Source organism: Poecilia mexicana, unplaced genomic scaffold, assembly GCF_051168715.1.
Source record: "Poecilia mexicana isolate PSO_F unplaced genomic scaffold, ASM5116871v1 scaffold_10, whole genome shotgun sequence".
Classification (NCBI taxonomy): domain Eukaryota; kingdom Metazoa; phylum Chordata; class Actinopteri; order Cyprinodontiformes; family Poeciliidae; genus Poecilia; species Poecilia mexicana.
Window position 1 is genome coordinate 8,858,472 of NW_028263379.1, and position 121,896 is coordinate 8,980,367.

The 121,896-nt window shown below is 36.8% G+C and overlaps 4 protein-coding genes and 5 non-coding genes across 11 annotated transcripts; 6 read left to right on the forward strand and 3 right to left on the reverse strand.

The window, feature by feature from the left end:
- The first annotated feature begins 680 nt into the window (after positions 1–680).
- trnar-acg (transfer RNA arginine (anticodon ACG)) lies at positions 681–753 on the forward strand. The gene has a single exon. It is a non-coding gene; the product is annotated as a tRNA-Arg (tRNA).
- Positions 754–1,151: 398 nt separating this feature from the next.
- Positions 1,152–1,223, reverse strand: trnah-gug (transfer RNA histidin (anticodon GUG)). The gene has a single exon. It is a non-coding gene; the product is annotated as a tRNA-His (tRNA).
- Positions 1,224–1,301: 78 nt separating this feature from the next.
- Positions 1,302–1,389, reverse strand: trnay-gua (transfer RNA tyrosine (anticodon GUA)). Its single transcript is given in 2 exon segments — positions 1,302–1,337; positions 1,353–1,389. It is a non-coding gene; the product is annotated as a tRNA-Tyr (tRNA).
- Positions 1,390–1,478: 89 nt separating this feature from the next.
- Positions 1,479–1,551, forward strand: trnam-cau (transfer RNA methionine (anticodon CAU)). The gene has a single exon. It is a non-coding gene; the product is annotated as a tRNA-Met (tRNA).
- Positions 1,552–2,413: 862 nt separating this feature from the next.
- trnah-aug (transfer RNA histidin (anticodon AUG)) lies at positions 2,414–2,486 on the forward strand. The gene has a single exon. It is a non-coding gene; the product is annotated as a tRNA-His (tRNA).
- Positions 2,487–57,749: 55,263 nt separating this feature from the next.
- Positions 57,750–63,884, forward strand: smu1a (SMU1 DNA replication regulator and spliceosomal factor a). Of its 2 annotated transcripts, XM_014988623.2 has the most exons (12): positions 57,750–57,848; positions 58,659–58,869; positions 59,063–59,215; positions 59,549–59,659; positions 59,741–59,869; positions 59,980–60,099; positions 60,424–60,540; positions 60,744–60,871; positions 61,021–61,147; positions 61,651–61,818; positions 61,904–62,056; positions 63,232–63,884. In XM_014988623.2, the coding sequence occupies exons 1-12, from the start codon at positions 57,823–57,825 to the stop codon at positions 63,328–63,330; spliced, it is 1,542 nt and encodes a 513-aa protein (XP_014844109.2). In that variant the 5' UTR covers positions 57,750–57,822; the 3' UTR covers positions 63,331–63,884. The 2 variants fall into 2 exon arrangements, with proteins under 2 accessions (XP_014844109.2, XP_014844108.2); XM_014988622.2 differs by having other exon boundaries at positions 59,549–59,869.
- A 1,120-nt stretch (positions 63,885–65,004) lies between these two features.
- On the forward strand, positions 65,005–75,517 carry LOC106918685 (putative carboxypeptidase X1). The gene is made up of 15 exons (XM_014988620.2): positions 65,005–65,383; positions 66,160–66,318; positions 68,684–68,793; positions 68,863–69,002; positions 69,669–69,753; positions 69,848–70,007; positions 70,396–70,487; positions 70,858–70,981; positions 71,627–71,823; positions 71,909–72,088; positions 72,747–72,944; positions 73,022–73,118; positions 73,270–73,409; positions 74,178–74,280; positions 74,934–75,517. The coding sequence occupies exons 1-15, from the start codon at positions 65,068–65,070 to the stop codon at positions 75,233–75,235; spliced, it is 2,403 nt and encodes an 800-aa protein (XP_014844106.2). The 5' UTR covers positions 65,005–65,067; the 3' UTR covers positions 75,236–75,517.
- elp1 (elongator acetyltransferase complex subunit 1) lies at positions 75,439–89,759 on the reverse strand. Its single transcript, XM_014988617.2, has 36 exons — positions 89,654–89,759; positions 88,600–88,765; positions 88,356–88,508; positions 88,174–88,255; positions 87,149–87,229; positions 86,852–86,937; positions 86,566–86,756; positions 86,319–86,442; positions 86,111–86,204; positions 85,000–85,230; positions 84,752–84,922; positions 84,433–84,511; positions 84,175–84,330; positions 83,972–84,078; positions 83,650–83,753; positions 83,023–83,076; positions 82,829–82,934; positions 82,604–82,719; positions 82,407–82,480; positions 82,050–82,128; positions 81,644–81,723; positions 81,418–81,555; positions 81,068–81,153; positions 80,814–80,962; positions 80,416–80,539; positions 80,228–80,325; positions 79,919–80,120; positions 79,161–79,222; positions 78,319–78,381; positions 78,169–78,229; positions 77,964–78,077; positions 77,767–77,866; positions 77,555–77,682; positions 76,873–77,024; positions 76,327–76,408; positions 75,439–75,598 (listed from the first exon to the last, which is right to left on the reverse strand). Exons 2-36 carry the CDS (start codon positions 88,747–88,749, stop codon positions 75,531–75,533), a joined length of 3,945 nt encoding a protein of 1,314 aa, XP_014844103.2. The 5' UTR covers positions 88,750–88,765; positions 89,654–89,759; the 3' UTR covers positions 75,439–75,530.
- Positions 89,760–90,365: 606 nt separating this feature from the next.
- arhgef37 (Rho guanine nucleotide exchange factor 37) lies at positions 90,366–119,644 on the forward strand. Of its 2 annotated transcripts, XM_014988624.2 has the most exons (16): positions 90,366–90,689; positions 96,588–96,788; positions 97,100–97,193; positions 101,133–101,599; positions 104,524–104,653; positions 105,132–105,279; positions 105,363–105,562; positions 106,127–106,257; positions 108,117–108,221; positions 109,179–109,292; positions 109,447–109,616; positions 110,061–110,208; positions 110,300–110,428; positions 111,537–111,732; positions 112,391–112,560; positions 116,622–119,644. In XM_014988624.2, the coding sequence occupies exons 4-16, from the start codon at positions 101,144–101,146 to the stop codon at positions 116,829–116,831; spliced, it is 2,307 nt and encodes a 768-aa protein (XP_014844110.2). In that variant the 5' UTR covers positions 90,366–90,689; positions 96,588–96,788; positions 97,100–97,193; positions 101,133–101,143; the 3' UTR covers positions 116,832–119,644. The 2 variants fall into 2 exon arrangements, with proteins under 2 accessions (XP_014844110.2, XP_087865520.1); XM_088009394.1 differs by lacking the exons at positions 90,366–90,689; positions 96,588–96,788 and having other exon boundaries at positions 97,094–97,193.
- The last annotated feature ends 2,252 nt before the right edge of the window (positions 119,645–121,896 follow it).

Sequence of the window (121,896 nt, forward strand, 5' to 3'; positions counted from 1 at the left end):
AAAATACATAAGGGTTCAAAAATAAAATCAACACTTCAAAATAAACAAGGGTTCAAAAACAAAATCAACACTTCAAAATTAAAAATGCTTTAAAAATAAAATCAATGGTAACTGTTTTCTCTGTCCATAAACTAAGCCTGGGGTCAGAAAATGTATTGAAGCCATTTTGCCTTTGGTTGAAATGGCGCATTAAATTCACGTCTCCATTACAGACCAGAGAAAACTAAAGAGAATGCAACATTGTGTTAATCTCCATTTGAGGAGCCGGCGGTTTATCTGGAGCCTTGGTGAACTTTACCCAGGAGAGCGGCGTTCTGGAGGAGCGCTGCAGACGTAACATCTGTCCATTTCGGAGAAGCAAAACCACGCAAAATAAACCCAACAAAGAATCCAGGTAAAAGCGCAACCCGGACCGCACAGGGTAAAACACTCACAGACAGAGCTCAGGTGATCTGTTTGGATCACACAGATCCATCTGACTGATGAATTAGCGCAGATTTTTCTGCTGATTGGGGACCAGGAGGAAGTGCATTCAGATCCCAGCGGATGAAGTGATGGTACTTTAAGTGAAGTCGATTAATTTAATTTATTAAAAGTTATTGGTGTGGTTTTGGTAACTGCGAGAAAAATGTAGACCAGTCAGTCGTGGTCCGACACAAAGGATCTCCATGTCCCTAGATGGGCTAGTGGTGCAATGGACAACACGTCTGACTACGGATCAGAAGATTCTAGGTTCGACTCCTGGCTAGCTTGAGCAGCTTTCCTTTTGTCGCCCGAGCAGAGTCCTCGGTTTCATCTCTGTCCCAAGCCCTTGAGGGGAGCGCCGATTGACGCCCCCTCTCGCGTGCCAAGGAAACAATGGAGGAGCAGAGGTTGCACTAATAGTCATCATTTATGTGACTCAGATCTTTGGAACAGCTCAGAAGGATGTCGGAAGGATTCAATTGTAAACAGTGTTTTGATGCAGCTCAGAAGAAGGAGTAGGGTTTGTGTTTCTTGACAAAAGAGAACAGACAAGAGATGGGCAGGTCATTCAGACACATTGGATGTATTGTGAAAAGGTCTGCGTAGCAGAGGATGGTTTCGATCCATCGACCTCTGGGTTATGGGCCCAGCACACTTCCGCTGCGCCACTCTGCTTTCAACCCTCATGCCGTGACCCGGATTCGAACCGGGGTTGCTGCGGCCACAACGCAGAGTACTAACCACTATACGATCACGGCTTCTTGCTTGAAAGTGTCTTTCGTCAGCCACTCCTAACGAACCTTTCCTCTGAAGATTTTGAGAAAAGAAAAACGGAATCCTTTGAGCCGGAGTTGAACCAGCGACCTAAGGATGTCCAGCGTTGTACCCTACAGTCCTCCGCTCTACCAACTGAGCTATCGAAGGTCGCATGGCACGGTGGCAAGAAGCGGAAACATGCTGCTACACAGCTGCCTTCGAAAGCACAGGTGTCTCTTAGGTAGACTGGTTGCGGAGCCTCGTTGGCGCAGTAGGCAGCGCGTCAGTCTCATAATCTGAAGGTCGTGAGTTCAACCCTCACACGGGGCATGTGTTTTGATTAATCCAAGAATTTTAATAATAATTTTCTTCTTAAATCCATGCAAACTCAACAGTTTGTAAGGTAGGATTGCTCAGCAGGTAAATGCACGGTGCTGGTAATGCTGAGGTCATTGGTTCAAGCCCCATACTGGTCAACTCATGTCTAACATCTTTCAGACAATAAACACTTCAAAATACATAAGGGTTCAAAAATAAAATCAACACTTCAAAATAAACAAGGGTTCAAAAACAAAATCAACACTTCAAAATTAAAAATGCTTTAAAAATAAAATCAATGGTAACTGTTTTCTCTGTCCATAAACTAAGCCTGGGGTCAGAAAATGTATTGAAGCCATTTTGCCTTTGGTTGAAATGGCGCATTAAATTCACGTCTCCATTACAGACCAGAGAAAACTAAAGAGAATGCAACATTGTGTTAATCTCCATTTGAGGAGCCGGCGGTTTATCTGGAGCCTTGGTGAACTTTACCCAGGAGAGCGGCGTTCTGGAGGAGCGCTGCAGACGTAACATCTGTCCATTTCGGAGAAGCAAAACCACGCAAAAAAAAACCAACAAAGAATCCAGGTAAAAGCGCAACCCGGACCGCACAGGGTAAAACACTCACAGACAGAGCTCAGGTGATCTGTTTGGATCACACAGATCCATCTGACTGATGAATTAGCGCAGATTTTTCTGCTGATTGGGGACCAGGAGGAAGTGCATTCAGATCCCAGCGGATGAAGTGATGGTACTTTAAGTGAAGTCGATTAATTTAATTTATTAAAAGTTATTGGTGTGGTTTTGGTAACTGCGAGAAAAATGTAGACCAGTCAGTCGTGGTCTGACACAAAGGATCTCCATGTCCCTAGATGGGCTAGTGGCGCAATGGACAACGTGTCTGACTATGGATCAGAAGATTCTAGGTTCGACTCCTGGCTAGCTCGAGCAGCTTTCCTTTTGTCGCCCGAGCAGAGTCCTCGGTTTCATCTCTGTCCCAAGCCCTTGAGGGGAGTGCCGATTGACGCCCCCTCTCGCGTGCCAAGGAAACAATGGAGGAGCAGAGGTTGCACTAATAGTCATCATTTATGTGACTCAGATCTTTGGAACAGCTCAGAAGGATGTCGGAAGGATTCAATTGTAAACAGTGTTTTGATGCAGCTCAGAAGAAGGAGTAGGGTTTGTGTTTCTTGACAAAAGAGAACAGACAAGAGATGGGCAGGTCATTCAGACACATTGGATGTATTGTGAAAAGGTCTGTGTAGCAGAGGATGGTTTCGATCCATCGACCTCTGGGTTATGGGCCCAGCATGCTTCCGCTGCGCCACTCTGCTTCCAGCATGTGAGAACTAAAACATGCATGTTGCCTGTCTTCGAGGACTGACTGGACCCCTCATTTAAAGGATGAGGTGAGATTAACTTTCTGGTGTCCGTTCTTATTGCCAATAATCTGTTCTTCAGTCACGCCAGGTGAAAGAAAAAGAAAAATCTAAAAAACGAACTGTTTCCCACCAAGGTCACATACTTGGATCTTAAATCTTTTAAGCTCTCAGATTTAATAAAAAAGAGAAAGATTATATTTGAGCTACATTTTGTGAATATCTGAATTGTTAGCCTCATTCAGGCTCTAAGTTGTAACAGGTGTATTTTCCTCATAAAGATGAACATACATATGTCTCATATCATTAAATGCATCATGCCACTTTTGCTCATATTTCACCTGAAAGCAGAAAACGTTGTCATTTTAGGTAAAATCTTACTTAAGACTTGAGCTGCACTCCATTTATTTTCTCCTTATTGCTTTAACATTTTGTGTTTCATTTAAATTTGTATAGGTAGGTTTAAAACATAAAATAGGCATTTAGTTTCAACATCGTGGATGTCAAAGATCTATTAGATGAAATCCTGGCATTAATTTTTCTTGATTAACTTTAATTCCAGTCTTGCAACTTTTGGATGCATTTCTGCTACAACACGCCTGAATCAGAAGGCTGAATTTCCTCCTCAGCAGTTTTGCAACGACTTGGTCATTAACCACTTATTTGATGCTACTAGACACCTGTGTGCGATAATCTTGTCTGATTGATTGGGATTTAAAGAGCTGTTGGAGAGTTACACTGATGATCAGCCTTCTTTATGAAGTCAAGACCTATGTTTTTTTTCCTCCTTTATAGATCTAGGTAGTTGGGTTTGTTTAGGGACTGTCAGCTGTAACATGGTTCAAATGCATATGAATGACAAGAGGACAGGAAGCTACTCCAAAAGCGGGAAATGCAAAACAGCGCAGGGCATTCTGGGTAAATACAACCAAAACAAATGGGCAAATCTAGGATTAGTGGGAGAAACTTCTTGTAGTCTTTTGCCAAAATCAAAAGACAAAATCCTATGATGTCTAATTCTGACACCATTCTGTTTTTTATTTACATTTTGTGAAAGAGGAATTTGCACTCAATGTCTTCCTGGGTGGTTTTTGTGACCTTTCTTTCAGTGGTTCTTGTTGAAGCAGATGTGAACATGTTTTAAAGGGGATAATTTATTTTAAAGGTGTGGTATAAAAAAGCATCCCATCAGCTGAAAATGTAACAAATTATGGTATTTAATTTATTTATATAACCTTTATGTCACCTGGGCAATCCCATTCAGATTAAAAATCTCTTTTGTAAGAAAATCCTGGCCAAGACTGGGAACACCAAACAGAAATTACAGAACATGTATAACAAAATCAGAAACACTGTCATAAATAAATAAACTAAAAGAGTCCTTAGTTTAAATATTTACAGACAGACGATTCCTTCTCAAAATCAGTCAGAATAGCCTTAAAAACATTAACGACAACAGAATCTTTTGCTCCATAAACATGGAGCAGAAAAACTGAAAAGATTTCTTTCCCAGTTCTGATCCTCAATCGACCAGAGTATTGGTATTTGCCCTCCTTTGTGTAAAGCTAACCTGAGGGGAAGAGGAGATTCTGGTGATGTGTGACAACACATCACCAGAATCTCCTCTTCCCCTCAACTCTGGAACAATAAGCAATTCAAATTCACCTCTCTCTTTAAGAGCTATCTCCAGATTTTATCCCTCAACCTTCGTAGCAGCTTCCATTTTTCTCCAGATGCCTGCAAACCGCAAATACAGAAGCCACCCTTAGTTGTGCATATTTATAATTGATTAATCCAGCAAGAGTAAAAAAGTATCTGGTTTGGAGGCTACTTAAATTCTGAGTAACTCTTCAAAATGACTGATTTAATATTTAAATTTGTGTTGTAAAATACGGAGAGCAGAGGAAATGTGAACCAGGTTTCAGTAAGACAAAAAAGTCTGTGAGATCTCTGCCAAAAAGATGTTGCACAAAGTAATAAGAGAAGACGTTTCAACAACTGTGACACAATTTTCAAATTTAAATATTTACAATAACTAAAGATGACTTTAATCCAGTTTTACCAGGATTAAAGTGTAGATGAAACTGTAAAGTCTGTCTCTGTGCATCTATAATTCTATTTCCTTCTAAATCCCTACTTTCATGTTCATTGTTTATTTGTTTGCTCCCTTTTTCATGCATGCCAGGACTAATTCTGCTGTCTTCTGGGAATCAGCCAGAATGCGTCAGCTCTGTTTGAACGATTTATTTTTACCATCAGTGGCCTCACATCCCACTGAGACCAACTGCAGCGCAGTGACAGCCTCTTTGGTTACACACTGGTCTACTTTAGACCTTTTGCGGGGATTCCAGCAATCAAGAAGTCAAAAAATAAAACCCAGAACATGAAACCTCCTCAGAGCTTTGATCCCAGGGCTGATTGCCTTTTGGCACTTTTAAAATCAACAGTCTGCTTCAGGAGAGCCATGACGAAAACTCTCTTCTTTTTGGCAGAGTAAAAGTTAGCCTACAAGAAAAAATGTTTCATTATTTTGTGCTATTACTTAAAAAACAATATTGATATACATAAGGTTTGTCATATATTATTTGAATTTAAGATTAATTTGAAGAAGTAACATTGCAGAGCTAATTTTATTATGAACTTTATTGGTTGTAAATGTTTAAATCTACCTCCCAGCAGCAGCAGTTTACCCCAGTCATGGCATCTGAAGGGAAAACAAAAAAACATAAAGTGGTATGAAGCTGTATAAGTAAAATAACCTTCACCTGTCATTTAATTACCACCAGTCTGAACCACAGATATCCAGTTCAATCTGGAGAGACTCAAACGGAGAAAGAAGGTGATTAAAAGAGTTTAATGAGAAAATTAACATAAAAATAAACAAAGTCCTTTGGTGTTCAGACCCCGGCCGGGGACATCGAGCTGGACTTCGATAAGCTCGATGAACATTCCTGATGCAGTATAGAAATGTAGACCCCCCGGGGCCTGTACTGGTGGCGGTGGTTGGAGGAAGATGAGGCCTGAAGATGAGGTGGAGGTGGGTTGATCGCAGCTGGTGAGCAGAGGAGGCTATAGATGAAGGTCCTTTTAAACTGGAGCCCAAACGATGATTGGCTGGAGCGAGGCTTGGTCCGCGCCGATAGGTCCAGGTTGCAGAGAGGTGGGCGCTGATTGATGAGGCAGGTGCGACTAGAGTCTTCCAGACTGAACTTTTGTCAAGACTCAATTTTTCATAACAAAATCTGCACATTTTCCCTCAAATTTTTACATTTAAATGTTTCAGTATTTTTTTAAAGTCATCATTAATATTTTATTTTTTATTCCCTGTGTTCTGTCAGTTTGAGCTTAACTCCCTCCAGTATTTCCTTCAGAAGAGGAGACGTTTGAAACATCAACAAGAGTGTCAGACAGTATCTTAGTGACCTTGGAATGAACCTAAAGTATTAACTCTCTTTCAGCTCAAGTCGTGGGAGAATAAACTAAATAGTTAATTTTTTAAACTACTTGAATATAACACGTCATTAGTGTCCACATTATCAGTAGCTTATAAAAAAATAACATTTTGTAATAGCAAAATTACAAAATTTTATTTTGCTATTACAAAATAATAGCAAAATTATTATTTTTTATTTAATTGTGTTAAATAAACACAATTAAAATCATGTGATAAGTCAATGAAAAACATCCTATCTCTTCCTGTCGTCTTCGTCATTTCCGCCAGTAGTAACACCTGGTTGTTGATCACATGAATTGTGTGATGCAAAAAAATTTCTTTCCATTGCAGTTTTGCGAAATACACTAATTTCGACAATGTGGAAAAATCACCTCTTTTTGCACAAGGATTACAATTATTTTTAATTGCCATGCTTCCATGAAGCAAATTTATTTACATAATTCCAATTTACTCAATTTTATCGTCAATGGAAATGAAGCAAGACTTTTAACTCAGCAAGAAGGTCTGAACCATGCAGTAAGGCTCCATTTCACACACAAGACTTAAAGTTTCTCCAGTCCTTTTCTTTCTTTTTCTGAGTGTTTCTGTTTTCTTATTTTAATGTATTATTCAGTCTAGTCTCTTCAACTCTTCAGCTCAGCTTTAATGGCATACATTAAACAGAAGGACAAAACAAGCCTTTCAACTCTTTCATACACTGAAGCACAATGAAATGGTCCAGAAATGTGCTTACTCACTGCTGGTGGATCCTTGTTACCTTTTATCTCTGACATATAATGGAAAACTCTTCAACCACTACAGTGTAAATACCTTATAAATAGAGAAGGCTGAGTCATGAAACCATGTGATGATCTGGATACTTGTAAAAAGCATTATCCCAAGTGAATTAGAGAGTCTGGAAAATATGTAGTTTCACAATTAAATTTTTGAGTCTGAGAAATTTTCTTTCATTTAAATCATATTCCTTTCACCTATTTTGGTAATGACAGCAGCAGCTGGAGTGAATAAAAGCGTCACGGCAGGCCAGCTTTGCCCTCATTAGCAGCCTGGTCGTGCTCTCAGTCGGCTGTTTCTCCAGCGGGAAACAAGCAGAGCAGGAAGGTAGATCAGGTGAGATTTCCCCTGCATGTTTTCTCTTTCCACTGCCCTCCTCTGCAGTCCTTGTCCCTCTCCTTGAAGCCCAAGGTTGTACAGAAATGTCAGGAACACAAGGTGCCAGACAGCCTTCCGCCATCACCATGTGTTATGGTTACTGTTCCCTCATTACAAAGTATAACAGGGTTACTCTCCGAAATTAAATAAGGACTGTGTGATGATATCTGAGTAACCTCCTGACAATGCGTTTTATGCCTACTGAACCCTGTCCGGGTCAGAAATTAGTTTTATTTTCATGCCTATCAGCTTAGTTCTTCTCGGAATACTCAAGGTTTCTTAAAGCTTTGCTTCTTCATGATTATTAAAGAGCATGTAGTATGCAAAGTTCACATTTTGCATGTTTTTGTATTTCCATTTGGTTCTGAAAACAGGCCAAGAGCTTAAAAAAACACAGAGCTGTTTTTGTTGTTTTGTCTGGAAAATGGGCTGTTTCAAAAAACCTCCGGAATGTAATCACAAATCAGCAGGCACTACCCGTTGCCTAGCAACCCCAGCCAAACCCAGCACGTTACCTAGCAACCCTAGCAGAGTTCCGTTACCATGCAGAAGCCACTAGTTGCAATTTAATTTTTCCAGATAAATTCAAAAACGCACATTTTCTTGGCTGTTTCTCAAACCTTGCATTGAATAAAGTTTGATGTCTGTGAAGTTTTGGTTGTCGATTGTTAAGAATTCTTAAAGTAGTTAGATGTTTATATTCATGCTCTTATTTTGAAGTAGGTGGAGAGTGTTTACTCTGATGTTCCATTTCTTCTCCTCACTGTCTCACTTTTTTTCCCAAATAATTTTATTTCAAACAAACATACAGGAGCAAAACAAATCATGGACTGTAGAGAACCACATAGGAACATAAATACTTTAAGAGCATAATAGAACATGTGCGTTATAATTAATGTAATTTGAACTGAAGTGCCGACCCATGTTTCCTGTATAGATTACAGTTTTTAGCATATCCTTTTCTTTGTTGCATTACATTCATTTGGCATACTCTTCTTTAAAAGACTTGATGGTACCATTACAGATGCTGCATCATTATCCATACATGATAGTGCTTTCTATTTTTTGTAGTAGAGTTTTGTTTGAGAAAAGTGCTCTCTGAAATCAATAAAACTGTATCCAGCTTGCCTGCATTTTGGTATTATAAATCCAGCTGGTATAATAAAACCATTTATTCATTTAACTGATGTGAATTACATCAAATTAGGGAACAAAGGCTTTGGCTGTGATAACTATTAAATAAGCTGAAATGTTAAGTAAATTTGTAGGAATTTTAGTAAACTAATTTGAAAGCTAATAATATTTGTTTAATTGTTGAACAATTTCTGCTTTTTTCAATATAAATAGCTATATATTGATGTTTTAGTCCACCTGTGTTTCTCTTGCTTGTTCAATCCTGCAAGTTTTCAAAAATCTTGGTGAAATAATGTGTCTGTTTATGTCAGCACATTTTGTTTCTGAAAAGGGCTTCCATTTTGTCATCTGGACAATTTGCTGAGAGACACTGGGACATTAAATGCAATATTCTGGAAAACATAATGCGTGCATTTTGCTGTCATAGTTTGTCATCACACTTTTGCATCCTGAAATGTCAAACTGGGTGTTAATTTATTTAAACAGCTTTAGAACTGGCCCCCTCTATTAGGTTATCTCTGTATTTATCTCTCTAAATAAAAGGCCTACACATTGACTATCTGTCGAGATAGTGCATTCAAAAGGTTTCACAAATCTCTAAAAGAAGCACCCGGTTGTGTTATTAGACATTTAAATGCGGGAAAGTGTGATCCCCCCCCCACTTAAGACATTGTCTTAATTTTGTTGTCACCTGTGACATTTTTTCAGCACATAATTAACCACAAAATTAACCTATAAAGGATGTTTTTTTTAATTATGTAATTATTCTCTGTTAGCACAAAACAGACAAATCAGTGTTGTTTTCCAGGTTATTTATTTCAGACTGTGTAAGGATGGTGATTTATTTCTGTATGTTTTTTTTCAGGTTTGACGTTGAATATCCAAAGTTTTTTCTTCAAACCTACAACATAAACTTTAAAAGCTATTTATGTGTTTCCACACATTCCTTCACAGTTATTGGTATCCATGGAAGATTGTTAAAAGGCTTAAAATAAGTTGATCTTTGATACAATTGTGTACTTTTCAGTGAAAACTTTATTTTTCTAACTAGATCACAGGTGCTACACCTGCTACTATCTCCAAAACCCCCCTTGAAATATGTAAGAACGTTTTAGTAAATGTTATGTTTTTTAGGTTTATCTGGACTTTTAATTGGTAACCCATATTTTCATGTTTCACTGCTGTACAAATACACAATGCCAATTATTTTAGCCGATCTTCAACATGGAAATGGGAAAAGATGCCGTTAAAGTGAGGCAGAATAGCAGCAAGAGAAAATATCATATCTAAAATCAAAGGAAAAAATAAAAACAAGTTTTAAAACACTGAAACTGTGGCAAAGAGGAAGTAAAATAGACATTAAGAGAGCTTAATGTCTGCACCGAATAACTGAGTCACCATAGCAACTACTACATGATCTACATGTTAACCCGTTGAATGTGAGGCATACCAGGAAAAAACCTTTTCTGATCTACCATCATAAACCAAGATTTTAATTTTTCTGAACTCTTCTTGTGTCTTCATCAAGTGAATCTGACATTAAATGTTTCAGTCAAAAGCTCTCCAGAAGCAAAAGATGGATATGTGGAAAATCCCATCATTCTGTCTTTTTATAAATAAACCAATGACTTACTCTCAAATTGTTGAGAATGAATAATTAAAAAATCAGTAAACACAGAATATTTTTTGTAATGGTGACTTTCAAGTACAGGAAATATTTTTAAAAACATAAATATCCAATCAAACTGAGCCAACACAAACATTTAAATATGTCACAGAGGGAGTGAAATATAAATATTTTTAAGGTATTTCTGCACTCTCCCCATTGCCTCTCCCAGAAATCATACTTTATAAGCAGTTCCTCACAGTGGAGAAAATAACTACATCTTCTAAACATGATAAATATTTATAAGCTACAGAATGTGTTACTTTCTTTGGACGATGTCCTCTAATGACTTTTTTTTTTGCATTTTTGCTGTGTTGAGCTTCATTTTTGCAAGAATTTTGTGCAAGTAATACTTTCAGTTATGTTATACAGTTTCAATGATGTAAAATACATTACAATCCTTTCCATAAATATTCTATTTATTTGCAGACTTTAGCTAGCATTTTAATTCCTCTTTTCATTGTATAAGAGTGGATAATTTGAGACAAAACGCATTTTGAGACACTACAAATAAATGATAGTGGCTGCAGGATGGAAAAGAAACAAAACTGATCTGTCAAATATAGTTACTGCATTACATCTGTCAGTTTAGAGACTTCACTATTGATAAAATAAGAAAAATATTTAAAGGTATGTTTTCCCCATCTACTAAAATGCAGTAATAGGAAAAATGTGAAGATATTTTTAACTGGTGTTTTTGCTCATGATGGCACAAACTAGCACCGATTGTGGCTAATAGTCTTGTTCTGCTGGAGCCGCAAAAGTGAAAATTATTCGAATAATTGTCAATCAGAAAAGGGATTATTGATCCTGTCCTTCTCGTCCTTTAAAATAATCAGTTTAGTTTGGGTCAAACTAAAAGTATAAAACCACAGTATGCTCTTTTTCATTCAACTTTTTTTTTATTTACCATTACCAAGTCAGATCATGACCATGATTTTATCCTGTCAGTGCACTTGTGACAAGATTCCCATTACCATAACTGGCTGCAGGTAGATTATTTCTTAGGTGGATGTTCATCTTTTTTTCCCCACATAGAGTCAAATGCCAGCATGAATTTAACTCCATTTCATGAACCTTTCTGACCTAGAAGATATTATGGTTAATGGTTTTATGAAGTTTCCAAAGACATTGGTAAAGTATTTGAAGTCTATAATAGTAAGCTAACCAAAAAAATCTTACAGTGAAACAGAAAATGACATTATGAAATCTGGAGGAAAAGAAAACTGGACTTGGCTTCAAGAAAGACTAGCATAAAACATATTGTCACTATAAAGTTAGCTTTTTCCTCACTCAGAAGTATGGCATTAACTTTTCATCATAAGAAATGAGTGTGTTGATTTAGATCTCTTGTTTTTGTAAAGCTTTGACATGTTGATACCTATTTTAGGTTATTCTGATTTTCTTTATGAACTAAAATCACAGACTACAAGAGCAGAATTACAATTCACGTTTTTAAGGAGGCTAGACTTTATAATTAACAATTAGAACAGCTAGCATTACGAAACACTCAATAACCTGCAAACGTTCCCAAATCTATTGTTTCATAATAGACAATACAGAAAAAATGATACAGATAAAAGAGTTTTACTCTGTCCAACCTTCCTGTTAACTGCTGTAAGTCTTGCTTTCGCTTTCTCGTATGCTGCAGATGTACCTCTAGATTATTCAGTTTGCCTTTTAATAGTTTTATATATATGTGCTTCATTCTAATTCTGATTAAGATCTTCCACTGAATTTTACCACTAAAGTGTTGCAGACACTTGGGAACACAAGTGACAGTTTGCAAAGCAGCTATGAATCTGCTAATGGGGTTGATCCACACACATTTATTCCTCAGCGCAGGTCAACAAAAGCCAAGCATTATTATTATGCAAATACTAATTCAGCCTAGTGTCTGAGGCATTGGCAACAGTGGCAGCTCTCCCAGCACTCTAAGGCTAATGTAAAATCACAGAGACATCTGAAGGCATCGTGGTTACATCTGAGCTCCCAAAAAGCTACAAATGGACTGAATTATGCTTTTATCGGAATGTATTTTCCTTCATCTCCTTTTTCCCCTGAGTTTATTTTTTCCCCAAGCAGCAGACATGAAAGTCTTCATTTGAAGCTCTTAGAGGGATTAAATCGATTTAAGAAAGCTGTACAGCCAAGGTCAAGGATGGAAAAATATTTCAAGCCGAAAATCAAAATAAGAGACAGTAAATTCTAGCTGTATGATTCTAAGCAATTTTGGTCACTTCCTGGCAGCGCGCTTTTAAAAAATTTCCCTTTTTAAATTGTGAAACAGTTTGAGAATATCTTTCTAAATATATCAGCTGAAAATCCTGCTTGACAGGGTTTGCATTATGAATTAAAAAAGGCACAGGAAGGATTGGAGTCCTGTTATTGTTGCAGGTAAAATCATGTTATGTTTGTGCTTGAACCCCATGTGGAGCCAGTTCCTTTCAGCTGAATGCATTTCATTTTACCTCACATGAAAAGATGAGAAAACCCATTATGGACGGTCTTGTCATAGGAGAAGATAGAGGCTGCAAAGAAAAACAAAATGAGTAATCCCCATCCACTCTGCGTCTTTCTCCCTCTCTTACGTACTTATTTTCCTTCGACCTAGCATGGCTTACATTGAGCATAAAATAAGAAGCCAGCAGCTCTATGAATGGACATTTCTCTCTCCAGCATTTCTACTTTTTGAAGAATATAACTGAGCTTCAGTAGATCTGGGCACTAAATCATAATTCCACTTATACATTATACACTGTAGTGACTGAAGATAATTCGCTCCTACAAAAGGAACAGCCCAATCTTGTTATAGAAAATGCAAACGCCAACTTTTGTTTACAACATAGTGTCATTTTCATTAGCTTCAAGCATCATGGAATAGAAACAAAAGGCTGAAAACACTGGTCTGTGTGTAATTAATTTGTTTCATGTAGTGTACTCACTGAAATAAATTTTTCAACAATTTTCTAATTTATTAAATATGACTAGAAATGCAGAATTGTGCTTCTCAGACGCATAAAGTTACCAGATTTTCTTTTCAGATCTTATAGCAAGATTTGGTTTTACAAACAAAACACACCAATGCCTTATTATTTATAAAACTAACATGACAAATGGACTATAAGTTGAGTCAATTTTTAATTTATCGCCAGTGTAACGTTCATACTAACTGTAGTTGTTGCCAAAATAGATGTTTCTGTCGCCAACCAGGCAAGAAAAATGTTTTATGTAAATTATTTTTAGTTCTTCTACAATTCAGAGTAACTTCTAGATCAGTGATTTTGACACAAATCTCTTATGTGTTTCATGTTCCACGCTCCAACATCGTCTGTGTTTTGTTGCATGTGGAAAACTGACATTCCTTTAATGTCAACAGGCAGCAAACTGTAGTCACTCGCTGTGTGCTGTCAGGTCGAGGTTACAAACATCCTTGAGTTGTGTGATCCTCTCTGGGTTTTGTTCCGAAGCAAAACCAGCACTTTTAAAATCCTGGTCATTTGTGTTATGTTACATTTAATAACTACACTGAAGCAAAGTACAGAAAATGGGAAGATTTTTCTCTAAAACTCCACTTGATTGGTAGAGTAGAGCTAATCAGTGCATCTCTTTGTTTATGTATTTAATCTCTTTTTTAAAATTTGTGTTAAGTCATTTTAACCTTGTTTGTTTTTAGCAAGACAATTTACTCATTGTCCACAGACAACGGATGAAAAAAAGACTATCAGCTGATACTGTCGAAGTTGCAAAAACTCTTAATGTCCATTGTCTGACTAAATTAATTAAATTACAGTACACTAGATAATTGCAACAAGGATAAAGTACAATGGCTACAGATTCATAGTTTGAAACATATTACAACACAGAAAGATTAAACTATCTATACATATGTATTTGAAGAAACAAGAAAAAAACATTTATTATCACTGTAACAAAAAAAGAAACAGTAAAGATCACAAACAATAAGAAAATATCACTTCCACTCAAACCAAATTCCTCCCACATTGTTTATGCTTCATTTAGAGAAAAGTAAACCCAGAGGATGATACAGCCACCGCCAAGTTTTACTCCCGCTGTGGTATTCCTTTGGTGTTATGCAGTGTTGTTTTGTATCAAATTAACTTTCCTAATTTTGGCACGAAGATTTTGTTTCATCAAACCAAAACACATTTGTCCACGATTTCTTAATGCTGAAATCTAAACAAGATGTGCTTAAATAAATTCAGAATTTGGGATTTAATCAAAAAGGACTCTGTCGCTTTATTTTGTTCCCCTTCTGAATGGTCTTGTTTTTCAGATAAAAAGCACAGTAAAATGCTCAGTTATATGTCACATTAAATGTGGAAAACTGACAAAAAGCTGCATTTAATAGAGGTGTACATACTGTTTTAGCTAAGCATTTGCATGCTGCTATAAGTCACCTAAAGGAACAACATTACAGCAGAGCCAGTCTGGCCTTTGCCTGGTTTGGCCACAGCTAGCCTGCCATCTCACCTCTCAGTCCAGTCTGAATCGCCTCTGGGAACAAATGAGTCTGCAGCCTTATCCATCCAGACCCTAATGGTGGTCATAAACTTTTCACCCCCATCTGGAAGGGAATCCTTTAATGGAATGAGAAATAAAATATGAGGTGGAAGGGGAAAGGCTGTAAACTCATCTGAGCTGTTCTAATAGAATTACTTTGCATTGATTGTGCTTTTCGTTTTCCATCTTTTCTAATAAAATTAAATCATTTGGACTTGATTTTATTCAGATGAAAACATTTTTCAAACATTTTCCATGTTTTTGATGACGTCATAATTACAGAGGAGTATTATTCCTTTTCCTGTTAATGAAGTTTAAACATCAAATATCTAATGGTTTGGTAAAACTGACTATAAGTGTATTTAACTAAACCAACTCAGTAGCACTTAAACAATAATACAATAGTATTCCTGCAGCACTCAACAGGGAAGCTGTAATGAGTCAGCAGGTAGTTATTACATGCTTGGCTACTTTACCTATTTGAATAATTGTTTTACATCCATGCTCAACCTCAGCAGACATGAGTGAAAGACCAAGTTGTTTTTTTTCCACTCCTGGTTATTTTCCAGCCTTTCTGCATGTGTCAAATCTCCAAACCAGGTTCAGTGACGTACTTTTCTGTTTGGAGGTCACCTTGCTGTTGGAAGCACATGCAACAGAGAGATCACAACCTCAGCTCTCACTCTGAATCCTCAAACATGCAACCAGAGAAACTGAACGGGGCAGCAGGAAATTAATTATTTGAAAGAAAAAGTTGCATTTATAAAAACCGCATTATTTGTAAAGAATGGAATCTGGATAGTGCAGAACAGAAATTAATACCTTCTGCTTGTGCTTTTTCAGATTTTCATAATCAAGTGACAAATTTGAGGGTATTTTGTAAAGATTTTATGATAGACCAACATGAAGTAGTGCATAATTATGAAGTGAAAGGAAAATGACTCACTGTTTTCATGTTTTTTTTTTTTTTGATAAATTGTAATCTGAAAAGTATGTTGTGCATTTTCAGCCCCATCTATTCTGATGCTCCTAAAATATAGTCTAAGACTTTGATAGGACAAGCATTAGTTGTCCACCCTACATGTAAAATTCATATTTAGAGTCCTAACAACACCCATTTGCAGTGATTCTGGTGGGATAAATAAAATGCATGTCACATTTTTAGATTTTTATTTGTAAAAAAGAGATAAAAGCTTCAGTGTTAAGTAAAACTTATATCAGACAAATATGTTACAAGTTTCATGTAATGTGAAAAAAGGTTATAAATAACTTTGCTCAATAGTAAATTCAGCTTCTGGTTTATGCCTTCAAAAAATCTGATTGTGTCAGTAAACTGTTTTAAATTATTATTACATTTTTATCACTGCAAAATTCAGGTTTATTTATGTTTGCACAACCAAGTTTTGCAGGTTTCCTAGCAACCTCCAAAAAATCATGATATGTATTTGAATCTTTGAATAAATCTGTTCATTTATAGTAGTTATAGTTGTAGTCAGTTTAACTTCAGGATTCACTTTTGCCATGTTTAAAACAAATGGCATCACTATGCGTAACTGATAACTCAATATGCTGCTTGTGTTTGAAACAATTAGCATGGAATTAATTTATGAATAAAACAAAACAGAAGCAGCTATGAGATGAAATGATGACAGTCTGGATAAAAATAAGATGTTCTACCAAAACAACACTTCTCCTATGAGTTGCACTGAATAATGTGAAATCTCATCCTGACTCAAAAATCCTTGTAAAGCTAACAAACTCCCAGCTGGTAAAATGCCAACCCTGTTATTGTCAACATCCTTTCAGTTTCCTTTTTTATTGCACTGAGAGTTATCTGAGTCAAAGAATATGTGGATGGCAGCAAACCTACAGTACACAGATGTTTGTGTTTAAATGGTTTTAGACACAACCACAGCAGGAAATTTAGACAAAAAAGAAGATATGCTTATGTTGCAAAGCTCAGCCAAAATAACTGGTTAAACTGGAGATGAAATTTTTCCTGTAACTCAAGCTTGACGTCACGCAATCTGATACTGGGAGAAAATAAAGTGAGATTAAATGCTTCACAGTAGCAACATCCTTGTTCATACGACAGAAACAGGAAGAGTGGTGTCATTAAAACAGACAATTCAATTAGATCTTGTTGCTTTAGATTAGATTAAATTAAATTACAGCTCAGCAGATCTGCTTTTGTTTTCTCTCTTAGCTGAAAGATTACACAACAGAATCAGAACAAAACTGAGCAAGAATGTTCAGTTTGATAAAATGTGATAAAATTCAGTCTGTCAATAATTGCAATTTCCCCCTTTTAGAATAAAAAATGTAAGTATTTCTTAGCAGATTTTAGTAAATAAATTGATCTATTGAAAGTTGATTTTTAAAAAATATCTGCATTTTATTTGTTCAGTAACTTCTATTTAAATTTTTTCCACATTCAACATGAATGTGTACTAATTAAATAATTGCAAGATAGGAAGTTTGTTAGACAAGAATAAGAAGATATAGCATTAAGTAAAACTGATCCACATATTTTTTTTAATAAAGCTTCCATCTAAGTCAGAGTACATTAAAAGGATACCTTTTAATTTGTTAAACATATTTTATTCTCCATTGGCTTTGTGACTTTAAATGGGTACTTTATTCCTCGCATGGTGTGAAGGCAGAACGTTTAATTCGCACTACATCCTCTGATTTGCTTTCTAATTAGGACTTTTAAAACTGCAATCTCCTAAAAACTGTTATTGCCTTTACCACCTGCAAACTCAACTTGTTTTCTAATTGCAAAACACATTTTGGGAAGCAAACTTCTAATCGTTGTGGCAAAGCTTCTCTTTCTTCCTTTTGCTTTTATGCAGTGTTTTCTAGAGCATTTTGACACATATCAACAAATATCCAACTATTTCTGTGGCATTTTGTGCTTAGATGAACACAAAGAGGAACAAAACTGAGATGATTCTCTGATTTGACTGGGAAAATCTTTTTAAAAAATTAAGTCAATACATATCCAGTCATGTTGAATACTTTAGAACGTTATTTAAAAGTTATTTCATATAATAACTCAAATCATTAGTTTTGAAGTTCTGTCACATATTTCCTACAACTCTGAGCTGCTTCTGAGATGAACAGCTTGAAAAATAGGACACTTATGCTTGAGGTCAAAGAAAAGTAAATGTAAAGATCACAAGAAGTTTTGCTTTTCTTATAAAACAAAAAGTGTATATGGTTTACAGAGTACTTGAGGAAACCTAGGTTACTCTAGACCGCTGTTTCTTCTTCAGGTTTCTCCACAGGTCATCCTCAGTTCCCCCCTGAGCTACTGCTTCTACTATTTATGTCATGAAAATAATAAAAAATAGATGTATATTTTTTCTTAAAAACTGACTACCCATCTATTATCCCCATTCCACTTTTACACACAAAGCTTTCTACAAACATTTTAGTCATTTCCTCTTGTGGCAACTGAAACAGTTTTTAATCAGCCCTGTTGGAAAAGTAAACTTTAACAACTTTAATTTAAGTTGTGTTTCCTTATTTTAGCTCAACAATGGGCAATAACTCTTTTCATTCAAGGTTTTGAAAATTAACTGAACATTTCCTGGCAGAACACCAAGGTGTGGACAAAAGCAACAATATGTAATTATGGAGACTCTATTTTCTGTATTGAAAAGGCTCTGCTTGTTTTTTGTCCAGGTTGTGACATTTCTTCACCCTCATGTAGGAATGAGCAAATCCCTGCTGTTCAAATGAGCTGTAAAAAACAAAATAAAGTGGCCTGGGTTTTATCATTTCATGCAAAATGTCCATCCATCCAGTGTCTGAACCTGCTTATCTGGCAGCTAAGGGAAATTAATGGACCTCACAGTTGTATTTTTGGACTGTGGGAGGAAGTTGGAGTACCTGGAAAGAACCCACACATGCACAGGGAGGACATGAAAACTCAATATGGAAAATCTTCCATGTTTCTTCATGATGTGCCTTTGTGTCGCGCTGGAAGGATTTATAGTCTGCAGTATATTTATGCCTAAATATTGAGCTTTTAAATGTTTATTGTTCACCTTTTAGTGAACTACAGCTGCAAGATAACAAGGTACTGTTGGTGTTGTTGCCATTTCTTTTTCCTCTGGAGCTGACATGCTCCTATCTAACACACCTGAGCTACTTACTGAGCTACATAAAAATGTATGAGCGTTTGCGAATGTGGCTCTAATGTAAAGATGATTTGGTTTGGTTGGTTTGACCGGAAAAGTGCCATTTATCATACTTAGTTTAATGTTTAACTTGTTTCTCTGTCCCAGAAGAAAAGTTTCCCCACATCACAATGCTGCCACCACCATGGATGACAATGAGAAAGGAGAATGTTAGTTTTCCTCCACACATGGTTCCACTTTGGTTTCATCTGACCACCATTTTCCACTTGCTAGCTCTGCAAACAGAACTTTTTATGGCTTCCTTTCAACAACTACTTTGTTCTTGCCACTTTACCATAAAAGCTCTGCGTCGTACACGACTCATAGTTGTCCCAACAACAGACTGCTCCCATCTAAACTCTTTGCATCTCCACCAGTTTTACCTCGGTCCTCTCCTGTTCGATGCTTATGATCAATTATTTCCTATCCTGACTCATAAGTTTAAGTTTACAGTTTCAGATGATTAATTGGAACATTTTGTTAAATTGATTTTAAACTTAAATCTGCCAAAGGTTTGAATTATTTTGGAAATAACAGCATCCCAGATAAAGATATTTAGGTCTAGTCCACAAAGTCGCATATTTACGTATTGGCTTTTCATCCACAAGCAAACTGTCACTAAAAACAATTATTTCTAAAAATTTGATCAAAGTGGAAATTTGAGATAACTTTCTATATGTGTTTGTGTGTAAATGGGAAAATTGAGTATTAGGGCTGCAACAAATAATGCTCTAATATCATACTTGCTTTGTTTTGATTCCCAATCGACGTCTTGTATTTTAATAACTTTATACTCAATACGCAATTTAAAAGTAGCTCAGCCTATATATCTGTCCACACAAACGGACCTCCTGGCACCATGTCTAATTCCTAACAGGAAGTTGTGTTTGTTGTGAAGCAGTGTAGGTTTTAGCTTTGCGCTGTACTGCCCCCTATGGGTGTGGCGTGTTTAAAACAACTCAGTGACATATTTATGTGACTTCATGATGAAAAGTTTTCTGTGTATGATTTTTTTAATGATGTGGGAGATGTTTGTTTTTATAAAGATCCAGTTACATGTCTACAAGAAATTTTTAATCAAGATAACCTCAACAATCTAGACCTGATAAAACTAAATCTCCTATATTTTCCATTTAAAATGAGTTTTTAAACTGAAACCTGGTTTTACTTTTAAACTTTAGCTGTATGTAGACCCCAGATGAGGAACCAGCTCGCCTGGCTTTATGCTATGGAAAAAGATATGCTGTTCTACCTCATCTGGTTTCACATCTCCCTCAAAAAGAAGAGAAGCCGTACCCTGAAACAGCAGGGGAATAGTGTGACACCAGTCAGAGGGAATAGTTAAAAGCTCTTCTCAGTGACAGCCACATTCCAGGGGGTTTCTAAAGCCCCGTGCAGCAGAACGGAGCAGAAACGTGATGGCAGCGGCGGTGTCTGTTGCTTTCCCTGTGCATCTGCAATGCGTCTTCATCAGTGGAATACAGTTGTTTGTGCAATCTCCATCTCCCTCCCCTCCTCTCAGTCTAATTTTGTCTTGGTTGTAAGCAGGAACACAATGCAATCTGCTTTGCCAAAATACCCACAACAGAGATCTGTCAAAGGGATGAAAATTCGCAATTATGCTTGTGCTTTGGATTATTAAAAAAGACTAAGCAGGTCTTGTGTGTGCCAGAAAAGAAAGCTTTTCTATCTTAGAAATCTGGTAAATGAAGATTTGGATGTTTTCAGTGTGGCAGTATTCACCTCCCTGTGGGATTTAGGTGCACAGGAAGGAGAACATGTTCCCCCAGTTCTTCTTCATTTAATGGTAACATTTTGAAGAATTAGGGCAAGTCAGTTAGTTCGAGTCTGAATCGAATTAAAAAAGAACGAATTGTACATAATGTAAAGAAGCCTGAGGTAGCAAAGGAAACCAGCTAAGATTTGCATAGTTTGGTAAGATCTGATGATTTCTGAGTTAATTGTGCAGTAGAATCAGCTGTACATTCACAACATAAAGGAAGACACTAACAGCAATCTCTGAGCGACATAAAACAGAAATTTAGCCCAGATGGTGATTCTGAACTGGATGGATGAACCAAATTAAAGGTTGTGGAGTTATTAGTTCATTTACTAATAAGCACCAACTGTGAGAAGAAAGCACACATATTGATTTTGATTCACTCTAGGGGTTTTGATGAGCATAATTCATTACCTGTAGATTTGCTAAACTACTAAGATCAAATCAAAAAAGATTAAACAAAACATTACTTTATCAACTCCTTTTGGACAGTGATTCCTGAGGCAAAAATAATTAACTTTAAACTCTAGCTATGAGATTCAGTAGAAAGGTTTTAAAAAATGCATTTCTTCTCCCTGCACACATGATTGAAACTACTGTGATAAAGTATTGATTTTTTTTGCTCATAAAATGTAATGCAACATCCTAAAACATTGACATAAAATGAAGATTATCCTGTCAAATAGGACTCTGAGTCTCCCTAGAAAAAATTTCTGCCAAATAATAATCAGAAGAGAATAAAGTGTAGGCACTAAGCATAGAGCCCCAGTTTTAATCCTAGTTTTATTGAAAACATCTACCGCTTCAAATGAAACCAGTCTTTCCTAAAATATTGGTCTATTGCAAGTGAGAGCTTAAAATTTAAATTTTTTTTCTGTTTCTCTGTGAGATAAAAAAGATAAATGACGAATTTTCTGCGCTTTTCTAGGATGTAACAAAAACAGATAGAAAGCCTCACTAAACAGCTGTTGAGAAATCACATTCATGCATTAAAGTGAGAAAACTGCTATTATCACAGAGATTTTATTTAGTAGCACAATAAAGTAATTTTTTAAGCCTCATTAAAATCCCATGAGCGTGACTCAACCTCAATTAAATATTTATTCAAATCCAAAACTTGTTGAAGGACAACAAATATAAGTTTTGAGCCTTTTAGAGAGAAAAAATTAAAGAAACTCAGGTTAAGTTAAGACCTGAAGAGAACTATGTCATATATGTTGCAAGACAAATATGTTTAGTCATTGTTTGGTAAAACTGAGGATATTTCTCTGTGTTTACTCTATTTAATGGTGAAACCAACAGAATATTTGATGAAATTATATTTTGAAAGCTATTTAAAGTGGGTATTTGAAACAACATTAAATCAAATGATGATGGGAGAAATCTGATTAGGCAATATAAACAAATATCTTCAGTGCTGAAAACAACTAATGTTTTTCAATGCAGATAATTTATCTTTTTCAATATTTTTTCTATTGCTTAGTATTGTTGTTAATTTATTCGGTTTATAATGATTTTTCAGGCTTAAAGTATTAAATGTTACACCATGTTTCAGGTTGAGTTCAGCTTAATTTAGTTTATAACTCTGTATCAAAACGAATTTACAGCTGTTTCAGTCCTGTCATTTAGGTAGATTTAATTTAAACTACATACCTTCCCATTACATTAGTCATGTATCTTTTGACTGTAGTTGTAAGCTATAACTCCAGCGATCCGTGATTCTGGGTCTGTGAATGAAGCAGCAGCTGAAAGGAGTGACCCCTGTTAACAAGGAGAAGCCTCCAGCAGAAACCAGCTCAGTGTGAAAGTCCATCTGCCGAGACAAGTTTAAATGTTATCTGAAAACAAGGATGTAGCTGAACGCAACAAAGCTGGATGTGGTTCAGTGAACCTCTGGCACTGCAGGGAGAATCCCTCATCAGACGTATAAAGGCCGACTCTGAGGAGCAGCAGATGGGGACGTTTTATTTAAGAATAGTCAGCCGCAGATTTATTTTAGACTTTTGCCAAAAAAAGTCCAGTAAAATAAACTTTAATGTGTTATTTTATTAAGTGAAATCCAATGAGCAAGTTAGGATTTTTGAGACTTCAGGAAGAAGGAATGTTGATTGACAGTTATAGGAAAAAATACGCAATCCCTTTGTTAAATAACTTCTCTGTTTTTTTCCCCATCATTTAATTTATTTTTAATATATTTAGATTTTATATAATATATTGCTGATTTACTAACAAAATAAATACTATACAACAAGTATTAGTGTTAAGCTTTCATTTTCATATTGACTTTGTCTAATAAATAGAGGAAGAGATCAAAAGTTATTGGTTTTTAGTGTGCTGTAATATGTTTTATTGTTTTGTTTTTTAAAAAGAGTCTTGATACTTAATCACAGAAGCAGAAAGTAAAATTAATGATAGTTCTCTTGCATGTAGTGTTAAGTTTTTAATACATTTTAAATGCGTTTAGAGGACAATGAATATTTTATTGTGCACATAAATCATGTAAATCACCACATAGATTTCAATGTACTAAGCTGTTGCGTAGTATGCTAGAAATTGTTTTACTTAAGCAAACAGAAGTTACTAAATATATTTTAAGCTGTCTTTTTCTGAATTATTTAAAGTCATTTTGAAATTATCTAATATTTGTAAGTACAATATTTCTCAAAGAAACGTAACTGATGATCTGATTGCTACTGCTATACGTAAGTTTATTTAAATTTTACTTCCTGACACTTCTTTTCTAAAGAATTAATGAGTTAATAAGGGCCATTTAAGCATTTCAGTATGAATATATTGATGATGACCACACTGTTTATGCTCTCCTGAACTATGGAGAGTAGTAGAAAAAATAATCTTCCTCTCTCCAGACTACCACAAGGTTTATTGGTCGGGTCAATTTTCTTTACAATTAATTTGTTTCCATTAAAATCAATAAAAAGCATGAGAGGAATTTATGTTAATACAAAATACTGATGATTTTCAGCCATACTTATCCCTATATCATTATTATTACATCACTTTGAAATGAACCGCATTGATTTTAATTTAACTTTGTCTGTAAAACTTTATGTGAATGTAACCTGTTTTCTGAAGTGTCTTCACAGATTACATCTCAAAGACCAGCTTCCTTTGACTTAAGCTTGACACCAAAATGAGAAAATCACTCTTCAATATAAAAGTTAAGAGGAAGTAAAACTTTTTAGTGGGGCCAAGAACATCTGCTAATCGGTTTAATAAGGGGGTGCCATGGAAGTTTAGTGTGTGATGGTCTCTGTACATGCTTGGGTTTGTTTGTGTACGCCTGAGAGCTGGAGTTCATACTCTGTATCAAGGCCAGCTGGCAGTCTGTAATTAAAGAGCCCATTTAGCAGCGGTGGTTCCTATATCTGCCTTAAAGGTGTCAGTGCTGAGAGCATGCCTCTTTATGTGTGATGGATGCTGTAATTACAACAGGCAAGAGAGTGATCTGCTAGAATTAGCTGCAAATCGATTGTACTTTTTTTTCTCCACCCAATTATGTGGCCTTTTTATTAAGATCCACGTTGTTTGGGTAAGATTACCAAACCAGAACCATTTAAAAACATTCTGTTCCTTCCAGTGAAGATGCAGTTTTCTAATAAAACGCTGTTGCATGCAACTTTTAGATTTTGCTGTCATTGTAATACATGAAGATCAAAGGATGAGGATTGTTAAATAATAAATTACATCATGGGAAGAAGGATACTATTCCTGACAGCTGCATTTTCAAGAACCTGCAGGGGAAAAAGAAAAAATATTAATTCGCAAATATCGGGAGACAGGAGCTGGAGAAGGAATGAGTTGGGAGAACTACACCTCAGCTGCTTTGTGTCTGAAGTCCCTCCACTTCTTCAATAATTGAACTGTTTCCTATATTCTGCATATAAAACTTTTTCTGCCTACGTGGCTAGATTGGATTATTTTCTGCTGACGGAAAAGGTTTCTCCAGTGAGAGAGTCGATGGATTTCTTTTGTTTCCACGGTTTGGCTAGTGGTGACAGATTGTTGCTGTTTGCTCAGTTTCTGGGAGGGAAATGTGAGACATATATCAAAACTCATGCAGCTAGTTTGTGCTTTTCGGGATTTGCTACACGCCTGATTGAGTGAGATGATGAAGAGTGGGAAAGTGTAAAAAGTTATCAACCAGAACCTGAATTATTGTACATTTTGTCACCATTTCTGGGTTGTACATCACTGAAGACCTAAAAGAAACAAGAATTGAAGCAGACAACTTGCCATCTATTTAAAAGTTAGTTTTATAAATCACATCCCTTTAAATATAGTACATTTTGCATGAAAAATACTTTTTTCACATGCATGAAGGCAGAAAATAATTTTGAAATTATTAATAAAAACTGCCTGAGAAAAATGAATGAGATATTTCACAGTTTTATCATTCTTTCTTGCGATTCATCAACTAAGCAGATTTTATCTGCAGGCTTGCTGTGCTGTCCCTGAGGTCGATTTCCTGGCTTATTGGGCTTACCGAGCAGCTCTGCAGGAAGCTAATGTGCAGCTTAATCAAAGCAATTGTTTAAAAGGTCATCTAATGAGTGGTATTGAAGATCATATGTTAGCCTTTATCCCTCTGTGTGGGACCTTGTGGTGAGCAGGGAGCACCTGCTAGCTCTGGTCAAAACATTAGCTGATGTTAATTACCTGCAGCGACAGCTTTGTTTTTACACATTCAGCTGTTGGCCATGAAAACACCTTCCAGTTTAGATTATTTATATCAGAGCTAAATATAGACGCTTCACTATGACACAGTACAGGGATTCCTCTTGATGTATTTGAGCTTCTGCCTAGTTTTGAACATTGTGCACACACAATCATCCTGAAATTTACATATTCATTGTGCCAGGTTGTTTGTTGGAAAAAATGGAAACTGCAAAGAATTGTTGTTTTTTCTGAGAACCTGGTCTTAAAGTAGATCATACACCTGATCTACCTTAAGACCAGTAGTTCATTTCAAGGACATTTCTCATCCTTGAAAAGTAAATATCCTGACTTAAGGAGCAAGGACTCAAACTACTGATCTTGGACTGGTTAGCAACTCAAATTGGATCAGGCGAGCAACTCAGTTAAGTTCAGCTGAAAAATGCATAAATATGAAATTGGAGCAAAAGGCAAGACCTAGAGTAGAGCAGAGCAATGATTAAATATGTGAAGGTAAAACACGCTGTATAGTCCCCAAAAAACATGTCAAAGAAAGAACATTGCAGTGCGTAGCCCTGCTACTGTAACAAAACAGTTTAAAGCCATCAGAACCTCCACAATAAACACGTTTTCATGTCAGAAACCAAACCTTTCTTTCTCCATTTGTTCCCTTGTAAAGTCTAAACAGTGAAGTTTTCAATGTGTGGGTCTTGTGGTGAGCAGAGACCTCCTGCATTAGGCCTGCACTTCTCATGCAGACCTAATGATCACAGGACTGCAGTTAGCATTCATAAGAGCCTTAATTTTGACTGAGGGTCACTCAATCCAGCTTGAGGACACCCTTTAAATCTACAACTTGACTTTTTTTTGCCCATAATTCTCACAGTCCTCACATTTAAATGACTCCTTTGCTGTTCCAAACCTTGGCAGGAAAGGCGCTTCGAGGAAGGCGATTTAAAAATGGCTGTTTGGTTTTGCTATCATCCGGTAAGATCAAGAAAAAAAATCACATCAAAGGCAGATTTATGTGCATATTTTCAATTGTTAAGGCTAAATGGACTGAAGAAATTATCAGCTGATCAGCAACTTGTTTGAGTCTAAATTCAGGTGTGATTAATTTCCCTACTCTCCAACATTAAATGTGAATATTGAATTACTTTTCAGGGGAAAAAAATGGTCTTGTGTATCAGTAATGAAGTTAGCAGGTATTTTTTCCTTAAAAGTGCCACCAACTTGTTTGGAAAAACTTGAAAAGTAGCTTTCCGAGCATCATAGGTGTTCAGTAAAGACAAAATTGTTTGTCTTGTTTTTACATTATCCCTGAAATTAAGTAATTTCAAAGTAAAGTCTACCTGCTTATTTTGATAAATTGAATGTGATCCCTTAAAAAACACCACATACAACTTGAAAAACAACTTGTAGATTGCTATGACATTTTATTTTTTCCAAACTGCTTTACTTTTTTTTTTTGGCCAAACTCCATATTTCATGATGCTACATTTTGTCACATTTAACATGTTCAAACATTGGGCTGATTTTAATAACAAAACAATAATTTTCAATGAAAACATCAATACAACCAAATCTGATTTAATGTAAAAAAATATGTTTTTTTATGCATTTACAGGATTACAGGTCTACCCATTAGTCATTTAAAACACTTATATAGCCTGTTTTCTTTTTTTTAAATTTAATTAACTTATGTTTTACGTGAAAATAAAAAACTGCTTTTAAAAAAATATGACTAACTCAGCTCACACTGCATTTTCTGAGTTTTACATAGTCTACATTATTATAATTGTCCTTTACTGACTCACCGATATTGTTCATGACTCTGCAATCTGCCTTATTGTTTGACAGTGATTGGTATTTTTCCCCCACAGAGCCTCTGCAGGACAGCTTTCACTGCTTTTTTGTAGGAGTCAGTCATAATTCAGCTCACAGTACGCTTCCTTGCTGTTCAGCTTAATAAGTGGACTTAAAGAAAGATGTTTCTCCCACTTTTCCTTTGCACTGTTCTCGTGATTCACACACGGAAAGCTGTGTGAAGGAGACCGGAGGCTCAGATGAACGGATCATATCACACAGAGGGCTGGAGGACGCCAGTGACCAGCACAGTCTATTTCACTGCTCCTGCTTAAAGCTGCATATTTAAGAAAAAATGTGTTTTACATATTTATTTGACAGCGCTAAGACATGCCTCCTGGCTCTGATTGGTTGTTTCTAATGAGCATTGGAAGCTCAACATTTTTTTCAAAGACTATCTGTCTCATACTATGCTGTCAGTACATAGCAATAGTTTCAACAAACATGCAAAAAAAAGTTACACACTGCAGCTTTAACTCCAACATTTTACTGAAATGGCACCTGACTCACGAGTAAAACAACAAGTTAGATATTACTGGGAACAATATATATTGCCGTACTCTTATGCTTTATTGTTACTATTTAAGTGAATAAGTGATCATAAGAGCAATCCTGAAAATTGAGAACAGTCTTCAGAAGTTGAGATTTGCTCTAATCTGCCTTCTTATGACAGTAACATTACTTTTCATGGATATAAGTCTACATATGTGGGAAATGGTTGCTGGTTTTACAGCATCTGGGAACCCTGACAAAAGATGCTGGCAGTACTTGCAAATTCAGATAACAGTTGTGTGTCAAAGGAAAATTATCTATCAATTATGGCAGCTTAGTCTTATTTAAAAGTCCAAGACTTTCATAAATAATTATTATAGTTAAAGTCTTGACCCAGAAATTATCCTGGCTTCTGATATATACTGCTCAAAAAAATAAAGGGAATATTTCACTTTAATTTTGTGTGTGGCTCCAAATCCAGGCCTCCATTGGTTAATAAATTTGATTTCCATTGATGATTTTTGTGTGATTTTGTTGTCAGCACATTCAACTTTGTACAGAACAAAGTATTCAATGAGAATATTTCATTCATTCAGATCTAGGATGTTATTTGAGTGTTCCCTTTATTTTTTTGAGCAGTGTATTTACCTAACTGAAGAAAAGATAACAAAGTCTGCCTTAGGTGTTTCTTCTCCTTTTGTAGATACTAACAGAAGAAGATTGAAAGGCCAATCAACTGTAAACTATTAGTTTACAGTTTTGACCTATTAGTCAAAACTGTAAACTAATAGGTAAACAGAAAACAACAGCAATAACATTAGCTGATCCTCAAACCATTCGTCATGGGTGTAAAGCAACACATTTGATCAAATTTGGTTTTGTTTGGAATATTTTTTATCCATTTCACATTTAAAAACTTTAATGAAAGCTTAGTAATCCCTGGACTCTGTCATTAAAATCAACATTTTAAAATCTGCCACATTATTGGGGCTGATAAGTGAAGAGGAACAGGAACTGCAATCCTTCCCAGTTGATGACTCCTAAGAGAGCAGACATTGCAGCAGATTGCAGTTTGTTGTCACCATGAATCACAATGTCTCTTGGCTGCAGCTGCTTTTGTCAGTCTGACCACACCGTTTAGAGGCTTCGCTTTCAGAGCAAAATATCACTGCTGGTGTCCAAAGGCAGGGATTCCTCACCAAAAATGCTCATAACATATTTACATTATACAATCTGATAAAAATATATTTTTCTATGACTATCTAGATAAGTAGTAATGTGAAAATAGCTTCCTCTCCTCCTGATAAAGGGTTCCTGTGGATAGCCAAAGGTCAGTCAATGTTGATCGGACCATTAAACGGACACACATGTCAAAAACAAAACACCGCCACAGCCAGGACACACTTTGAACAAAACACAAATATTTAGAAATTGCACAACAGCTCTAAAAAAATTCTGCAAATACTGATGCAAATAAGAAAGCAGCATATAGGAGCTGAACTGGTTTTGAAGGAAGAAGATCACAGGGGGCGTCCTGCGACTGCTAAAACAAAATGTGTGCACAGAATCATTATGCAGCACATGACAAATTAAGATTTGGATGAATAATGTGATCCATAAACTTTGACTTTTTGTTGCAACTTTGTGGCATTATACAAGAGGAAATGCGATTTACATAACTCTAAATTGGGAGACAGATGACATCCAGCTTAGATAAAAAGCTCAAAAGTTAGCTAATTGTTACCTTATTTACATAAAAATGACAGGAAGTATCACCATGTCGTCTTTTCACTGCGGCTTTTGTTCATTAGATAGTTTGGTTCAGGAAAAGCACAAAATGATACCTAAAATACATTTGAATTATGCATAATTTGCAAAGCTGAATGCCATTTATGTTCTTTTCCCTCTTCTGGCAGAAAACTCTGGTTTCAATTTTTTTTTTTTTAAACGATGGGTACATTTATTTTATTTTCTAATAGAAAATTTTGAAGTAAGACTGTCAATAGGAATTACTTTTACAAAAGACTTTAGACTTTAGTTTCATATTGGAACTGAACAATCACAAAATTAAATGTAATTTATTGAGATTTTATGCAATAGAGCAAAACAAAGCAGTGGAAAATCTGGGGGAAAAAATCACATATATGTTCAACCCTCTTTGTTGAAACAAGTTGGAGTGAAATCAAAGAGTGCCAAAAAAGCACCTGTCCATTTAGTCTATTCTGTTTTTTAAATAAATGTAGGCATATGAAAATCTATCACAAGATAACTTAATAGTCACAAGTCCCCAGCAGGGTTTGGTGTCAAATAAATTGTGTTTTTATTGAGGAAAACTGTCTTGCAAGGAATATTTTTTGTCACAAAGCCACAGCAGATTGCGGGCCCCCATGCCTCAGTGGACCCCTCATTTCGACACTGCTGTCAAAAGCAAATAGTGATAGGAGAGCCCCGGCTTTTGACAGCTGCTGACAGAGATCAGCGCTCAAGGCTCACATCCAGTCGTGTTTAATTCAAAGACCTTTGTAAGAGCGTCGGCTCAAAGTCTGAAGGCTTTAACAAGTTTTAAACCACTCAGCCTTCGATTGGGACCGTATCTCTCTGTAGTCTTTGCTTTTTTTTGTGATGTGCTGAAGTGGCATGAATTAAGTGTTGGTATTTTAGTTTTAACATTTTAGCACCATTTGTTTATTACCTGCGTCTAATGATAGGTTCACACCTTACTTTAATTTCCTGACTGTTTATTTTCATTCGAAGCAATGTTGAGCTCACTTTTATTGATGTAATGGACCAAGTAAGTAAAGCACAAGGACAAAGTTGTACTTATTTTAGAAAGGTGGGTTTATTTACCATAAAATTCAAAAGAACATACAAATAAATATGACAGGGCCTCAAAAGAAATTGAATGAACTACACAAAGTTTAAGTTTGATAGTCAAAACTGTAAACTAATAGGTAAACAGAAAACAACAGACCTACCCAACGAAAGACGAAGCAGATGAGAGAAGTTTGGCACAAAATGGGAACCCAGCCGTTACATATTACTGAACAAAATGAACCAAACAACACTAACAGATAATTTATAATTAAAGTTACTAATAAATTAATTCATACGTCAAATAAAATAAACAACATTTAGTTTTGCCCAATCAAAGTTTCCTATCTGCAGTATTGGTGCACATCAGAAGTGAATTGGTAAAATAAAAGAAAAAAATCAGTAAGTAAATGTTGAACATGCAGAAGCTATATAAATAGAAGAAATGCAAAGCGTCAAATTGACATTTAATATGTAAAAAAAGCTTGAGGGTTTGGCAGGTTCATTTCTAAATACCTGCAAGACTCGACAATTACAGGAAAATATCATCAGTCAGTATACGCCATTCTTTAAGAGCAATGTTTGTCTTCTTTGTTCAGAATACTTTATATTTGTTTTTTTCCCTTCATTTTGTTCAAATATTTAGCCCTCAGCAATGAAAAACACTCACATTAATTTTAAGAAACAAATTTGCTCTGATGCTGTCATAAAACTATACGTGGAGCTAATTTGGTTGATTTAAAGATTGCTGGTGGGAAGCAGCTAATTTAAAAAAGTCGTAACACACTGTTTATATTTGATTACTTCACCATACATTTTAATTTCCCTGCATCCCACCAGCAGAACTTACTGATCAATATGTAGATAACTGTTACCTAAAATTATATATTTGAAAATAATTGGCACAATTACTCAGATCCTAAACTGCTTTTCTATGTTAATTTATTTTCCCACAGAGTCTGAGAGCAAAGCTGAATTAATTACCAGCATCTCAAGGAGGATTCTGGCTTCCACGTTTAATTTTTTCTACCTTTATTATTGATCAGCGTTATTTCATCAGCTGGGGAACGACAGAGAAGGCAGAGGGGATTCTCGTTTTAGTCTGATGAAACATGATGTCAGTGGGACGCAATTACATCTGTCTGTCAAACACTAAAGACACTGATACGAATAACCCGCCGTCTTCATCCTGTTTGGGTCCTGAGTAGGAATTTAAAATGTTTTTCATTTTCTATGCTTTTACACATGAAGTCATGTTGAGTGTTGTTTTTGAGCTCTCTGCCCAGGGCGCCATGATCTGGAGGGGACTCTCGGGGTGTTTAATATTTCATCTGTAAAGACCGTGTTGGCACAGAAAGAAAATATGATCATGACTGGCTGGTTATTCACAAATCAGACTCTGATTTGACGCTAAATTAAAGGGATATTTCACAATTTTTATAAAGAACCTGGACTGCATTTCATCATTTCTAATTCCCAGTTCTAAAGAACAATTAAAAGTCCATTTTTATGTATTACTTAACAATTATTTTAGAACCCAGAAAAGTCAGTCCGTCCGTCCATCCATCCATCCATCCATCCGTCCGTCCATCCGTCCGTCCGTCCGTCCGTCCGTCCGTCCGTCCATCCATCCATGGTGGTGCCTATCTCCAGCTCTCAAATGGGCGAGAGGCAGTGTCCAGAACAGACCAAAACATTTTTATTATGCCAAAGTTTATGAAACTCAATTGAAATGCTTCCTTTTAACCACACATAAATAAAAACTTAAAAGAAAAATGTTTTTCTCCCAGCTCTTTATTAATGTTATCTTTACACTTTTTCTGCTTGCTCCATTAAAATCTAAGGAAAAATAAAATCCAGTCTGTTGGTGGGAAAAAATGGTAAAATACTGTTATTTTAGGACTTTCATACCACACTTTAGTCAACATTGTAGCTTATTTTAAACATGCTATACAAATAAGCTTCGCTTGCATGTATCTTTATTAGATTTCTTTAATTTATCCAACTACAATTTAATAAATGGAAACTCCTACTGAAAAAGATCAAGAAAATAAACCGTCATGAATTTTTAATTTAGGCCCAACCACCAGAGGCATGATGCTCCGTCCGATCGACTGCAGGCTTTGATGAGCCACTGAGAGTTGGACGCATCACTCTCATCTCTCCAAGGAATCTAATTAAAGCTGAGACGTGCGACCACTCGCTGAGATGAATGACATGTTTCTACTTACGCCTCAAAGCCAGTTCAGCCTTGGAGTTTCCTACAACCTAAAGAGAAAACATACGGTACTAAAAAAGGCAATTTTACTCTACATCCCGTACAACTGGGCTGTGATAATGTGTGTTGAAATGTGGGTGATGTGATTTGATGCCTACTATACTGTACTGCCTGTAAATAATTTATAATTTTTACCTCACTGTTGCCTTTTTCCACAAATGCATCAGGGAGTTCTTCCCAGTTGAAGCGCCTTGCGCTGCAGACTTACTCATTATATCCAAACAGAGACACACATACTCAGCGTGAATTGTCCAACCGTGTGTTTTTCCTCTTCTCTCCACCCCAAATCACAATGAGAAATTACAGGCTGTTAGAGAAATCACAGGCTGTTGAGCCAATAACAAGAACGAGCCATTTGTAGCATGCTGTGTCATTCATTTCATGTCATTTCTCATCATTATGAAGGTCTTAATGCAGCACACAATCACTCTGTCATTATGTGAGCAGGAAAGTATCTATGAAAGCTACAGAACAACTCAGCATGTTTCACTTGATAGTGGTGGCTATTTAGGTAATGGTGCTATAATTTTTAGGAGATCTTGTTAGTTTTTTCAGCCAAATTCTGCGTTGAGAGAGTAGAGATGTCTGCCTGGACGCTGCTAAACTCCAGGTGGAGAAAGTTTAATCTTAAACAGCGTTACCAAATCAAATCTAATTTTATTTGTCTTTTGGGCTGCATGTGAAATACGGGAGCGCTTCTTGTCAGAAATGAAATTGCAACACAGAAGCATTAAATATCTCATCTGTACAGCGAAGATGACTTTTAACTCTCAGTCTGACCTTTGAAAAATGCCTCTAAATAATAACTTTGGTGTATGATTAAACCCTAATTATATCACATTTTAGAAATATTACCTTTTGACTCCACACTAAAAACTGATTGGAAGTGCTTGAAGTGGAAACACAAATCAGAGGTAACTCCCAGCTGCTATAGAAGTGCTCTTGATGAATCCACACAAATCTCCAAAGGTTGCATTTTAACCTGGCAGCTCCGTGGCATGAATCCGAAGCAACATGTTATTGCAGTTGAATCACCTGTTCTGGACTAAATGGAGGTGAAAATACCTGACATTTTCCTCCCACTTGACGCCTCGGTAGCTGGCATGTGGCGCTACAGAGAAATGTCACAGCAAGCGGCGACAGTGTGTGAGCTCTTTGACACGAGATGCAAGCCCACACTGCAGCTGTGCGTGACAGTGTTTTTCATGCTGTCGTATGTTGTGGCTGTGCAGGGACATGACAGCCCATACATTGACTTATCTCAATGCACTGCTGGCTACATATAGGAGAAGATTGCAGCAAATCACAAGAAAAGATTGGTTTTTAATGTCGTGACAAACTTTGAGCATCAAAAGAGATGACGTTGTTGTCTTTGTGTCATGGAGCAGATTCGGGACAGCAGAGGAAAATTGTTTTTTGGTCAAACCATCCATCATGTCAGGGAGATGAGACCTAACTGTGGTGACAAATTGTCAGGAGTAGTCGATGTTTTAGGTCAACAGAGGCACAAAACTTATCTTACATGTAGCCTCAACACAAATACAACACATTTTCTTTTTATATTTTATTTGTATGCTCTCTATTGTCACTCACCGTAAGACAAAGACATATTACTCTATGCTTTTTTATGCTGTTTACATTTTCCAGCTGTGAGTTGCCAGCTGAAAGCCATTGTACACAACCCAAGCATTTTGACAGAAGAATGTGCCTGTCTCTTCGTAGTCACTGTGCCCACACAGACACTATAAATGTTTGTGAGCCCTGCCAAGAAAGCTGATTTCAACGTATCAGTGATAACTCCAGATACAAAACCAAAAGGGCTCAAAGTTCCAGTTTTTGACAAATGCTATCTAACCCCATCACCATACTGAAACAAATGTTTGTACCAAATGTTTGTACCAAATGTTGTCATCTTATATGCATCAAACATTTAATTAAGGATAATGATCATCATATTTTTACAGATTTTTGTTAAATTTCTTTAGAGAAACCTAGTTTAGTGTGAACTATTCAAATCATAAAAATAAATACAATAATACAGTTTTAATTATATTATAAAACCTTAAATGGTGAAAATTAAATAAAACTGACTTTTCTTTTATGGATAAATCAGACATTGTCAATACCTGGATAGATACAGTAGATATATTACACAAAAAATAGCCACTTAAAAGCAGTGAAAGTTAGTGTTTAAATATTTTTAGGTAACAATGTGTCCATATTTTAGACAAAACATATTTAATTACTGTGGAGCTCTATTGAGATTTTGACAGCATAATGTCCCAGCTGTACCTGAACACAGCATGCGCAGCTGTTGGGAAAATCCCCCTCATATGCCTTACATTTGCTATGATCCAAGGAGGTTAGCTTGACTGGATACTGCAGGTAGCAATTAAGACATCAGATGACTTTTCTCCATGTTGACATTTAGCTCCAGGTTGTTTCCGGTGAGTAATTCAGTTAAGTGCCAAGTCAAACATTAATGCTGTTGTGAAACACTGACATAAAGTACACCTTTTTTTCTCCACTGTACCTGCTTAAAAACATGTTAATGTTTCCTCTCTGTATGTTTAGGTGTCATTTTTGAAAGTTGACCTACAGAACATTACATTTTCCACTTAGTTATGCATGAAAAATGTACATGTTCATCAGGTATAAAACAATAAGCTTTTTCTTTCCCCACACAAGCCGTTTACAGCAGCTGTTAACAAATTACGGCACTCCTTTCTTCTCCTGACGGCTCTAAGACCGCAAATGGAAACAGAAAAATTTGGGATAAACACCAGACATTTGTTGTTCAACAATGATTGAGTGAATTTTTTTTATTTACATTTTTTTAAATTTATTTTAAAAATGTGTATGTTTTTTTTTTTAAATGGTTTGTCTACCAATGATATACACGTAATTCTGCACATAAAAAAATAACTAAAGTATCTAAAAACTAAAACTACCACTACAACTAACAAAAACTAAACTGAAAGTGAACAATATCTAACTGATAGCAACTAATAAAAACTATCAAACAAACTCCAAAAGCTGATTAAAGGTAACAGAACCAGACAAAGAGACACAATGAAATAAAATTAAACAATAACTAGAAAATTCCTGAAGAAATTTAACCGGGGCCTGCCAAAGTGTGCCCGTCGTTTGGAACCCAGTGTTCTGATGCTACAAATTAGCATTAATTTGTAGAAAGTTAAAGAAAGCTGCAGTGTACTCAATAGCATGTGGAGAGCCTCAAGCATGTTGAGTAGCATGGACTTATGGCATTCTCAATGTTAAAATTAGTGTATAAGCTAAATTTAGTCAGTTAGCCTAAATGCTGGCAGTAGCATGTGGAGCATCACTGGCATGTTGTTTTAATTTGTCTTGCGCCATTCAATATACTAAACATGTCTAATTAATAAGCAAGCTAGCTAATAGCTAACTTTAGGATTTAGGCTAATGTGCACGGCAGTACACTAGTGGGGGGCAGTGAAATGCTAATGTTTGTACTAAAGTACAAACATTAACATATGAGAGGGCTATTTGTCGTCTCAAATAGTCCTGCGATTCATATCTGTAGCTCGATCACAGTAATTGCAGTGATGAGAGAAAGATTGTGTGCGCTGAGCTCTGAAATTTCTGAGAAATGTATGAAAATGAATGGCTGAGAGCCTGAGTGTTTACCCTGTCACTTGATCTTGCTCTGATGCACCTTGACAGAGAAACGTAAGCTCTAGAGCCGGAGCAGGCATTCGGTGCGATTTCATGACCAACGTTCATACCAATAGAGCGATTTTTGTAGGCATGAGGGCGATTTCAAAATTGCTTTGTGGTAAAAAATCCACTCATTTTCTCACTCTAAAAAAGAGGCAGTTGGTGTCAGTTACACTCTAAGGTTCGGCAAAGGCAAGGTTCGGCTTGCAAAGCAAGGCAGTCACTGCTCTTCCCTATGTCATGCTAATGGCAGGCCCCAAAAAAAATTTAAAAGTATTATAACTCTCAACATTAGTGAACAAACCGCATCATCCACTCTATTTCTTAAATGTATTTATCATTTCATTCAAGATAACTTTAACAGGTGGAAAATTGCCTCATGTCTCTGTCTTTCACTTTCTGTTAAATTGAGAGTTCACAAAGTCTCGAATCCACAAAGCAACAGCAAAGATCATATTAAGGGTCCAATATTTTGACCCTTTATGACACAAAATAAATCCCAGTTTTCTTAGGTGACCTTGGAGCCAAATAACTACAAAGCTGTTGCCTGGTCACACCTGGAAATTGCACACTAATACTAGCTGACTGAAACTGCAAGTCTTTCATGGGGAGAGATTGAGCTGACAACACTGATAACGGGGACGGATCCATCTTCCCTGCTCTACCATTCATCATTTGGTTTCACCTTGGTGTAAAGGTTATATGTCTCAATAGAGCTGCTGCTGCAGTTTCAATGAGCTGAAGTCTTTTGTCACAGGACTTTTGAACTTCATCTTGGTTCCTTTTTGTCTTAACTGAATTAGATTTTGTTTTAAAGTCACAGTTGGATCATTTAAGAAGATCCAACGGCGACTAAATAGCATTTTTTCAGTACTGTGAATCTCCAGTGCAGACTGACGTTTTTCTGCTGTACCACCAAATGTTCATGAAAAAACATTCTGGTACAAAGTGTAAAATAAATCTGAGTCCATCCTGCGCTCATCATTTCCATTTGAAACACCCTATTCCCCGGATAATAACACTGCATAAATAAGCATTTTATTGAAAATTTGACAGCTAATCACAAGGGATGTTTTTGTACAGCAAAATTATTGTTCCTCTCAATTTTGAACTAAATGAAGAAAAAAAACTTGTCCCACCCAATCTCTTTTAAGATTTTTATGCTCCCTGCCAGACAAATGTGTTTCTTGTAAGTAAACAATATCTGGTTTTAATTTTTTCAGGTAAGTATAGACTCTTTTTCTTTTTATAGGGCTATTCATTCCTTTAACATTAAATGTTACCAACTTCAAAGGACTTATTAACATTGGCTATGATAAAAGTCAACCAGCAAATTTCCTCTTTCTCCAAGTAACCAACCAAAGCCAAAATGAACAAATCCTACTCCATCTCATCTCTCTGATTTTGGTAGGGGTGGCAGGGGGGGAGGGCATGGACAAAGGAGGACACAAAAGGATAAGACAATACATTTAACATTCACCACTCTTCTCTATTGCCAACTCAACATCCTGGCAACCAAACATAAACCTAACATACTGACTCGAAGATGCTCGCCTCTCCTTCTTTCTAAACTAACATATAAACCGAGCCTGTAAGCTCTCATAACATTTATAATTGCAAAAACAAACGCTATCAAATTTCCCTTGGAATATACATCTTAGCCATCAGAGAAGCACTCCTTGGCCATCCAGATGTATGGGCAATTATACATTGTAGTAAAATATTGGCAAACCAATGAACTGTAAGCAACATTCCAAACTTCCATCCATCCATCCATTTTCTTCCACTTCATCCGGGGTCGGGTCGCGGGGATAGCAGCTTCAGAAGGGCGGCCCAGACTTCCCTTTCCCTAGCCACTTCTTCCAGCTCCTCCGGGGGAACCCCAAGGCGTTCCCAGGCCAGCCGAGAGACATAGTCCCTCCAGCGTGTCCTGGGTCTTCCCCGGGGCTTCCTCCCGGTGGGACGTGCCCGAACACCTCACCAGGGAGGCGTCCAGGAGGCATCCTTACCAGATGCCCGAGCCTCCTCGACGTGGAGGAGCAGCGGCTCTACTCTGAGTCCCTCCTGGATGGCCGAGCTTCTCACCCTATCTCTAAGGGAGAGCCCAGCCATGGTCGTTGACATCTGTTGTGCCAGGCTGTTGATAAATTTAAAGGCTTCATGTGCGGAGTCGAAAAAGCGGGGTCCTCCGAATTCTGGTTGGACCTTCAAACGTGCCGGATAGATGAGGTAGGAGGGGATGTTTCTTGCTTATTACTTGCAGCGCAGGGACGAGCTGTTTTCGGCGTCTGGCTAATTCTGGACTCATATCAGGGAAAAAGCTCATTTTCCTGTTGTCGAAACTGACATTTCCTCTCTTTTTAGCCAAAGCCAAAATCTTCTCACGATCTTGAAATCGCAGGAGACGAACCAAGACGGGTTTCGGGGTGGTACGTGGTGGTTCACCCGGTCTAGGCTCCATAGTCCCGGTTCTGTGTGCTCGTTCAATTTTCACTTCCAGCCGCTGAGCTGCTGCGTCTGGGCCGCCAGCTCCCAACAGCTCCGGTATCCAGGTTGTGAAGAATTTCACAGGGTCCGTTACCTCAGAGCCTTCTTTTAGTCCCAACACTCGAATATTATTTCTACTGCTATAATTTTCAAGCTGGTCAATTTTCTTTTTAAGGAACTCGTTGTCCCCTTTCAGCTGCTTCGTCAGTTGTTTCAGCTCGGATATAGCGTCCTCAGTTTGACTGATTCGATTCTCAGCCTCTGCTACCCTCGTTAGCACTTTGTCCAACGTAACTTTCACTCCATTGATGGAAGTCTGGAGCTGTGCTGAGCTCAAGTCAATTTTCTCCGAAAGACTCTTATTTAATTCACGTATTGAGTACACTGGGGAAGTACTCCCCCAAACTGGGTATCTCCCTCTTCATCCGGAGTTGAACCCATGTCCCGAGCCGCCATGTCAGTCTCGCTTCGGCTGGAGTTAGCCTTGGCTACCACTTCTTTGCTAGCAACAGATTTTTCATCCTTCTTATCTTTCTTTCGGTTCCTTCTTATCTTTCTTTCGGTCTTTGTTTCAAAGTCGTGAATCCATTCCACATTACTTGTCTTTTAGACTTTATTTACCCAGTCCACGATTTGGTTTAGCGTTGTTTTTTATATCATATTAACGGATAAGTTAGAGAGCGCAGGTCAGGCACGTCTGCTCAGTTACACTGCATCCGCGGAAGTCCATTAGTATATTTTTAATTAGCAAATCAGTCCATGTAATGTGTTCGCAAAACCTAATTAACTCTAAGTAACCCAAATTAAGATGTCCAGATAGAAAATTAAAATACAAAACATGAAAAATAGAAAATAATTAGAGTTTTACATGAAAAAAAAAATACTTTTGGCACTCTGGAAGCGGCCAGCTGCTTTATATTTTTAAGCGAGAAGTTGTGTAATACACACAAAGTGAAGATCTGTCTTTCCACTTTAATAAGTCTTGTGAGTGTAATTTCTTGTACAAACAACTGAGCTGTTAAAGTGATGAAGGGAAACTCTGTGTCTCCAAGCAACTGTCAAGTTTCCTGCTGTGGGCAGATGACCATGTGAAGCATGAGGAAATTAAATATCTTGTCCCAATTTAACTGAGATTTTGATGAATTAAACATGAATTTCCATTTTGTCCACAGAGAGCATATTCATTGCAGGGAAATTGAGTTTTCATGGAGCACTGATATTGGTTAGGGTTTGATCTGACTGAAAAAGGAACAAGACCATCCCAGATATGGTAGGTTGTTAGGTCGGCTACTGTTGAGAAAGATGGACAGCAAAACGAGAAATTATTAATCATATCAGAATATGTAAATTATTTGGCATATAGCGCTTAAGTCAGTTTTTAAAATGCTTTTACAAACAACAGTATTGGAAGATGTTAGTGATTTTACATTAATATAGAAAGTGAAACTTAATACAGCACTAACAGGCTAAAGCTGCTGCTAGCTGGTTTACTCTCCGATCGGAGGCTGTTTATTATATACATAGTTAGAGAATGGTGGATTGACAATGAGTAATAACTGCTATCTAACACTTAAATGCTGTTGTTATTAACCTTATCTTTTATTATATCCTTAAGATAATGAGTATGAGTTTAGCCAGCCTTTCTCGAAGCAGAGCATTTCCATGAGTCAACTCTGTGCTCTCTGTGTACAGGTCCTTGATTCTTTGGCGGTTTGTCACCTGTAGGCTTCGAAGATTGTGCAGTTCTTTCCAGAGATCGTCCTTTTCTCTGGACTGGTGATCCAAAGTCTCCTGTGCTGTTCTCAGCTGTGTCAGTAGCTCCTGGACTTCTCCTCTTCTCCATTAGAATGTTTTGATTGAAACAACTCCTTCGTAGTTCTAGCTGCTTGTTTGGAGTTATTTACAGTTAGAAAATTAAAGTCTTTTTATTGTCTCTAAAGGATTTAGAGACTATAAACTGGCAGATTAAGCTTTAAAGTAATCATTTGATTTAACAAGTTTGTTTCTTCTGACTTGAAGAAACAAGTCCAGTGAAAATTCTATATATTTAATATTAGCTGTATTATCTATAGATATTGCTCATGTCTTAATTGTGATATGTATTGTTATTGGTTTATTGTGTTAGATGTGAAATGTAAAGACATATGAGTATATAACTGAAAATTAAAACAATATTTTCTCTCCACATATTGTGTTTTTTTACCCACCGGAGAGGGACTTGATAATTTCTGGAAGGTTCTGGTGGAAGGGAGGAACTTTTCTGTTTCAATCCCCAGAGAGAGGTTCGACGTTTGGAGCTGGATTGACCCAGATGACACCAAACCGGGGAAAACTCACACAGCCAGGGCCGCTCTGATCGACAGGTACGAACCTCAGCAAAAGTTCTTTACGTCTGTTTGTTCTTGATTCAGCCTCACGTTTTATGGGGTCTCATTTAAGTAAAGTTACACTGTAAAAAAATAACAGCAATAATTTCACCCATCATAAAAAAGTCATACTTTCACCATGTTATTCCTATATTTATAAGTTCCAAACTATATATGTAATTTTGAGCTAAATATTTAACTTCCAAAGTAAATATTTAAATAAAAATCTATGTATAATTATGTAATACAATGTATTGTTTATCCATGTTTTCCACTTTCATTCAAATAATCTGGAAAGTTTCTGTTTTTAATCCAGGACTGAAACTGTAACTTCGATATTTGTTCCCAAGAAGCCAACTTACAGCTGCCATGTTTAAATATAAACTACACATACAGGTTCAAATATATTTTTATTTTATTGTACCACACCTTTTATTTCAACCCTCAGTTTGCCTCTGGCATAATTCTGACTGGATACTTAAACTCTTGTGATGCAATAGCGTACATCCAAATAAATCCTTTTAGTAAGGGCAAAGTGAAGCTACAAGCTGAAGTCAATCATCATCATCATTGTTCAGAAATTGTCAGTCTCCTATGTTGCATTCAGTTGTTTAGATGTCAAAACAACTCTAAAATGATTTAAACATTTCAAAATCAAATTTTGTTACAATTTTCTTCATAAAACATTTTAGGCAAAAATAAGAACAACAAGAACAGAATATATTTTCCTAACAAACATTAAAGCGGGACCATTTTTGTTTGGTCTTGAGGCTAATGTTCGCCTCACATTTAGCTCTTTCTTATGCCTCGTATCTCTAAAAGCCCGAACTTAGACGGTGCCTTTAATCCTCTGCAGGCAAATCAATACATGAAAGCATGCATGCAGCAAAGCTGTGAACTCATGACCCTTTTAAAAGTGTTTTTTTCTCAGTTTTCACTGTGAAATTGCACGGTCTCACTATATGTTCAGTGATTTAAATTTCCATGAGAACAGAATTCATCAAACTGTAGCAAAAAGCCAAATGAATTTCATGGCATCGCTCTTCACCTTGCAACAAGATAAAGTGGCACTTACACAGTGAGCACAATCAGGTTCCCGACAACCCTTCAGAGAGGAAAACTCTTATCTGCTGTGCCGAGGCATTCACCAGAGACAAGCTGCATATGATCACTCTTTCAGGTAGCTGTTCAACAGTCAGATTTCATTGTCATGTGTGACTTGGAAGGAGATAAGACGAGGAGATGCCGAGGTGTTCGGGTGATCCTTGGGGAAAGACTCGCTGCAATGAAGAAAACGGTGGCTGAGAAAACATTGCAGCATTTTGAAACATGAGCATTTCGCTAGCAATGCAACAGAAGTAGTTTCTGTCATGAACACATAAACAGCCCACACGGTAATACAGCAGCCTCTAATGGCTTAATGGATGTTCCAGACAGAGAAAAAAAAAACTGAGTAGTGTTGAAGATGTTCTTTTAGAACTAGTCCTATGAAATTTTGCCACAGAAGTTCTTTCAAAAACAAATGTGACATTATTGTTTTATTGCAGACAAACTGAGCAAATCATTTAGTCAAATTAATATCAACGTCCAATGAGTTAAATTGACGACCCAAATGCAACAGGACACAGGCAGATGCAATAGACCAGAGGAAGACACATGGAAACAAGGATGACTGACATAAACAATGAACAGAAAGGAGCACAAAACTAAGGAAAGTCGAAAACAAACGATGAGTATAAATTGACTAACTCAAAGAAAAAAGTTAAAATGGCAAATAAATAATGAAGAAATAATCAGAAATAATCGGATTCAGTACATGTCGAATCCCAACTGAGTGCTCAGACCAGTGGACAGTTTTGTTTCTGGAAATTTCATGCCTTTACCAACTTGCCCAGGATTTTATACACAGGAGATGCTACAAACAGATAAGATGTCAGATGGTACTAATGTGCTGCAGAGGTGTTTTATTTGGAGGCATCGGAGGACTCGTTTGTTCATTTCAATCTGGAGAGACGCAGACGGAGAAAGACAGCGATTAAAAAGGTTTATTGACATGCGTGAATTAAAGTTCTTTGGCCACAGCTGAGGACATCGAGCTGTGAACTGCAATAAGCTCGGATGAGCATTCCCGATGCTGATTAGGAATTTCATCCCCCAGGGCCCGACGCTGGTGGTGGAGGTTGGTGAAGGATGGGAGCCTGAAGAGTTAGGAGGTGGAGAAGGGGTGATGGTGGGTTGAGCGCAGGTGGAAAGCGGAAGATGCCATGGATGGAGAGGTCCTTATCAGCGGGATCTTGGTCGGTGATTGGCCATGACGTGGCTCGGCCCACGTTGATAGATCGATGATGATGAGTGAGACGCACCGATTGGATGATGCAGAGAGTCTTCCAGTTTGAATTTATGCCAAGGCTTCATGACAATGATCTGGGTGGGTAACTAGTAAGTCTTTTAAGCTGTGAATGAGACTTTCTACAAGGAAAGGATTTGTCATCAGAGTCAGCTGCAGCTGTAACTCTGAAATTACATTTCAGAGTTTTTTACATAAAAAAATTCACTGTTGATTTGTGTACCAAATTTAGCTTGAATAGTGTAAGGACTTTCTAATCAGTAAGATATTCATTGCAATAATAACAGAGTAGTAATGTGTGAGTAATAATTTATGCTATGGACATGTAGTGGTTTTCAGCTGTATTGAAATTGGTGTATTTTATAAGACTGCAATGGAAAATTTTTTTCACGTCACATGACCAACAACTGGATGTTACAATTAACGGGGAAAAGACAAGGAAGACAACAGGAAGTGGGTGGAGGATGATGTGCGCGACATCTTTTTAATGACCTATTGTGTGGAAAAAACTTATTCACGTGATTTTAATTGTGTCTCGTATTTAATGGAATATCATCAAAGTTTTGTGCACATTGTAGTTGGCTTGTTGCTATGTTGGCTATGAGGTTATGTTACCACTTTCAGTCTAAGTTAACCGTTTTTATGCTTTCAACCTTTGACCTCTCTGCTCTCTGAGTCTGTTCTCAAAGTAAAACCTTCACACTAGAATAAATCTTATAGATTTTTCTCTAAAATAAACTTGATCCCACTGAAAAGGAAATAATCTGAGTTAAATCTGAAGGCTAAAATTAATCCAAAATTATTTTTTATTTCACTCTCTAAAATAAGCCTAATATTGATTAGTGGGATTTTTCTTTTTGCTCTGGTGTACAGATGAGCACCATTAGCTTTTCCATAATTTACCATGAACTACAACTTTGAAAGTCCCATTTATTTTTATTTGAGGGACTACTTTAAGTCTTATTGACTCTTTGGGATGAAGTGTAGAGTGATATGTATGCTTCCATCACGAGGAACCTTTCAACAAGATGGATATTAGGAGTGTTTCATTTGCTTTAATGGAGCTGAGGTTGTGAACTAAGCAGTGCAGCCAGGACTGATTGCTCTTCAGGGCTGTGAGAGGTTTCCTGTTTTCACTCAAAGTAATTTTATTTCACTACTGAGGGCGAGGTAATTCATGTACATCCAACCGTAACATTGTCAGGACAGGAGATTGATGTGTTTCAGAGTAAACTTGCAGGAAAATAAGGAGTAAAGATTCCTTGCCTTCCAGCAATAATAAGAGGACAGAGAGAAATAATCTGAAGAAAATAAGATGACCTTTAATATCATGCTGAATCTGAAATTCCCCCTGAGTCATTCATATTTTGCTTGTCGTTTTTTTGCTACCCAGCAGCAGGACTGCTGCCTTAACGGGAATGAGTTTGGTCATCTATAAAAGAACCCAGATGATGAGATTTTGTCCTTTTAGATAAAGACATTTATCTAAGACAGGGTTTACTCACATACTGTGTCATTTCAAGATCTTTCTTTTGAGGCTTCTATGTATTTGAGTCCAAGGAATAACTTTCATATGAGCATATTCAAACACTTTCTTAGTCTTAAAATATGAACTAATCACTCTTTAAGATAAACTGGGAAAGTTTCAGATTTGTGGGTTGTAGGATATGTGGCTTTGTCCAAACTGAAGGAGAAAATAAAGAAACTCCTCCCTAATTTGTGGATAAAAAAAAACCTGACAATTTATAAAGACCTCTGTAGTTCTCTAGACTTTTAACTAAGCAAGCAGATACTGGAAATAATTTGTGAATTTTAGTCCCTCCCTGTTTCAGGTCTAAGTAGGTTTGCTCCAACTCACCCTGTATGCTCATCACTTGATAGCCATAATGGTAAAGGAAGCTGTGTTGCCAGATTGGGTGGGTTTCCACCCAACTGAGATTCTTTTAAACACATTGAGCTTGGAAAAAAAAAGTTTGAATGGGTTGTTAAGATGTGGGCTGCTTTTGGCAACATTTGGCAGTTGTTTTTTTTTAATAAAATGTTTATTGGATAATTTTATTGAAATATTTGTTATTGTGTGGCAGAAAAGCACAAAACATCTTAATAAGATGCAGTGTCCTTGCACTCATTCCTGTCTGGAATCCTACAAACCTGATTTCATCAATGATTAACAGTCACTGATTAATCAATAGTCCCAATGTAACAGAACATAAAAAGGACATAATGCCACAAAAAAATGTGTAAAAATTGTTGCTTTCCAAAAGTCATGTATTTAGCACAATTAATATGAGTTTTAGTAGAGGTTGAGATTTTTTTATATTTTGTTATTTTAAGAGTTTTACATTGTGTTTGGGCTGGCATCCTGAAAATAACTGAATTTAAATGAGCTTCCTCAGTGTTCAAAAGCTGCATCTTTCTCAATATTAAACACCATAAAACACAGCAGAAAACTGAACTGATCTTCACCAACAATCGATCAAGATCTAAAATAAAGTCATTTGATGCGGACTGTACAAACGTTAATGACTGTCAACACAAACTATCATGCAACAGGGAACTGCAGAGGATTGATGAAAAAGCTAAATCTAACAGCAGTGTGGATAAATAACACCAGCATCCCAAGCTCTCTTATTCAAAGTGTCATCTCTTTAGTGAGGCTGCCATACCAACCCTCAGCAGATATTGGTTTCATTAGGATAAACCCTGCTGTGGACTTGCGAAACTGTGACAAAGCTTGATCAAATTACAGATAAAAAGAAAAATATAATTTGTCAGTCTTCTCTTAAAAAAAAGAAAAGCTAGCAGCCATGAATAATTGATTCCTGAGGGAAATAAACTGACTCCAGCCATGAGTGTAGATGTCAGTTCAGGAATGAAAAACCCTGACATGAAGAAGTCTAACGGCATCAATAATGTAAAAAAAGACGTATGTTAAAGATATTTTGGTTAAATGTCAGGCAAAATAAGTGTAATGTGAGATGCAATGCACTGACATTGACCTTAGAGTTTGTTCATATTGTGAAGCAGAAAGAGCAAAACTGTGACTTCTTTTTTTCAAACAGAAAGGAGGTACATCTGCAAATAAATAGTTTACTTTTGTTTTTATACAGAAGAAAACCATTCAGTTCATAGAAACAGTTTAACAATTGGAATAAATAATTAAACTTATTTTAAAACTAGGATTGATTTGGAACGCATGTAATTGGGAACATATTTTCCATATAAATGGCATTGTCAAGAGTTTTAGTCTGAATTTGTGCTATTTAATTAAACTGAACTGACTTTATAGTGACTGGTGAAAAGGTTGTTCTGCACGTTAAAGTTCACATCCAAAGTGAGTGTGTGTGTGTGTGTGTGTGTGTGTGTGTGTGTGTGTGTGTGTGTGTGTGTGTGTGTGTGTGTGTGGGGGGGGGGGGGGGGTGTGTCTGTGTGTGTGTGTGTGTGTGTGTGTGTGTGTGTGTGTGTGTGGTTCCTCACATGGTGTGTATGTGGTTCCTCACACACACACCATGAGAACCTCTTGCTTTCTGACTCGTCCACCTTTTAAAACTGCTAACTAGTCAGTTTGTGACAGATTCCTAAAATACCATGACAGCATATAAGGGTTGTTATTTTCAAACCCACACAAACATACATATGTCTTGTCCTATTAGCTTTGAAACCACTGCAGAAACCAGCACTGTCACTCTACAGTGTGCAAGGGGTTTGCTGCATGTTACAGACTTATCAGCTCCCCAGCATTGGGCAGTCAGCAGTTCTGGTGCCCAGGAAGCTGCCTGAAGCAGAGGAGGTACTGTCACTCCTCCTCTCAGCTCCTCTCTTCTAAAGGTGTTGATTTTCCATTTCTCCCTGCGGAAGAAAGGGAAGGTCTTTCCTCACATGCCATCTGGCTGTAGACTAGCACATGCCAGTCCTTCTCAGTCTTTCTCCAATAAATTATTGTTTTTTGTGTCAGCTAACCTCTAAATCCCTTTCTTTTAATGCATCAGATTCATAGCAAGCTAATTCGGTAGCTTTTGCTACTGATGATAGCTTTAAATCTAGTTTATCACAAAAAGTTTTGACCAGATTTGGTGTGATAGACTACCATAAAGTACTTTTAAAACAGAATAAAATGGATAAATGGTTTTTCCCAAAATAATCAGCACCACTAGTTGCGCTAACCCTAAACTGCAGTTCTGCTAACAGGCCATGTTGATACCCACAATGTGTCAATGACACAACATGTGTTTCATATGTCACCCTAAATGGGGGTCACATTTTGTGTTGCACACCTACCTTCATGGTTTCGCAAAAGGAAGTGATAATTTGGACATCTCACTCATGGTTTTAGTTTTATAGTTGTTGAGTTTTGCTAATTATGTTTGTATTCAGCCTCCTTTAATCTGTTACCCCTTAATTAAAATTCTTTACAACAACGAGTAGATCTAGAAAACATATGTATTATAAAGAGCAGGTGTAAGAGATTTTGTGAGGTTTATGCTGAGGAACTTTGAAATTACATAGCAACACAAAAGCAACCTTTTAAATTTAATTTATCAAACTGGGTAGTTTGGTTTTTGTCTCAGAGTGTATTATCGTAAAGTCTTGCTCACTCTGTGGTAAATAAAAAATCTACTAAGATATCAAATATAAGGCTATTTTACAATTTCATTTTAAAATGTGTGCTATATTCCTTTCATGTCTGTCCCATTTACACTTTTGAAGCACAGTTTCCTGTTCCGATAAGTGTTTTTTTAATCTAAAAAGGTTTCAGTCATTTAAATAGTATTCCATCTCTGCGTGTCCTTCCACTTCCTCCTGTCCCTGATCGCCCCTGTCCTCCACACTCTCATTAACGTTTTTCTTTTCTCCCTTTTTCTATCTTGTCATGTCCCTGATCAACTCTGCTTTCTGTCTTTTCATTGCTATTTCTCTTCCACCTTGAAGTTCCTTTTCACCAGCAGCCTGATAAAAATCAACTTCTATTTCTACTCTTGTTTTCATACAGAGAATCATGCACCATGTCTTTCCTGCGTTTTAAACTGAAGTAAACCTATGTAAAAATTTGAAGGATTTAAGTTTTTGTGATTTTCTTCAAAAGAGAAGACGTTGATGTAGAAGAGAAAGAAAAACATAACTACTTTGACGTAGCTGTAGTGATTTGGCCAGAAAATGCGAAATATGTTACTTATAACAATCGCGGCAACTGTGTATTTATTATTATTATTATTATTATTTAGTTTGACTCACAGGCCCATTTGTACCATTTTAAACTGAAGGGCACAGAGCAGCAGAGCATTTCAGATTTCTTATTTTATTTCTGCAGCTGCTCTCATGAAAAAGTTTGAGATGTTCAACCTGATCTAAAATTTTGAGAACAATCATTGAACCCAGTTCTGTCTCTACCTCACAACTTACTAACATCACTGTGACAGATCTTAACATTAGTTTTGCAGGAAAGTATCCCATATGGAATAGGAGTAATCACCCAAGATTAAAATGTTTCATACAGTTTCTGTATGTTTGAAAATACATCTTTTGGATTCCATTATTATATTCTTTCTCCTAGCAAACCTCTCACAATTATTTGAGTCCCTCTGCACTTCATGCTGTGTTGTCATGATGGAGGTTATGCAATATGAAGGTATCCTTAAAAAAAAACAGGAAAGTTAAACCTGAATGTGTCTTTTGTTTCCTTTGAATGGCGTTTTCTGCTCTGCAGGAACTGAAAGAAGAAGTATTTACTCATTAACTTGTCTGTGTAGGCTTATCAATAAGTCCCCAGGACAAGGGTGATGGCTGTTATGCTAAAAGGTCAAATCAGTTTATAAATGAAGCAATAAGAAAAATGTAGGCAGGGAAATCCTCAGAATGTGCATCTTTTCCGTTGTGCAAATAGTTGGAGTTGCTAAGAAATTACCATGTTAATTACCCGTAAATAGTCTCTCTTTGTTTTCTGCATTTAGCATAATAACCTCATTTCAACCTGCTGGATTTGCCCACTGTGAGCTCTGATGAATGGGTTTCTGAAAACAAATGGACGTTAATTGTGGGCCTCTGAGGAACGGTCCTAATCCTGTCTGGCTTTACACTTCACAAGATTTTTTAATGTATGTAGTATAAAAATGCTTGTCAGCAACACCCATGCAATTTATTTGGAATAAAACAACAAGAATGAATTCATCCATGAAATACAGTAGGTGGACTGGATTGCTGCAGTTGAAATTGTTTTGTTTCTTTTTCCAAAATTGCTGTATATCTTGAAAATAATTATTCCACCTTTGGTTTTTTCCATTAGTTTTATATGCATCTTTGTTTCTCACCATGATAATGTTGCGCAGTTTGTGTTTAACACAATTAACGTGAATTTGAAAAAAAAAAAAACTTCTGAAGCAATTTAATCTCAGAAGATTGTGTCTTTGAACAGGAAACATTTAATTAAAAGTACGCAAAAGATTAATGTGTCTATTATCTCTAGACCCACTAGACTCAGCAGAATGAGGACCAATTAGTTGAATAAGTTACAAAAACTAATTAATTTATAATTCTCAGTATAAAACATATTCACCTTTGAACTTTTACAAAATTTCACTTGTTATAATGACAAACTGCAGTTTTTAATAAGGCTTTCATGTAATAGTTAAATCCAAAGTAGTGCACAATTCTGAAGTGGAAGAAAAACGAAACATGCCTTTAGAACAAATTTAGAATAAAAATGTAAAAAGTTTAAGGTTTTTTATTTTACTTATTTTGGGAACAGTTTTACATATTGTCCTGTGTATCTCTGTGTTGCCCTGTGGATGGATGGACTTAAAAGATTTAAACATCATAAAAAGATGATGAAACCAAACATCTGAATTAGTAAATACTCAATGTTATGTTTTCTAACTCACTGGTAATTAATCCTTCTCTACTGGGTCAAAAGCATGGTGCAGAAAGCAATAAAATCTCCTGAAATACAAAATGTTTCTTTGCATAATATTTTCTTCTGCCTGTAATGTTTAATTTTCTAAGTGACTTTCAATATTTTGTCCAAGTAATTATAATTTGTTGAGACATCTAAAGAAAATTAAAACTTTTCTGAGTCCCACACTGTAAAAACTGAAAATCTTGCCAACTATTTTTGTTCTGATTTTTAGTGCAAATATCTTAGTGTACTTAAAATAAGACAAAACTAACTTACAAGTTACCTTTCAGCAAGATATAGGAGCTTGTTGTAAGCCAATCATTCCTTAATATTCATGAAAAAAAGTATTATTTTCCCTAGCAGATTATTTCACTTATAACATGATGGGAAAATGTCTCATAAGTGAAATAAGGAATTATTGACTTAAACCAACCTCCTGCAGGTGACTGAGAAGTTATTTGTAAGTTAGTTTTGTCTTATTTCTAGTCTACTGACATTTGCACAAGAAACTAGACCAAGATGAAATGTTCTGTTTTTGCAATGCAACTCTACTTTTCAAAAAGCTTCTCTGTTCATTTTCCTCTCTGCAATTTGATTTGATGTAACTGAATAATTCAAACCTCAAAATGAGCATTGCGACCCAAAACCTAAAAAAGTAATCTCCAAACCCTCTTTTGAATTGTTTTATTGCTTGTACAAATGCCCTGTATGTTTCTGAAACCTCCATGAAGCTCTGCAGTGGGTGGTTAAATGAGCTGACAAACAAGAGGCCCCGGGTTGTAGATTTACATGAGAGCAGATACTGGAACGAGTAAAAGGTGGAACAAGATAGGCCTGTCAGTTAAAAGAGAAAGCTTAGCCCTCTCAGAACTATCCACTTGTGTCAGCGGCTTTTCCTCTGTAGCAACAGACAGCAGACGCTGCAGCTATTCAGCTGAGCAGAGGCAGCAGCATTCACTCAGTGAGTGGCTTGCTTCTGTTTACATTGTCACTGGTGGAGCCGTGTCCTGCTGCTGCGTATCTCTCTTATCCAGACCGCTCTGCACTGACATATATCAGTTCACATGTGAGCTACTTGGTACTCTGCCTTACAGCCACAATCCCATTTCAAGCTCCATGCTTTATCACCTTGATGACCTACAATTTATCTCGCCTCAATGCAAGCTTCATGTGGGATGAAAAAACCCTGCTAAGAGTCTTTGTGTGGGTTTGTTCGCTTTCATTCCAATGAATTCCTGAGATGCAGGGTTGCTTCTTTTTCTGGCTCTGCTTCAGAGGATTTAAATGATAAGGGTACACTGTAAAAAAAAACACAAAATATTGTCAAGTATTTTTGGTCTAGTTTCTGCTGCAAATGTCTTGGTACACTTGAAATAAGACAAAACTAACTTACAAGTAACTTCTCAGCTAGATATTGGAGTTTGTTTAAAGTAAATAATTCCAAATGACAGACTGTTTCCCTTATAGCAAAGCATTTTCCCAGTGTAAAAAGTCTAAATTTATCTCTCCAGAGGAACTAATAATCAAGGGATTATTTTTGCTGCTCCTACATTTCTGTCATACATATTTCCCTTATATTGTGGAGAACACATGCTTTATATTAGTTATGTCAGCTTGTGGTGAATAAACAGGCAAAACAATGACCTTGATTTAAATTGTAAAATATTAATTGTAGAAATAAACCAATTATAATAATAAATGAAGATCAAATATTTACATACAGTCAAAATTATACCAATGGCAGAACCAATTCCCCCCAAATATTAACATTTCGAACAATGTCAGAGACACCATAAAAATAAACAAATGGGTCAAAAGCAGTTTAGCCCCTTAAAACATTAAGTGAAAATAATCAGTAGTCCTATTTTAGGATCTTAAGTAGTTTTATACACTAACTTATCAAAAATAACCAAACTTGTTATAACAATAAACAAATCAGCACCTAAAACAGATCCTAGCAGCAGAATTAACCTTATTTATTTTGTGGTACATTTCTTAAATTGTGTCCCTGGTATATAGTTGTATATAGTTGCAGTCTTTATCTGGTCTACAAATCAGATTTGGATTTTTGAGCATAAAGTTTAACTATTCCTGTGTCAGAGTTTAATTTTGGCTTTGCTATAGATCCACTGGGAATCATTTAATGTCATTATGACAGATGCTTAAACCTCGATAAAGAACTCCCTGTGGGAAAATGAAGATTTACAACTTGACCCTCCACCAGCTCTATGTTTATAGTTCTACGTCTTTCGTACATTAACTGCCTGATCGCCTCTACAACCTCCCACTTGTGACTCAAGGGCTGACTGACTGGAGCAGAAATCAGCCATTAGCACGTAGCTACAAGAAGCTTCTTAGCAACAAATCAATGGACTCATGCTCTTTGTATCCTCCAGGTACACTCAAGAGGAAAGCTCTCAAAAAGACACAAACAAAACCCTACAAAGCAGCAGTTCTTTGTTATTAGAAGCATATATTTTTCATTCAGATTTCAGTGGGTTTCTGCAGTAGTTTTATGGAATGAGTCCTGAAAAGACATAGAAATTGTACTTGTATGCACTGTACAAGTTCACATTGCAGAATCATGATGGAAATATAAATAAAGCATGAGAGAGGGTGTATATGTTTGCCTTCAAGCCCAGCCAATCAGATTTTCAATCTGCAGCTCAAGTTATGATTTCATTGTTTTTGCATCTTCCTCCTGCAGCTTGAATATGGGCTTTTTATCTCTGAGACCTTCTGTGGCACCAAAACAAAAAGTGTGGGTTACATATTTTATTCCTTATAATGAGTTCTGTGTAGCCTTTCCATCTGGAAAATGCCTTAGGAAAAAAAACATGTTTTTGCAAAAGCCAATAAAATAAATTCAAACTTCACTGAACCACAACGAAACAAAATGCAATAATGTAAACAAATGTTACGGACAAGTTTCTGAGCATGTCAATGAAATGTACCTCCGGTTTTATTACTACAGAAGGGTATTTGTTTCTAACTTTATCTGGCATAACATAATTAAATCTGAGGTGTTTAAAACTTTTTTCTTGAGATACATTCCTGTAATATTACTTGTTTAAACAGTAAAGACTTCATAATGTTTGCAGCAAAGTGCACTTTTATTGAGATAAAGACCACATGAAGCTCACATTTCATTAATCAAATGAAAGAAAGGAGCTAGGATTCATGGAGACAGATAATTAAGAATTTATTATTTGTAATGCACTTTTAACTTAAATCAAAAATGTCAACTTTGATGTAAAAACAGACTGAAGGTGAATCTGGTGTGTAACATTATGTTTCTTTTGAACTGTCCTGAATTTCCTTGAATTTTGACTTTGAACAAGGTTGGCTTTCTTTTAAACATTCGACAGTGGCTATTTTTTCAGTAGTTTTTTAATTACTTTTCATTAAACTTTGGTCAGACCTCGTACTTAACAACATATTGTAGATGAAAAGTTTTCAAATCTAGGCCTGAAGGTCCAGTCTTGAGGCTTAGATCAAAAAGCTGAATCCCATCTTCAGTACGTAGTTAAGTTCAGAGTCCTGAACCACCAGCTCTCAAGTGCGGGATTTGAATTCCCCTCTTGTAGAGGATGTGTTTAAGAAATGTTGAAAGCTGGATAAGTGGAAGATTGTCAGGTTCTTCAGAAACGGGAAAAGTCAACCTGACGCGAACCAAGAGATACAAAATATTTTTACAATCATCTTGTAAATTCTGAAATAATGTTCTCAAACGAGAGCTATGTTTGCAGTTCTCAACTAAAGCCAAACTGAAATCCAGGGAAGGCTTGACTTTTCTATCATAATTCAAGATGTAATCATGAAGAGGAGGGAGTCTGATTTGGTAACCTCAGTTGTGTTGGTGTGTTCAAACGAATGGTTTACAGAAACTTACTGGCTTGGAAAAGATGAGCTGTCTGAGAAATCAGTTTCTGCCTCAAACAGAAATTCAAATATCTTGGTGTCTTGTACTCCAGTGGATGGAATAAGACATGGTGACGCTGCAAAGAAAGTGATAAACGGAAAGTTTTTCATTTGCTGAGGTAAGAGTCTGAAACGGTCTTAAGGAACCCTGATCAATATTTCTTTCAGAAAATTCTTTGGGCATTTTCATTAAAGGATGAATGGATTTCTCTCAAAATATGTAATAGTTTGGGTTTTTCATTAAATAAAATAAATAACTGGGAACAACCTACATGTCTTAACAGGTCACAAAAGGACCCTTTTAAATGGATTCTTTGAGATATTTTGTAAAATAATTGAAAATGTTTAAAGAAAATATCTTTGAAAAATAAAAATACTAATAAACACTGCTGTGAAATATAAAGTTTGTATTCTTTGGAGCAGTGTAGAGAAATGAATAATGCATGACTTATGCAGTAATAGGTTGTTAAGAGTCCCTACTTACAGAAATATTTTATTAACGTCATAATTTTTATTTGTGTTCTAATATTCTTGTTGTTTGGCTCAGTATTATATTACTCAATCAACATTCTGGATCAAAATTATGGTGCATTTTAATACTTTATCCAACTTTCGTTATTAAATTTTGTTTTTCTCTTGCTGCTTCTAGCAATTATTAAAAGCTCAAATGAAATAACTATATCCATGCAAATATTCTTCCCTGTTCCAGCTCATTCACATCCAAATCCTCTTCCTTCAGCAGTATTGTACTTGTAATCCCCTCTTTATCTGACAAGAAGCTTCAAAGATTTACTGTTATGAGCAAAATGTGCTCATCTGTTTTCTGCATTATAATAAATTCTGTTGAAACTCATTCATGATTTGGAGTAAGATTTCCCATGTGGGTTTGTTTTCAGTTTTCTTATCTGCCAGTTTATTTTGAAAAATCATAAATCTGTTTTTAACAAGTCATAAAATACATAAAAATATATGGAAAAAGTTCATGAATGAATAATCAAAAAGACAGTTAGCTGAGATTGGATACACATTTGCAAGATGATTTGATTATCTCACCTTGATAATCGGGACTATCTGTTAAACCCATAAAAGCTATTTTCCCCCCCCATGCTTTGTGAACAACCTATAAACAGATCCAACCTCGTGTTGATGTATTTTATTCCCTTCACTTCTTCCTCAGGTTCATCCATCTCTCCTGCTGCCCGGCCCTGCAGCGCTGCCATCGATTGATTCATTCATCTGTTCATCTTTCAAAGAAGCTGCTGCACTTTGATTTGTTGTTGAGGAACTTTCCGCACGGTCAACTCAGCAGCACCTCAGATCACATAACATATATTTAAAAACTGTTTTACTCATGAATTTCGCAGTCAGGTGAGAACATTTCCTCATTGTGCTGCTTCTGCTATCCAAATATGTTGCAAAGACTTGATTTTATTATAGTCAAAAACTGGCAATGCCATAAATTTAGAATCATCTTTTGTTTTTTCCCACAAAGGATGAAGCGATTAAATTACAGCCGTTTGTTCTGCTGTCAGTCTTCCAGCGCGGTGGCAGCTACCTCATTGGAAAGCTTTCTCTAAACAGCTCCTGCTTTGTCATGAGAGAATAGGGCAGAAAATACATTGATGGATTTTTTTCTGCCTTCATGTTAATGTATTCTGAGGCACTGGGGTGTTATGGTACTTTGCTGCTCCTCATTGCTCCTCCCCTCCCCATCCTCTCTGTTGCTCCTCATCACTTTCCAATATATTTCTCCATCTGCAAAGACAAATACAACCAGGCGGGCTCTGCTGTGTTCTTGTTGCCAAATTCACATCGAATGTGGATGGGGCTCACAGCAGGATTATGTCATGATTGCCCAAAACAATCAAACCCTGCAGATTGAAGTGGTGCATCATCATAACCTTGAAAGACCTTCACTGGCAGAGAAAAAGGAGTCAAGAGGGCCTCTGTGTCATAACTGTGCAGACAGCAGCCCCTGTTGATCATGTAGAGAAATAAACAAGTGTTTTATAAAAGAAAAAGACAACAGCTACACATGCTAAAACTACAGCAACTCTAGATTAAAGGAAATATATTTTATGTACAGTCTATTAATAACAGCTCGCTTAATAACCTTGTTCATGATCTAAGTAAACGTGAGTCAGGAGTAATTGGAAGGACTTTTAATGTGCTGCTACATAATTAGTTGTTTGCTTATAGAAGATATGTTACTGTAATTTTAATAGATACATCAAATTTTTGATGTTATTTAGAAGGCTACCAGAAAGAGTGAAATCAGAGATCAAACTGCTCCATAAATATCAGCACTCTGCTAAATATCTATATAAAGGCTGAGAATACTGTATTTCAACTTTTATTTCAATAGTATAATCTCACACTGAACGTTTTAGAAAGATCAAAACTAATTTCAGATTTATTGAGTGACACAGTAATTGATGACACTATTATAAATTTATGTATTCTATTTTATACTGACATGATCTGACATAGAGGCCTGCCTCTCTTATCTAGTCTTCAAATGGGAAAGACAAAATAAACATGACATTCAAGTAAGGGATGCATATTGATCTAAGAGGCGCAAATAAATGAATAGGACGACGATTGAAAAAAATGGTTTCAAAATAAAGTGTAATGTATTCCAAGATTAACGTCAACAAGTGATGGATATTTTATGAAAAAAAATGTGAAAGTGATAATTAATTTCACATGTAATTACTTAATTAATTTAGTTCTGTTCATTTCTATTTTCATCTGTGTTTCATTAGCACATTTAAACAATTAAGAACATGCTTTTGTTTATATATTTAATTTGTTTGTTTATTTGATGCATACCTATTATATATATATATATATATATATATATATATATATATATATATATATATATATATATATATATATATATATATATATATATATATATATATATATATATATATATGTTTTATAATATAATTATTATTGTATTTCTCTTTTGGCACCCGATCGATCTCAGCCTAAGGTTTATTAAAAAATATTTTATCAATTTTTATTATATTTTGACGCCTAAAAAATACGACGTTGCTTGCAGCTTTTATTTTGAAGAGCCACAGTTCCTTCCATAACTTCCGTATCTCTTCTTCGTGTTTTTTCATGCGGTAGGAGTGTGTTCTGGCTGCTTCATCGAAATAAATAACCATGTCTATTGAAGTTGAATCTGCAGAGTAAGTAGTCTCTGAAACAACAGTTAACTTCTATGTGTTTGATGAAAACTTGCAGAATAATATCTGAATATGAAATATTTATATTTAAGGAGAGGCCTCTCTCATCCTGAGCTGCAGAACACCGACCGACGTTAGCACCCTAAGCTAGCATGCTAACTATTTCAAGCACTTCAAACGTATATCCTGCTCATCTACTTGCCTAAGTAGATTGTTTAGTTAATTGTAGTGTAGGAATGGGCTTTTAACTGCTCACTCGTTTCATAGTTATACTACCCCACACACAAACAATTTGAAAAGGCTAAATGAAGCTAAAGTTAGCATCAGTTAGCGTTTCGCTCATCCAGCTATAACTGTCAAACTTGGGCAAATTAAGACATTATCATGCAACATGTACTGTTTTGCCTAAATATGTAGACATACTGTTTTGTAATTTGATGCACTCCGTAGTTCCTTCATAATTCTGTTAAATGGAAATGTTTTCTGCAGCAGAGACGTTTTAACGAAGGAGGTTTGTTAATAAAGCGTTATTTTTAGTATATATTTGTTTAATGGGTTTTTATGAACCCATTAAATGAAGAATATGAGTTGATGACATAGATTTTATAGATTAATAATATTAGGCATGCTTCCTAAATATCCAAACAAGTTGCATGTCAAAAAGTGGCTTAATTTAAAAAGAATTGTACACAAAAACATCATGTAAAATATTATATTTTTAACATGAAAAACAGCGACAGCACACATTGTGGCCAGCTATAACATTCAGTATTCATATTAGCTAAATCACCAGTATAATTTCTGTCTTCCCAGCGTGGTGCGTCTGATTATGCAGTACTTAAAGGAAAATAATCTGCACCGAACCCTGGCCACGTTGCAAGAGGAGACAACAGTGTCTCTAAACACAGTGGACAGCATAGAAAGCTTTGTGGCGGACATCAACAGTGGTCACTGGGATACCGTTCTGCAAGCCATCCAGTCCCTCAAGCTACCAGATAAAACCTTGATAGATCTTTATGAACAGGTGAGTCTTTAATCTGTTATTTTTGTTACATTCTACTACCCATCAACATTTTCAGAACTGTATTGTTTTTTAATAGTTATTCTAGCTCATTTCGACCTATTGCAGACTAGCTTTAAGTTATAATCAATGTATTATATTAGATGTGTTTATAAAATTAGCTTATTATTAACCTGGGTATCCTTTTCCTGACCAGGTTGTCCTGGAGCTTATTGAGCTGAGAGAGCTCGGTGCTGCTCGTTCACTCCTCAGACAGACCGATCCCATGATCATGCTCAAACAGACACAGCCAGAGAGATACATCCACCTGGAGAACCTGCTGGCTCGCTCCTACTTCGATCCCAGAGAGGTGAGTGCAACATGTGCAGCAGATGCAGCACTGTTTTATCCTTACGGTATTAGTTTAGTGTCCTAGTTAAATCCAATTTACTGATCTGGGGGAGATTTTAATTTTCCAAATTGAGTCAGGTCTCTGCTTCTGGATTGAACATTCTGTTGGATGCATTTTCTGCTGATATTGATTTTGTTATATATTGATCATTTATTTCCAAGCTCTAGTTTGTCACATGTGTTTTTTAAGCTTTTATATGTGCACTTTAAAAATTGACTGAAGAACTAATGCACAATGTGGAATTTTGCTGTGTTTTCCCTTTGTAACTTACTTGGATGCGTTTCTGTACAGGCTTACCCAGATGGCAGCAGTAAAGAGAAGCGGCGCGCGGCCATCGCTCAGGCCCTGGCAGGAGAGGTCAGCGTGGTGCCGCCCTCCCGTCTCATGGCTCTGCTGGGACAGGTTAGTAACCTTAAAACCTTTAAACCTGCATTATATACACAAGTTGCTGACATTTCACAACTCTTAAATTTCCTTCTTCAGTCTCTGAAGTGGCAGCAGCATCAAGGTCTCCTGCCGCCTGGTATGACCATCGACTTGTTCAGAGGTAAAGCCGCTGTGAAAGACGTGGAGGAGGAGCGCTTCCCCACTCAGCTGAGCAGGCACATAAAGGTACCCACACTGTCAGAAATATGACCTGCAGAGGGGGTTATATTGGCCCCTCTTTAATCCAAGCTGCTCATTTAGCCGAGCTGGATATAAGTCATTTTCTCTCTCTGCAGTTTGGACAGAAATCTCACGTGGAGTGTTCTAGATTCTCCCCTGATGGTCAGTACCTGGTCACTGGGTCTGTGGACGGATTCATTGAAGTATGGAACTTCACCACTGGAAAAATCAGGAAGGTATAATAATCTTCCGAATTAGGATTTGAATAAACAAAATGTATGCACTTAAAAACACAAAATCTTACTGTTTTTGGTCTCACTTCTAGTGCAAGTACTAGTTATGAGTGAAAGAATCTGCCAGTGGAACGAGTACTTTTAAATCAATATTAAGGAATTCATTACATAAAACAAGCTCCTATATCTTGCTGAAAAGTTACTTGTAACATAATTACAAGTAGGAAATTTGTCTTAGAAACTAGACAGAAAATACTTGATAAGATTTTGTGCTTTTGCAGTGAATTTGTGTATTTGTTTGACAAGACTTAATTTGCCTGTTTCCAGGATCTGAAATATCAGGCTCAAGATAACTTCATGATGATGGATGATGCTGTGCTGTGTATGTGCTTCAGTCGAGACACCGAGATGTTAGCAACTGGAGCCCAGGATGGAAAGATTAAGGTCACTTTTTGTATCTGTTGTATTTTGATGTTTTTAAAACACAGTTTAACTCTTACTGTTTTCATTCTACATTCTTATTTCATTCCCTATTGTTGTAAAATACATTTATGTAAAAAAAGCATAAAATCATAGAATGATGGAGCAGTATGTGCTGTTCTCTCTGCCTTGAATCATCATTAAATTCTTTGCATACTTGCATGTAGGTGTGGAAGATTCAGAGTGGTCAGTGTCTGAGGAGATTCGAGCGCGCCCACAGCAAAGGAGTAACTTGTGTGAGTTTCTGTAAAGACACCAGCCAGCTGCTCAGCGCCTCCTTCGATCAGACCATCAGGTAAACTCATCTAAACTAACTTCTCTCTTTCACTCCGAACACTTTTGTAAGTGCAGCTTTTTGAAAGCCTCAAGTGGCTTTGTAGTCTTTGCTGAACACGCGTGCTCAACTCTTTTCATTTTTCGTTTTTTTGTTTTGTTTTGCACAAGAATCCATGGACTGAAATCTGGTAAATCACTGAAGGAGTTCCGTGGCCACGCCTCGTTTGTCAACGAAGCTACATTTACCCCAGACGGCCATCACATCATCAGTGCGTCCTCAGATGGAACAGTCAAAGTAAGATATTGAAAAATGTTAAGATTTTACAAACTATAGAAAAGAAAAGAGAGTGATTTAAATTGTTTTTACAGGTCTGTACATTTATGTACATCCAGATTTTCAGATCAGTTTTCTGCTCCATTAAATCACCTTTTTATCATGTTTTTTTATTTAAAAGATGCTCATCCAAATATGTGTATTCAACCATTCAGCTGTACATTTGTTAGACACTCTAGCAAACCATTCATTACTTTGCTCCTCCTTTTAGTTTTCCATCCACCTATTATTTTGTCTCCCTATCCCTGTGTCTATCCCTCCATTAATTTTTCTGTTTAGTCACCACAATTAATTTATTAATCCTTACCTACAGGCAGTTTTTCTCCTTCAATAAATAGTACATGAAAGAGAACTTGAGTCTGAAAAAGTATGGCAGACTTTCTCTTTAACTTATTGGGATCCTAACATGAATCATCCAGTCCGGTTGCAGCATACCGACTTCTTTCCTTGTGTTTTCTTTTCAGGTGTGGAACGTGAAAACCACAGAGTGCAGCAGCACTTTTAAGCCTCTCGGTACGTCAGCTGGCACAGACATCACCGTCAACAATGTCCTCCTGCTGCCCAAGAACCCTGAGCATTTCGTAGTGTGTAACCGCTCCAATACAGTGGTCATCATGAACATGCAGGGACAGGTAAGTTTAAGTTTTAAGTATATATTTTCAAGCTTTTATATGTTCTTTTTATGTGAGCATCTTTGCTTTTCTTGTCTGAACACAGATTGTGAGGAGTTTCAGCTCCGGTAAAAGGGAAGGCGGTGACTTTGTGTGCTGCACGCTGTCGCCCCGCGGCGAGTGGATCTACTGCGTAGGTGAAGACTTTGTGCTCTACTGCTTCAGCACCGTCACAGGCAAACTGGAGAGAACACTGACGGTACGATGCTGCACGCAAACACAGATCAAAGAGTCCAAAAATATCACAGCACACCCCCTGCACCGCTTGTGGTGCAGCATCTGTCAGGCAAATCTCCACACAGGTACTGATGGCGAGAACGTAAACCTGCAGGATGCAAACACAAACTGATTAATACTCAAGGTTGTATCTTAATCAATGATTTTCTAAATTAAGCTTATTGTGCTTTGATTGCCTTTAAACAAATTTCCCCACTTGCTTTGCTGCTCTACTTTTATTTTTAAAAAGTAGCTTTAGTAATATAGTTAAATGTGTGCAGAAACCCTGACATCCATGCTTTGTTTTTAAAATCTATATTTTACTGAAACTATAATGCTTTGATCAGAACATTAAATGTGCAGGTATTTGCTGTATTGTCAGCTTTTTTATCTACCACGTTGATACTTTATGTTCTGCAACACTGACTGGAAAGCAACAATTTTTCTCTCAAACAACTTTCTGGGTTTATATATTAATGAAGTTATCTTGGCTCAGCTGCTACTACTCATAAAGTTATGCCTTTTATTTGTGTCTTTTCAAGTCTTGTCTCAGTTCTTCTATCATCTATATCCACCTGTATTATGGCCAACCTAGTTAACCCAACTGCATTTAAAAAAATATAAATCCAGACCTCTTCCTCAACTCAAATCCAGAAATTACTGCAAAATTTATTTACAACAAACTGAAGCTGTTTTTTCAGGGGCCAAAATTACAAGGATTTTACGCAGTCAGTGCTTCTAAAACTCTACATACAAACAAAAGGAGACACCTTCCCCCATCTAGGCCTGTCACAGTAACAAATTTTGCTGGATGATAAATTGTCTTAGTAATTATAGCGATAAACAATAATGTTGTTTTAAATCTAATTTCAAGTAATATGTTGACAATGGCTTAATAATGCAAGTTCACCCACTCAAAGACCAGTAAACTTTTTAATTTAGTAAAGAACCTTTAACATTAGAACTGCAAAATAAGAAAGATTTTCTAGAAGAAGAGTTCTCACTCGGATCTGAAAAGAAACCAACCATAATCCGTTCTTCTTTGGCATCTGTAGTTTTTGCAGCTTTGACCACTGCTAAGTTGAAAACTGAGTTTTACCTTTAGCACAGCAGTGAAGTTCTACTCCAGGTGGCTGATTCTGCTGCTTTCTTCTTCAGGTTCATGAGAAAGATGTGATTGGCATCGCTCATCACCCCCACCAGAACCTGATCGCCACTTACAGCGAGGATGGCCTGCTGAAACTCTGGAGACCCTGAAGCATCCTCAGGAGAGGAGCCTGGACATTCTCTCATTTTTTCCATCCTTTTTGTTTGTTTTTTGTTGTTTTTTCACTCTGAATCCTTCCCAGGATCAAATGGACTTTGATGTACAGGAGAACCATCAGTCTTTTACACTCAGAATAAATGGAAAGGCAGTTCATTTAAAAAAAAGTGTACAGTTTTTTTCTTTCTTTTTTTAAGTTTTTGTATCATTAAAATCTAGCAGCTTATGGCATTTTAATGTAGCCTGTGGGACTAAAGTTCTCTATTAGACAGAGAAATGTTTTAGGTTTTTGTCACAGATGTTTTTTAACAGCTGGACAGGAACTCCTCATTTTAAAATAAAATAAAGTTTTGATGCCTTAAATTTTTCCATTTGTCCAAAACAGAACTCCAAAGATGACAGTAAGAAGACTTGCTCAGTGCAGAGAAGTGTGAATGTTTTCATATGAATTTAGAAAATTTCTGGCAAATCACTTGACAACTTGAAGATCTACTGGAAGTATATGTAATATTTTTCTGTCTGTGCCATTAAAGCCCTCTGAGCTGAACAGTGCAATTATTTTGGTGTATAATTAAACAACAGACCTGGAAGAGTTGTAAGGTATTTAACAAACAAATTTTGTTCTTGTTTTCATTTTTTTAAGCTTTAAGTTGTTGAAACATGTCTCAACTTTCTTAGCCAGTCTTTGTGGGAGGAAAAAAAGGACCCTACATTCACCCATTTTTCATGAAGCAGAGGCCTGGTGGAATTTAAACCCAAAACAAACGGGTTCACTGATTCTTAAAGCAGCTGCTCTGCAGAGAAAACTGTTGGGCTTTTCAGCAAAAGCTTCAAAATAAAAGCCTGTGTTGCATGAAGACCTCTTTTTCTTCCAAATTTTTTTTTTTTTAAGTCAGCTTGATCATAACTAAAATCTAAACATTAATGATTTGTGTTTATGAATGTCTGTTATCTTTTTTGGTGAACAAGGGATGGTTGTTTACAGCACAGGTAATTTCCAGTAAACTTCATAACATCCTACTGGTGCACTAAGGATGTCACGGCCAAATGTTAGCAAGTAGGTAAAACGTCAACAGAATCTGCACCTCCAGGAAGCAATTGTTTCTCATTGAGAGCTGATAATATTGCCATTAACAAAACATACTTAATATTCCAAGTATGCGATGTCTTCTGCCCACTGACATTTGAGCCATTTTTCTCTCACCATTTATTCATGCATGCAACATGTACTAAGACGTGTCCCATTCACTGAAGGGCATTTGGTAGCATAACTTATTTTATCACGTTAGTTGGATGCTGGTAGCATGCTGGCTAATGTTAAAACGGCAAGATAAATGTGGGTAACCATGGCAACCAGTGACAGTTTAAAGGCCAGTACTTTTTCCTCAGTGCGCGCACATCCGTTGAGTTGACAAAAAAAGAGCAGAGCATGATGCTAGTTTTTTAGCCAGTCTAGGCTTTGCTTTCTGATAACATGTTTTCTCACTACAAAAATAAAATTTATTTTATTTTATTTTTTACTATGGTATAAAATAACAAAGTTGGTCCCATTGCTTTGTTTGCCTTGAAAGCAATTTTATTACAACTAATATCTTTTACACACAACTATAGCTTGTGTGTAAAAGGAAACAGTTTCCACTGGTTGCAGCTTGACAGCGAGGCAGAGCTCCAGGTCAGGGAGGTTGAATGAGTGTTCAGTGTGTGAGGGTTTTCCATTGGAAAGGCTTACTATGGCAGCATTTCTTCCCATCTCTCTGCTGATATTTTCAGCTTGTGGATTCTTTGTCTTTGTTTGTGGCCACTTGACAGATTTCACATTACCGGTCAAGCCTACTGTGGTTTCAGGTGTAGATGTTGCCACAGAGATTCTTTTTTCTGCAGGGACTTCCAATGCATCAGAGGTTCCCACCACAGAATTCACAACCAGCTACAGAAAGTCAACAGCTGAAACCACCACAGAGAGCCCGACTGGGAAGGAAGGTCAGAAACCAGTGAGGAAAGTCCTGAAAACGGAAAAAGAAGATGATGAAGGTCCTCTGGAATTAGGTGAGGTCTTATCAGACAATTTTGTCTGATAAAACTTTTTTTATTGCGTTTGAATCAGTCTTCAAATTTAAAGTGACTGCTAATGTCCACATGTTTATTATTTCTTTGCAAAATATCTATATTAAATATGCATGCATTGCACCACTGTGGTAATAAATGTTATTGCTCTGAATATGAAGAAAATGCACAAGAGTAACTAAAGTTTAGCATGCTTTTAATCTGAACAGCCTTGATTTGTACTTAAAGCTTAAGTAGCTGCAAAGGATCTTTTTTGCATTTCTGTGTCCGAGTGTTGGGGGTAGGTCACGTTTTATGCTGATGAAACCCAGATGGTCTATCTAATGACTGAGTTTAAATAAACAGGGAAAAAATGGCTCTTTTTCTCCCAGTCATTAGGGTCTGAGATGTAAATCAAAGAAAACTAGTGTCTGCTGAACAGTTTATTTTTTGATTTGGTCAAATGTTTCCCAAAACCCACTGATGATCCATTTTCAGACTGAGCACAGCATATTTTAATACAAACTGTAAGTATTTCAAATACTTTATGCTACCTTGAACTCTAACAATGTTTACAAGGCTTTTGTAGGAGAAATTGGCCCACAGCATCACAGATCATCAGCCACGCTTAATGGTGGACAGCTGCTTCTCCATATGTTTACCTTTTATTTACACAGGACCTTTCAAAAGATTTTGTTAGTCTCATTCCATGTGAATCCTTTCTAGGGTGTATGGTCTTGTATAAAGTCTTGTTAAAAGGTGTTTTGCCTTTTTTATAGCAAAGAGATCCACAAGAAGCCTTACGGTAGCAAAGAAGCTCAAAAATGTCCTGAAGAAACCAAAAGTCATTCCTAAGAAGCCAAAGGTCACTAAAACACCAAAACCAGAGATCAAAAAGGTCAAACATCACCAGTCAGCTGCCACAAAAACTGCCTCACGTATGTATTCAGTAAGGCTCTGAAATATACAGTATGACAATCAGACAAGGACCAAAGTTTAAAGCCCATTTGCTGCTTTTCTGAAATGGGTTTTGCTTTGTTGTCAATTGATCAAGTCATGGATATTTTATGTAATAAAACAGTGTATCTGTTAAACATCAAACTGACCTGTTCTCAAAATCATCAGCAAATCCACAGAAGAAAACAGCAAATGGGCTTTTTGTTGAAGAAATTCTGAAATGACTAATTTCTTTAAGGGCATATATCATCATTTTCTTTTATTTCCAGCTATGTTCAGGCTTATCTCTTTGTGTATTTATATTCTGCTTCGTTCAATTCATCAGTCAGATGAGGAGCATGAAAGGAAAAATGGCAGCTGAGTACACTGCAGAAAATTGCTGAAGACCTGAGTCATGCATAAAAGAACTGCTTGAGTTACTCCATCATTTTTCCACGTTGCCAATAAGCGGCCAGGCTTCCACTTGGCATATCTCCAATAAAAAATATTGATTTTTAGCCATTAAAACAATCAGTCTTGTCACTGCAGAGAAAGATTTCCAGACTTTAGCCGTTAAGTTTTAACAGGCGTGACAAAAGGGCCTTTTATCAGAAAAGCAAATTTAACATTACTTATCTGCTTTAATGCTCTAACGACTGAAATAGGATGATATTTGCCTTTTACACAATAATAGTGACTTTCACTCTCACCCCAGAGCTGATGTGAGACATACTGTATATTGTGAGCTGATTGTATAATTGTTTAGACTAAACCTGCTGTGTTTAGTTTAACCAGTATCATCCTGGCAGAAACATCAACTTAAAAGCTGATTATCAGAATAAAAACTTGGCACAAAGTAGATAAATCAGCTGAACGATGTTTCTCTCTTTCATGTCCCAGATTTTTCTTTCTATTTCTAAAGTTGGCATCACTTTTTAGATGCACGTGTTCTGGTTTCCCTTTCTTATAGGACCTTTGTATGTATTGTGTTGGTAAATAAATTAAAGAAAGACCTTAATGTGAAACTACGGTGTGAGAAAGACTTTCTGTTGTTTAGGAAGTTGAAAATTAATCATGCTTTTTGTTTTACTATAAAAAAAAATTTAGAGGAAAAGGGGAATACGTTTTCTGCCCTTCTGGTATTCAAAAGATTTTATTATAAACTATTGCTTATTTATTTTGGATTTTTCTACATTTATCGAGTTAATCAGCTGCTTAAGCTGAGGATTTTTGTGTTTTCTGCCAAGTTTCTCCAGCTCAGCATCAGTGGTTTCAGGAGATATTTGCTGTTTGGATGGACTCCAGAGGTCAGCAACACCAAACAGCCATTTTTAGTCACGAGAAGCTGGAGAGGTCCCTCAGGACCACAGGGCAAAATGGAGGCAGGGTTTTAGCAGTCACTTCCACAGTTTCAACTCTTTAGTCTGACACTTTTTAGCAGCTAAGGGATCTTCCTGGCAGGAAGAGGCAATTCCAGCTGAGCCGAATACTGCAGACAATGAAAAGTCTGTCTAAGTCTGAGAATTCAGTGGAAATGCAAAAGATGTTGGGATGGCATAAAAATTAGATCTGAGATTATTCTGCTTTCTTTCTTGTTTTCCTCCCTAATCTGGAGTTCATTAAATGAGCTCAACAGATATATTTCCCAAAACATTTATTTTAACTTGAGAGATTCTAGTTGTCATGTACGTGACGCATTTATTCTTGAGTCTGTCTGACACAGGAGATTTTGGAGATTTTTGGGATGAATTTGATATGAAAATTAGCTGCTTACCTGAACACTTTCTGTTTGTGAATTCAATAATGGCAGCATGTCGAAGAAGCTCTATTAAGCTTTATTTGTTCTTTCATACTATGCAACATAAAACTGAATATAAAAAGCACGTACTGTACTTTTTGCTGTACTATTACTGATTCATCATCGAAGCAAATTTCTTTCCATCCTTTTTGCATATTGCAGGCTTTCCAGAGCTAATCCTTTGACTCTCTGCAATTTACTGTTTGTTGCTCTATAGCTATATGTCAGTGTTTGGATCATATAATTTATATAAAGTATATATTACAAAAGTTTTAATTCAGGTTTTACCTTAGGGTTTTCAGTGTGTTCTGAATGGTGATGGATACTACAGGCAGATATCAGGAAGCACTGCAACATTTGTCAGTTTTGTTTTATTTCAAGTGTACTAAACTCTGCAATGGAAACAAATACTTGGTAATATGTTATGTTTCTGCAGTGTAGTCATACCTTGCACAACTTTTAATTTTATTAAAGCATTTCCACATATCCAAACACGGTCTGTGCAAAATTAGAGGCTAAGAAAACAAATTTCATTTTTAAAGGATGCATAAATATCTGTTGACTGTCAGAATGTCCTCCACTGGGTCTGGAGTCACTGAGGGTGAAAGACGCTCAGCTGAGGGCTTCATCCTACAAGCGACAAGGCCTGGGACCTCACCGCGGCCGACTCAACATCCAGGTACATGTCACATCATCTGCCTGCAGATTCAACCCTGCTGTACATTTTACTGCTGTTCTTCTGCTGCAGTCTGGAATAGACGATGGGGATATCTACGACGGGGCCTGGTGCGCTCGGTACAAAGACAAGAACCAATGGCTGGAAGTTGATGCCCAGAAGCTGACCCGTTTCACCGGGGCCATCCTGCAGGGGCGCAACTCCATCTGGAGGTCAGTGCTGGTGGGAACAACAAGCTTGTTTAAAACCAAAACACTCACCGGACTTAGACACACACCTGCAGTTTTTATTAAAAAATTTATATTGAAAGAAACTGGTTTGGAAAAATCTTACCTTTGTCTGATTTTGCTTTTTTGAAACTATGTTATTTATATGAAATATTTTCAATTTGATCTTTAAAATAACAAAATGTCTACATAACTTTTTAATTTGGTCCATCTGATTTCATCATTTTTAAATATTAAATGATTAATGTTTTGATCAATTACTCAGTACTTGAGCTGACTTTTACCAAATACTTTTTTTTGTCTTACTTGAGTAATTTCTAACACAGCTACTTTTTACTTTTGCTTTGCATAAAAATATGTTGAAGTGGTGCTACTCTGACTTGAATACAACTTTTGAATACTCCCTCCACTTGTGGCAACAAGGGAGTTTTTGCTGTTATGTTGGGATGCATGTTGAAAAATTTAAATACATAAAATTCTTTAAAAAACAAAGCATTTTATATTTTCATAACCCTGGATGGAACCTCCAAATATGAAAATATTTATGCTTTTACTTCAGCCTCTTTGCAAAGTTTCTGCATTTGCCACACATTTTCTTTTCTTTTGTTTTTTCTCTTCTTTTCTTTACATATTTGTTTGACTTGCATGCAGTTGGGACATGGTCCAAACGTACAAGGTTCAGTTCAGTAACGACACGCTGCTCTGGAAGCCCTGCATGAACGGGAGCAAAGAGGCTGTGAGTGAGAATCTGATTTCATGAAAAACGTTTTTCCACCTTCTGCGTGCGCCTTTAGTATCACCAACACTCAGCACACCGCCTTCTGCTGCAGATATTTGAAGGAAACCAAGACATAGAAACTCCAGTCCTCTCCCTGTTCGACAGTCCCGCAGTGGCACGCTACATTCGGATCAACCCTCAGACGTGGTATCAGAACGGGACAGAGGGAGACATCTGCCTCAGGGCAGAAGTGCTGGGGTGCACACTTCCTGGTACGAGAAAAGAAACAGCAGGAAACATTTTATTTTTTATGTGTTTGGTTGGTTGTAAAGCAGTAGCATGCTAAAGTATTCAAAAGTACTAACTCTTTAGCAATGTTAAACTTCAGTGCATTTCAAAATGATTTGCGATTTTTATAAAAATTATTGCTCTGAGTATGTTGATCCATCAGAATATTCTCTATTTTGATGGACAAAATAATCAGTTATTACATCAGGTAATAATTAATTGGTAAATGAATGAGTTGACGATTATTTTAATAATTGATTAATCGTAGGTGACTCCATATAAAACCTCTAACACAGTTAGGTTATTTCATTTAGATTTCACAAAATCTAAAACGGTCGAAAAACCTTACCTGTCTTTGTTCCTTTTCCACAGATCCCAGTAATGTCTATGCATGGCAGACAGAACCAACAGAGTCCAGAGACAAACTGGACTTCAAGCACCACAGCTATAAGGAGATGAGAAAGGTAGACGGGACACAAAAATCTGTCCAGAAATTATATTTACAGTAAAAACATTATTCAGTCAACTCCACTCTGCTGTCTGCTAATGTTCTTTCTTATTGCTTAGTACTATAGAAAATTGTGTATGTTTGGAAAAGTAGGGCCAAATGTTCAGCCTTTAACATTTTCACTTTAGTGTCTGCTTGAAGACCCTTTTCCTGAATCTGAAACTGAGAATAAATTGGATCCACATCTCCTTTATTATGACAAAACTCATGCAATCTACACAAAAAAGTGACATGAGGAAAGTTGGGTACATTCATGCTTTTGTAATTAAATTTTCTGTCTCTCTCAGACAGTATGTGGTTAAATTTACAATTATTTTCTTTTCCAGTTGATGAAGTCTGTGCATGACGAATGCCCCAACATCACCCGTATTTACAGCATCGGGAAAAGCTACAAGGATCTGAAGCTTTACGTCATGGAGATCTCAGACAATCCTGGGAAACATGAACTGGGTGAGATTGTGGGTTGCAAAGATTTTTCTAAACTATAGTCCAGACTCTCTAGAATCAAACAGGTTTCATTTAAAATTCAGTTATTTTTTCTGAACAGGGTGTCCACACAATCTTAAAATGTCTCAAATTAATTTAAAAAAAGTAAATTGGACTTAAATTTTGTCTTGGCAGGACTATTTCATTTCGGGATTTTTCTGTCTTGCCAAGACGCTCATAGAAATCTGCCTTCTGTGACTTAAAGCTACAAAATCTCGCTGCTAGCATACCATTGCTAACTGGCTAGCTAGCTGTTTTGCTTCATGGCTAAGTACAAATTTACTGCCTGGACAAACATTTACTATATACTGATGTATCTCATCAACAGTCAAGTCAAGCACAACCTAAAGCTGCTCCGCCTGGAGTTCCTCTATGTTTGCTCTGAGATGTACAAATGTTTTCTTTGGCCCATTTAGTTTGGGGGAGATTTTCCCAGCAAAAGAAAAAAAAACATGTCAGAGAAGCAATCAATGTGGAGCTGAGGGAGGCTGATTAAATACTCAGACAGAAAATAAGGGAAAAAATTACCACAGTGGATTTCAGCTTCTTAAGGGAAAAGCAAAGAGTATTGTTCTTCGATTTGCATGTATGTTTTGATGCTCGTTTCAGGAGAACCAGAGTTTCGGTACGTTGCAGGGATGCATGGGAACGAGGTTCTGGGTCGGGAGCTTCTGCTCAACCTGATGCAGTACATGTGCGAAGAGTACAAACGAGGAAACCAGCGGATCGTCCATCTGGTCAAAGAGACTCGCATCCACCTTTTGCCCTCTATGAACCCAGACGGATACGAGATGGCCTTTAAGAAGGTGCCAGAAAACCTGAATTAATGTTCCTATTCTGAGCTTAAAAAGAGCTTCAAACAGAACCAAATCCTTTTCCTTGCGTCCTCAGGGCTCCGAGCTGGCCGGCTGGGCTCTGGGACGGTACAGCTACGAAGGCATCGACATGAACCACAACTTTGCTGATCTCAACTCAGTGATGTGGACTGCCATCGAGCTGGAGACAGACCAGTCCAAACTCATCAACCACTATTTCCCCATCCCTGAACAATACACCTCTGAGGAGGCTTTTGTAAGAAATGCAGACATCTAGTTTTTGTTTCAAAATCAACAAAACTTCATCAAGTTTGCCTGAACGAACTCACCAAAACTTGCACATCAACTTAAATTTTACGTGAAAAATAGCTGCGTAAGATTAAGCCAATGCACTTGGGTTAAATTTAAAACTTTGGAACTTTTTTCAGAATTTGTTGATGCGGTGTTGAGGTAATGCATTTCTATAAATCTGCTGTGTTTTAGACCCCTCAAACTCCTATTATACCATTTGTCAAAAGTTTTTCTTCACATTCTAAAATTTAGATTGTAGATATATAAAAAAACAAAAGTACAAGAGAACATTTCTGACAAAAAAAATCTTCAGAGTAATTTCTAGAAAAAACAAGGAAATTTTTATATTCATCTCAGAAAATTTGCTAGAAAAAATGAAATTTATATTTCTGAGATTAATCTCAAAATTTCTGAGTTTTCTTTGTAGCAAAATTTAAACTTTTCAAATTCAGAAATGTCCAAGTTTTAGAAAATTTCTGATAAACTTTGGCTGTAATTTACTTCTTTTTTATTCAATCAACTGTGTCACTAGTACACCATTGACGAAAGGCATTTGAACTCAGTAATGTGTTCCTGCAATGCAGCAGTGCTAGCAGTTGCATGAATGATATATTTTTTAATAGGTTGCACCTGAAACTCGAGCTGTGATCAGCTGGATGCAGAACATCCCGTTTGCTCTGGGTGCAAACCTCCATGGAGGAGAGCTGGTCGTCACCTACCCGTACGACATGACCCGGGACTGGGCGCCGCGCGAACACACACCCACCCCTGATGAGAGCTTCTTCCGCTGGCTGGCTGCAGCGTACGCCAGCACCAATCAGGTCTCTCTCACTTTTCCCTGCTCGACCTTCCTCCTCAGGGAAGGGACTGAGGAAAGTTTGTTGTCTGATCCAACCAGGTGATGTCCAACCCAGACCGAAGGCCGTGCCACAACAAGGACTTCCTCAGATACAACAACATCATCAATGGGGCCGACTGGCACAACGTACCTGGAAGTAAGAGCCCATGTTTAGTTGGATATACAATTTAATATAATGCAACAATAATTTTGACAATAATTCTAAATCCCTGTCAACATTACAGCCAACACTGAATGAGTGCATTACTTGTTCTGACACTTGCAGGTGATGTTTTCTGTTCGTGCAGGTATGAATGATTTCAGCTACCTGCACACCAATTGCTTCGAGGTGACAGTGGAGTTGTCCTGCGATAAGTTTCCTCACGCCAGCGAACTTCCCATCGAGTGGGAGAACAACAGAGAGTCTCTGCTGGTTTACATGGAGCAGGTCAGAAAGCATCACTTTCAGGGGGCATTTTTTTTAATTATCATTTTGCCTCCATACCTGGGTCCTCTCAACATATTTACTCACATTTATGAGTCAAAAGCTGTAGTTGTGGTGTCCTATAATCAAATGTCTCTCTACATCTTGCCTAATCAACGACTAAGTTGATTAGTCTGTTAAGTTGATTAAGATAATTTCTCAAAAAAATTAAAAATAAAGAGAAGAAGCTTCCAAAGGCAGTCAATAAGAGACTTTTGGTACTGAAATCTGTTTTTACAGACTGAACACAGAAGCTATTTCTCTTTAAAGGGAACAAAAACGTCTGAAGTTACATATAATCCAGCTGATGAGTCATAATTTCCTCACAAGCCTGCTCAGTAAAACCAGGTCATGCTGATGGGACACATATTACTGCACTTTTTTTTTTATCATAACAATCGGTTCTGACTAATGTGTATCTGGTAATGTGCAACAAATACAAACTCAGAATAAAAAGTTAATGAGATGGATTTAATAGTTGTGGTAGAAACATAAAAAGGCACTAATATAACTCTTTTTTACAGAATAGTGATAAGAATCCACTTTTCTTCACAAAAATCAAGATTTCTTTCAAGTCAAACTGAAGGCAGCAAGTTTTGACTTGACCTAGAATGATCTGACCTGGTTTGCTTTTTGAGATTTGTATTTTGATTTTACATTATGAAATATAATCTGTAACAGTGTAATGCTTTAGGACTTCAGCCTGCATACATTTCTCATTCGGATGTTCAGATCCATCGTGGGATTAAGGGTGTGATCCGGGACAAAGACACCGGGGTGGGAATAGCAGACGCCATCATCAAAGTCGAGGACATCGATCATCACATCAGATCAGGTGCAATTTATTTTTTATACACAGCGCCCTCTAGAGTTAGAACAGCTGGTACTCCTGCTGTCAATGATGACATTGACATGACTGGAGCATTACAGAGACAGGAACCTTTGACCTTTCATCTTGACATGATCTCTCTACTTCAGACCCAGATCACTGGGTTCTAACTTTCATTCAGCAAAATTACATTTTCTTTTGTTAATGTTTTTTTTTGTGTTGCAACTTTTTAAAAATTATTTTCAGAGTTGTGTTATAATTTGACCAAAAGCAGAATGTGGGCATTTATGTTCATCTTCTACCTTCATTAATTGGATAAATCTGAAGTACTAGCTCTACTGACACTATTTGTTTTATAACAAGACATTTTCCCATGTTATGAGATAATCTGTCAGGGCAACAAGTACTTTTTCATCAATATTAAGGAATTGTTGACTTAAAACAAGCTCCAATTCTGCTGAAATGTTACTTGTTAGTTTTGTCTTTTTTCAAGTGTTTTAAGATATTTGCACTAGAAATTAGATAAAAATACTTAGTAAAATGTTGTGTTTTTCTATAGAAGTGACTCAGGCTTAAATAATATTTTTCTCTTGCAGCAGTGTTTTTTTATTCTTTGCTTTTATCATGCTGAGCTTTATGCCTGGTCTTCCCTCCTGCAGTGGCTGATGGCGACTACTGGCGCCTGCTGAATCCAGGCGAGTACCGCCTGACGGTCAGCGCTGAAGGCTACTTCCCTTCCTCACGTACATGTTACGTCATGTACGACCACTTCCCCACAATCTGCGACTTCAACCTCACCAAGACACCCAGACGGAGAGCAAAGGACATTCTGGCAAAGGGGGGGAAACTTCCCAAGGACCTGCAGCTGAGGCTGCGGCAGCTACGAATGAGGAAACTCCGCGTCTCCACCAAGGCCATCAACCAGCGGCGTGCTGCGGCCAAACGAGCAAAACGGGTCTGAGAGCAAAGCAGGGCTTGGTTCAGAGACACCAAAACTCACTGGATTTAGCATTAGATTTAATTTATCAGGGCAGAGCAGGTGGGCAACAATCAACTTTTTTTGAATGATCTGCTGTGGAGCAGCACTGTAACTATAACTCTAGGAATGGAGATAAATCGCTGATATTTGTTTTATTTATGTAAAAAAAGGAACTCGATTCAGTATCAGAAGATGTTAAATGAATCTTTATTATACAACTGAAATTGTACTTTACAGTTTAAAAAAAAACTAAATCAAACAATACTACGTGTTTTGTTTATTTAAGAACAGTGAGCTTCCACTTGACACCGTTTCTCATCTTTGGTGCTGTTGGGATCTCAGGATCTGCAAAAGACAAAATACATTAGCGCTTCTCCAATCTGCAGATCTGGCACAAATCTCTCTAAAAAAAAGAGTATAAATGTATAATTGTATATAATTTATAAATGTTTGCTCACATAGCAAAGACTTGTTTATACGTCAACAATATCTACATATTTCAAGACTTGACTTAGAAAATATTCTGGCAGTTTTTCACAAGACATTTGAGTTAAAAATATTCACCTGGTTTGCTTTCATGTCACAGATTATTTAACTATACAGGGCTAGAGGTTTTTTCCAATTCAGTAGAAGTAAAAAGCCATTTTGTTCTTTTAGAATTTGCACAAACTTAGATCAGTTAAAATCAATAATACTTAGAAAAATCTGTACAGGATTAACGTGGATTAAACCTTTCAGACCTTTCAATTCACAGTTTGTGATCAGTTATAGCATGATTTTTAATTATTCAAAAGGAAGAAATTAGAAAACCTTGTTTGGCATCTCATCTAAACCAAACCAAGATCTAGTTTTTAAGTTAAATTTTTTTACATCAAGTTCTGATGTAACAAACCAGAAATAAAAGGCCGTCAATAAAATGTAATAAAATTTAAGCTCCAGGCTACGCTATCCTTAAACAAATACAAAAATAAAATATGAAATGGGGTTTGAGCATTACATTGAAGGCAACAAGGGTTAAGAGATGGAGATAAAAATAAAAAAACACAAATCTTAACACCACAAACTGTACCGACCTGGTTGTGATGCTGCAGGTTTCTGCTGCTGCTGCTGGAAAGAAGCCATGATGCTGTTGGCTGTGGAGTTTGGACCCGTTACCTTTAGAGGCAAAACATTTCAAAAAGCAAAATTTATGTTTAGAAAAATTGTGCAAACAGTTCTGCCTTCTTATTTCTCATTAGTATTGATTACAGTTCACTCAATCAACATTTTAGCAGTTTCAACTGCTTTGATGTTTTACCTTTAATCAGAAATAAGAACTGATATAGAATAGAAATATCCTTTATTATCCCAGTGTGGAAATTCAGGTGTCACAGCAGCAAGTTAATACATGATTTACGGATTTTGTAGACATGGATGCAAATGGAACAAATGGGAAAAACAGATGAGAAGAAGTATTTAATACAACCATCTTTGTTGCTTTTGTAGCCAAATTATTTAGGATCCTGAATCCAGTCATTTAGATAAAACCTTTAATAAACTTTAGATTTTTGGTGCCTAACAGAAATATAAAAAAGAACATATGATGAGTGAAGGAGTTTTGAAGAGGGTGTTATGTTTACCGGAGCGTTGCTGCTCAGCAGGCCTTCAGGCCACACCTCAGGAACGGCTCCCTCCATCGTCTGCAGGGCTTCCTCGTAGGCCAGCTGCAGCTTCCCGGCCTGTTTATCGAACTGGAACAGCACCAAGGCCTTAAGGAGGCTGTGGATCTCCTCTGTGGAGGACGGAGGGACAGATTCATCGTTCACCAGAACTCCTTACTGCAGCATGTCCAATGCAGACTGGTTTGTGACCAAAATCATCCAGTTTTTCCCCAAACCACTAATATGAAGTATTTCTTTTCTTCCTCATTTATAAAATGCATCAAAATGGAAGATTCACACTTTTTGTTTTGGTCTGGAAAAGCATCAAACAACAAAACCCAAAACAGAACAGCATATGTTTGAATCATTTTAGTTTGAATTTCAAGGAAATTGGCATTCGTGTTTTAATGCATTTAATCTCCGCATACATTGCTAGATTAATGAATGAGATTAATTAATGAGAAACCTGCAGCATATTTTTTTAAATTAGAAATATGTATGACATTTAATTGAAACAAAAAATTATTTTTAATCTTAACTTAAAAAGCCTGATCAGTTCAAATGCTTACAGCCAGCATTAGGGATCCTGGTTTAGTATTAGACACAAAAATCTGCACCTAAGCAGGTGGACAACACGTACAATAAAAAGACTTGTTTGTACCTCTCATCTTGTCTACAGTGGTGATGATTTCACTCAGGGCGTGCATTAAAGCTCTGTCCTCCATTGGGCTTCCTTCCTTCAGACTCAGCTTCTTCCTCTCCGCTTTCCGGCGGTTCTTTGACGACCTTCTGCAAGAGAAATCCAAACACTGAAACCAAAAACAACACAAATATTATATTAACTTAATGTTTTTTTAGGTGTGTGCCCCTTACGAGGAGATCCGGGAGTTACTCTGGGAGTATTTAGACGCGGTCAACACACTGCTAGCTTCAGAGTAAAGCTCAGCATCAGGGCAGTCTGGACCTTCTTCATCTAACAAGGAACATAAATGGTTTAACACACAACTAGAAACAAATGTTTAAACACATTTTGATGGAATGAAATAGATTCATCACACGGTTTTTCTCACCAAGCATATCCAGTCTGGCCTTTTCTTTCTGCTCTCGAACCACAGCCAGACGGCTCCGGTGCCGGTTAAATGTTGCAACCTGAGCCTCCAAGAACCCAGTTTGAGAGTTCACAGCTGTGGAGAAAAAAAGTAAAACCTTTTCTCCAACTGTCCTCTGCATGGTACATAAAAGAGGAGACAATCACTGTTCTGTCTTTCATCTTACCCTCTAACAGAGCAGGTTTCAGGTTGGTCTCAGTGATATCCTGTCTGTTGTGCACATAAATCTTGAGCAATAAAAAAAATATTTTAATGCCACACAACTCAAAAATAAAAAAAAGTCACTTTGACAAAGAAAATGAGTTTGTTTACAGACCAGTCTGAGCGCCTCCTCCCAGACTGCACCAGTGATTAGAGCCAAGATGGCTTCCTCACAATCCTGTTGGAAACAAATAAAAATGTTTATAGTGAGACCATAAAACAGCCTCTGTTGCTGGTTGAAAATCATTTTACTTTGTTAGAAGACTTCTCCACTGTTTCCCGTACACTTTTCACCACTTAGCTACTTTGGCTTACTTTGTGCCACTATTTCAACCATTCAACTTTTATCATATTTTGCTGATTCAGGATATTATAGCTATGTCTTTTGGTATTGACATCTAATACGGTTTAGGAAATATTCAGCTTTTTGTGACCATTTTTGGCCCCATTGAAATGAACAACATCCCATAATTTCTGAAAAATTCTGCTAAAAACTTTGTGCTCTTTCACAGCTAACAACTTCCACGTATTTTCATCTAGAAACAAATTTCAAAGTTTAAAATGTAGTCATATCCTTCAACTACTTTTGTTTATTTGAGCTTTTCATGTCTTTTACATATTTCATAAAATCCCTCTTCAAGTTTTTGCTCATATTATCCTCAGTCTTCAAAAAAACAAAACTGAAGGTTCCCAATCTAACCCTAATCCAACCCTCAGTGTGATACTGTAAAATGCTAGTCCTAACCTAGAGGCTGTCATTAGTATTACAGCTTTTTAGCTCACTTCAGATTTTGCTTTATTCGGCTGCTTCTGTCTATTTCTTAAATGTCTGCAAGTTTTCTACAGTGGACTTCAAATGCTTCGGTAATTTTCACTAAAAATATTCAGCCAACTGCATTCACATTGCATTTTCACAAGAAGTGCAAATTTTTCTAGTTTAATTAAGTGAAATCTTACTTTGGCATACTGGTCCAAAAGCAGAGCAGCTTCTGAGTACCGCCGCTGCTCGGTCAGCTTCTCTGTGACAGAAGGAAGAAAAAACTTCATCAGAATTTCATGGAGCCAAATTTCTGTGGTTCAAAGTTTAACAAAACTAGTCTGAATGTAAGCTTGGGATTATTATCCAAGTTTCATAGTTTTTAGTTTTTAGAGAAATTTGAATGTAGAACTCCATCTTCACTCTTCCACTCAGTTTCTACGATGCAGGAGCGCCATGAATGAACACTCTGATAGTTAGTAACTATATGACAGATATAGGACTTTCATGGTTCTCCATCTCAGACATGAATCTTAGTGACTGAGATCTTAAACTCGTCCTCAGTGCAGATTCTTTGCTGATGGAAAATAAGAATAAATGTTACGAAAATATAACACAATTTCTCCAATACTCAAGAATAACTCTGCAATCAAAAAATCCAGCCAGAATTATGATGATGACATTAACAATTGTATGCTTTCTCTGTAACCAAATAAAAGCATATTTTGGTCTGAATGTATAATTTCGACCTTGTTTGGATTAAAAAAAAAAAAACTAAAATAGTTCTTATTTTCAAAAGCAAGCTGTATATTTATTCTGCTCAGAAAAAAAAGAAGACTTCAAACTGATCATTAAAAGTATAAGTCACATGAAATTCATGTTTACTATATTTGTGTACCAACTTCTGAGCGGCACTGCATTTCTCCGCATCAGTCAGACCACATGTTGTCATGGTTACCTGCCAAGTCTCTGGCCAGCAAGGCTAACTGGTCCGGCGGTAGCGGTATCTGCTGTGCCACACAGATGGCGTTTCTCCAACTGGAGCAGCTGGTGAAAGCCTGCAGCGCCCTGACTGGCTCGCCGCATCGCCACAGCAACAAGCCGGCCTGCTCGGCCTGTTGCTGCCCCACCAGGTGCTCAGCATATGCAGAGCTCACAAGCTGAAGGCAAAAAGACTCAACTCACTCAGGACTGACTTGCTCTAGTTAGATATCAAAACTGTTGAGAAATGTGAACTAGTGATGGGATTTAATCCACAACAGCTCACCTTGTACTGAGGACTATCTGCTGTGTACAACCGCAGGGCTTCACTGAAGAGTTTCTGCTCCTTCACCAGCTGCAGAACTTCAATAAAATGTTCCTCTCCTGAGCAAAATATCCAGGCCAGAAATAAGCATCATATCCCTCAAACATGTCTCCAGATTAAATCAGACTGTCTAGTAGAAGCTGCCTGACCAGACTTGCTGAGATGCACCAAAGCCTTCCTGTAGCGTTTCAGGTGTTTGTCGATGGTGTAGCGTTGGTAGTTTGGCTCCAGGCTCTTCAGCATGTTCAGGAAAGGAAGGTACTCTTTGGGGTCCTGAAAGGATTGAGAAGACTTTATCATACAAGAACCTTAAAAAGTTTTCCTTTACATTATTTTTTTTGATAAAAAATAAATAAATAAATTCTAGGTTAACTAATATGTTTGTATTTGTTTGCCCTGGTGAAGTAGATTGAAGGGGATCTGTTATGTGAGATTCACATTATGAACACAACGTTATCTTAATTATAAAGTATGTTAGAAAAACAACTCTGATTAATATGGACACGGATCATCTATCAGTTGTATTAAGACTCATATCGTCTCGTACCTTCTGTGATTTTTCAGCCACCATGAGAACAAGGTCGAAGTCGTACGTCCCGAGTGAGTGTTCGTACAGATCGTTGACGTTGACGAGGAAGAGGAGGTACTTTAGGGCCTCTTCAGCACTTGCAGCTCCCGGAGCTTCAGGTGGCTTTTCTAAAATCACACAAACACATTTTTCATAGTGAAATAACTGAAAAACGACCAATGCACATCTACACATAACTCATATCCTGCAGGTTATCAGTAAGTATGGCTCACCTCGCAGCTCATGCACTTTCTGCAGAGCGATCTCGAGCTCGGGAACGGTCTTCTTCACGTGAGAAGTCAATATGGACAGACAGAACCTTTAAGGAGGAAAAATTTGGACATGAAGCAAGAAACACATTTTATGCGTTTCTTTACACATACTAATTACTTTAATCTAATATTTGCTTTTTTAACCATGAAAATATGAAATATTTTTTACAATACTGACACATTTTAAAAACATACTTGTTGAAAAGCAGCTAGTAATAAATTAATATTTTTTACTTTGCGTATTGATTTGCTCAGCTGCTCTCCTAACAGTAACAATCAACAAATTGCCAAAAAAGTGAAACATCACTGACTTGTTTGCATCCATTGCCTCCAAGGCTTTCCGTAAAGCATCACAAACAATGTCAACCTTTTTCTGGCCTGACACAGCCTGGCTCTGAGGCGGGCTGCTCTCTGGCCGGGGGTACATGGTGCAGGTTGTATCTTCTTCTCTGTGCACAACAGGAAAGAAAAATACCCATGTCATAAAGGAGAAGATTTTAACTCAAAGCGACAAGCTTCTCTTTATAAACATCTTACTTGAGCTCAGTGAGGAAGAGGTTAATGTGGTTAATGGAGTCGAGTTGTGTAATGAAGGTTTCAACGTTTTCCAAAAAAACCTGGAGAAGAAACAGTCAAAAACGTAGGACATGTTGTAAATAGTTTTAAAAGTATACATCTTTTAATTTTCTTCTTAGGTTATACCCCATTATGACAAAAAGCTGCCAGCAAACTTAAACCATTTCATTTTCGTCCCTATGAATTGATGTTCAGGGTAAAACTGTTATAAACCGGAAACCATTGAAAGATTTTTGTTCTGAAGCTGGAAAATCCCATTAAAATCACCTAAAAAAGCTTTTAATTCCTCATGATGTTCCACAAAATATACATAACTTTTGTTTCCCTAGTATTTTTAGAGACTCTTCTCTATAAAATCCATACATACCTTTGGATTGTGGTCATAAATAAGGTTTAGGTTGATCCTTAACTTCCTCATACACTCAAATGCCTCTCTGAATTTCAAGCTGTGAACAAACAACAGCTTGATTAATTAAAAAAAAGTCACTCTTGAAAATTAAATGATGATGAACAGGAGTGCCCGCTGTTACAATCAACATTATAATAATGTTATTAGTTTTTAAGCATGCAGTGAAAGCAAAACATGGGATGAAAAGTATGGTTGCAGAAAACTATCCTTAATCCTGGAAAATGTTCCTTGAGTAGAAATCTTTTGGTCTACAAACATAGTCAGTTAAGTAATATGTAGCAAATCTAAATCTAACTGGAAGGATATTAAACTCACCCATCTAACCACCTCCTTAACTGAGCCAGAACCAGCGCTCTGTGATGAATGGTCTCCAGATTTCCCCGAGGCATCTGAAAACACAATAAACTCATGAATCACATTTTTGAAAGTATTTTTTTTTGGGAAAAACCTCTCAGAAAGGCACATTTGGAGGAAATTCTCTGTAATTTTCTGTAAACATAAACAGAGCTGACCTGCAGAATCACTCTGGTGTCCTGAGGGACCACAGTCACGATCCTGGAGCCTCGCTCCACTCGCCGAAGCGTCTCATCGTTCTGACCTCCATCAGAGGACAAAGCCGCCTGCAGACCTGCAGTAAGACGATTTTTACTTTTAATTTCATGAGGGAAAAAATTCACCATGTACAGGATGACGACCACATTTGGTGTCTCCGAGCATTTTATTTGTTTCTGCCGCACCTTTCAGGGTGAGTGTGCTCAGCTGGAGGCAGCGGCAGGTGTGAGAGTGAGTGGTGATGAGCAGGAAGTCGTCACAAACGGCAAAGGAGTTAACGTTGGACGCAAGCTGAGGACAAAGAAGGTTTTATAAAAATGCTAATGCTAAAAAAGAAAAAACGGTAACTGACCACAAATAAACCACGTTGACTTTGCACCTCTGTGTCTCCAGCATACAGGTGGGATCTGTCTGTGAGGCCAAGCAGGTATTCCTGCAAAAATCAAGCAAAGAAACATTAAGACCAGCACAGTTTTCAGTTCAAAACCTTTCAAATTTCTTACAGTTCCAGCCAGGTTTTCAAATAGAAATAAAAAAAAACATTACAGTGAATTTATGGTGCTTATGTTTCTAAACTATTCAGAGTTTATAGACGAGGAAGAGAATATATCAGGGGTCTGCAACCTGCGGCTCTCTGAATCCTCCACAATGGGTCTTTATAACTTTGGGTCTTTCAATATCCAACTGCTGTTAAGTATAAATATAATAATAAAAATTAGGTTTTGCATTAGTAAATATTAATTAGTAATAGTAATAACTATTTGTCCGTTTTGGCGGATAAATGCAACTTTTATAAAATAGGATGGGGAAAAAAAACAAAAAAAGTCAAAAAAATATTTTCTATTTTATTTTTCCATACATATCAAAAACTTGAAGAATTTTCCAAGGTTTATTAGAAATACTCTAACTTATTCTTGCAAAGGGTGCAATCATTGATAAATATTAATAAATGCTAAATGAATATAGAGAAAGTAAAGCAGCCTGTGTTGTGTAGTTATGTTTGTACCGTTCCACTGATGCAGCAGAGAGCCGTTTGGATGCAGGAAACAGGAAAGTTGATGCTGCAGCCGCTGGAGTCGCGCCAGTCTTCCACTGACATCTCAGGACAATCTGAAAACAAAATACAAAAGAAAATATTTTACAGAAAATACATTTTATGCGCCTCTAATATATGCTTCCATACAAGTTTCAGTGCATATCATAAAAATCCACAGTAATGAACAGATAAGAAAACACAAGCTGCAGATGTAGTTTCTCCAAAAGCTATAAGTATCAGTGGAATAGAAGCATAAAAATCAGAAGCAGCAGATTATGTTTTGTTTTCTCACCCCAGAGGAGTTTCCGTATTTGTCCGTCCTCCAGCTGCAGAGCCACCGTCCCAGTCTGAGAGGAGTGAACCGTGCTGATCACAACACCTTCAACCTCCACCTGAGACCTGACGATGAAAACCAGCATGAAAAGGCAAAATAATTTGAAAATTCATTCTGAATACTTTAAAACAGTGTTGAAGGAGGATTCAAAGTCTGCAGACCGAACAGCCAGTGTGTCAGAGGCGTCCTGCGCAGGATGAAGAATCAACAGGGTGGAGGTGTTGGGCACAACACCAGAAGTGACGACAAAAAACAGCTCCTCCTGTAGCCACAGCAGCCGCCGCAGGGCGAGGGGATTGTCCTGAGGAGCCGTCAATCTGAAGGAGATGTCAAGTCAAAACAATAGAGTTGACTTCTTTTTTTTACAAGAAAGAATGAGGAGCAGAAATGTGTCGGATTAACCGGGTTTCTTTAATTACCTGAAGGATTTCTGGAGGACAAGAGGACGGGACAAAATGCTGAACCCATCTGCAGTTTTGTCCAAATCTTCCTTTGAAACTGGATTTACATAAAAACATGACGTATATATAAAACATCAGCTAGAAAAAACCCCTAAAAAAAGTTCTTAATTCTGTTTAATTTTCCATGCTTCAGGCTGGCAGTTCTGCAGAAATGTCTGCTGCTGCAGATAGGCATGACTAGAGCATTTTAATAAACGGCATAATTCATTAGAGAGCCACTATGAAACACCAAATATGATATAAAAGCTGTAAAGTAGTCCAGAGTTTTGCAACTTACCTTTTCCGAACACAGAGATCTGTCCATTAGAGGTGAAAACAGCAATCTGATTGGTCTGTTCAGTCTGACAGAGAAAAGTCACCTGGTTGACTGGTGACTTCAGCTGGAGCTCGAACGAACACATGGGAGGAGGAACCACACTCTGCCTGAAGGTCGTCACCAGGACTTTTTCTGAAAAAATGAATAGAACATTAAACTCATGTTATAGAATCAACAAGGTAAAGAATAAAATACTTTTTTGCTTTCACCTCCATCGATCACTGCCACGCTGGCGTCATCAGTCACATCCAGTCCAGGGCTTCGCTCTGTTGTCCAGCCCCAGTCGTAGGCGACACTCGTCCAGCTGTGGGTCACAACATGGAGGCGTAGGGGGCGCTCTGGGTCCCAGCAGAAGCAGACAGGAGTTTTCTGAGGGTCTCCGTCAAAGTCCAGGCTCTGCTTCAGGTACCAGTGGTAGTTTCCCACCGACCACAGCTGGACTGCAGCAAGAAGAAACAGAGAGGAATATAAGAGATGTTAAGTTCACACCAACTTAAAATAATAATTAGTTGATTCAAACTTTGTCAGCCTCCTTATGTCCAATCATAATAACCCTAAATAGCCTATAATAAAGTTCAGCTGACCATATGTTTGCAAATTTTAGCTAAAGCTATTAGGGCTGCAACTATTAATCTTTAGTCATCGATTATTTGATCAATTAATCAGATAAAAAAAAAAACTGTGCAGTGTCCCAATTTGGGACTGTGCAAATTTTTCATTCAACTGCTTAAGTATTTTTAGACAATATTAGAAATATGAAAATAAACAAAGGATTCAATTCATTTTAAAATAAGAAAATAAACATTTTATTTTCTAAAATGTAATAAGAGCATTACTTTAGTGAACGCTTGATCATTTGCAGAATGATTAATCTTTGCATTTCTGGATATTAAAAGGTGACAATAGGGGATTTGTTTCATTGAATGTGAACCGGGTGAAGCTACAAGATCAAACAGATTTACAGACAAAAGGTTATTTTTATCTCAAATGCAAAATGTGTATACTTTTGTACAATTCTGATGTAATTACTGCTCTGAGAGTGTTGTTCTTTGAGCAAATGGACAGTTTTAGTTTGTATACTCTAGTTAACAATTAGTCAATTACTAAATTAGTTACGATTATTTCAATAATCGATTCAGTAGAATTAATCATTTCAGTCCTAAAAGCCATAGTTTGCAGAAACATCTAAAATTTATTTCTCAGCTTGGCTGAAGTCAATCAAACTCGATTTGTTAACCCCATCTCTCTCAAAACTAAATTTAGAGATATATGCTGTTATTTAAAATACCTATATTTTCATTATGTCTGTGCTGTGCTTACTGTAACTCTTGACTTTTCCATCCTCTCCAGCAGTCAAGTCTTCCAACCAAACAGCCAAAACAGTGGAGTCGCTGTTCCACACCAGCTCCTTCACCTAAAGACACACACATTATAATAATGATCTCACAATGTTGTCAGCTCAAATATTTATTAATCAGAATTTATTAATGTACTTAATCAGAAGCAAGTAACTGAAGTTTAAACATGCCTTGGCTTGGTCTTTGCTGAACGGTAGTGTGAAGTCTCCGTGAAGCAGTCCGTTCTTCTCCATGAACACAACGCTGTGTTTGTTGGGATGTCTCTGAGAGCTGGCAATCAGGCTACCTGAAGGTCTGGAACGACACATGAAGCTGTAAAACTAATGTACAGCTTTGATATTCATGGAGAAGAATAGTTTTTTTTTATTTTTTTTATCTTTAAACAACTTTAGATTGCGTATTTTAAGGAGTTCTCACTTCCAGCACAGTGCCTGCTCCAGGCCGTTGATGGGCTCGCTGGTGGCCTGCAGGACGCCCTCTCTGTTCCAGACTCGGACCTTCCTCGCTCCAGTCTGCGGACAGATGGCGCTGACGGCAAACAGCTGACCATCTCCCCGCCACGTGACTCTCGGTCTGCGGTCGTCCCAGGCCACGGCTGGCTGCACATCCTGCAATGAAACATGTAAATGGGACAGACGTAACATTAGTTCAATCAACTCTCATCTTTAAAGCAGGTCTGAAGTTTGAGTGAATCATCAACAACCTGAATCTTCTTCTGTGCTGCCTGTTTTCCCTCGGAGCCATGAAACTGAGTCTCCTTCTTCCCCCAACCTACTGTGATAAACTTCCCTATAAAACAAACCATGTAGATGTACAGTTTTCAATGAGAAATGTTCAAATCAAACATAATACACAAAACAAGTCATCACTAAAACAAAAAAATATAAATAAAACAAGTCATGCACACTAATGATAAATGAGACTAACTTAAATCCAGGCAGATTTTTTTTTAGCAGAGTTAATCTCTGAACACTCAGAAGTTAATCTGAAGCTGGCATACCTTCACCAAAATCATCTTGGTGGATTCCAACCTCAGTGACCGGCTCAAAATCTTTGGTCATCATGATGATCGTTTCCTGTCCTGTAGACAAAACAGTTGTTTATTTATTTATTTATTTATTTATTCAAAGCACCGATAAGTGTTTCTGTGTGAGTATGAATCTTTTAGATATAAGCAATGGAATCTAAAGATACAACAATTTTTCTCTATTTATGCAAACTTTCAAGTTTTCCAGCCCTTTGCAAGATATCTGAAGGTCTCAGCAGTAAAATGTAAGATTTTTAAGACCTTTAAATGCCAGCTTGACTGAAATTTAAGACTGAGAAACTATAAACAGAGAGGAGTCATAAAACCAATGAAGACGCCTGTGTGCAACTCAAACTTGACAGAGAAGCCCAACAAGAAGAAAAAATACAAACAAGATTCACTTGTAAGACCTGTGATTAGCATATTTAGACCCAACTTAAATGTTTTAAAATGAATTTAATATATTTTAAGGTCTTAATTTTAGATACATTAATTTAAGGATTTTTTAAGGATGTGTGGTACAACCTGAATCACAGCGTTTTCCAGACTGTGCAGAAACTGATATTTTCAAAGATTTAGTTTTAGTTTATTTAATCTAAAACAGTCAGACACACACATAACAGTTGTTACAGTCAATCAACACTCCAACTACAAATAAAAGACATTACAAAAGTCAAGAAAAATAATTCATATGTGTTGTATAAATCAAAAAGCTGGAGACTGAATCAGTTTTTGTGCCTACTCTTATATTTGTTGCAAAGAAACCATTTCCACTCTTCATAGCTTTAGAATAAGAAAAAATAACAGAACACACAAAATAAACAATCAAATCCAGACAAGAAAATAAAAAAAGAAACAAAAACCAGAAAGACTAAAAAGGAAGTAAATTGGCATCATATTTCAAATATTCAAGTCCCCTTATAGCTTTTAATCATTCTACACATTAATTTCCTTTTAAACTGTGTTATTCACATGTGATATGTCTGTAATATACTGACCAGTTGTAAGAATGACGAGTTCTTCATCAGGACTCCAGCTCATAGACGTAAGACCGCTGTCCACACTGCCAACACACTCCAACTGTGGAACATACTGCCGTTTAATCTGCTTTTAACCATAATCCTAAATCACATTAAGCAGTGAGTGGTCTGAAATAGATGGGTGGAAAAACAAAACACACCTGGCTGGAGTTGAGGTTGAAGAGAACAACGTCTCCGCCTGCTGTGGCCAAACATGCGGACTGAAGCTCAGCGAGGTCCTGCAGTCCCACCACCACTCCACTGCCATCCTCTGGCAGGTAACCCTCAGCTGTTAACGACGTTTCTCTGACAACCTAAAGTAAAAGAAAAACAGGGAGGAAAATAATCAATCTGATCAAAGAGATTCTGCCATCTTAAAATATACAGAAATTAGGAGTACCGCACCTCGCCTGTGTGTGGGTCGAACTCTGTGACTGAGAACTGAGAGGCGATGAGGAGAGAGCCGGTGTCGGACCTCACAGAGAAACACTGAGGAGAACCAGGACCCTGCAGCTCTGAGCTACGAAGGCTCTTCAGCAGCTTCAGATTCCTCATTTTACCTCAAGACAACCTGAAACAACATCAGTGAAACATGCTAAAATCTGAAACATTTGACAGGACAAATCTACTTTCTGATCATCAATCCAAAAATCTGGTGAATCTATTTTCTTCCATTAGTTTATAATTTCATATGTTGCACATGACAAAAATGAACAAAAGTTATGATAATGAAGCTCTTCATCTTCTTCCAACAAGAACCACTAGATAAGAAGAAAAGTACCTGGGAAACATTATTTTTGAATCTCATTAGGTTTTATCGGGAAATAATAAAAGCTCTGAAATCTCTCCATCAATCTGTTTAACGTAAATCATGTGTTTGAAATGATGAGAATCAGTTAATTAGTTAGCTAAAAAACAGATCTAACAATCTGTTTAAAAGTATTAAGCCAGATTTTATCAACTGTATAAAAAAGGTTACAATCAGAGTCAGTTTAAAGACTAGAAGTTGATTTCTAGTATATAAGTTACAGAGTACAGTTCAGTACAGTAACAACACAAAAATGTTGAATCCTTTTTCAATGAAATCCTCTGAAATCTCATAAAATGAAGCCACAAAAACATTTGCTACAACCAAAAAGAGGAAAGTTTATTTCTGTCTCAAAGTCCTATAGCAGCTTAGCGCTCAGCAGTTTCAAAAGAACACCTCTCCGAGCTTTGACAACGGGCTTTTCATAAGTCACTGATAATAAAATAAATACAATTACTAAATAACAAGCTAAAGAATATGTCAAAGATTTATTAGGGTCAAGACACGACTCCGTTTACAAGCAAAATACTTTGTGTCCGAAAATGGAACTTGGTGTGTTAGCTTGAGGATTGGATGCAAAATTTAACCTCGCCGAATAAAAACTAGCATCTTTAGCATTTTAATAAATGGAAATACAAGTGTACATCTCACCGAAATGATGTAACTTGGGGAAACCAAGTTCCCGAGTATCCAGCCAACAACACAACAACATACATGTGGTTCGGTCCAACTCTTCCCCTTTAACCCCTGGCTTATTCTGATGAGGCTTCAGTGATGTCGCCCTCTAATGCCTTGGAGTAAAACTACATAACTGAGAAGGGCAGGACAAGTAATATTCTGTAATATTGTTTCGAATAGTAATTTAATATTTTTACTAAAACACAAGCTTTGATTTTACAATCATTCAAGATTATCCTCAGCTGAGAAAATAAGAGGAAAATAAGAAAATCTCTGTTTAAACAGACTCAAATGATCAATTAAAAAATCGTCTGTAATGCATATTTGCTCATGTTTTTTTTGACAAATACGACTTCTGTGGGTTTATTCTCAAGCAAGATTAGACTTATTTAAGAGAAGACTTAAAATAAATGAGACGTAGAAAACACAATGCTGCAGTGTGTTGTCTTTTTTGATTAACTGAATCAAGATTTATTGTATGCTATGATCTTAATGCTAAAATTTACACACCTTCAGAAAATGCTACCACATTTTTTTACATAATTAAAAATGAGAGAATAATGAACCAATATATAATAAGTAGATATAAATTACTGATAATAATTTTTTAAATAATGGTTTGACATAGGGAAGTATTTAATGATGAATCATGAATAAAATAGCGATAAAGCGACAGACACAGAGCTTTAGACAGTATTTTCCACCTTATTGATTTCTTTTATTTATTATTTATTTCGTTTTTTGTCAGACTTAACGTTTTTATTTAATTTCTATATATATTTTTTAATCAAACAGACAGTAGGAGCTACATTGATGAGTTTTCCCTTATTCTGAAACGACACAGGATGTGAAGGTTTGAGCGGACTCATATTTTGTAAGGAAAACAGGAAGTAGCTTTAGCCAGTTCTTTTTGTGTTTTGACAAGCTGCTTCTGACAACAGGTGGAACGTGGAGAGCCTCAGACATCTGAGCTGGAGTAAATACGCGATGGCAGAAAGATAACAACATGGTAAGACTCTTTTCTTTACATTTTCTGTTATTTCAGCATTATTTTGCTTGAAGGTGAGGCAGCAGACGGATCGTGGCGTTCCTCAGCCCTCACCGAAACGGAGCGTTTAGCTTTTTATTGCTCTTTGCGCGTTGCGTTAATGTTATTGTGGGGATTTTTAAAGGGCCACTAAAAAGTCTGTGCTCCGTGCTCCGTGGAAGTGGAAAACTTTGACATTTTACAACACTGTGATGTTTCTGTTCGTATCTTCTCTCACTTAAAGTTATTTTTAAATAATTGTAAGTGAACGAGCTATACAATCTAGTGAAATAACGGACATTTTGACTGGTTACCGAAATATATTTTCTTATAAGCTGTTTCAACTGATATTTTTCTGATAGTTTTTTTCTTTTTTTCGTAATTAATCTTAGTTCGTTATTACAATTTACCATTATTTCATAAATGTACGATTCCTGGTTGTTCAGGTTGTAGACAAAAAGATTAGATTTGTTTTGCCTTTGTGGTTTTTGTTTCTCTTCAATCCTTTAAATGCTAAGTTCTTCCTTGTGTTGTTCTTGGTTTTCAAAGCCAAACAGAAATGACAGAAAAACAAATAGTCATCTGAAGCTAATCACACATGTATTATGTGTTATTATAGTGCCTACTGTCATTGTGGATTCTGTTGTCTACAATTGAAGTCTAAATGTGGGCTACGTAAGTTGTTTAGTGCTTTGCTCTTGAATCTTTTACACATCTTGTCATCATAAATCCACAATTGTCATTTTTGTTGGGAATTATTGTCATAAAGCAGTACCAGGGGTGAAAGTAGTTTTAAATTCTTGGGGGTACTATGGGAAAAAAAAAAAATAAAATAAAATAAAATATATATATATATATATATATATATATATATATATATTGCTTCTTTGTGTGCTTTGAAGTTAATGTGCTGATTAATTTTTTTGCGAAGGGATAAAAGCTGGTAGCTCTTGAATTGCTACAAAATAAAGCTGTATTTCCTTCAGTCCACTGGCTGCAATGTTGACACCTTGAGATGCCATGAGACCTAAATTCTGAACATCATGGCATGGAGTGCATCCCAGTTTTCCACGTCTGGCATATAACCATTCATTTTATCTTTTTAAACTGGTTACATTGATCCTGTGTCCAGACAGAGGGGTAATCAGTAGCCCAGCATCATGACCTGTTTGATCAGAAGATCCTGCAGCTTCCACTTCTCTTCCTAACATGGCGCCTCCTCACCCTGACTCTCACACTGATAGGAGGAACCACAGAGCTCTGTTAGGTTAAAAGCACATCTTCTGAAGTTGGGATATTTTTCCTCCAACAGGTTCCAGAGGAATCACCTCAAACCAGATGTTGGACTGGATTTTATTTCAATGCCATTTGTGAATGTTAGAGCCTCAGTTTCAACAGTGGAGCTATAAAGGTTGAAAAAGGTTATCATTTTAAAGAAAGTCTCATCAACATCAATATTTCCACTAAATAAGAGGCAAAAAAAAAAGTTTGATAGAGGAAAAGCCTCTCAGACTCTGAGCCAGGCAGCACCAAACTATTTTTTTTATATTAGACATTTAATTTAATTTCACATAATTATCGCGGTAGAAGACATTAGTTTGTTAAATACTTAATGAAACATATTTACCGTGTTTGATGTTTGTTGTAAATGACTTATACTCACAAAGAACGAGGTAATTAGTCCAAGTTTGTCGTTTATTGAACGTTCAGAAACTACAGCGGCTGCGATGCGCTACAGCAAAGGTAAACAAAGATAAAACAACCTGAACAGGTGATCAACTCTAAACCACTCTCACCTTTTTACTCTGCGTCTCAACCTCCTGTTGCCCTCCCCAAGACGACCAGTGATTACGTTAAAAACATTCAGTCAGTTATGATATTAGGTTTTCAGACTTGATATTTATTTTGCGATCATTAATAAACTTCCCTGAACACAGCGGTGGTTGATTAGTTATTTTGGTAATGGAACCGAAACGCACAGAATTGAGCAACACCTTGTTGAAACAGTAATCACTGAGATTATTATTGTTGTTGGGTCATAAATTTGAACAAGTTTTGTTGATTTTTGGTTGTTGTTCTTTAATAAAGTTACGAACGTTTTAAGCCAGCCAGAGGAGGACGTGCTGGTCTCAGCCTCCTGGCGGCGTTCAGTTTGTCACCTAATGCCGAGATCGACTCAAAACCTTCCACGATCGACGTATTGCACCGCTGCTCTAGCAAAGCACGAACAGTTCAGAAACAATATGAAATGGGAAAAAAGCGATTTATTAACTGATTAAGTCGTGTTTTAGATTGTTATTGAAAAAACTAATCAGTCACGGTTAATTAGTGGGTGCAACACGGCTGCACAGTGAACCCATCGATTTTTGCAGCAGACAGCCGCTCCCCTCCCTTGCAGGTACTGCGTACCCCCGCTAAATCTTTTAGGGGTACGCAGTACCCTGCCTTACCCCCTTACTTTCACCCCTGAGCAGTACAAAATAGTACTTAACAGTGAAGTAGAAGGAAATTGTTTATTTTAGTATGTGGCATTCATAATCATTTATTTTGATACCTAAGCAAATTCCAGAACAATTAGTCTGTCATCATTTCAAAATCTCAAAGAAATACACCAGAGAAAATGAAATATTTCTAGGAGTATGAATCGGTTTGCAAGTCACTTCAGTTTCACATTTAGATTGAATATTTCTCATAATGTTTTTGGGAAATGTATTACCCTATGAAGAACCTTATTTAGAATTATGATGAGTACATCGCTGATGTCATTATCCAGAAATACTAAGCAGGAAACAACACAGTGCAAATAATTTACTTCTTTGTTATAAAAAACACTCTTTGCCTTGAGGCTGATTAACTTAATATTAAAGGACATTTGTGTGTTTTGGAGAGAAAGTTTTTCATCTTAAATGACCAGCTATAAGACTTTTCTTACAATCTGCATACAGTAAGACCCAAAGTAAAATGTATGAAACAATATTAATAACATAAATGGCTCTTTATCTTCCACCCTGTAATGTATGAAGATATTTCAGAAATGAGAATAGCTTCATTCAAAATTTTGAATATGTCTTGCCAAATCAGTTTGGGGGAGAAAATGCAAAAATATTTGATGAAATCTTCATCAGTATTCTGCAAATAAATGAGTTTGTGTGTGGGATATGGGTATAGTTGATATTGTGGACACATCAAGTTACATGTGGTGCTGATAGTTAACATAATGAAGTGCTGGTTTTCCTTTCCCACAAAAGCAAAAACCAAACGTGACTCAGTCATTTTTTTGATTGACTAGACTGAATCTCATGAAAAAGTTTCAGGAGAAGCAACTTTCACAACCGCCAAAAGGAAATTCAGAGAGATCTTCTTGGGGATAAATGTATCATATCTTGAGATACAGGATAAGGAACTCATGTTTACTGTTGGATGCCTGAGACAACATTTCCAGATCAGACAGTTCTTGGTCCTGAATGTCTGAGGTCATTCATATTTTCCCCACTTTTTTCAAATTCTAAACATTTAAATTGTTTTATTGTTCTGTAGAAGATTAATTCCAATTATTTGTTTACATCCTATCGTTCTTCATTGCAGAAACATCCCTGCACCTCCTTTGTTGTAAATAATACATTTGAAGGCCATGTCCGGCTGTATCCAGCACCAAACATGTTCAGATGAATCCTCACTATGGTGTGAAAACAGTGAGCAAAGTCATGCTGCAGTACGGCATCTTTCTGTTGATGGTTTTTGATTTGTGCAGCTTTTGTTGCAGTTTGAGGAAGAAAGCTGAACAACAGATTGTGTCAGAATTTGAGTCTACAACTAAAGAGGAACTTCAGAGTGTAAATGAAACAGTTTGCAGTTGGTGAAGACACTTATAGGAATAAATTCTTTCCGATGACGTTGAAACCTTTACCACTGATATTTGGCTGATGACTCAAGTTGAAACACTTGTCTGTGGGGAAAAGGAAGTTGTGAAATTGTCATCTTCTCACTGCCGGTAAGACTGCTGCAGCACTGAAGTTTGATAGGTTCAATGTTTATGCTTATGCAGTTATCGCCACTATTATTTTTAGCTGAGTCAGTCCAATGTGAATTTAACAAGCTAAGCAAGTTTAGCTGGAGAAAAAAACTTGTGATCCAAAATGAAAGATTATTTTAGCAAAAAATATATGATCTTGCATTTTTCACCGTGTGCATGTGCAGTTTGTTTGACTGTTGCTAAATGATGAACATAAGATTGAACACTTTGCCACTGTAGTGAACAGGTATAAATAAAGCTGTAAACAGTTTTTCAATGTTGATCTACATTTAGGGTGTCACACCACACTAACATGTTTCCTCCATCACTTTCTTGTGATCTGCATCCTGTAAATCTTGATGACAGCTGGTTGCTCAGCCCTGGCATATATAGATGAGAGGTTCTTTATTGGTCACGTCTAACTTCATTCATCATTATTTGTAATTACCTTTCCACTTTAGTCATAGTTTGAGTCACTTACTGTGTTTGAACCATATCAAAACTAGCAAACCAAAACAACATACCAGTATTTAATTTGCATTTCTGGTCCTTATAAAGTGATTAGACTTTAAGTTTCTAAAGCGCAATAGCTTCCGAAATTTCGTGACCTTTGACATTATTTTCCTGAGTATTTTCTTAGAAGAGCAGGTTTTGACTCTAAAGGATGTTTGGTTTCTATGAAGTCAAGGATGAATGTTTTCCTTTCAAACCAGTTTTTGTTTCACCTACACCTCGGGTTGCTTTAGATGGGCAGGTGTCTCGTCATGAAAGAATGCAGTCTTGCAGCATTCCTCCCAGACGTGACGATCTGTTGAATAAGATTAGCTTCTGTCTTTTATCCTTCCTCATTCCTTAGCATCTGACTGCGGTGAACGCCTCACTTCTGTCTGACTTTCCAGAAGCTGCTACCTCATTCCAGTTATTTCCCAAAGTTCAGCAACACATGGAATGACTGACTAATCATTGACTGACTGCATTTACTTTATGATTAGTCTTTTTCTTAAACATTGCAGTAATTTTTTAAGGTCATTTCAAAATTTGACAACAAGAGAATTAATAGACTCATTGCATCAATTGTCATTTCAAGTTTGTTTTACATGGTAGAAATGAAATGCAGTCTACAATTGTAAAACAAGCAATAAACATTTTATTTTGTCAAATACCATCATCAAATGAATCGAGAACAATGATCATCAAATTCCCGTTGTTATTAATCACAGGAAGCTCTAAGCAGGCAGGTTTTTATCCTTTATTAAATGAACTAAGTGTTTCAGCAGTTTTGCAGTTTTCTGGATGTTTGTTTCAGATTTGTAGTGTATAAAAACAGAATGTTGTCCTAGAAATGTTGTTCAGGTGATAGAAGGCTGACTTTGTAACTGTCTTTGTGTGTATCTGAAGGTGCAGGTCCGTGTCCTTCACCATGCCCACTTTTTTTGACCTAATTGCTAGTTTCTATCTGTAATAACTGAAACTGTTTGCTGGCTGTAGAGGTCCAGAGATAAATCTGTTTTGTTTCTGTCCAGCTGAAGAAAGTTGTGGCACATCCACACATTGATTTGTTCTAAGCATAAGATAAACAGGCATTGTCTGTAAAGTTGTGCATCTTGGTGTCCACAAAATTCAAACAAAATGTGTTGCAGCTCTGGTGTCAAGTTTTCACAGTGGCTGAAAACAAAACAATGAACTGTTGAATATGTTTCTTCTTGTAGAAATGTGCAGCAGAAGCCTTTTTATGTTTTAGAAATTTTGTTGATGAAAATACATTTACAAATTACAAACAATATTAGAAACAATATTTTGAATAATTTATTTTTACTGACAAAAAAATAGGAGTGTCTCTTAAATCTTCTTTTGTTTCCATCCAACAGAAAATCCAGACAACCCCTTTGCAATTGGAAGAGGATGGGATTTCCCACCGTGCTTTTGTTTCCTGTGAGCAGAAAACTTCAATCACTTCTCTGCTCTGTCTTCATTGGCCCCTTTAGTATCCCACAAAGCTTTTCACCGAGTCGTCTGATTGGTCCTTCAGACCCCTGTGAGGACTGATCTGCCAATCGCTGTTAGTTTCGGTGAGTGCAGTTTTCTCCTCTGAACAGCTGCTGCAGTCACTTAGCTTACTCTGCAGCAGGAGTGTGTGTGAGTGTGAGTGTGTGTTTGTGTTTGCGTGGCCACCCTCCCCTCTATTTCCTCTACAAAATAGCCATCTCACCCTCCTTTCCACTCCCATCCCCCTCTCTTTGCACTCTGAGGTTTTTTCCCTAACTCCCACCCTGTCGTAAATACACACTCACACACTCCTGCTACATGAGGCCAAGCAGCAGCCTGCTGTGTGTGAGTCACTGGAGAAAGTTACACTGGTGTGTTTGTGTTTTGCATGCAGCAGCGGCTCTCCTCTGCAGCTCAGCATTCTGAGGACAACGGGATAAAAAGAGGAGATCTCAGTTCACCGCAGCTGATTCAGGATTTTGCAGAAGGTAATGACAGCCTCCTCACCTCTTAGTATTTGTAATGGTCTCTGTCATACAGCTTGCTATTGTCAGGATGATGGTGGTGACTTTTATTGGTGCAGCTTATGGCCTTTTTATTATTTATAACTTACTGTTTTATCCTTGTGAGTTAGATTGTAACTTTATAGAAATAGTTAATTCCCCATACTTCAATTTTCAAGATTTAAATTGAATAACATTACATTTTTTTAAGAAATACCTGTTTAATTCTAAAATGTTTTTGTAGACTCAATAATGAGCTCTTTATGACAACAAAAGCATAGAACAAACTAAATAAAGCTGGTTGCTTGGCTACATATGAATCGAGCAGTTCATGCTTCCTTTACATTTCTTTAGAGCTTACAGAAATAAATCTGCAAATGTGACTTTTAGTGAATCTGAAACATGTTAAAGTCTGACTAATGATATTGTTGAGATCATGAAATTCATTTATGAGTTCAAATATTAGATGGCAGCAAACTACGTTACTAAAATCTTAAGACAAGTTGTCGTTGAAGTTGCACATGTTGACATGATTTTATGTAATGTGGGAAGATAAAAACTTGTGATTGAATTATCTATACGTTTGATGACGCCAAGTGTAAATAATGTGAAAAATATGATTTGCACAACTATTTTGCATTTTCATTGCACTTTGCAAAATGCAAAAGCAGAATAGGGACTTCACAGTTGGTGAGGCTCAGGGGTTTTTTGATGTCGTAGCATAAATATTAAAAGGGAAGTACAAGTTAAATGTTATTGCTTGTTTTATGTGATAGAGATTTATTTATGCTAAGAGTAGAGTGAAATACAACAGAATTATATTGTTATTTGAGAAGAACATTGATATTGTCTCAGGATTAGATAAATTATATAAATTTGCAGTGAAGTAATGGTTGAAAAAGTTTTAACCTGTAACATGTGAAAATGTCTTGTTGTGAGTGAAGTAATCTGCCAGTGGATCTTATATTTTTGATCAATTTTCAATAATTATTGACTTAAAGAAGCTCCTACATCTTGATAAAAAGTTACAGTGATCCCTCGCTATAAAGCGGTTCACCTTTCACGGTCTCGCTGCTTCGAGGATTTTTTTTGTACAGTTGTTTTTCACAGTGCATTGTGTTCTGCGTCCTGATTGGCTAAACAGTCTCTGCAGTTCTTCTCTACCTGTGTGCCAATAATGTTACGGCATTTAAATATAAGTAATACAGCTTGGCCATTCAGGAGATGAAAACTGAAACTTTCAATGCCTGCTGGAAAAAACTGGCCAGAATCAGTGGAAAACCCGACCGGAGGCTCGCTTGACAAGATCCACTGCTTTGCTGTAGAGACAGCTGTGAATCTCGCGGGGCAGGTTGGAGGGGACGCTTTAATGACATCATTCTGGATCACATTAAGGCCCGATTGATGAACACGCACATCCGCTGACCTGAAAACAGGTTTTGTTCTTTGGTTTCATTGTAGAGTATTTAATTATGCTGTGTAATAATCGTAAAAACTAAAGGTAACTACTTTGCGGATTTCGTTTATCGTGGGTTATTTTTGGAACGCAACCCCCGCGAAAAACGAGGGATCACTGTACTTGCAAGTTTTGTCTAATTTTTGTTTCTATTAGCAGTAGAAACTGGACAAAAATACATGGGAAGTTGTTGCATATTAGCTGTGAATTCAAATAGTTTATGAAAACAAAGCTGAAAAAATGCAAACAAGATGGGTGCATGGTTAAGTAGAGATGGAAGATCTCTACTTATCTCATATAACATTCTGAAGCTCACTATTCCAAGTCTTCTCCTTCCTTGCTTGGATGTGCTCTTAAAAGCCTCCAAAAGGTAGCTGTCAATGATTTAGTTTATACATTATTAATGTTTTGCAAGATACGTTCCTCGATATCAAATAAATTATGCTAAATGACTTTGAAAGTGGAACTAAGCTTATCCTCTGATATAGAATGTTTTAACAAGCTGCCTCTGTCTCAAACATGACTTAATCACAAAGACTCAGTTTTCTGTCAGGTTTTCCCCTCAAAACCACAGATCATCCAGCTGAACCACATAATAGCTATAGTGTGACGCTGGTGGCAGCATTTATCGCCCTTTAAGCAACTTGTCAACCTCCTGGTGGCTCAACAAGTGGTGCTTAAGCTCAGCGTATCCATGACAATACCTCCCCACTGTCTGCATGCTTGTGAGAAGTCACCAGTAAACAATGGCCCGTTATCTCTTGCCGTCTGCTGTGTTTCTGAGTAAGAAATGTCTGTTTCAAATGAATTATTATTATCAGTATAAGTTGTGATGGTGTTGCAAAAAAAAAAAAAAATCATTAGTTAATTGTTACAATTACATTGACTGTTCTTTCTTTTGTCTCGTTCAGAAAGCAGTAGCTAAGTGATTGAAAGTGGATTTATTATGACTAAAGAGATGCCTTAGATATGTTAAGTAGATGTGAAACAGATGTAATGCAAAATAAGTCCACAGTCCAGCCAGCCTCCCCATCTGGAAATCTGTTGGTGTTGCAATATTTCTTCTGTACAAAAATGATGAAGACCATGAATACAGCTGTTTCATATTTTGATGTAAATATGCAGGTTTTGATGTGGGCTGTTGAGACGGCTCAGCTGTGAAAACACAGAAGAGAATGTGAGGCTGCTTTCATATGTGATTTTCTGAGAAATATTCAGTCGTCTGTACTTTTTGGGAGTCAGACTTCTTGTCTAACAGATAAACTGGAGGCACATTTATTTTCTGTCTCACTCTACTCTCCAAAAATAAATGATTCTTTGTGAGCACACAGCTTGAATTCAGTTATTAAAGCATAAAGCACATGGATCCAGGGCTGCTGTCTGAGTATTTTTTTGTCTGTTTCAATTACGATACAAGCCCAAATCCAGTTGTACTATTATAGTTTACCCTTTCAGCTAAAAGTGATTAAAACTCACTACCTTTAAAGTTCACTAAAGTAACACACTACATTTCATCTGCGTTCCTTGTTAATGCTGTCATTGCGCCCCACGTTCTTGATTAAGAAGATATTTGAGATACTTTTGTTTCCTCTGCTACAGAAATGTCTGTTCCTGCAGAGCAACATTAATATGCTGTTCCAACAAAGCTTGGTGACAATGTTTCAATTTAACTTTTATTTCTAAAGAATTATCTGACCACTCTTTGTCTTACTCTCTGTTTTAAAATGTCTTCTTGATAAATTGGCTTCTAAAATATTTCTGTTTAGTTGCAGGTAATTGTGAGGCTACAAAATCTATAGAAAATGCTGTTCTTCTGCTTAAAATATTTTACTTTAAAGTTTGTAATATTTAATATTTATAGGTAGGATGACAAGCTACTAGCTGTGAAATGGCCATAATGGTTAACAAAGTTCTTTCTTGGTACATAGTGGTAGCTTCAGAATCACTTTTCTTTTGCTCAGTAAAATAATGTGCATGGTCATAATACAGTGTAAACTGGTCACAAGACTGCACACCAACAACAGTGATTGGTAGAGGAGTGTACTTCTGAACTATGATACCCATCAGTTAAAACGACTTGGATTATTGCTCTGAACTGATTCTTGGGATTGGTTCAACTTCCAATACAGGGCTCAGTGTCTTATTTAATAAACTGTAGTATTTTAGATGTTCTGGGCCAAAGTTTTGAATATTTGGACATTATTGGGCTTCTGTAAGTGATAATTTCAGTAAAACATGATTAAAGTTCTGAATATGAACATCCATGTTTCTCATTGTTAATAAATTTAGGATATTTTTACAGTCTGTTTAAAGATGAAATTTACTTTTTGAAGTTGCATCCTTTTTGGATCTTTTTAATGATTATGAGGTCTCCAGTAAAAGTATTTTTTTTTTTTTTAAGTGTTGAAGACAACAATAAAATGTGTGTAAAATACATTAAGACAGCTTATGGTGTTTTTCCTTGACAGCGATCTCCATCATGGAAGTGTCCGGTAGACCAAACCCATCGCCCTTCAAACTCCACAAATCAGCCTCTACTCCTCTTCGCTATTCAGGTGCAGTGAAGAAGGTTGTCAAGAAAAATCAAACAAAGGAAAGTGGAAATAAAAAGAAGGACAATCAAGTTGAATATGACAATGCTAGCTCTGAAGAGGAGACAGCAGAAGATTTAGTGAATCTTGCAGATGCAGGTGCTCATCAAATACGTTTAAGACTTCCCTCAGAGGACAGTTTCTCAGAGGAGACATTGGTGTCACAGGAGAGGCTGGCAGAGGAAGCAAAGAAGAAGAGTGAAGAGGAGGAAGCGGCAGCAAAAGAGAGGCAAGCTCAGAGACAGGTGATGGCCATCGAAGAGCTGGTCCAATCAGAGAAGAGTTACCTCAAAATGCTGCAGATCTGCACTGTAAATATCAGGAACAGCTTGAACAACCTCCAGGTAAGAATAAGAAACATGTAACTACTTTTTTATATAACATAGTGATAAAGATAATCAAAAAAGACTAGGGAATATAGATTACTCACATTTGGGGTTGTTTACAGCCATAGTTAATGAGTAACTTATTACATTTATTTGAGTAACTATGTAAAACAAAAGTATTTTCAGGAGTATTTTTACTAATGTTATTATGAAGTATCATTGCTTCATAATTTTTGGATACTTTAACCTCTGTGAGTAACTTCACTGAATGAAGGACGGACATGTTTTAACCAAAAATTCACCAGATACAGACACACACCTGCAGTTATCCTTAAAGTTTCATCAGTTTTTTATTAAGAGAAACTGATTTGGAAAAATATTTCTTTAACTGATTTTATTTTGTACTTATGGTATTTATATAAAGTGGTTTTCTTTTTGGTCTTTAAAATACCAACATTTCCTCGTAACTTTGTATCTTGGTCTGTCTGATGATGGCATTTTTAAATACTAAATGATTGATGCTTTGATCTGTTGCTCAGTACTTGAGTAACGTTTTTATCAAATACTTTTATTGCTCTGACTTGAGTAATTTGATGGTTGGCTACCTTGTACTTTTAATTGAGCAAAAATATCTTGAAGTAGGACAATTTTTGTAATCTACCCACCTCTATTTATGCTTTTTTTTCTGAAAGCTGTAAAATCTGAACATTTTACTGGCAGCCATTCAGATAATTACCAAGTTACAGTTGGGAAGACGAAAGGCCCCAACAAATGGCTGCATTAAAACTTTCTTCCTGTGAAATTTTGTTAAAAGACAGATAGATGTTGTTTAAGTTTCTATCAGGTTTCCTTCTTGTCATGGAAAGTGTTATAGTTTTAATTACATGTAGACAGTCCAGTCTATATAATTGTACATGTATATGTGAAAAAACAAACAAACTCTTATATCCTATTCAAATCTGGCACTGACATCTATCCTGGTGATCTAATTATACTTGGGACGCTCCAAAAACAGATTAAAGGTGGCTGACGTAAGGCGATATCTGGAGAGGAAAGCTACCCATCTTGGGACACTTTGGGCCACTGATCTAATATTTTCTCTCATATTACATTTTTCCAAATCCACAATTTAATTTATCAAAAACTTTTGCTGTAAATAAGTCTAATCAGGCAAATCTGAACAATTTGAATTTGCATTCTGTAGCTATTAGTTGAATTACTCATTTCTTGTAGGAATCTTAAATTACCTGATATCTAGTGATTTATACTCTCCTCTTTTTTATTCAGGCCTTGAAATTATAGATCTGAGTAATTATTTACTTTGCAGGAAATCTAGAAACATTGTTTGTTTATTGCAGTGAAGAGACCACCAAGCCAAAGTGGACTGGTTTTCAAATTAATTTGGAGTTTTAATGTAGATTTACCTTACTAGATATTCCAGGGTCTGATCATTTATGATTGACTGTTTATTATTACTTTCCATAACTGCTTTATTATCCGTGATCCATTAATTTTATTACTTTATTTGATTAGCAAATGCTGTGTTTGAGTATTAAGGATCCAGCAGCCTAGATAAACTTTTTACATTCCAATAATGTACAAATATATCAAACAGGGTGGGTAAAAAGTTGATTTTAAGCTATAATAACCCAAAAATAATTTCATTTTGAAGTTGCTGTGCACAATCCCAAAGCTCTGCTGCAGCTTCCTAATGACTTGCCATTTTCAGCTTTTCATTACCGCTGAGGAATTGCTTATTACAGCAAAATAATAATTTATTATTCCCGCAGTAATGAAATGAACCCTCATAAAACATAATGATATTAAGGTTTATATGGTGATGGATGAGCCTGAAGATGAAGGAAGAGAATGAGCAGGAAATGAAAAGAGCTTGCAGTGCTTGTAAAGGAATGAAATTATCTGGTGCATTCATTACGTTTTAGTGAAGATTTGTCTTCTGGGAATAAAATATGAAAGAAATCTATGAGAAAGGCATGAAAATACATTTAGATGACAATGGACAAAGGATGGAGAGGGACAGAGCCGAGGCAGCAGAGATGAGGGGAGCTGGAAACAGAAAACAGCCACATAAATACAGCCATTGTTTGACAGATAAGTCTCCTGTTTTCTCTAGAAATATGCACATTGTTCTGTTTGCTGCCAGGGTTTGTGCCCACTCTGCTCTCATTTGACTGAAATGGAGAGGGACAACATGTTTTTTCAGCTTCTGCTATCAACTCTTATCTATCTATCTATTTGTTTTTAAAAAATGACTTCATTAACCATGGAACGACGTCATGCATTCAGTTGAAAACATGCGTGACATCACCAGATCTAGACTGTGCAGTAATACAATCTGAATTAAGTGTAATGAAGCGTGGCTGCTGTTCTTCCACATTTCCACGGTACACTTTACTCGTCACCTTCATCTTGATAACAACTGGACAGCAAAGTAGACAAACTAGTTTTCTGGAGACACAACTGAACCTAAGCTTAGAACTAGAATTGCTCATTTGGAATAACAATTACTTGCCTTACTTCCATCTGTTTTAGAAAGTGACTCATGACAGAGCAAAGCAAAGTGGAAAGATTTTATTCACATAAAAATCTTAAAATTGTCGCATGCATCTTACTGTATCACCTAAATAAAAGTGGAACCAACCACTCTATTTGTTAGCCAATAACTCTATGTCTTATAAGTACATGGCTATGTAGATGTAATGTTCGCCAGCTTTTTAAAAGTGCATAAAGAAAAACAGCAAGACATACATTGGGTCCATGCTACAATAAGGAGGATAATTTATGACTTTAATAGTTTACCATATTTAACCCAAGATATGTATATGCAACATATCTGAAGCTTTTCTATTTCTGCAGCATAGAAAAGTTAATCAGGGTTTTATTTGTTTTTTAACATTGTTTTCATCTCATATTCTCCAAAGCCTCCTCCACCAAACCTGGACAGTCTGTTTCTGTACACAGAGGAGGTGATGAATGTGTCGAGCCGCCTCCTCTTCAAGTTGGAGCAGAAGCAGCTCAAGCCTAAAAACCCAGAATTTCTAGAAAATCTCTGTAAGTCACTCAAACCTTTGTTGTTCCCAGTTAAGCAACATTCAAAGAGAAATATGTTCTTAATACAGTGAGACTGTTCTCCTAAGTATTAGACAGTTTCTGTGAGAACATGGTGCCCAAAGATTTACCGTATAAAACTTTGAAAGGTCGAAAGATGAAAAGTTGAAAGATGTTCTTCCTGGGATAGTTTTCATGTATTTCTGTTTGTCAACTGAAATATCTTCCACAATTTACTGCATACGAGATTTAGTGTGTAGAATCCTTTCTTTTCAATATGCAACCTCTTCTCTTGCAACATTTCTAAGGTCAGAGCATACAGAGGAGTGGCAGTAATTATAGAGTGTTGTAATTAACATATTCCCATGAGATGGGAATATATGGGAATATTCTCAACCATTAAAAAAGTTAGTAACAGTTGAATTACCTTATTCTTCAGCTGTGTCTTATGCATATTTATACATTTTGTTTTTCCTGGCAGGTGCTTCATTCCTCAGCCTCTCCTCTGAAATCGAAGCAGCATACAAAGAATACTTGTGGAACTACAATCATGTCTCGTTAGTGGAGAATGACTACAAACAGAACGAGACACTTTGGAGTGACATTATTAAAGTCGTAAAGTCAGCAGCGTGAGTTTCAAATAGCAAGCTGCCCTTTAATAGTGCTTATTTTTCATTAAAGTTACATAATCTTCCTTTTTTTCCCACCCCAGACCTGAAGTCAATGCCACCTCTCTGAGTTTCTTCTTGGTAATGCCAGTGCAGCGGATTGCGCGCTACCCTCTCCTTCTGCAGACCATCCAGAAACACACCGACCCCTCTCACCCAGCGTACGCCCTCCTGGAGCAGACTGCTAACACCTCCATCGCCCTGAACTGTAACATCAATGAGTACAAACGGTTCAGAGAAGTTGGTAAGACAGTTTTGCAATGTATTTTGTCACTTCCACATGTTTACTGTATTTTATTGGGATTTTATATGAAAGACCAACATAAAGTAGCTCATAAATATGAGGTTTTAGCTCATTCTTCTTTACAAAATAGCTCAAGCTCAGTGAGAGTGGATAAAGACATAAATTAATACTTTTCCATTAATATTTAGGAATTTTTGACTTAAAACAAGCTCTTAAAGTTCAGTTTGGTCTTATTTCAAGTGTACTAAAATATTTGCTCTAGAAACTAGACAAATATCTAGATTTTATTTAGGGGTATCTGAGTAAAGAGGGTTGAAAACAAATGATAACTACATCTTCTGAATGCCTTTCACTTCATAATAATGTATTGATTTGTTTTAGACTGATATAAAACTGCAATAAAATGCATTGAAATTTGTAGCTGTTGCACAGCAAATGCAGACTTTTTAGGTACTATTAGATATTTTTGTAATGTCGTAGAAAAAGAAGAGTAAAGATTTAATCTAATTTAATTTTAAACATTTATAAAAGAAGCTGTGAGATATTGTTTCTAATGTTTTATAGCTGATAAATACAAGAAGACTGAAAACCTGACCATTATGGACAAGATCAACCGGCTCAGCACGCACAGCATCGCAAAGAAGACCGCAAGGTTCAGTCAGTACATCAAACATGAGACTGGAATGGCACCAAAGGTAGGAACCAAGATGACTTCCAGTACCACATCAGGTATTAGAGAGAGCAGCCCAACCTACAAGGATGAATGAAGCAACACATGAGAGGGTCATTTCAAAACAAATGGCCTCCAAGCAGTAAAATACCTCTACCTGTGCACAGCTTATCTCTAGCTGCACCTCAGTAGTTAATGATCCACAAGAGAAAGGTATAAACTGACCTGTTATTGAGCCAACATTCTAAAATAAAAGTCTGGATAATCATCTCCAATCCAGCTTGGAAATATTTTGTGTCTGGAAAAAGAAGTTTCTTATTAAGCCACCAGAATGGGACTTGAATGAGATGGCAGAATCTAAAATAATAAAGTTTCTGAGGTTTGGTTGGACAAAAAACATAACACATCAGAGCATTGCTTGATTGTAGTTATTTGTAACACTTTGCAGAGCAGCTTTAAAAGGAAAGAGCATGAAAAACACAGTGGATGTGGTAGTTTAAGTTTGCACAAGCACAGTATTTGTAGAAACACACCCTGTAGGTGGAAACTTATGTTTACACACCAGAGTTACAAATCTACTCCTAGTTAGGAATTCAACATGGATTTAGCAATATTAGACCCTTTTTTTTGGACATCCAATGATTTAAAAAGATAAATAGATGTAAATATGGCTTGTTTGTGTGATTATTCTCTGCATAATCAAAATATAATTTCTGCTCAGAGGAAGAGAAAGATTACCATGGCATGTGAAGTTCTACCTGAAGGACAATAAAAACAGACTTCACAAATATTCGTAACATATTTGTAAAATCACTCTTGCATACATTATACCTGTCATAATTGTGAATAAAAGCTTGACCAGGCTGTTATAAGAATGAATGATCAGTACATATTTTAAGCCCAACTTCTTACAATATCGAGCAGTTATCTTTATGCATCCAAAGTAATTCTTTTGAGTACTTAAGTAAATAGATCTTGTGATGTTACTTTATGACAAAATGTGGAAAAAAGCTCTGGTTACATCAGGGGAAGACGCCACAAACCGTATTGGCCTTTCAGCTCCATCTGCAAAATCACAGTTGCTATAGTAACCCCAATATGTTCAGCATCTGTATGGCAACAGTGGTAGACTGGCTGCAGCTTCAACACTATTTCTTTTTAAAACCTAAAGCAGCCACCTTTTTGCAACCCTGTTTTAATGTTTTAATGTTTATGCATTGAATTGCACACAGGTGGCTTTAATAACAGTTCATCATGTCTGAAACCTGTGGCTCTTGAGCCGCTAGTGGCTCTTCATACCAGGTTTGATCAATTTGTTAGTTTTTTGATTGATAATTTGATGAATAATTGCAGTAAATTAGGTTTGAAATTTGTATGCTTTCAAAATCAGTAATAATTTTTATATAGGGCAACATTGTGTGGCCAAACAAAAATGATTTGATTTCAAGATCTCACATTGCACAGACAGTAAATATATATAAATAAACTTTAGAGGAAATAAAATAAGGATTTTTTCATAGCATTTTTCAGGAATATCAACATCCCATAGAAGAAAATGTATCCATCCTGGATTGCATCATTTGCATTTTCGCAAAAATGTTGTCTTTCTGTGCTTTAAAATCTAAAAACAGAAATAAAATCATGATTCTTTAAGCATGAAAACAAAATTTCTTTTGCAGATTTTTCCAAAAAATTCTAAGCAGTTTTTTTTTCAAAAGATCGTGTTACATCTGCATTTCTAAAGTTTTATTTATATTTACTGAGGACAAAATGCCTCTTTCAGTTCTGAAGGTTGTGGACTCTTGACTTGTATGAACAATAAACAGATATTATTGTGCTGTCATGCACATTTGACCATATTTCTCCTCGTGTGTTATTTTGTAGCTGGTGGATGAAGAGTTTGATACCCTTGAAGGTTTCTTTAACATTCTGGAATATGGGATCCTGGTGCTTCTGGAGAATGTGGAAACTTACCTTTTCCACCTGCAGGTAATTCTACCATAGACAAATAAAAGTAGAAATGTGTAATTACTTTTCAGCTCTAGTCACATGTCCTCCATAAGAATAAAGCTAAGTATTATAATGCGTGTCACTGAGGCAGGAAGATTAACATATATTAGACATACACTTTGTCCTTCATGCAGTGGATCCTGGGCATAATAACCCCTTATTATCTGCTAGGAATGTTGTTTGCCCTTGACCAAATCTAGCTGCCAGACAGAAACCAAATGTAAAACATGTGTTTCTTTGTTTACAGTGACACTGATGGGTCATCACATTCCTAACACATAATCTACTTACCTTCCTCCAGGCTGCTTTGTGTCATTTCTCACTTACCATTTGAGAATTATTTGCAAATATTTTAGAAATATATTTTCCTTATAACTATTTTGACTATTTTAACTATTTTCCACTCCTTCAAGCTGTCAGATTCCCATTGATCTAAATAATTCCAGTTAAAAGTGAGAAAGTACCACATGTTCATTTCTGAAGCTCAAACTGGACCAACTGACTCACATACTGGAACTTTCCAGTCCAGTTGCAGTGGCTGGAGAAGTTTAATATGAATAAACATTTTTCTGCTGCCATCTGAGCCACACTGAGTAAACCCAGGAGCTCATTTTAGGTCACACACTAGAGACTAGTGTTTTAAGGTCTAAAATTATTCTCCCAGTAGTTTTTTTCTCTAATTTTTGTCCTATGCCTTTCTTGTTTAACATTTCCTCCCATCTGTTTTTCTGTTTTTTCGCCATTTCCCGTCTTGTATGTATTTTACCAGAAAAAATATTTAATAACAAGGCCATTATTACTTTCAAATTGATGTTTTTCCCCTTACAGCTTGTTGCTTCAGTAACTACTCAGACTTTTAATGTTTTTTTTTTTGTTTCACAGAAACATAATTAAATAAACCAATTAAGATTTAAATGTTTACTTGTTGGTCTGCAGAGGTTCCTGGAATGTAAGACAGAAGAGTTTGACTTTGACATGGATGGTGAAAAGGCCCCTGTTTGCTACAAGGAGATCCACACTGCGCTCAGACAGTGGATCCTTCCAATGTTTGTAAGTCATATCAAGGAAATTAGAGTAAAAAATTCAAAATATTCCTGAATTAAAAAAAATCTAATAAATAAACAACCCATTCTGAAAGTTCTCAATATTTGATACATGATAAGAAGTGTTTAACATCAACTTTAACTCTTGCCATTTTTTTCAGGAAAAAAGGATGAAGACCCTGATTCACAAGCCACTCTGTGAACTGCGGGACCTCCTGGTGGGACCGAAGAACCTGATTAGAAAACGACTCCACAAGCTGCTTGACTATGAAGTGATAGAGGGAAAACCCAAACTGAGCTACGAGGAACAGGCTGTGGCCAACGCGTACAAGTAACGAAACAAAAATAAAATTGAGTTAAATTACCAGCTGATAGTTGTAAATATTGTAACTAAGTTAATTCAGTTTTAGCTAAACTGTAAATAATGACAAAAAGGCAGGAACACATTTTCTTTGGATATTGCTTTAATCTTCCAGTGTAATGGTCTTTGCTTATGGAGCTATTTACTTCGTAAAGTGCGCCAGTTCCTTCTGCCAACACAACATCATGTTTCTGCTAATACTGGAATGATGTTCGCAGGTTTGAAAGGGTCCACCTCTTTCCTTGAAATGTAACATTATAGCAAAATACTTCATCATCCATAAAAACGTAGGTCTGAGTACAACATGTCTGCTTTCTTCTGCTGTACTGTCAGAATGGTATTGAATTACATTTTTTTGTTGCCATTTTCCAGTTTTTAATGCCACATTTCTTCCCCTTCCCTCCTCACTTCCAGGACAATCAACACATTGCTCCTCAACGAGCTTCCTCGCTTTAATGGCCTCGCTCTGCAGATGATCTGGAGAATGTTGGGGACGTTCAGCTGCTTGCACAGAGACCTCGCTGCAGACATGGAGCAGCTCTTTCAGGGCTTTGCACTACAGGTACAAGCTTCCATACTTAATGATAATGCTGTTAACTAAGCAAATATTTGATATTTTAATACTTATTGACACTGATGTTCTCCATCTGCAGCTTCCTCACAGTTCCTATCATCCAACGGAATTCCAGGAGTGGGTAGAGACTGCTGTGCTTGAAGGAGCCAGGAATTTGGACATTTTATGCCAAAGTGTGCAAGAAACCCTTAATTCTCCAGCTGTCCAGGTTGAAATAAAAATAATTAATCTTTTCATTATTATTCATTAATAATAATTCTTATTTTCTTTGGTGACTAATATATTTATGCTAATACAGCTCAGCAACATAACATCTCCAATGTAGCTGAAACATAAAATATTGTGGTCATAAATCTATGTCTAGTCCAAAGGGTATGGAGGGTGCATTCATTTTTGTATAATTAGCACTGGCAAAAAAATAAAAAATAAAAAATAAAAAATCAATAATATCTTTATCACAATAGACACGTGATCAGTATCAATAGGTAATACATATGAAACTCCTATCCAGAACTGCACAGCATTCTGGGGGATGTAGGCAGAAGATAGACTTTAGCCAATCTCATGGATAGCTAAGCTAGGTGTACTCATTCACTCTTTTGTTGCCTAGCAACTCACTCACTCTTTGGTTACCTAGCAACAACCTGTTGAGTAACTTACGCAGCAGCAGCTGAAGGTTTTGTCACTGTGCCTCATAACTGCTTAAAAATAAAAACACTTCACATATGCTTCATTTTTGCTACCAAGCTAGCATAAGTTATTCCCATAATTGGGATTGGAGGGATAGGAAAAGCAGCTACAGCCTTAATTTCAGATAATTTATATTTGGCACCAAATGAAGCTCAAAACTTCAAATCACTGCTCATTTATATGTGGTAATTACATACTTTACTTTTCCTTAGTCACAGCTGGCTGTAATTCCTGCTGTTCTACTTGTTCATACACTAATTAAAACTTGTCAAACAGCTTTGCATAAAAATACCTTTTAAGAGAGTGGAATGTAAGCGTCATGTTTTGTTTGAAGCTTAAGAAACATACCTTAAAAAGAAATAGAACAAGTCCAACAAGTTTTGCTGAAAAAATTTGAGTCACAGGAAAGTCAGAACAATGACACTTATGGCTTCAGGTCATTTATGTGTGATCATTACTCACTGATCTGCTCAGACTTTTTTTAGACTGCTCTGTTTTCAGTAAAGCTAAAAACCACATGCAATAATATTGAAATCTTTCAAAATGCCTGAAACAATTTCTATGTTGGTCTATTCACTTCATTTCTAATTTATGTTTTTTATTCATGTATTTTTCTACTCTTTCAGCCTCTGAGCCCGTCGTGTCAGCGGCGCCTGCAGCAGCTAACAGATAAGCACGGCTCCGGTAAGATCTTCCAGGTCACAAACACAGTGGTGGGAACCCGGGACTTCGACCTGAACCTGACCAAGGGGGACTTTGTTGCCCTCATCAGCGAGTTCGACACCCGTGGAGACAAACGGAGGTGGCTGGTTGATTCAGGAGGTAAAGACTCTTTTTATCAAGAACGTTTAAACTTGACTGGCTTAGAATTGAGAAAATTTAACAAATTAATCTGATGAAAAAAAGTAATTGAGAAAAGAAGCACAGTGGGTCATAAGTGGTTTCTTGCTGTGATCAAGTTTTAAAGGGATGTTTGGGATTTTTTTGTAGTTTTTATTTTAGTATTCTGCTGCCACCTATTGGTTGACTTTACACATTACACTAATGGGTTACTTTTATTACACAAAACAATACTTTGGATATTTAACTTCGTAAATGAAAATACATGTTTTTCAATTAAGAGCCTTGCATTAAAACGGATTTGGCTTGTAAAATTTAGATTTTTTTTTCTTAATATTAGCAATTAAAATATTGCGTTGGATACATTTCCTATATAAAATCTAATTCACCAACAAGAGACATAAAGAAACAGTTAAATTTGGCCATCTTTTGTTAATTTGAGAATGTCAGATTTTACAATTTTGAATAAAATGGATATTTTTAAATGTATTATTAAGGTTATTACAAGTTAACAACTCAAATGCTGATTATTTATTTCCGTCTGACTGTCTTTAGACCTTAATAAAAGTAAACCATATGTTTTAGATCCTCTATAGAAGAAATTATTAATGTTATGAAATTTTAAATTGTGTCTTCTCAGCAAAGAAAGGTTATGTTCCTTCATCGAAGCTCATTCGCTATCACCAAGCAGCAGAGGACCCGCCCCCCTCGCCATTCCTTCCAACGCCGGGAAACATGATGGCGTTCAGGAGACACTCCTGCATCCCAGATCCCCAAGTTGTCCACGTCACAAGTCAGCCTTTATTCCAGGTAGTTCACAATTTTACTTTTTTGACCGATTCCACAAATTGACCTCATTTGTAGTGCTTTTTTTCTGTTTTTGTGTCTGATGCTCCTTTACTTTTTATTTGGATAACATAGCTCAGTTGTTTAAAAGTTCTATATTAAAAAGCTTATTTCAGGAGATTTAGCTGCACATCTAAACAGCTAAATGTTTGCTGTTTAGATCTGCAGCTCATGTCTCAAGTGACACCAACATTTGAAAGGCTCGTTAATTTTGCAAAATGAACGATCCTCTCAGATCTTTTGCTTTCTCTTGTGACAGCTCTCTGCAATGAAAGCATCAGTCATTCATAAGATTAAACGTGCACTCTGATCATTATAAATCCTTCTTAATGAGGATCAGCTCAAGTGTATTTTGTTATTATCATTAGTGTTTTCCTTTAAAATTGAGTCACTTTTTCACAAGAGAGGGCTCCTAAGTTAAGAGTTGATCAGTGATAGTAAGTCAGTGATTGCACAGAGAGGGCTGGGTGTCTGAATGCACGTGTGTTATTAATGGAAGCTTCCATAATTAGCTGTTTAACCTTGCAAGTCGGTTGCCAGTTAATTTATGCGACGCAGAGCTGCAGGCGGAGATAAAGCTCCTCTCTCCTCATGTGTGCATGTTGTCCGATTGATTTACATTTGAGACCGGGCGACTGAGAGATGGAGTGTCAGAATACTACGTTTGGGATGGTTTATGGGAGAGTGTACATGAGTGACTCCTGTTGGTGTGTGTGTTTGTGTGGACATGGGGAGTTATGCACATGTGAGATATGTCATGCTGGTAAAAATGAGTAATTGCTCCAATGACCTACGGTATGTTGATGTCTTTGCCTTCCTGCACCCTCCATAAACCAGAATCTGCTCACAACCTTCACACCTGCACCCTGACCATGCTACAGACACCCACACACTGTTTTCTGGTCACAAGCGTTAGGATTTCACACAGCATTGTGATGTTATGGAGTATGGAAACTAAAAGGCTAGTCCTGAAAAGCAAGGTGTATCAACAATACTGATGTTCACTGCAGCTTAATTTGTTAGAGAAGAGAAACGTTTTTATTTCCAGCCTGCCATTAGAGACTTCTAATGTGTTATCTGTGTCAAAAGTTTGTTTCAAAGTGGAGTTGGAAGAAAATTCAATAATAATAATTCAATAATGAAAATTCATCCAGCATCTTATTTGCAATAAATGGAAATCAGAAGAATCTTGAGTTTGAAAATACTGGAGAAATTTCAGCAACTCAGAGCAGGGTTCATTCAACACAAACTTTTCAGGATCTAAAATGCTGCAAACTGTAAACATTAACAGTTTAGCTTAAGGCAACATTGAGGATTTTTACTCAACAAAAAGTATCCTGAAACTCCTCTGGCCATCCCTGGGAGTTGATCTGTCTCTCTGCTCTTCTTCCTCTCAAACAATCTGGAGTCTACTGCCTGATTTAAGCAAACAGAATTGTTTTGCTGCCAAGCTGAATCAAATCGTTTATTTACATAGATGAAATAATAGTTATTTAAAAGGCAAATTGACAAAATTATTATATTTGACCTTTACATTGACAAAGTGCATCCAGTTTGATGCTTATTACTGTATGTGTGAAATATGCATCAGTGGGATACATTCAGATCAGAAGCTGTTTAAAACGCATTCACTGCAATAGTCTGTATAGATAATTATCAGAAAATTGGAATATTTGTTCCAATGCTCAAAAAGCAGCACATTTCGTTCTGATCTTCTTGAATTCACCTTAACATAGCTCTAACAGTTAGATTTCTTTAATAAAAGATCAGTCTTGAAAATTAGGAGATTAGCTTGTCAGTCTTATAAACTTGCATCAAGTTATGGATCTATTACCAAATCTTCACTTCTTCACAGCACTTAATTATTATATTTACAAATTTCCTTCAGAAATCTCAGAGAAAAACTGTTGCTATACAGCAACATGTTTGTTACTACCACGTGCATATGTTGACTTTCTCTCTTGTTCTTAAATTCAGCTGCAGCAGGTCTCTCTCTCTCTCTCTCTCTCTCTCTCTCTCTCTCTCTCTCTCTCTCTCTCTCTCTCTCTCTCTTTTCAGCCCATAGACATGGTACCTTCACATTTTTTCTACTTCCTTTTCCTGCCTGGCAAAATTCTAATTAAATGGTAATTGGTGTGGACTGTCGAGACAGAACGGATGTTGTAGCCCAGAGGTGAGCTGCGGGGAAGGGTTTGTTAATGACATCGAGCAGCCACCTAAACTCTGCTATTAGTGCTGGTGGGGCGCTCTGTCATACCAACACGAGGCTCATTAGGAAGCCTTCGGTCTGGGGATGTGTGAGCGCGGGGTGATGAGCTGGGATTTGTCAAGACATAACTAGTGGGCTTAACCTTTCCAGAGAATATCACAATGACGAATTGTAGAAAGTGTGTAGTTTTTCTCCTGCTTACTGTTTTTTTTTTCAGCTGCTTGAAAAGGTGTTTTTTAAATGAATTAGCAAAGAACTGCTTAGTACAAAATTATCAACACATAAAACAGTATAAGCATTTCATGCTGGTCAATATCAATAATTATTGATTAGTTTTTATTTTAAATATGTGAAATACTGTGAATTTTCCTATTTTATCCACAGTTTTGACTCCATTGTTTTTTTTATTTTTATTTTTAAGCAGTTTCGAGGCATGGTAGTGAAACCTGAAACTGCTACCAGTTACTCAGCAGGTTGTTGCTAGGGAACCAAAGAGCGAGTGAGTTCCTAGGGAACCAAAGAGTGAGTGAGTTGCTAGGGAACCAAAGAGCGAGTGAGTTAGTTGATTCCACCAACCTTGCTCAGAGAGGTTGAGCAGCTACCGTCTTCCCTCTGCCTAAATCCCCCAAAATGCAGTGCAGTTCTGGGTCGGAGTTGAATAAAATTATTGAATTTTCTGTCAGATGTATTATCTGTTGAGATTGATCATGTCATTATTCATATTGTTATTGATTTATTGTATATCCCTGTTCTGTACAAACCATCCAGTTCTCACCATACTTTGTCTACAGGGAAATATTCCAGTTGAACTTTTTACAGGTGTAAAAATACAGGAAATTTTGCGCCACAGTTTAAAAAACCCAAATCTCTTTCACACTTACCGGCTCCCCTCGTTATTTAAGCATAACAGATCGTCCACCGTTCTGAACAGTCAGCTTTGTGTTCATTTCTCATTGTCATCATTTGTTTCATTCCTGACCACCTGGAAAGTATATTGCCAACAAAGCACAGTTGTCGTTTCATTTGAACAATGCACACACACACACAGTGTGTTTTGTAAACTCCTCATGTTTTTATATGTCATGATAAAAGCTTTTCTTCCAGCACGGCCTACATTTTGAATGTAGATCACTTCAAATGGTACTTATGGAGACTGTGACCTGTTTCTGTTTTCTAACAATGAGCTTTCTAGTAACACAATGAACATGTTCAGTTCCAGCTTACTGCTCCGACTGTCAATATTGACCAGTAGCAATTTTCTTGTAGCCAACTCCTGATTTATCAGCATTAGCACGTATCATCCTTACTTTTCAAGTGATGCTATCTTGTCTTTATTAATTTAAAAAATGGCTAAGATAAAGAGAGCTCTGTGACACAACGTAGAGTCACAAATTTCTAATTGAAAGTTACTCAACACAGAATAACTTAATAAGCAAGACATGAATTTTAATGTCTTCTATCACAAGTTTTTTGTTGGTGACTCACCGGATCTATTACATGCATTCTATTTGCTGCATTCTTGTTCGTTGTGCAGCTGTTTTCATGTGCAAGTGTAAATGTGTAGTTGGGGACATTGCCAGCAGCAGTTTATATGGATTTAAAGTGACAAGAGGCCCTAAAGCAGCTTGTTTTGAGCTTAACGTACACTACTGAGCAGGGTAAAATATAATCTAAGAATGATTTTGTTTAAAAATGTAATTAACATGTTTGAGCCAGGAAGCATAAAAGGTCACCTTTAAATTTGACCCAGTCATGTTACATTGAAAATTTTCTCATCTATTCTTGGAAAACAGACGTATTTCACTTTCTTTTTAAGGTGGTCGCTGCCTATGACTTCACGGCGAGGGGAAACCATGAAGTATCGGTCCGTGCCGGTGAACCCGTCCGGGTCCTGGAGTCGCAGGACAAACGAGGGAACTCCGAGTGGAGCCTGGTGGAGGCCAGAGGTCAGAGAGGCTACGTGCCCTCCAATTACCTCACCAGGATGCCTGTTGGCACAGGGTCACTGGCCCCTCCACTCCACTAGGAAAACACCATGTTCTGTGAATACTACAACATTTTGTCATAAACCTGCAGCTGCATCCTCAAAAACACTTTAAGTAGATTTATTTTGTGTCAAACAGGATTTTAAACTACATGTAAGAACAATTGTGAGCTAGTTTAAATCAATGACCACTGAGGTGTTTCCTCACAGCCTTCCATAAAGAAAACAATTTTCTTCAAAATCAGGAGAAAATCTCATTTAAATTTAAAGTTTTATGGCTTTTTTGGCCTTTGTCTGGGTAAGTGGATACATTTAAAGTTAACTATATGCAGTTTCAAAAACAAATTCAAACAAGTTAGACGTAATTTTGTTTTCTTTTTTTGTCACCAACAGAAGTGCAGCAGATTGTTGAACTTGCAGGTTCCATTATTTTGATAAGCTTTTTTCTGTTTTGTTTTAAAATGTGTATAATATTTTCTTTTTATTGTTATTTTTATTTTTCGCCATCTCACAAACTCTCATACACTGTAGCTAAACCTCACAGCCTGCCATTAGAAAGGTCCGGGCTCAAGTAGCCAGAATTTGTGCAATAGAAATTTTTGATATTTGTTATGCCTCAATGTGGATTTTGCTTTTTGTTTATTTTATGATTCTCAAGTTTTCAGATATGGCACTGGATAAAAATGAAGGAAGCTGCTGCTACGTAGCTAACTGGTCTCTGATGCCTTCCTCATGGGCACTGAAGAAGAGTAGCGGCTTACTGTGAATGTAGCATGACGTACAATCTTGAACTCTGGTAAATTCTGACGGTTTTTATTAGTGCCAGTGGTCGGTTTGGACAGCCCTTCTGATCTGAAGAAAAAGAAAGAATATCAGGACTAACCTTGACTCATTTCCCATGATCCTCAGCAGGAAAGAAGAGCATAGCAATTGAAAAAGATAGACAGCGTGTTCTCATTAGAGGCTCTCTGTGTCAGTGAGGGAACTACAACAGCGAGACATTGAGAGCAAACGGTTGATGTGTGCGTCCTGTGTGCTGACAGGTGATTGTGTGTGGGAACCTCTCCCTCCTCCTCACCTGGAAGCAGTGCCAGCATTGTATCGAGACTGGCAGGTACACAACGTTCTCATAATCTCACACGTTGTAATGGGATGTAAGTGCAAAATATCTCAGCGGCTGAGTTGAAGGGAGCTGAAACTGAGATTTATTCTCAGGAAAAGTTTCAGGAGGTGATTTGTTACCTTTGTTTAAACTCCCTCAGCCCCCATTACAGCAAAGATCGTCATTTCTTGGACATATTTTACTTAACAAGGTTTATGTAATGGATATAAAACAGTCCAGGCAGGACAGAGGTGACCTACTTCTGCCTTCAAACACACCTGATAATGGTTGTTGCTATGGATACAGTTTAATCAGTGTAGATCATGCGTCTCTGTAGCGTTTTTTTCAAGTTGTTGAGACATTGCAGGATTAAGTTTGATATAGTATGTCAAGGTTTTGAGGCCAAAGATGATTTAATTCCAGCAGATTCTTACAATCTCTCAAAATGAAAGAATATATAATAACTAAAACATTTTACAATAATATCCACCTTTATTTTCTATATAAATAGTAAAAACAATATAGATAAATATAGCTTTTTTAATTTAAATATGAATATATACTTGATCTGATATTGTGAATAAATAATTACCTGCTGAGTTGATTGATTATTCAACATTTGGAAACAGTCAGGCTTGTGGATTTTGCCACCATGTAGGTTAAAAGACATTAAAGCAGTGATAATCCTTCAAACTGGAACAGTTTCTTTCTTTCAGAAAGACATTTGCACAGGCCTTCAGTGGCCAACATGGCAACCAGACTTGGTGTTCCTAAAAATCTCCTGACAAGTTGCATTTACTGCTGTGTAGCAGAGGGAGCCTCGGCGCAGTCCAAGCTGCTCAGCTGGATCTCATCTCTCTCCATCAGTTTGAATGTCAGATTGGAGCAGAGCAGCAGGAGGCTCAGCAAAAGCATGCTGCAGTGGTACTCCGCAAAATGCCACTGTAGCAAATGTCCCTAAGGTTGGCAGGAAGAACACGGAAATTCCTCAACCCCTGAGAATGATGAATTAAAAGCAGCCAAGAAAGGCCATCACAACAGGAAGGATGATTAGTAAGAAAATGACTTCAAGCTGGATACGTTTGTGTAAATCATGCAAATAACAAAAAAGTAGTTTGATTTAGATTATATTTTGTGTCTTATGTCTTATAAACCTGAGTATTTGCATGTGCATTATGCAACCTAAACTTACTTACTGCTGACATCTGAAACCACTTGCCAAAAACTGGATTATATACTTCCAGAGTTAGAGATTTTTGACCTGAAACGGCTGTTGTTTTTCTATACTTTCACCACTAGAGGGAGTGTGTGATACTGTTTGTGCCTAATCTTTTTGAGTACACCGTGTTACTGTGTTATATAGGTTTGTTTGTTTAACATCATTACCATTGTCAGTATTTATCCTGACATGACCTGAGCTCTATAATGACCCAGATTCTGTAATTTTTGTTTATACTATTAACGTGACAAATTAACCTGCTGATAATGTTGGTTTCTAATTTGTACTGCAGTGCTCTTTGTAATTTATTATAATGTAATTATGTTAAACCCTGTTGTGATTTTAACTTATTGGATGCTTCAGGGCCATTCTGAAGCATGAAGTCCTTGGAAGTGTTGCCAGCGTTGTGCTGTTGAGCTCATTCACTCACACATGTATTTGCACAGCAGATGGGAGTCTCTGCAGTGCAGCAGCACTGTGTCAGGGCAGCTGTGATCTGGTTTCGAGGCTTCAATAAAACGGCGCTGAAACCTGTTTTGTGTGCTTACGTCATTTCACATGAAATCAGAAACATTACTGAGGCGACACAAACGGAAACCAGAATGAAGTAACACCTGGTTTGTCTTTGAGTTGTTTTGGGTTACATGGTAATCTGTCTCCACATATTTCTGACAGACACCAAATCCTGCAGTCTTTCTCTTAATATTTGTCATCTCTGTTGGAAACCAGTCGTGGCAGTTCGTTACTGACTGGAAATGTTTTCAGAGTAAACACAGTTTCTGAGTCTGCAAGATGAGGAGGTCTGTTGCCCTCACTGTTTGCACAGCAGCTGTCTCCACATTTCTGAACTTTATTGAAAATATTGTGGTATACTTGTATTACCTTTCTGTTTTACTGCGTTTTTCTGGATTCAGAAAATGTCATCTCCAAGATGGACTAAGGAGTCCTGCAGTGTTGACAATTTACTTTTCTTCTTATTTAGTAGTATGTTCATCCACCTTCCTGAAGATTTTCTTATTCATCCTCCCTTCAATATGAAGTCTACTGTATGTTGTAAGGCAGCCCACAGCACGATGCACTCATCCTCAAACTTTACTTTTGGCTAGGTATTTTTTGGGGTGATGTGGAGAACCATTTGCCCCCAAAGACATCCATTAGTTCAACTTCAACCTCATCTTACCAGACAATGTTCTCAGAGTATTTCACTGGCTTTTCTAAATCTTCAGCAAATGTTAAACTGAAGCTCCAGTATGATTTTTCTTTAGCAGTGGAGTTTGTAGCAGCGATTGTATCAAGTTCATTGTTGTTAAGTGCATTACTTATTGTTTTACATGGGGAAAACAAAAAATCTTATTATTTAAGTGAATAAATAAATTAGTCCAACTTCATTTGTGGACTAATTTTGTTTTGTTTGTGTTATGTGGATGATTTTGGGTGATTTTGACATCTGGTGTGATTAGAGATATATAGATAAATACACTGAAATGTTCCATGATTATTTTACCTACTGTTTGTATAAAGTACACTGGGTACCCACAGGACAGTGAACGGTCATTCTTGATTGCCATTTTCTCATGTTTTGGTGTGTCAAAACACAGGGAGTCAAACACAGGGACTCTTATTGGATTTTTCAAAAATCAACTGAGTAGATTTTTTAATAAAGCTAACTCTGAGGGAAAGGCGTGATGAGATGCACTGAAAATAAGGTAAAAAAAGACCACATGTGATTGATTTTCACTGAAATGTTTGAGCTGGCAAGAATGAATGAACTGATCACACCAGCAGAAAGGTGAAATATGAATCATGCTACCTGGAAGTCAAAGTACATCTGCAGGAAACAAACTGCAGGTACTGTTACTTTTTTTTTTTTTTTTTACAAAACTGAGAAAAACCAAAGCTTAATTCAAAATAATACTGCTGATACTTCCTGACATGACCAATGAGAAGCAGCAATCTCATTGGTCATGTTGGTCATTAAGTTTACCAACATAATTAATTTGTGGTTGATCACAAAAAGTGCTTTCCTCTTGAAGTAAAGATGATGATGATATTGTCTTCGACGATAACGATAAACTGAAAAATCAATCAGAAAGTGTAATTTTCTTCTCTCTTTTTTTTGCCTTTTTATCAACAGCTTAGTAGTGAATTGGCAATGATTACAAGAGTTTGCTTTTATACTGAGTGTGTAAGTGTGACTTGGAGCTGAAACCGATAATTAGTCCCATGTAGCTGTTTAATCCACAGCAGGACGTCCAGCCTGATGTAGTGTTGGTGCCAAAGTGTCACTGTTTTTAGGGTGCAAAGCTGCAATATTTATTCATCACATTTTTAGATTCTACAAGGATGTACTTTTGCTGAACAAGGAAGAAAACTATGACAGTAATTACACCTCAAATAGGAAAGAAATTATAGGATTTCAGACATTTCTTTTTCAGGATACAATTATTTTGTAGCTAAAATATTGAAGTCAATGTAGTCGAACTAAACTTGCTTGTCAGAATAAAGTCAATCAAGCCAAAAATAATCAGAAACAAAAACATAAATCTGTGTTATTAATCTCTTTAAGGTTTCAATTGGTGAATGGCACGACTGAAACTTATTTATAAATGTGATGAAGATAAACTACAGCACTTATGTCAGTATCGTGTTCCAGTTAGCTCAGTATGTTTCAAAAGCTCAGCACCTTTGAAAGAGGACGCTTTGTGTTTGACGGATGCTGATGTTGGTCTCTGTCTGCATCTTTGAATGTATTTATGTGTCTTATAAGCCAACAAGGGCTGGACACC

Bases quoted from the DNA above. Each gene is read 5' to 3' on its own strand.
- smu1a (XM_014988622.2), top strand. From the start codon at position 57,823: ATGTCTATTGAAGTTGAATCTGCAGA. The intron at 60,100-60,423 runs GTATAATAATCT...GCCTGTTTCCAG, and splicing joins CCACTGGAAAAATCAGGAAG to GATCTGAAATATCAGGCTCA. The intron at 60,541-60,743 runs GTCACTTTTTGT...ACTTGCATGTAG, and splicing joins CCCAGGATGGAAAGATTAAG to GTGTGGAAGATTCAGAGTGG.
- LOC106918685 (XM_014988620.2), top strand. From the start codon at position 65,068: ATGGCAGCATTTCTTCCCATCTCTCTGCTGATATTTTCAGCTTGTGGA. The intron at 69,003-69,668 runs GTCAGTGCTGGT...ACTTGCATGCAG, and splicing joins GGGCGCAACTCCATCTGGAG to TTGGGACATGGTCCAAACGT. The intron at 73,119-73,269 runs GTAAGAGCCCAT...CTGTTCGTGCAG, and splicing joins CTGGCACAACGTACCTGGAA to GTATGAATGATTTCAGCTAC.
- elp1 (XM_014988617.2), bottom strand. From the start codon at position 88,749: ATGAGGAATCTGAAGCTGCTGAAGAGCCTTCGTAGCTCAGAGCTGCAG. The intron at 77,683-77,766 runs GTAAGGGGCACA...TTTCTCTTGCAG, and splicing joins AGTAACTCCCGGATCTCCTC to AAGGTCGTCAAAGAACCGCC. The intron at 77,025-77,554 runs GTACAAACAAGT...CGTCCTCCACAG, and splicing joins CACTGTAGACAAGATGAGAG to AGGAGATCCACAGCCTCCTT.
- arhgef37 (XM_088009394.1), top strand. From the start codon at position 97,094: ATGCAGCAGCGGCTCTCCTCTGCAGCTCAGCATTCTGAGGACAACGGG. The intron at 108,222-109,178 runs GTAATTCTACCA...GTTGGTCTGCAG, and splicing joins CTTACCTTTTCCACCTGCAG to AGGTTCCTGGAATGTAAGAC. The intron at 110,209-110,299 runs GTACAAGCTTCC...CTCCATCTGCAG, and splicing joins TTCAGGGCTTTGCACTACAG to CTTCCTCACAGTTCCTATCA.